The 144,179-nt window shown below is 37.9% G+C and overlaps 5 protein-coding genes across 7 annotated transcripts in view; 3 read left to right on the top strand and 2 right to left on the bottom strand.

The window, feature by feature from the left end:
- lmod1b (leiomodin 1b (smooth muscle)) overlaps positions 1-451 on the top strand; it is a 7,734-nt gene extending 7,283 nt beyond the window's left edge. The window contains exon 3 of the mRNA XM_087801335.1: positions 1-451. This exon is cut by the window's left edge and continues 1,235 nt beyond it. The gene's annotated coding sequence lies outside the window, so the exon portion shown is untranslated.
- A 2,178-nt stretch (positions 452-2,629) lies between these two features.
- Positions 2,630-5,720, top strand: timm17a (translocase of inner mitochondrial membrane 17 homolog A (yeast)). Its single transcript, XM_087800510.1, has 6 exons — positions 2,630-2,682; positions 3,868-3,967; positions 4,168-4,231; positions 4,426-4,554; positions 4,631-4,735; positions 4,970-5,720. The coding sequence occupies exons 1-6, from the start codon at positions 2,657-2,659 to the stop codon at positions 5,038-5,040; spliced, it is 495 nt and encodes a 164-aa protein (XP_087656636.1). The 5' UTR covers positions 2,630-2,656; the 3' UTR covers positions 5,041-5,720.
- A 2,235-nt stretch (positions 5,721-7,955) lies between these two features.
- LOC148070996 (ras-related protein Rap-1A) lies at positions 7,956-25,361 on the top strand. Of its 2 annotated transcripts, none has more exons than XM_087801816.1 (8): positions 7,956-8,082; positions 14,959-15,047; positions 16,058-16,126; positions 16,283-16,339; positions 17,406-17,546; positions 20,739-20,882; positions 21,141-21,274; positions 24,285-25,361. In XM_087801816.1, the coding sequence occupies exons 2-7, from the start codon at positions 14,991-14,993 to the stop codon at positions 21,228-21,230; spliced, it is 558 nt and encodes a 185-aa protein (XP_087657942.1). In that variant the 5' UTR covers positions 7,956-8,082; positions 14,959-14,990; the 3' UTR covers positions 21,231-21,274; positions 24,285-25,361. The 2 variants fall into 2 exon arrangements, with proteins under 2 accessions (XP_087657942.1, XP_087657943.1); XM_087801817.1 differs by lacking the exon at positions 7,956-8,082 and adding an exon at positions 12,342-12,407.
- A 34,519-nt stretch (positions 25,362-59,880) lies between these two features.
- inka2 (inka box actin regulator 2) lies at positions 59,881-74,521 on the bottom strand. The gene is made up of 2 exons (XM_087801548.1): positions 74,284-74,521; positions 59,881-62,715 (listed from the first exon to the last, which is right to left on the bottom strand). The coding sequence occupies exons 1-2, from the start codon at positions 74,353-74,355 to the stop codon at positions 61,546-61,548; spliced, it is 1,242 nt and encodes a 413-aa protein (XP_087657674.1). The 5' UTR covers positions 74,356-74,521; the 3' UTR covers positions 59,881-61,545.
- A 4,194-nt stretch (positions 74,522-78,715) lies between these two features.
- Positions 78,716-143,932, bottom strand: LOC148070994 (A-type voltage-gated potassium channel KCND3-like). Of its 2 annotated transcripts, none has more exons than XM_087801457.1 (7): positions 143,748-143,932; positions 139,745-140,917; positions 95,815-95,983; positions 87,061-87,162; positions 82,397-82,486; positions 80,693-80,934; positions 78,716-80,540 (listed from the first exon to the last, which is right to left on the bottom strand). In XM_087801457.1, the coding sequence occupies exons 2-7, from the start codon at positions 140,845-140,847 to the stop codon at positions 80,333-80,335; spliced, it is 1,914 nt and encodes a 637-aa protein (XP_087657583.1). In that variant the 5' UTR covers positions 140,848-140,917; positions 143,748-143,932; the 3' UTR covers positions 78,716-80,332. The 2 variants fall into 2 exon arrangements, with proteins under 2 accessions (XP_087657583.1, XP_087657584.1); XM_087801458.1 differs by having other exon boundaries at positions 95,821-95,983.
- Between the last annotated feature and the right edge of the window lie 247 nt (positions 143,933-144,179).

Genomic DNA, 144,179 nt, shown 5'->3' with positions numbered 1-144,179 from the left:
ATCAGTCAACTGAGAAGTGTGGCTTTGGGTTCATTTGCAGCCCTCCTAATAGATGTGTCCCTGTTGTAAGTTAGTGTTAAATACACATACTTTTTTTTATTGTAAGAACATTTTTTTATTTTAAAATTCAATATAATTTAAATATCAGACAAGCTTTATGACCAGATGAAAACACTAACAAACCTGTGTCGATGCCAACTCTCACATTTTGGAAATGTTTTTTTTTAGTCTGTCCTGAATGAGGTTCTCAATTTTATGTTGAACTTGTTGAATTTATAGGAAGTTTATTTGTGTGAAGATAACTCATGTCAATGTCAGTGTTCAGGTTTGGCCTTCACGTTTTTTTCACTTCTTCAAATGTGTCCGTCCTCATAACACTTTGGTGGTTCTCACTAAACATGCTGGCAGTTTGGGTAACAAGTCGTGAGCAAAATAAAGAACAGAACTAAAAGTTTATCTTTCTTGACTCTTGGGCTCAGCTTTGCTTATCCACAAAATGCCCAAATTTGGTCATTCCCCAATGACTGCTCGCCCCAAAACCCCATTCCTTTCCTGCGGCTAGCTAGTGGGCTGCTGGCCAGTGGCCTGGCTGTCGGCTTCACAATTCTCCGCAAGTCTCGGAAAGAGTCTTGTTATCGTAGTTTAGGAGGAGTTTGTTATGTTGCTTCAAATAAAACAACAGTTTTAACCAGAAATATATGATAAGTGAAGCTTTACATCACTAGTTTTGCTTGGGTTAAATTTAAAAGCACTAAAAAGGAAATTTTAGAATATTTATTTTATTTATCTATTTTAAAATATAATTATTGTTTTTAGAATATTGTAATTGTTTATAGAATAATTCATTTTGGAATATTGTTCTTGTTCATGTATAATTTCTGAGCTACAAAGAGAATTCTTCCGATTAATAATAAGAATAGTTTTAAGGGATTGGGCACCAGCTGTTCATACATATTTTTTATGATTGGTTATGGTTATGACATTGGTTATGGCATAAATAAACAACATATATTTTGAATCTTTAGGACACATTCCTTGTATTAAAAGTAAAAATGTTTCTCTATAATCTAGTTTTTAAAATATCTATTAAAAAGTCGCTTTAATTTATTTTTTTTAATAAAAAAGCGTTTGAATGTTTTATTTTACCTGTTTTATCTTATTTGTCTTTGGACCATATTAGGGGGGTAGGATATCTGTTTCTTAATTCTCCAATACAATGTATTTTAAAACCTGTTATTAATGCGTCTCTTTTTGATTGAATAATAAAGATCAATAACACTCCATGCCAGCAGGCGGAAATCTCGCAGTCAACATCAATACGCAGACTGCATTTAAGACAAAGAAGAAGAAGTGACGCACGTTCTCCTGTACGTGAGGTTATTGGTTGCGTCAGAGGTAGCGCCGGTGTAGGTACAATTTCGGTCCCCCCTACAATATCGGTCCCCCCACTTCCTACGTGATGACGTCACACGCGTCATATGCGAACGTCTCTTTAAAATATTTTTTATGGGTTAAAATAACGTCAACAGAAGGTTTACATGATACTTTTAACCACACATGAAACATTTATATTGACAAAAAGACGATCTTCACCAACATAATCACTTTCCGTTCTTTCATTTCCTGGTCTGACGACACACGTGACTTTGAGACCAACGGAAGGGTCCGCGCTACATGTGACGAAGCCGCTGATTGGCTGAAGCTGTTTTACTAATAATAACATAATAATACTATAATAATACTATAATAATAAAGCACAACTGTATAATGAAATAAAAATCATTAGAGTTCCGAAATAATTCGCTTTTCAAAAAAATAAAAGTTAGAATATTCCTCTTTCAATAACTTGTCTGTAATTCGGATCATAAACACCTCAGTAATTATTTAGGTTTCGATTTTTTTTAAATCAATTAAATCAATTATTAAATGTATATGTGAATATATATATATATATATATATATATATATATATATATATATATATATTATATTCCAACAGTATTATGAAGAGAACAAATCTCAATAGTGTGAAAATTAGAAAATGTTTTTTTGCCAGTAGTGTTAAAAAAACACGATTTTTTTTTGTAGTGCATACATTATACAAATATGACAATTAAAAAAAATGACTCGTTCAATAAAGTTAGCATATGTACATTTAATAATTGATTTAATTGATTTAAAAAAAAATCGAAACCTAAATAATTACTGAGGTGTTTATGATCCGAACTACAGACAAGTTATTGAAAGAGGAATATTCTAACTTTTCTTTTTTTGAAAAGCGAATTATTTCGGAACTCGAATGATTTTTATTTAATTATACAGTTGTGCTTTATTATTAGTAAAACAGCTTCAGCCAATCAGCGGCTTCGTCACATGTAGCGCGGACCCTTCCGTTGGTCTCAAAGTCACGTGTGTCGTCAGACCAGGAAATGAAAGTACGGAAAGTGATTATGTTGACGAAGATCGTCTTTTTGTCAATATAAATGTTTCATGTGTGGTTAAAAGTATCATGTAAACCTTCTGTTGACGTTATTTTAACCCATAAAAAATATTTTAAAGAGACGTTCGCATATGACGCATGTGACGTCATCACGTAGGAAGTGGGGGGACCGATATTGTAGGGGGGACCGAAATTGTACCTACACCGGGTATCAAAATGGAGGAGTATGCCAGAGAACCATGGTGAGTCAGACAGCCCAAAATGTTAATATAAATTAATAAAGCAGGGAATATTGCACAAGATAACACTTAGGTAATATTAGGGCAAGTAATGTGAGCATGTCATGCACAGGGAGGTCATATTTAGTGTTGTTTAATACCAGCTAGCCTGGAACTAGCTAATGCTACATCACGTTGGTAGTGACCTTGTATCTTTTCTTAAACACGTGGTTTAAATACTAGATCATTATAGCAAACTTATACTTAATTTTGAAGAATATTAACCTAACCGTAACTTGACCCGGGGACACGACACGGACACGTACTATTTAAAACGATCTTCATGGCTTTACCTCTAAATATCATACTAGCATAATGCTAAGCTGATCGTTGCTAGTTTGATGTTTGGTTAGGACGACGAGTCAACAAGCAAAGCGAATAATTCATAGACTCCAAAACCGGTAGATTTTTTGGTAGCATATTTGTGTTTGAAATCGAAATTTAAAAGGCTGAGTGGAGGACATACTAATAACCTTGGCAGATAAGAGAACATCGATGAACACTGATGAATAATATAGTCGTTTCCGGCTTTATGTCGAGGCATTTGCCTTTATTATTGTTCAACAATGTTAAAAAAAATGTGCTGTATGGTCAGTTGTCCTGTTATAAATGAACACTTGTGTAAAATATTTTCTTTACAGCTAGAAAAAACACATTAAACCAGTTTTGTATTGTTGATCTCAACCTTCATTTGTTATAGTCATAGTTTTAAGTGAATGTGTAACATATATTTCTTGTTATTTGCCTGTATCGTGTCAAAATGTTTACCTAGTGAAGTGAAGGTACAAAAGTGCAGTCTGTGGAAGGTCGTGCCTTGATTTGGGGTAGTTTTTATCATCACCCTGTATTCTTGGTTGTCAATGAGATATTTGCTATAATGGGTTTAGTTCTGCCTTTTCCTCCTCTGTATGTTTTCGCTGTGTGCTGAAACCAGATGAACAGCTTCTCTTTATAGATAAGGGAACCTTTGTGTCAGTATACCTCAGAATTCAAAGTTAAAGTTGTAAGTTTTGGGTTTACAATTCTCGATGTTTTTGTACAAAACCATTTTTATTTGGTTATTTATTTTGTCATTGGGAATGACTAATCGAATCTTGACTTAATAATAACTTGTAAGGTGATCAATGAAAACATTGTATAATATTTCAGTCCCTGGAGGATCGTGGACGACTGTGGAGGAGCCTTCACGATGGGAGCCATCGGAGGAGGAATATTTCAGGCAGTCAAAGGCTTCAGAAATGCACCCTCGGTAAGAGCAACAAGCTATGTGCTCGCGAACACGCTGCTGTTGATGTGGTTGTGGGTTTTTTACTCGGAAGGGGAATAAAGATGACTCGGCTCTACAGCTCAAACAAAGGGAATCTAAAGGGAATCTGTTCTGTTGTGTTTAAAATGAGAAGTTTGAGGTTAAGTGTCTGTTTAATTTGAAATTTTTATTTTGATTTACAGGGGATGAGTCACAGAATGAAGGGCAGCCTGACTGCCATTAAGACCAGAGCTCCACCGCTGGGAGGTAATAACAAGTTTATGGATATGACGATGTATGATCAAAAGATTATTTGGTTTAAAATGTTTTCAAGTGACCTACAAATGCACTTAAGAATCTTAACTCGCCTCTCCCCGAGCACATCATTTTAACAAGGAATACACATTTTTATATTGAATTATTACCCAGTATAGTTGTTAACATTACATATTTGATTACAGGCAGCTTTGCCGTGTGGGGAGGCCTCTTCTCCATGATCGACTGTGGTTTGGTGAAAGTGCGAGGGAAGGAAGATCCCTGGAACTCAATAACAAGTGGAGCCATGACTGGAGCCATCCTCGCTGCCAGAAGTGGGTTTAATTCGCATGCGATTTGTTGTGATGTCCTGGAAAAACGGCACTCTTTAAAACAATGTGTTCTCTGTAGACGGTCCTGTGGCCATGTTTGGCTCTGCAGCCATGGGAGGAATTCTTCTGGCCTTAATAGAAGGTGCTGGAATCCTGCTGACTAGATTTGCTTCATTCCCAATCGGTAAGTCACGCTGCAGCAGATAAACCTGTTTAAAAATGTAGTTCCCTGTCATTTTCTACTAATTTGGTTTGGACCATATTTGAAAGAAAACATGCAAGTTTGTGCAAGTAATGATAATGATACTTGTACAAGTACCTCAATTTATGACCTGTGGTTAATATAGTTTAAGGTGAAACCATCTTTTATTAGCATCACTTGTGTGTCATGACTTATTGTATGATTATCTCTCCTCAGAGCAACCATTACCTGAAGAACCCGCCCCCATGCCCACGTCTTCCTTCGGTAACTACAGACAATACCAGTGAGACGCTCCACTGCTTCTCATCCACTGGACTTTCGAAATAAATCTTGTCATTCACAAGAAAGGAAGAAGATGTTTATTGTCCAAATACTGACCAATCACATCTGGACGGACTGTCAGCAAAGGACAAGGACATCTTTATATTTCTATCATTTACACACATGTCACACTCAGCCTCTTCATCTCTGTTCACTTATGTGATGCTGTTGAGGGTGAAGGTCAGTCTCCTGTTAATATTTCTTTGTCAGATGTAGCTAGGCATGAGTTAAGAAGACTGTGAATTACAGAAGAAGACTCGTACAGCAACAGTCAATCAGAAGAGCTACTCCCAACATTATGCTTGTCTTTCTCTTACATCGATCCTCATTTGCCTTAAATGTGTGTGTGAACCTGCTTGGGCTGGCGATGGTTGGCCTTCCTGTTGATAATTCATTCAATGGCAAATGTTTTTCACATAAATCTAGGTTGTTTTAAAGGTTATTTATTTTGTTGGAATGTAAAGAGTGTAACCTAGTGCTGTATTCCATGTGTTGCTAATCCAACAGTGAGATTTTGGGGAAAAAAATGCTTGTTGTGACCAAGAATGGCTTATAGGATACAAGTGGAAGAAACTCAACAGTGTATTTGGATTGATTCTATCAGAGATTGTATTGCAATACAATAAAAACAAGTTGTTAAAAACTGGGTTTGGGAAATCTTCCTCTGTTATCACTTAGTTTGTCAAGCTCATCAAAGAAAGTCAAGCTCTTGCAGAGACAAACATTCACCTAAACTGATCAATGACATTATGACTACTTCATTCTCATTGGATTCCCAGACAATAAGGAAGCTAGATTGCAGATTTTCTACTGTTATATGTTGCATTAGATCCTTCAGGCTTTGCCTCTTCATGTCTCTTTTAATCCATGAAGTGAACTAATGACCTGTTTTTTATTAAAGTTTTGGTGTGATGATGTTTGACATGACTGGCAGGCACTTTTGGAGAAGTAATTACTCTGTTTTAAAACCGTAGATTTGTCAGAGATGCTCACGTTTTCCAAAATTTAATGCATTTGAAAAAACGCTTGATAGTTTTTACTAAATGTATAATTGGAAAGCTTATTAACAGCTCAACATATCATCCACTAGATGGCAGTGTCGGGCAGGACCAGACTTACCGATTACCTTTTATATTATAGGATAAATCAAAAAAGCAACACTTTTATAAGAAATAAGGTTTTATTATTAATATTTTACAAGTTGGATGGTTTGTTATTGTCTTTGTGACTCTACTGTGTTTCATCTTGACCAAACGGACAAATAAATAACAAGTCTTGATTTCTGGGCTTCTGTGACACATGATGATTGAGTGTCACCTTTTCACACTGCACTCCCACCAGGACGTCCTTCTTTGCAGACAAGACATGAAAGCAGAAGATGAAGGATAATTCCACTGCGGCCTGGGTGTTGGCATCGGTCAGAGGAAGCTTCACGGGCTGATTCAACTAAATTGGACATTTCTTGTAACCGCTCTATTTAAATGTAAAAGGAAAAAAACTGCTGACCCATTGGGTTTTTTTTTTCCAAAAATAGGGAAACTTATTTTATTACGGTTACTTGGTCTTTACTTGGTATTTATCACTCTATTTATTTTTAGGGAAAAGTACAAAAGAGCTTAAACTTCCTGTACTTGAAAGAACATATGTTGGCTGCTACACTTTAAAATGCCCTTTCATTTAACTTATATTGATTTGAAAAATGTTTTAATAAAATCTATTTTTAATATCATGCCACACTTGGCCATCAATGCGACCGACAAAGGTCACAAAATAAGTATAAAATCAAGGATTTAAAAATGTTTCCAATAGCTATATAATGATTGTAACTGTACATTGAACTTGTTTAAGATCTTGTTTAAGAAGGAACTTCATTCTCCTCTTTCCTTCCTTTTATTTGATCCTCTTTATGTGTATTCATTTGATAATATACAATATTTCTTTTAGTGGGTTTATATATTTTTTAATTAAATATGTATACAATTAAATATTACATGATTTATTTTAAGGCATAAAAACATTTATTTGCATTTCCTGTATTTATTATAAATTGAATAATATACAGTATATACAATTCTTTTTTTTTTAATAATCTTTATGTACAATGAATTAAAATGGAATTATATACAGTCAAATGAAGACATATGTCCTTTGATTTATTTATTAAAAATGTTCCCATAGTATTTAGTTTTTCTTTTTGCTTGAATGTCTCATATAACAGTCACAATATTAAATATAATATTGCTCACCCCTGGTCTATAATATCAGTCAGGGGATTCTATTTACAAAGGTTGAAATCATATTATAAAACAGAGTATTTAGAAATGCTTCCAATAGCTATACTTTATACTTTTCCGTGTGTTATCTTGATCGTTTTAGTATATATTTTTTATATTTTTTGAAGGGGTTTTTAAATAAAATATTACTTTATTTAAAACTTTACATTCATTGTATGACATAACTACTACTTTCTTTGCATTTGCTGTAATTAATTATAAGGTAAGGTAAGATAAGTAGAACTTTATTAAATTGTTTTTTTTCCAATAGCCACAAAAAATACAGCAATTTTTCATAAAAAATAAATCAAAATAAAATAAGAACAAGAACAAAGAGAAATAAAGAGAAATAACTAAATAAATAAATAAAGTTGTATGAATTGTAAAATATATGAAATATGTTTTTTTCTTCTTCTTCTTTACAATCTTTAAATACAAGCAGTTAAAATGGAATTCCATACAATAAAATTAAGCCTTGAGTTTATTTTAGAATGTAATTTTTTAATTTACTTCAAATATATATTTGACGATTTGCTTGTCCATTCTTTATTTTCATTCTTTCCCGTACAACACAAACTTGCTTCTAATGGTTTATAATGTCAACCAGGGATGGTTCTATCTAGTTCCCAGGTTCATGCCCTTTTAAGAAAAACTAAGAACTAGTGGGCAGTGACGTCAGCGGCAGGGAGGCAGACTGACACTTGCGGAGCGGCGAGAGGCAGCGAGCGACAAACGGTGAGTGCCAACACCAAACTTTACCAGCGCCTTTACACGGTTAAATGTGCCCCCTTTGCGCGCGTGTGTGTGTGTGGTGGGGGGGTCTCGGTGTTTTTCGCCTGCCCGGTGTCGGTGAGTGACCGAACCGAGGCTCGCCGGGAGTCCATTTGTTGCGAAGTAGTGAAGAGAAACCGAGCGAGTGTGACTCCCATTTTAGTCCAGGCCGGGCGGAAGGGCAGGTAGCCAACGACTCCGTTTTACCCGAGCGGATCGATCGATCGCGGTTCAGTGTAAGCGAAACAATTTTACCCGCGAGAACATCTATGGTTGTGTGTTATTGTAAACGTCGTTTACGTGACATCATAGCCGCACTTTATTCATAAAAGGAGGGGAAAAGGAATGTGACGGCTAGCTAGCTAGCTAGTTAGCTAGGTGGCTAACGAAGTGTCGGCGGCCCGGTCGTCGGCAGCTAAAGCTAGCTAGTTAAGCTAACCAGCTTTATAACGGGATTTAGTGAAGTCCCTGGTGCGGATCGACGTTGTTTATAGACGCCCGCGGGGACTACGTGGGCCAAATGGAGGTTATTTCCGCGAGAATGTGTGAAAAAAATGGGGGGCTGAAGCGATGGTAGCTAATGCTGTGATCTGGCATGCGTGTTTGGTGGTCTCGCTGCAGATCGCAGGGACTTAACGTGATCTGAGGTGATAAACATATGTTGCTGCTGCTGGGAAATAAGTGGCTGGATTCCCTCAGTTTCTGCTACCACGGTCAGCATGTTGTTGAGAAGCAGGGCGAGAAAACAGGAAAGGTGTGTACACCGACACACAGCAGGTCAACTCTATTAATAATTAAAGTGTTATTACTGAATTAAAATCCTCCACAAGGGTGATCTACCTTTTCCTCACCACACCCTTTACTCTTGTTTTCTGTCTGCAACTACAATTTGTTTACGTTAAACTAAGTTCTGAGTATAATGTAGTTATTCATTCTAGAAACTGTGAGAATAATAATAAATGAAGTTGAATGTTTAGTCGAAACATTATTTTAAAAAGTGTCAGATTTTTGTTTACTCCATTAGCTGCATGAAGGAAAGATCATCAGAGCTATTATAAAACAACATCCAGTCGACCACACCAATATCAATACCGTTTTGTCTGATCCGATGTAGAAAAAATCGAGAGTCATATTTATTTAAGAAATTATTTAACCAGTGTCATTTGCAGTTATGTAGAGGTGAAAATGGTTTGTGACTTTTGTCATAAAAAGCTTCTTGACATTTGAATTTACGCTTTTTAAATTAAAAACCATATGAATTTTCATATTTTTGCCTAGTTGAAAATACATTGGAGGCCTCCGGGTCACACTTCGGTTCTTGCCTATACCATGCATAAAGTTTCAAGTTGCATGATGGTGCCACCTAGAATTCCCTTTAATGCCTACTGTATGATAGAGCTTTGGGGATTTGAAAATATTTAAAGGCATGTAATATTTCTTTGCTTTCCCTCTGTTATGTAAACTGAGATCCTCTTGATATTTTTTTTAAGAAAAGGAAACCAATGACAAAGAGTCGTCTGGCTGAGTCAACAATATTCCTGGTTTGAGGCTTATTTGGTTCCGCTAACTGCTATTTACTCACCCCCCAAAAAATCAACCCAACTGGAAATAATTTTCTATTTCAATCGGTTCACTAAAATAGACACTGAGTATTGAAATTTGTTTCTCTTGTGGCAACGATTGAAATGCTTGGATGGTAAAGGGTATCTTGCTTTGTGTTTTGGTTCCAACTTTGGGTAGCCATTTGTGATTAAAAACATGATAATGTTCGGATTTTATTGTGGAAAACTAATGAGTGACAATGGCAGTGAACGTCAGATTGATTTGTCACCTCTTAGCAAGTATTATTTTGCAGTGGAAATTATTTATGTGAAAAAAACCGCTTGGAGCGGAAATGATAAAAAAAAAACGATGTCACTTGAGATTTGTACTATGTGTAATGTCATTTAATTTTTGTTAGAATCTTATGAAATTGGTAAAAGATTGCTCAATAATTGGTATTGAAGTTAAATGATTGGTATCACTACCGTTATTTACATCTTAGATTGATACCCAGCCCTACAAAAAAGTAATACAAGTTATAGATGTGTCAGGTACACGATGTTATGATGTCTTGGGGTAGAAATTCCATATAAAGCTTCTTTAGCTCCTGCACATAAACACATGTAGTCATCATAGTCTCAATCAGCCATATTGTTGAAAAGGTTTTTTGTTTATCTTTTAAAAAATACAGCTTGGTTGATTGGTTTGGCCAACCCAGCCAACCATTTAGCAATGGTTAGCTGTTTTTTAAAGGTTATCAAGTCGGGATCTCTCTTCGTTACATGATTTACATTTACGACAGCCTCAACTTTTATTTTCTTTCATCGTCTCATTAGGGCCTCACTGGGACTTTGGGATGTTATTGTTGCCACATAATTGGTCTGTATTTATTAAAAATGACCCAGATTGTTAGTAAGTTTAGAAGCTAATGAGCCCAGGGAATCTCATGAGAAAGTGAGTCCTGTACTACTAGTTACTTCTCAGGACCTTTATGCCCTGGTCATCTGATGACGCACAGGTAGCACTTGCACCCGTGTAGGGCTTGGTATCGAAATTTGGTTCTGAAAGGCTTCCGTAGTACCAAGAATTGAAACCAAGTTTTCATTACCTATGTGTGAACAAAACTTGATAATGTGTGGATTTTTCTGTAGATTTTGTTGAAATTAATCTTATATAATTGGTAGCGAAAAAAAGGATAATTTAGGAACTGGTTTCGAAGTGATGGTATTGGTATCTAACATTATCGAATGAGAGCCACCCACCCTAGACACTACCCTTAACAGGAACAGAGAAAAGCTATTTCAGTTTCTCGCTCCCCTGTTTCCATTCTATCAGCATAATGCCTTTTTTTTTTGCTTTTGGAAGAGGATGTGGTTACAGGCCAAGGCTTGTGACACCATTGCAAACTGAGGATGGTATTTGTCGCTTTGGCATCTTCGTCACCAAACTTTAGTGTTCCAAGTTACAGCTCTTTATGTGACTCATTGGGATTTATAGGTTGTAAATTCAGACGTATCATAGAATCGCACATAAGAATACATGCAGTTTCCCCCCCCTGGTATTTCAGTTAAATTTAAACAAAAATACCTGAGTAATCCTAGCATGACATTGACACACTTGGCAAATTGACAAGAATATCTGCCGCTGTAGATGATGGTGAGAGCTGGATTTTACCATCCCTCCGTTAGATTCTTAGAAGTATTTGAAAAATTCTCATGATGCCTTTGTCATAAAAAATGTTCATCATGTATATAAATTACATATGTATTCGCCACAAGCTGGAATCTGCTTTTTGTTGAATTCACATGTATCACATGGTCATTTACGAACATTCAAAATCTTAATCTCTAGAAATGTAGAGGACAACTGCTGCAACATTTTTATGTTGCTGATCGTAGCACAACTGTTTAGCTTGTAAAATTCCGGCGATCACCACCTCAAATGGAGAGCCATCCATCAGGCTCATGAATGGACCATTGTGTAGAGAATGTATGTCTGCTATCTCACCAGCCACATAGCTGAATTTAAACCTAGATGCAGGTCTGTGAGAACATGATGCATACCACGGATTCGTACACGTTTATAAATGTAGATCTGAATTAAAAAAAGTCGCCACACTGTACTGTTGTTTTTTTTCTTTTCAACGATTTTCTGAAAAGTTTAAAATTCTGTTTTGAGTGTGGTATGAAAAAGGTCTTGTCGCTAAATAAAGTTAAACTTAATAACTTAAGTCTTTAGTTGGCATGCTGCCGTAATAAGCTTTTGCGTTAATCCCAAAAAGTTAGTGGGTTCTCCATTAAACCTGGTGTTAGCGTGTCATGGTTTTGTTTCAGCTTATGAGTAACCGGTAGCTTATCGACACAAAACACATTTGGCCTCGACAGCGACTATCGCAGTGTCTTTTTCCACTCGCAAAACCTCAAGTGTTGTTTTTTCTCAACCACCCTTTGCTCTAAATGTCATCAAGATGAGCAAGAGGATGAGCGGAGCTGCCATCTCACCGCCCAACCAACGGATGTGTGTTGACATCATCCGCCTTGACTGGGGGAGACACGGGGCAGCTGTCAGTCATACCACCCAGCTGAGTCAGTCGCTGTCAGATTAGCTTCACTCGACCAGGAAATGTTTCTGTTGAGCCGCGAGCTTCTCTCTGCAGACCTCTCCAGCCAAAGAGTTGTTTGCACTCTAGTAGTGCTGCCTGGTCCAATTCCCAGCCCTAGATGGACGCATACCTTTGGCTGTAGAGGGTGAGTGATTACGCGATGGCATTGAGGAACATGCTTTCCGCGTCATGTGGCTTTCCCTCGCTCCTTATTTGCTGGTGGTTACTACAAGAGCAAGGCTGTGGTGCGTTTTGTTGTGTTGGGAATGACGCCGTGTAGTTGAGCTCAGTGGAAAACCGGAGAGGTTTCGGATTTAAAAGGGAGATGTCCTTAAATGGCACTGTCAGTGTTTGGATGCGTCTTGAAGCATTCGCTGAATAACTGCGAAAGCTCTGGCGTCATTATTCACTTTGTTAACCATTGATTTATTCATGGTGATCAGTCGTTTTTAACCATTTACAACCGTTTTACTGTCATCTTGGTAGCTTCAATCAAATCCCAAGACTGGCTTCCCTATTCTTATTTTAGACTGTTTATTTAAAAATACTTTCTTGTCATTTTCATCTGAACAGTGAGCTAGAATGACCTATACATTGTCAATCATTTCATTAGCTTCAATACTAGAAAAGGGTTAATGTTAAGAGAATAAGAGTTACAGGTTAGAGTAGTTAGAACTAGAATTTCATTGCATTTCTTTCTGTATAGAAATGGTAACCCTTATGTGCTTTCAAAATCCCCAAATTAAGCAAACAAATATCCACAATTGTGCAACTTTGTTTTAGTTCTATAAATGATTTAATCTCCCTTCAGATATATGTTCAAATAAAATTCCTATGTTGTGTTTACAACACTGGCAATAAAAGTTTCTGTCTCGAAAAAAGCTGAAGTTAAAAAAACATTTTTAACAATCAAAATATTTTGTTAGAAAATGTGGTTGCCCTCTAAAAACATTCTAAAAAAACAGACTTCTGTAAACATGTTGTGCCAAATGTTATTGGTGGAATAACCTTGACGAAGAAACCCTGAGTCAGGATCGTAATCATTTATATTCCGTGAAGGCTTTTTGCAGACTTCACATAAACGCCTCAAAATAAATAATCTTCCCTGATCTGACATCTGAGTACCCTGCTGTATAAGCTGTGAGTGACACTGCACATGCTCTCTACTCTTGAATGTTTATTTGACATAGCGGCAGCGACTGTTGCCGTCTCTACTGCGGTCCTGCTCTTTCTCAGTTTATGCAAACTGCCTGTATGGCCGAAATGAACCGGAGCAGAGGATTAGTGGATCTACTTTCTCCACAGCCTAGGCTTCAAGTCCCACATGGTCACTTCTATCTATTGAAGTTAAAGGTTGTCAAAGCCTTGTTCAACTCCCTAAGTATTTAAAGTAAAGTGCTGTCAAGAGAACCGGCACCAAGAGACCTGCTTTTCCCGCTATAGTCGGTTCGTTTTTGATGGTTTGCATAAAAAAAAGGTTAAGGTTTAAGTAGGTAAAGTTGTTAAAAGCACAGCCTTTAATAGACCTTTAACACTTCATTTTGTGAGCAACTAAAAAACGTGATGAGGTCAGCGTCATGGTCTTTAAACAAAATGAGTTCCTGCAACATAAAGTAACAAAACAACCCGTCGCAGAAAAGCGATTTGGGCTTTGTTGCTCATGCAACTTACCAAACACGCAACCAACCAATCAATCATTTGGTTATAAACACAAGCTGCCATCTGCTGTGATTTATATGTCAAGATATTTAAAATAAATCATGGTAGCATCATATTTACTGACGATACTCTCAAGAGGGACTCAATCACTGGATCCACTGAATTTTGTCTTTTTGCAACATTCCAAGGTGAACATTCCACATGTGCAGTGCAGCTCTGCAGATGTACAAGATGAGATCTTGAGCAGAAGCTGCAGTTGAAGTTTGAGAAATATTTTGATGAGGCAGCAGTTATGTGTGAGCTACACATACTTGTGCAGATCTCAGTGGAGCAGAGCGTCATGAATAAAAAATCCAATCTGCTGCTTGCTTGTTTGCTTACTGTTATTTCTTATTCATTAGATTGAACGTTAAGATGAACGTATTGACCGTCGAAATGTGGCTGTGTGAAGTGAAAGTTTATGATCGAACGGTCGCTCTGTAACCTGACTTGTAATGACCCAGTTGGCTAACCCAGCTGACTTCACGCCACATCGTGTGCCAGCGAGTTCAAGTCTTGGCTCTTGCGAAAGGATATTTCGATGACTTCACAGATTTATTCGTGCTCAAGGGCGCTTTCCCATTTTCTGGTCTCTGTCATGTTATTGAAAACGACACTCAAACATTCGGTTGTTAGTCGCAGAGTTGGGCGTGTGCTGTGCGATTGTGTCATTATTTATTCGGCTAAACTATCTCCCCTTTTGGTCCCCCCTGTACACTAGACTAGGAACCACAGCTGGCTTGTGTTAGAGCCGGGTCAGATACTCTTCACCTCCTCCACCCTGAAGCAGCTCCACTTATGGGTGTTCCCTCCATTGTTGTGCTGCCTCTTGTCCCATAACCTCTAGGAATGACGGGAATCCTTCCTCTCCATAGCGGAAACATTCTCGTGGCTGAAATGTTTTAGTTTTTTTCCATCAACTTGTGACAAAATGAATTAAACTCTGCTGGTTAGCATTGAAACCACTAATATTCTGTCTTCTCATCTGTCCTGTGCAGACTGTTTGGCTGTCTGGTGAAGTGATTCCGCCATGCGTGAATACAAGCTAGTGGTGTTAGGTTCCGGAGGTGTGGGCAAGTCCGCTCTGGTGAGTATTCCCTCCTGACCCCTCATCTATATTACTTCTCGAGTTTGACACTGTGCAGGATGTTAACCCTCCTGGGCCCTGACTTTAAAAAAAAAAAAAATAATTCTGTAAGTTAACCAAATGTAGAGCTGTATTTAATAAAATATGCCTTGATGGCACTTAATGATAATGGGGGGAAAAAGTTGTCTCTAAAATAACACTTTAATTTAAATTGTTTTATTTGACATTCAGAGAATTACTTCCTAGATTTCAAAACCAAGATTTAGAATGTTGTAAAACTATTTCAAAGCTGCAACTTTTCTAGAGCTGCAGCCGTAGATCGTAGATTGTTGTTCGGTGGAATAAAGATAACAATAATGTTGTCTTTTGTATTGCTAGTGATAATAATGGCTAATTTACCAATAATGACAACCTATAATATAGAATATGTCTGAGTTACACCGATTCTTGGAAAACCTCCTAAAGCAGATTTTCACTAATGACAAATTTAAAAAAAGGAAAAACGGTTCTTACAATTCAGTTAATCCATATTCGTCATTTAAATGAAGTCTAAGCTTTCTAGTTATTTCAAGGAGTTAACTTGCTGTTCTTGTACTGTTTTTTTTTTTAACTTGGTTCAACCTTGATACCAATATTGTATCGTTGTAGTGTAACAAATGAAAAGAAACATTTCTTTCATTGTTTTAAGTAAAGCGTCTCTGATGCAGAACAGATGTGAGACCTTGAAAAAGTGTGTTCTTACCCGCCAAAGACATGGAAGACCACAACTGTATACAGAGTTGTGGCCACAGTGCATATTTAAGTTTGACCAGGTGTCTGTGTTGAGCTAATCCCTCGATGACTTGCTGACGTGTTTGAAACATATTATCAGATGATCTGCTCTGCACCCAATGTAAACTCACCCTGAAGCACCTCGGTTGCTTAATGGATTGTCCAAGCTTGATCTTTGGCATGCGGACGTGGCCATTTTTTTAAAAGTATGACAACGTTTCTCTCTTCTTCCCTTACAGACAGTTCAGTTTGTACAAGGAATCTTTGTGGAAAAGTATGACCCAACAATAGAAGACTCGTACAGAAAGGTAATGGTTTCCAAGCAAATTAAGCCCGTTGTTATGAGCTCCTTTTTTCTTTTTCAGCTCCCTCACCCCATCTCTTCATTTTTCTTCCCCCTCAATTTTATCATCATCTTTTCTCTCGACATAATTGTTCACTAAACTGTGCTTTTGTCATTTCAGCAAGTGGAGGTAGACGGGCAACAATGTATGCTTGAAATTCTCGACACAGCCGGCACAGTAAGTGACTACACACAACCTACAAGACATTTGGTTTATGAGACATCAAACGCTTGAAGGAAAAAAAGAAAAAAAAGAGTTGTAATTTACGCACCTGTGCACAGACGGAAACCTGCGTTGTGGCTTTTTCTTCTTGTTCAACCTTTTTTTTTTTTTTTTGCCCGTGGCATTTTTTGCAAATGAGAGATTTGCTGAATAAACATGTTTGCATTTCAATTATTTTTGGCTACACGCACGTCTTTGCTGACTCGGCACGTGTGACTCACGGAGAGTACACATTGATACAAATCTGAAAGGGTATAAATGTGTGAGCAACACTCTTTTTCAAACGCTCATAAAAACTCAACGGCGAGTACAGACTTTGATCTGAGAGCTGTTGTGTAACCGTCCCTCTCTGAGCGCGACTCTATACTGTTGGGCCGACGGTAGCTTGAAGGCCTACCAGCATTAGCCAGGAGCTCAACTGGCGTATTTCCAGGTCCAAGTCTGGTCTTCTATTCCAATGTAGGATGCAACAATCAACCCTAGAGGAACTTGACCCACATTCTACTAAATCAGCCTCAGCAAGTCACAAGATGGGGGAAGATATGTTTGTAGTCTTTGGTAACGCATGATTTATGTGTTGAATTTGGGGTTGAAACGGCTCATTATTATTTACACATAAATAAAACAATCCTCAAATATCTGCCATTTAACGTATTTAAAGCTGAGCCAATATAGCAGGTATTTCGAGCATGACATCACGTTAAATAAATTATGACAATTCAGCTCATTTTGTTTTTATTGAACACAAAGTAGATGTCAGGAATGATTGTTATAGTTTAAAGAAATTATATTGGTTCAAACATTTATCTCATAATATTGAACGTGAATCTGAGTGCTTCACCCAGTTTCTCCACACACTTTGTGCCGGACAATAAGAGCCATGTATAGAACCATATGTCGCTCACATTAAACCAGGTCACATTCTTGTCCTGTCTTATTGAACAAAACAAGGTCTATAAAATGTTTAAATGGCTGCAGGCACGATCTTCATTGCCGATGCTTTTCTTTCCCCCCCGTGTAGGAGCAGTTCACGGCGATGAGGGACTTGTACATGAAGAACGGCCAAGGGTTCGCCCTGGTATACTCCATCACAGCACAGTCCACCTTCAATGACCTGCAGGACCTGAGAGAACAGATTCTACGAGTAAAGGACACAGAGGACGTGAGTTCTGATTTTTAAACAATATATTGTCCTTGTACTCTTGTGTTAGTTCTGTTAATTTATCCCAGAAAAACGGTTTGTTGGAAATGTCAGCAATGTTCTCAGCCGCCCACATGGTTCTGGAACCTGATCGCACAGTTGCCATGGATACCCTCCAACACTTTCTGTTTTTGATGCTGAAGTTATTTGCACATGTGTTCGCACTTTATTCACAATGTATTGTTGTTTAATTATGATGCGTATGTATTCTGGCACGGCCAGGTGTTTTTCATGAGAAGCTCATGTGTTTTGGTGACACAGACATGATGAGGAAGAAGTCTGCATACGACACCTTCAATTTCCCAAAGTGCATTTGAAGTCGGTACGAAAAAGCAGCACATTTCTGTCCCTCCACTTCATTTTTAAGTTCCATCCTTTTTCAAGTGCTATACTTTGAACGCCAGCTGAGTCTGCGTTGCCCTTTTTTGGAGATCTCTGCTTGGAATGAATGTTGCACCTCTCGCTGTCTTTCGCTTTCCAACCCTCCATTAACCAGCTCCTGCTTTCAAATCACTGTTTTAACTTTTTTTTTTTTTATGTTACTTTATCTGTTTCGCTGTCATTCCTCTAAACCCCCCCTCACCAATCCATGTTGGACGATGTGGTCTCGTTGTGGTCTGGCGCCATGTGTGAGGGATTGCACTGTCAAGGATGATGTGCACAGCGTGCCTGGGCTCATCCCAAAAAACTCAAGATTGTGAAGCTGTGGTTGTCAAAGGCTCTGTGGTTTTGGACTACTGCTAGCCACGCGGGGGGGGGTTGGAGATTGAAGATTAGTGATTCTCCTTCATCTTTGATCGAAATGGTGATCATCTCCATCATGTGTTCTTTCAATTTCTCACCGTGACGACCTGAATGTGATGCTACAGTAGCCCCTTCAACCCCTACCTATAAAAACATCTGTTTATCTTGGCTTCACTCAGGAATGCATAACTGAAGGAAATACTTGCCATGTTTTCCCTGGTCATCCAAGAGGATGGGGATATTTGACGTGCAGAAAGCTTTTGAGCCGATGCATGGTGAAAGTGGAGCAGAGACATTCCAGTTGTTTCTGCAGCTGGTTTCACTCTCACTTTTAGCCATGCACAATTGACTACAAAGCTAGCAGAGTGCAGAGACTTGATATCGCCAGGCTCAATTAACAAGCCGTCTAATGACTGCGCCTATAACACAGTGGGAGAAAATTCCATCTGCTTAAAAGAGTCATTAGGGGTGAGGATTTAAGTAAGTGAGCAGTCACTTGTGTATTAAGGCTCACTTCCCTCCACACGCCTTATATAAGAGAAGTCTTGTGGCTTTTTTCCGGGCCATCTCCGTCTCTGCTTGTGAGTATAAGACCGTCCTAATGCGTTGCTTTATGCTCGTGACTCACCCCCTGCTACGTGTCCCCCCCAAAACCTACCCACCAGCATACCATTGTGGGCGGGACAGGACCTGTCCGTAGAATGTAAAGAACTTCTCACAGGCTTCTCTGCTGGTTATGTCTGTTCTTTAGGCAGGATCTTGCATACTGCAGGCACCATCCCCTGCATTTCATCTTCCTCCTGTTACTCTGATTTCTCCTTTCATCACATGCAGGCTGTGGATGAGAGACACGAGTTTCTCTTTCCAACAGTCCTTCGAAGAGTTGCTTGAAAAGATGTTTAGCTTCTTATTCCAAGGCCGCTTGTTTGGATATCAGACGTTAACCTCGAATGGGTTACTGCAAACATCTTCGTTTCCTGTCCTCAGCCGCCCGAGGCTAAATGAAAAATGTGACTCTGGTATATTAATCCCTCACACTTTTCTTTTACTGGGATTACTGAATTAGCCTCTGAGCGGTCCACAAGACGGCACATGTCGAGGTGCTGACTTTAAAAGTAACTGGTTTTTCCTGACTCACATGATGAGACTGGGGGGGTCATTGCTGGGTTTCTTATCCTGCATCAATTGTTTGATGGAGTCCTGGAAGTGTAATTCTATATTTATTATTCTATTATTGGCTTTAACCCCTTTTCTTCTTTCTATGAGAGCTGCAGAGTGAGTCAATATCCTGTCAGCGACCGATATGTTCCGACAGGGTCCTCAAGTTTCTTTCTGTCGTCACAGTCGTTAAAGCCCAAATATGACAATACACACAACTTAATAAAGGAACACACATAGTCCTTCCCTGATGTGTGATTGCACGCAGAGCTGCTCAGTATGGATATGTTTGAAAACACGCAGGAAGGAAGTCGATGTTATCCTGACTGGGCGGGGCAGCCTCCACTTCCTCCAGGATAGCGAGCTCCCTAGATAGCTGGTCAGGAAACAGCCGGCAGGATGAGACGCATCCAGACACCCTGTGACATTCCCCCTCTTACTTACTTTCTTAGAGAAGTTGTTGTATGAAGGAATCGATTGTTTCATAATCCCATTTATTCATTGTACTTTTATTTCAGTTCAATTTCATAGAGTCGATCCAAACCCTTTGTTGGTTCTTCTTCTATATTTATTTTTAACCCCTTTTCTTTGATCATTGGCTGACAAAGTTGGCAGACGACCAGTTTAACATGGCGGAAATAAAATAAATTGTGTTCAATCTTTATTGCTAACTGGTGAATTGCCAAATACTTTTTTTTTTTTATGGATTTTCATTGACTAAAAGGAAACGTTTATTTTCAACAAGCGCTTCTACAAGTTTCTCCTTACTTTAATTCTTGAATTTAAAATGTTACTTTCAAAAGAATTTAACTTGCTTTTTTAACCCCATAATGCAGGGTTTTAAACGGTTCATATCTGCTTGGCTTTAAATGTTTTTGCGACGATGGTTTTCCGCCTTAAAGCGTAATTGAATAGATCTTTGCCGTAATTACCTTTTTATTTTAATTTAAAACGCATTGTCCAGATGAATTGTCGACACTATTGGGTCACAAATATTGAGCTGGTCTGTAGGGGCTTTTAATAAACTCGGCATTTGATTTAAAGACTCCTTGGAGGCCCATAAATCGTCTTCAATCTTTGCATCAAATCCTTGAGTTGGGACTTCATGGCAACTGTGGGAAATTAGAATCTGTTTACTGTCTTAAATGGAAAAAGCAATGGACGCAAACGCATCCCACGATGGCTGAGAATATTCAGTATAAAAATATTTTCCCTCAATGAAATGCTCACTTCTCTACCATTCTCTTGCAGGTGCCGATGATCCTGGTTGGGAACAAGTGTGACTTGGAGGATGAGCGTGTGGTGGGGAAGGAGCAGGGCCAGAACTTGGCCAGACAGTGGAACCACTGTGCCTTTTTAGAGTCGTCTGCTAAGTCAAAGATCAATGTCCTCGATGTGAGTACACGCCTTTAGTAACGGATATCGCTCGTATCGGATTGATAAGATAATGCTTGATTAATATTCAGTCTTGGATCAGTCAATACAGAAAAGTGTTGTAAAGTGTTGGTGTCATAAAAGGAGTGTGTAAGATGACCATGAAAGGTGGACGTCCTCCTTGTTTGATTGACTTACCTTAAGCTTTACAGTTATTTTGTTAGCAAGTGTAACTGTTGACGACAACAAGGTTGATGCCAAGACTTGTGTTTCTCGCAGATCTTCTATGACCTGGTCAGACAGATAAATAGGAAAACGCCAGTGGAAAAGAAGAAGGCGAAAAAGAAATCCAACTGTGTGCTGCTTTAAAGACCCCCCGCCCCCCTCCAGCCCCTGCAGCAGCTCTGAGCCAGGTGTGTGTGTGTGTGTGCCTTTAGTTTCATGTGACACAAGCGCTTCTTTCTGCGATACACTGACCGGCTGTCACGTCAATATTCGTTACGTAATCACTCTGCCTATTGTAGATAACACTTCACAGCCTATTGTCCCATCAGTCAAGCCACACCTCCATAGCTGCCAGGGTAGACTTGTGTCACCCGAGGGTGCAACCGTTGAGGATTTTCATGGTGAAGAGCATTTCCTGAAGCTCATTTGGGGAAATTTATTCAAGTCTGAGTGAAAGAGGGCTCCACCTACAGTCGTAAATCGGTACAACAATTTTTCGTTTTGCCAAATGAATGAATTATTTTTCTCTCACACGTTTTCTATAAATCTGGGAAAATATATTTAGTTTAGTGGAACTTCTTTTTTGATCATGCTGGACAAAACTACTTACAGTCATTTGTTTATTGCAAAACGGAAGTTTAATTTTAATTTTGCTTTTTTATTCTAATACTTTTTGCTATCGTGAATAAGGAAGTGAAAGTGTGATCTTAATCTCGATAAGGTCTCACTTCCACTAACTCCTTTTTTATTCAAATGATTGAGTCAGTTCTTGAATTTCTGTAACATTTGACATACTGTGTGACTTTTCAATTGATATTTTAAATTATAATGAAAGTTTCCATATTTATCTTAAAGTTTTTCACGTCAGGTCGACACATTCAGGAGCAACCGTTGGATTCAATTCTCCCTTATCCCTCCGTTGTATTTTATTTGTATCGAAAAACTTTGTTTTCAAAGGTCATGTTTGAAGTTAAGAGTGGGAAATGGTTTAATCAAATCATCAGAGTGCATTTTATTTTAACAGTCAAATTAATGAAGTTAAGCAAGACTTTTTTATTTAAAAAAAAAAAAGTCAGTTCATAAACGACGGGATAATTATTAAAGCACATGAAGCTTCAGCCAAACGGAAACATTTATTTCTGTGGTCTGATGTTGCGAAAGTTCGTCAAACATAATTTTATGGCTTTGCTATAATAATCTTAACTGTAAAAGTGAATGGTCCCCCGAAATGCATAAAAGGATTTGAAGTCTTTGACAATAAAACACTTTTAAGACTAGAAGTTGTCCTGACAACCTTGTTCCGCCTCGGCATCAGAACAATATGTCTGCCTCCTTCACTTACTTTTCACTCACCGAGCCGGGGACGTGGAACTTTGATATTGCCGATAACACCGGATTACTGCTACAGACGCGACCATTGTGTCGGGCCCTGGCACCGGGGAAGCCGAACCACCCACTGCGGCCCTCGTCTGAATCCATCTGTGTCTGCATGTGAGAGCGGGGGCCCCGGGCGATGTCCGTCCCCTCCAGTTCACACGCCGGCCGGCCCCGTGAACCAGCACTAATTGGATTATGACCCCAGTCTTCCTCTGTGAACAACACATCAGCACCTAGACTATGATTGTGTGGGTCACTGCGACGGCGGAGAGGGAAGGTTAATGGAACACAGGAAGTAGTTTATCGTGGATCACCGTGACCTGGTCGCTCACGTGGGCGTCCGCCTGGATGTAAAATGTCATAATTGCATGAGTGGAGCAATTTTTTTTTTAGATGGACTTCTCTGTTTTATCCTCCAAGTTAGTTTCTGTTGACAGTGTCTGGTTATACAAGTGAAACCATGTGATGGAGGAGACCCGCTTTAGAGCGACCTCAGCCTGAAACGGCAGCTGGTACTCAAGTCATGCTTTCCCAGGCACATCGCCGGGAGCGTTGCAGCAGTCATCAGGCAATTTCACTTGGATTAGTGTGTGAAATGGTTCATGTAGACACAGAAACATCAGAGTAATACGACTCTGGCAAATAGTAGAGAGGAGCAAAATATTTATTTTTGATCATGCCTGGAGAATAATTTCTATAGGAGCGAGAAATGAAGATATAGATTTTTGTCGACTGCCTTGAAATAGTTGAACATCAATCACCATGATGATGTTATGAGTTTATGTATTGAAAGATCAGGAGGTGAATGTTGGCATTGCTGTATGGAAAGTTAAATTTAAGTATCACATCATACATGCAGCAGGCAGGATTATTTTATTAGAACCAGTTTGATACATGCTTAAAAATGTCGGTTTCAGTTTTGATTTAATTGCATATAATTATACTATTTTTAAGTGCAGAAACTTTTAGTTTGACTTTAGTTTTTCTTTTAGTTTGTGCTCGATCATTATTTTAAATTTAAACCAAGGTTGTCATGCCTAATTTTCTTCCACTTCCCATACATGTTTTTCGTGACATTTCAGTTAAGTAAACCTGAAAATATAGAAGAGGTGAAGGAAAACGGTTATTTTTAGAGCAGGCCTCCAGGGTTCTCCCACGCTCCCTGCAGGCTTCTCCATGCCCATGAGCACGAGTTGGTGAGCGAAACCTAAGCAGGTCATATTGCCCATGAGCCACACTTGTTGAATGTGTTATTCAACATTTAAAATTGCAAGTCAAACCATTAGCAGTAAACTTTAAATGGAAGTTAACGTGGCAACAAAACCTTTCGTGGTTCAGACTAAGAGAATGACGAGAGTAAATTTGATTAAAAATGAATGGGTTGTTTGAGGATTTTTAAAAGTAGTTAATGACAAAGATATTTGATCAACAGTATATATGACGTATATAGGTGGATGATGGATGTATATTAAAATATTTGATCAACTGGACTATGATGTGTACATGTTTTTTAATAAGGAGACATATTTAAAATTTGACACTGAGAAGTTACAGATACACAGAAAAACATTAGACATAAACGAAAGAATTCATATCTTAATTTTTATAAAATATTTGAATGGAAACCGCATGGCTTAAACTTAACAGTCGCTTCAATGTATATGTATTTATTTATATGAATAGATTTCGGATCATGGCTAAAGCTGTATCCTGTAGTGCTCCTGAACGACCTGTAGAGGGTGCTGCTTCTCTACATTGAAAAAAAGAATTCAGGGCGTGTGACTTGTGTTTCCTAAACTTAATGCCTGTGTCCTCCTGCAGAAATGCTGTAATGAAGAACTGTTGCCCTGATTGGAACGTGCCAGCATTCCAACAAGCCCCGCCCCCTCCCCTCCATCAGCCATAACCGGTGTGAATCAGCTGACCGAACTGCTCCCATCAACAGACGAGGACGACCGACGAGAGAGTGAGCGAGATTTAAGAGCGAGAAAAGACAGTAAGAGAGAGAGAAGACTCTGGTCTCTCGCCTCCGAGGACCTTCCTTTACGTCTCGGTTTGTGTGACCCCCATCCCCCCTCCCACCACCCTCCTCCCCTCCCCTAGGTGGAACATTCGTGCAACTAATCAAAATAACACAAACTGATAAAAGCCTCAGACGCTGTTTAAAAAAAAAAAGAAAAAAAAAAAGTCCACGAGCCGACTATCTTGCTCCAGAGCCGCCCCCCTTATTCACATTTCTTTTTTATTCTTATTGTTTGACAGTTTAACAAAGAGAGAATAGAACGACATTAGATCTGTTTTTTTCGGTATTTTTCATCTTTTTTCAATGTCGTATTTGAAGACATGGACGTCGACCTCTTTAGTTGTATGATTCTAAATATTCTTCAAACATGAGCATGAAAATAAAGCATCAGTTATTGCGTGTAGATGTTTTCAAGTAAAATCAAGTGGAAAAGTGAGCATTTCTTTTTTATTAGCAATACACCGACACCCACTTCCTCCATGTCTGTGATGATGGAAGGTCTAATCTGTATTTTAATTTCTCTTTGTTCGCCCTGTTGTTCATGGACTTCTCTTCTGCAAATATCTCTCTCTGACGTGACTTAATTTTATACTTGGTCACTGGGATTTCATAGCTCCCATAATATATTCTAATGCCATTTTTTTGCATAATGATGCTTCAGAAAAATGGGTCTTTTATAGAAGAACTATGGGGGAAATAAGGATTGATTTCTATGTCTCTTGAAGCTGAAATATATTATACTAAACCAACTCTAATAATGCTTCTTGTGTTTTTCTGTCAACGATTTTCCAGCATTTACGAATTATTAAAGTACATTTTAGTACATTTTCATTATATTGGTTGATGTATTTTTGTGAATTAAACTTTTATCCAAAGTGCATTTGACTTTCTTATGACATTAAAGGGTTGAAGATTTGATGAAGCCGGGAATTGTTTTTTACCAGATGTTTGAAAGTGTCTCCTCACAGAGAAGCCTCTACTCCACGTCTCTGAAGAATGTCGGCCTTGAAGCCCCCCCAAAAATGTTATATTTAAACCAATATTGCTTTACTCGACACAAACTATCTGTAGAATTTACCTGTTATGGTCTTAAACAAGCTTTTACATATTTTAAATGTTAACATTTTCAAGAGGAATTAATTATGGAAGAAAGTAAAATATGGCGGCAAAGAGTCAACGAATAAGCGTATATTGATTAAACTAGTGCTTACAATCTATATTAATATATGAAATGTACACACACAAACTCATTATTGTGATGTCAATCAACAGTATATACGCAATAAGAAAAAAAATGATGTAAAGGACTTTACGTATCACGTGACCTGTTCAGTACCAATATTGTTATAAAGTTATTTTTGTGTTGAATGTGTTGCATCACTCATTCCAACATCTTAGTTTCCGGTCCTAAAAAAGCAGATACTAATGATCTCCCGGGTGATGTCTTGCTATTTTGGATAAACTTGACCTTTTTCTCATGTTTACAAAGTAAATTGGATTCATGTGACTGCGTTGTCCCTCATGAAAAAGTAATGATACACAATTTTAAGCACGCCAATATATAAATGATTAATCTATTAAAACTGGTTAGTTCTGTTTGCTAAATATATTTTACCCGATATCACGTTTATTTAATGGCATTTCTTTCATTTAACGTTATCTAGGTGACCACAAGGGTGCAGTATAACCGCAGAAGTCGAGTCAGCAACGCTCAAGGGAAGACGAATGACGTCAAACGATGTTATATAAAATGCAGACATTACTCACAGCAGAATTAGTTCTCTGACTTAACAGTGATTTAAATCAGAGACGAGGAGAAATTATCTTCATTCTCATTTTAGGTCTGGGTGACAACTTTTGTGAAGACGACCCTCACTGATATCAATGAAATGGCACACAATACTGCTTCTATGTGCTTCTGGCTTCCTCAAGAAACATCTTAAATGGTGAGAGTTGAACTTAACTACTAACTTTTTAGCTTAAATACAACAAAAAATGTGTAAAAGTCAGCTGAAAATACTCTTTCAATTGAGTCAGACGCCGGTTAAGTGGTCGAGTTTTGGATGCAGTGAATTCTGATTTGTCCAGTCAAGTTAACCAAGCCAGTTAAAATGTAAATAAATTAAAACTTAGGGCAATATTGAATTCGAATTAAGTCTACAAACTGCTCTAAGACCTGACTTTTAATGGGAATGCTAAAGTATGTTTATCATAATTATCTAACCACATACCTATACAATGTTATCTTACTGACTGTATTTCTGATCACTGTTTGTGTAGGAAATTAGTATAAGGAGTACACAAGTCTGTCTCTGGACAACCTAATGCCAGCTGTACACGTGTTTTGTTTGGTCAAAACTGTTCGAAGATGATATTTAACAGTTTACGTAACTGCGAAGAAGACATAACAGCGACCTAACAGCTCAGACAGAAATAGGACATGACGCTAATGAATGTTCTGTACTGCTTTCTCCTTGTACGAGAAAAATGATTCTGACTTTCAACTAAATCTGATCTGTTTCTGAGTAACAGCTCTGAGTGAGTTTCCTAACATGACAAATGAATCATGCCTGTGTCAGAGTGATGACCAGGTTTCTCAACGTTGTAAAAAAAAAGTCACGTTTCCAAAGCTTTTAAAAATGATATTCTTTCATTACTTAACCAGGCATTTTATTATTGTGAGATGAACTCTCATCTGCAAAAACAGAGACGAGCGTCAGGGATTATCTCGGGGAGTAAAGGTATGAAACTGGTGTCATTCTCTCTGGAGCGCTTATACGATTGTTGGGAATCCTCCTGCTGCGTGGAGAATTTGTGCAGCATCATCTAAGCTTCTTACGTCGCGAGCCAAGCGGAGGAGGATGAAGCTACATTTCTCTCGTCAGGAGAGTTCAGCGCTTCTGACTCACTTCATGTTCTTGTTTTCCATCTTATCACCCACACGGCAGCTTTTTTAATCTCCTCCACGGTCGAGCGTAGAAGCTCCCCGGGGGAGGGAATTATTCCCTGCTGTCATCCTCTGGCTTCTCCTTCGGTCTTTAGAGGTCCCTCTGGATGAGTAGGTGGAAGGATGTTCAGGATCCAGGTGGGTTAATGTAATGGTGACAAGAAATGAAAAATGAAAAATCATTGTTTCAAGATGTGAAATGATTAAACCAAACTTTAAAAAAGATGTGTTGAGTTTTAAAGATGGCCGCCACCAACCCCTGGTTACATATTGTTTGGACAAAGACTGCAAAGAGATTTTGGCCCCTTGTGTGATCAAGTTTGACTCCCCTGATCTAGAGTCTCCACTTCTGGTCCTTGGATAAAAACCCGTGAATATTATACACCTGATATAGTAGGGATGTAAGAAAATATCTTTACACTTAAATATTGAAATATTGTTTTTCAAGATACTCTATATTTATTCAACATTACTGTATCAATTTTTCAATGAACAACTCAATTACACTTCTTATAATGTTGAAATCCAATGTTTTGCTATCTAGGATCAGATAATCACTTAGTTTTTTGACAGTTTTTTAAAGGAACATTGAATTAGACCACCCTGGTCTGAATACAACGTTTTTAAGATGACCAAATATAGATTCCTGGAACAATATATTACATTTTGGGTGATGAGCAATGAAAAGAAAAAACAGCTAGTGGGTCAATTAAAGTGTGTTGTTGTTTGTTTTTGTAACAAAACAACGGATGGATAGATGGATATTTTGAAAATGTCTGAAAAAACACTACATGGCTGATCTCTGGTTTTCAAATACACCTGCGCATGAAACACTTACATGAGGTTCATGCCTTTTCATTCCTAAATTATTTTACTACTTAAAAAAACAGTGATCAAGGACATAAATAGTGAATCTATCCTTCTTGTCTCTTATCATTTGTATTTAATTTTTCTACTAAAGTACACTGAACGGCTCAACAGTTGTGTAACAGTTGAAGAAATCGAGTGCAAAGACGATAAGTAATTTACAAAAACATGACACAAGTTGATTTATTTGAACAATTTACTTTATTTCCTTACTTTAATATATACCTTGGAATCCTAATCACTGTCAGCATTAGTTTAATACTGTTTGTTTTTTTCGTGTCAAGGGTTTTCAGTTCCTAGCAAAAAATTTCAAACAACTTGATCCAATGCGATTTCAGAATCCTTCTTTTCCTTTTAAATAACCAATTGACTAGATTTAATCCAGTCTGATAACCAAAATCAAACGAGATTACCTTTGACTAACTAGCCTTGGGATGTTCAGCAACAGCATTTTGTGTTGACTACGCTGCGACAGTTTTCCTGGATTATAATTCTTTAAAAGACGTAAGGTATCGACAGATTCTTGCCAATACTTTGATTTACTGTATATCCTATGATGAGAGCTTTCATCTCATTATATCTAACCCTCAATGTTTCCTCAGTCATGTCGTCCCCTTTTCCCTCTGCACACACACACACACACACACACACACACACACACACACACACACACACACACACACACACACACACACACACACACACACACACACACACACACACACACACACACACACACACACACACACACTCTCTCTGCCGCCAGATCAATTAACAGATTAGTGGTGTGGAATAGACCGGGGCTCGGCCTATCGTCTGCCTCTAATGCACTTTCTGAAGCGGGAGCGAACATGAGCTTCACCGTCACGGGAATATCGACAGTTTGGAGTGCACGTTGACGTTTGCCCTCTGAGGATTCATCATCTTCCATTTCCTGCCTGGAATTTATTTATTCAGGAGGATGAACACTGAGGCTGGATCGAAAGTGTGTCTGCTATCATCGCCCGATGTCCTGCATCATTCACATGTTATAGTATCGTTATCAATGGAGCAAACATTATCACCTTCAGTCTCATCACATATTCTCTTCTGGGTTTTATGGAGTTCAAGGTGTTTTGAAAAAACAAGGTTCACTGGAGTTCACATCCAAATGTTTGCGTTGAATTGTCGTGTCTAAAATACAATGACAAATACAAGTTCAGTCTATATTGTGTCGTGAGGTACGATGATTGAAGAGTATGTTGACAACACAACGGTTTAGACCAGAGAGAAATAATACTGAAAAAATGAGAATGTGTTTTGCTGGTGTAGAAAAGGGTAAATCGTGTTACTAAACTAATATAAATATAATAAATAGTGGTTAAAAAAAAGGACATTTGAATTATTTCAGCCACAGTGCTAACACGATAGCATTACTAGCATTGTCCGAACGCCTCCATGGTTACAAACTCTAGTGTTGATCTGGTCTACTAAGTCTTTCTTTTTTTGCTAAGGGCTTTTAAAAAAAAGATACATTTATTTTTCTTATCCATCATAATTTTTAATTAATTTCATTATGATTGACACATCACTATCCAATCTTCTGGCAGGAATACTCAATTCAATATTTTTTTTAAAAATAAAGTAAGTAAAGTCAAGTAAAGTAAAGCTTATTTGTAAAGCAACTTTCTAGACCAGGGTCACAAAGCGCTTTAATAATCAAAAACAATACACAGTTAAAATACAAGCTTTAAAAGGCCAAGGCAACATAGAGACAAAGGATTTCTAAGGATCGAAGAAATGTGAGTTCTTCTACTAGAGCCGATCAGAATTCTTGCTGCAAAGTTTTGTATTAACTGCAGGCGAGACAGCTCCTTCTTGTTAAGACATGAAAATAAAATGTAACAATAGTCTAAACGAGAAGACACAAACATATGGATAATAAGCCCCAGATCGTGTTGAGACATAATTTTAGAGATTTTTCTCAGTTGAAGGAAACAGTTTCTGGTCAGTTTTTTGCAGTTTTGTACTAGAGACGTGTTTGTCAAATACAACACCCAGGTTTCTCAGGCTCAGTTTGACAGACTGGCATAACTCACCCAAGTTTGCTCTGAAATAATGTACCTTTCAGAGCAAATGCTTTTTATTTTAAGCTTTAGACCTCTCAATTATTTTGTTCCCATCAAGGTGTGAAGGAGGCTATAATATAATAAACATATTTCTAAAATAATCTTGGACCCAACTGTCAGTTATTATTTCATTATTATATTTATTATTACATTTTTCATGATCTATTTAAAAAATAACAATATCACAAAATGATTTTAATAAATAACATTATAACTTTGATCTCTAGTGCGAGTGTGGAATGATACGGTTGTTGTTGTGAGCAGCACTCATGCTCTTCTAGATGCTTGTCGATGGTCCTGATAAAAAAAAAAAAGATGTTAATGCTGCTGAAAATTAAGGACAATTACAAGCGATCCAAAGCTCAACTTCTGATAACAATCATTCCCAGCTGTTTTCAATAAATTTCCCTGGTTCAAGTCAACCTCAGTTCTATTCTGGAGACCTCGCTCTCGCCCCGGCTAGATAGTGGTGACAAGAGAACGCTAGAGGATCGATGGTAATGGGTTTGATACTCTGAGTGGCTCTTCTGGGAGCCTCCTGCCTCAGAACGTGCCTGTTGAGATTATAGATCTAGTAATAATAATAATAAAAAAATGTTATCATCTAATGACTGGGCTATGTTGAAAGGTGATGTCATGGCAACCGTGCCAATTCCAAAGATATGGCTAAATGGTGTTGAACCCAATTCACCCATCGTCCACCACACAGACGTTCATATGGAAAAGACAGATTATTAGTAGGGGTGTTAGTTTATACCATTACGGTGATATATTACAACATTTTTCTTCACAATACTGCATTCATATTATCTGCAGTGTATTGGCTTTTTCTGGTTTCAAACCCCTTTTTTACTATAGTTTTTCGTTTCATATTTTTGTTGTAATTTAAAAATAACATGGAAAATATTCTAGGCGTTCATTTTTTATTGCAAATAAAAGCTAGATGGCAGCAGTCATTACAACATCTTCCACAGCTAAAGGTACATTTAAATCAAGCAAGATCCTGGCGACGACTGAGGATGAGAGGATACAGTCGACTCCAGCAGCTTTTAAAACTGATGTGTGGCCATATTTTGGTTTCAAAACAAATTAAAGTAGTTACGACTTGATCAAGAATCATGTGGTCTGTAAATTCAGCGACACAAGAGTCAAGTACTCAACAATACTACAAATATATCCTTGTACAGTATTGATGTATATCGTATTATGATATTTATTGTATTTCCAAATTCTTGCTAATACACCCCCCTAAGGATTATTGTATAAACGTATGGAGAGAATGGATGAAGGCCAATCCTTCAACATGTTTTAAGTTCAGGTCTTTTGGTAAATAAGATATAAATAGTAACTGACAATGTGATGTCAAGCAGAAGACGGTCCTGATGCCTGAAGACGTCCAACGTTAATAAGTCTCATCCACGTCAACCTCATCAGCCACTTCCCACTTCATCAGCACGTCGATAGCTCATTAGATCAGAACCCTCCTCCTCGCCTTCATCATCTTCAACATCCTTCCTCTCAGTCAGCAGCGCGTCAGTCAACGGCCTCAGACGAATAAATCCGTCTCCACCTCCACATGTGCCCACAAGTGACGCCAGCGTCTCATTAAACAGGTGCTGACCGCTTCACCATCAATCCGGTCCAGGGCCCGCCTCTACTGATCCAACCTTGATCCTGCCTGCTGTGATGGGGGAGCAGTGACCGATTCACCGACGATGAAAGTTCATCTCACGTTTGTTCAGATAGAACATGAGCACGAGGTGAAGATGGACCCTTTTCATGGTAAATAAATATAACTAGCGTAAACGAAAGATTAGAAAATATATGGAATATCCTGAGTTTTATGGTTGTTATTATGTCACTATCTGCCTCATCTTTCTAAAAAAAGAAACCAACACCTAAATCTGATGTTGAAGGCAAGAATCTCAAAACTGTAAAGAAAATACTGGCAACATTTTAATTTGATGAAATATAATGTCATTGTTTTATCACTTTATTAAACAATTCTGGACTAAGAACCACGAACATCTTAGTATCACATAAAGGCGTTTTAAAAAAAATATTTTGTAGGCAAATAAATATTTATTTTATGTATTTGTTGCAATCTTATGCTGTCCTTAACATCAGTTTCATTAAAGTTGTATTTTTTTTCAAACAATCATACACTTAAAGTAATAAAAATTTTTGTTGTATGCAATCGTATAACTTTTTGTTGTACACATATTTTGTTTTGTGTACATTATACTTTTAGAATTTTCAATTTCAATTAAACATTTTAAACAGTATTGAACAAATGTTACACTGAAATCAAACAGTTTTTAGTTGTATTCAAACAATTTTCAACTTGAATCAAGCAATACTCAGCTAATAAAACAAGCTTGAGTTTTAAAAGAAGTGGAGTGAAAAACAGTTATTATTTCTGCCCCTTAAATAAATACTAAAAGTGGAGAAAAAAACAAGGTTTAAAATCAGAATCAGAAATCTTTACTAATTAGGAATTTGTATTATTGTCAATTGTGCAACAGCAAACATCAACCTATAAACATAATACAATAACATTTACAATTACAATGTGTTTATAAAAGAAGACACATTTATATTCAAACAATCATTTTTTGTCTTTTTTTAAGTACAATATAGGACTTAAATCTAGACGTCATTTCACTGTGTGGGCTGCATGAATACTGCTATGTGGCTCTGGCAAAAAAAACATCTAGTATCAGGAAACTGGGTCTTTGTTCAAGTAATTCTTTCACAAACAAAGAACAGCAACACCTACTCTTGGAAGATCGGTGAGATTTAAAAGAATTAAAGCAGATGTCTGCTCAATCCTACGTAGCTGCAGCGATGAGAGGGAGTGAGACTTGTGTTTGAAAATAAGTTGCAGCGTGAGTTGCAATGTGTTTATTGAGTTTAAAAGCAAGTTTGTTTAAGTGAGAAGGCTAGTTGAGAACTGTTTCAAATTTGTTTTACATCGAACTCAAAACCACACCTGAAGAAATATTTGGGTGGAACCATTTAAAAACCACACCAGCTAAAAACAACTGGAAATCACAACTGAGTGAAAATCATTATTAATACAAGTAAATTCTTTCTTCAGTCGTTTACTTTTTTCCTGATTTTTTCTCATTTTAATCTTTTTTTAGTAGATTGGACAACTAATGAATCGTAGTAACAGTAAAAAGGGTTGAGCATGAAATATTAAGTACATCCTCACTTTTTCATCTGACATACCTTCATTTCCCAAAGAGGCAAATTGATGGTTTGCTGAGCATGTTGTTGAAGAACATTGTTTATCTTCTACTGTATGTAGAGCAAGAACTTCAGGTCAATTTGACCAAAGAAGAGACACTTTTATTCAGCACGACTTTGATTAATCAGAAGAGATTCCTGGAGAAAAAAAAAATCTGTTAATAGACCCAATATTAACACGGAACATTTCGAAGACACACGATACGATGACCAAACGAGATAATTGACATTGAACCGTCCCTCATTATCCACCTGACGCCTCACAGCCCCATCAAATTGATTTAACGCCCTCACAAACCAGGGGCTGGGGGGCGTTGGGGGGAGGGTGTTTGTGGGGGGGCTGGTTCTATTACCACACGGCTTCAAGTCATTTAGGCACTGGAGCATTTTCCCCATGGATGGAACCACATTAAGGGCACACGTGGAGCTTTCCTCTAGAGGAGAGAGCCCATCGTAAATCCCCTCATCGTCTGAGTGCGAAGGCCACTTTCAGGCCCGACACCACGGGGGGAATAGGAACAATGGGAAAACAGGATGGGGGGGTTGAAGATGAGGGAATGCAGTTTGGGAGGATGAAACCAGAGCCACGAGAGTCGCTCTCACTCCCATCACACTTCTGCTGACTTGGGGGGTTTGTGGTGGTAATGAATATCTGGTGAAGGTCCCCCCCCCCCGCCTGCTCTGTATTCAGCCGCTGCACCAGGTACACACCACCGTCCTCCCCATTTTTTCCCCTGCATCCCTTGATGAAATTCATTGCTCGGGCGGAAAGTGTTTGGAGTGTTATAATCTCTCCGTGCTCAGAGGTGATAAACCAGCCTCTCGAAAAAGCCGTAATTGCTAACACCTCCAGTCCTCGCCACGGCGGCTCTCTGGGAAATAACAAGCAAACATGACATTTAATTGAAACAAAATGATGGTAGAATGTAGCGCTGGCTTTTTTTTTTTCTTGTACATACAATCATCGATGTAGAGTCTTAAACATGAGTCTGGAGGTCTCAGTCGGTCTCCCAGGAGGAGCGTAATTACTGTATTATTATAAGAGTACCCGTGAGGTTCGAAGCTTCACAGCCAGACGAGCTGCTTATTGGAGCGTGGGGTCTCATTGAAGGACCTGCAGCCAAATATCACTGGAACGAGGAGCCAGTTTCTTCCACTGGGGCGTCTGACACAAGCCAATAATCACTGACACATAAAACTCCAGACTCTTATGTGCACTCGTATCCTTTCCTCTGTCCTTTTGCTTCCACTTGTCCAAAGTTTCTGTCTCTTCATTAAGCAACAAGTGCTGAACGATACAGCGATACTGATGGTGTGGCCCTCAAAGTCAGGGGGGCTCAAAGTCAACTGGGATGGAGACCAGGGCCACAGGCTGGGGGGTCTTTCATCAGTTTTTTCTTTGGTTTATATTTTGTTGTTTAATATTTTTTGGATTTTCTGTTGTTTCACTGTGATTTTTACATTGTTTTATTTTTAAAATACGTTCCATCTTAATTTTGTAATCAAAGATAGATACTTTATTTATCTCCGTAGAGAAATTCAAAAAGTTATATTATTGAAAATATTTGATATGATGATCTGTATTTCTTACCGTATTAAGTCACTGCAAATAAATACTGCACACTTAAAATCCTTTAGTTTTCTCAAAAATCAACAGTGTGTTCAGTGCGCCTTACGTATTGATTCTGTTTTTAGTTAAAGGACAACTAACATGTTGATTTAAGTGTCTTAAATAGATCTTGAACCTCTATTGTTCTCATCAGTATGTGTCTGTTTGTACAAAACTCTCTATTTTAATTTATACAAAATAAATAATGAATTTACATTAATGATTGTGCTGTGATTGTTTAAACATTGATGTTTGTCACGCAGCGTCATGAATTCGACGAATAGTTCGTCTCCACCTCTAAGGGAAATAAGGCGTTTCTGCAGGAGGAGTGAAGTCATTATTACGTCATTATGGGCTACGCTCTTGTAATGCTGTACTGCGATACTTCACGCGGGGAAGAACTTTATAAAGTAATAAGTTCAAAATATTGTCATGATGTGAGTCTTACTGCATCTTGGAGAGGAAGACTCTTGAAACATGTGAGTCAGGAGAGTTGGGCACCAGTTGGATACCTATGCTTTTTTGTTTAGACATCCATCAACCTACCTCAGCAACTGTAGGTGAAGTGTTCAATGACCTCCAATACCCCCCCTTACAAGTGGTGGGTCCATGAGAAAGTGGAACTATAGCTCTCTCTGTGACGGGCCACATGGGTAGAAGTCCACCTAGTAGGCCTTCTTCTATCTTCAACCCAGGCCTGGACCACCATGACCAACTTCAACTGAATCCATGACTTGTCCTTGATTTATGAGGTATATCTGTAAAATCACATGTATGAAATGTATAAAAAGTTACTCAAAAGTCAATAAAATCAATTCAATGTAAAATTATTATTATTATAAACTATTTTAAAATTTTATTTTTTTTATTTTGTTGAATAATCTTTTTTTTAGGTGTAACCTCAACACCCCCCAAATTGTATCCTTAAAATATATAAAAACAGACAGACGTCCTCTAATGACAATAAAGTAAGCCTCCTGATTGGTACAGAGTGGTAGTGGGCGGAGCTTTGACGCAAAAGCAAACAAGAAGGGGAAGATCATGATGATTAGAGCAAGAAGAAGAAGAAGAACAGCAGTGTGTTGGAAGCAAGATTAAGATGAGGGCATGTTTTTATTTTGTTATTTCAATCATTTTTAATAAGTGAGTTCAACATGTGTAGTTTCATAATCAAAGCTGCTCAACTTTGACCTTTATTTTGATTAATATAAAGCTATACAACCAAGTTGTGTATTTTCATTCTGACACTACCTTGATAAAAACATGTAGCTCCGCCCACTTCAAAGTATGTGGTCCATAGATATCAATTCAGCTCAGCACAGCATTTGGAGAGAGCAGAGTATAGTAATAAAATAAAAGCATACAGCTACCTTTCAAAACAAAACATCACTGTGTGATCAAAGTATTCTAGACGAGAAACCCAGTATGTTGTTAGTTGAACGACATCCTTTACGAAGAACACAACAGGAGGATCAGGTGTGAAGTCTCTGACTTCTGGTGCAGAATCCCACATGCAAGTGTTCTCCCTGTGAAAACTAAATCACAGCTAAAAGGTGAAGAGACAGTATTTGAGGCGAGAAAACTAATTATTGTTTAACTGAACCAATCGACGATCGTCTCCTGACTCAGGAAGGGGTTGTTGTGATTAAATCGTGGATCGATAAACCCTCTTGATTAAACTCCAACAAGCAACATCTCGCTTCCCTCTGGACGCCTCCAGAGGCAGCTGCTGTGAGCGCCTCACTTTAACAAGTGCGGCTAAAACAGGTCCCAACAATGAGGCGCAACATTATGACCACCTGGCTGATGGTACTCAGGGAAGTGTTTGTGCTCTTTATACAAGAGTGCTTTCCTTTCTCACTGCATCCGCAGCTCTTTCTTACCTGCACTACTGGCTCACCTACTGTAAATGTTGTGGGTTCAATTCCCACTTGTGTGTTTTCCTCCCACGAAAACACAGAGGTACTAGATTCTGTCTAAATGGTCTGAGGATGATTGGACGTCTGTTGACAGTTTTTAGCTGTAACATGATACATCATGTGACTGCATGAATGAACTGATATAAATTACCAAATAAAAATGATAGAAATGTATATTTTTCTCAATATCACGGTGGTACATTAATTATTGTCGCCTAAACCAATCGTGTTCTTTGTGTATCTGTCTGTCTTTAAACAAAATAAAGCCAAATAAAATAGTCTCATTGAAAATTACTTACTAAAAATGTTTATATTTAAACACAGAACCATTCCAATATTTATTTTCTAAATTGTTTATTTTTAATTGTATTAAATATTAAATTTAAATGCTAACATAAACATAGAATTTAGACATTTATTTCTTTAATAATTGGAATTAGCATAGAATTTTTGTGAGCAAGAGTATGATGCCTAGAAAAAGTCCTACAGATGCAGTATTTGCTTTAAGAATGTTGGTAGAGAAATACAGAGAAGGTCAGAGGGAGATGCATCGTGTCTTCGTAGATCTGTAAAAAAGCCTATGACAGGTATGCAGGGAGTGGAACTATGGTACTGTATGAGGAAGTCTGGAGTGGCAGAGAAGTATGTTGGACTGGTTCAGGACATGTATGTTGGACTGATGCAGGACATGTATATTGGACTGATGCAGGACATGTATGTTGGACTGGTGCAGGACATGTATGTTGGACTGGTGCAGGACATGTATATTGGACTGATGCAGGACATGTATGTTGGACTGGTGCAGGACATGTATGTTGGACTGGTGCAGGACATGTATGTTGGACTGGTGCATGACATGTATGTTGGATTGGTGCAGGACATGTATGTTGGACTGAAGCAGGACATGCATGTTAGACTGGTGCAGGACATGTATGTTGGACTGATGCAGGACATGTATGTTGGACTGGTGCAGGACATGTATGTTGGACTGGTGCAGGACATGTATGTTGGACTGGTGCAGGACATGTATGTTGGACTGATGCAGGACATGTATGTTGGACTGATGCAGGACATGTATGTTGGACTGGTGCAGGACATGTATGTTGGATTGGTGCAGGACATGTAAGTTGGACTGGTGCAGGACATGTATGTTGGACTGATGCAGGACATGTATGATGGACTGGTGCAGGACATGTATGTTGGACTGGTGCAGGACATGTATGTTGGACTGATGCAGGACATGTATGTTGGACTGATGCAGGACATGTATATTGGACTGGTGCAGGACATGTATGTTGGACTGATGCAGGACATGTATGTTGGACTGATGCAGGACATGTATGTTGGACTGGTGCATGACATGTATGTTGGACTGGTGCAGGACATGTATGTTGGACTGGTGCAGGACATGTATGTTGGACTGATGCAGGACATGTATGTTGGACTGATGCAGGACATGTATGTTGGACTGGTGCAGGACATGTATGTTGGATTGGTGCAGGACATGTAAGTTGGACTGGTGCAGGACATGTATGTTGGACTGATGCAGGACATGTATGATGGACTGGTGCAGGACATGTATGTTGGACTGGTGCAGGACATGTATGTTGGACTGATGCAGGACATGTATGTTGGACTGATGCAGGACATGTATATTGGACTGGTGCAGGACATGTATGTTGGACTGATGCAGGACATGTATGTTGGACTGGTGCAGGACATGTATGTTGGACTGGTGCAGGACATGTATGTTGGACTGGTGCAGGACATGTATGTTGGATTGGTGCAGGACATGTACGTTGGACTGATGCAGGACATGTATGTTAAACTGGTGCAGGACATGTATGTTGGACTGATGCAGGACATGTATGTTGGACTGGTGCAGGACATGTATGTTGGACTGATGCAGGACATGTATGTTGGACTGATGCAGGACATGTATGTTGGACTGATGCAGGACATGTATGCCAACTGTGAGACAGCGAATTCATTAAAAGTCACTAGATTATGAAGCTCGAGGTGCTTCTGCTAGGTGGTGATGGACAGAATCTTGAACGGGGTTAGACAGGAATCTCCATGGATGATGATGTTTGCAGATGACATTGTGATCTTTTGTGAGAGCTGAGAGCAGGTGGAGATATGCTATAGAAAGGAGAGGAATGAAGGTCAGTCGCAGCAAGACAGAATATATGTGTGTGAACTGGAGGAACCCAAGTGGAACAATGAGGCTACAGGGAGTGAAGATGAAGTAGGTGGAGGATTTTAAGTATTTAGGGTCAAAAGTCCAGAGCAGTGGAGATTGGTGAAGAAACGGCTTCAAGTTGGGTGGAATGGGTGAATAAAGTGTCAGGGATAATGTGTGATAAAAGAGTATCAGTCAGAATGAAAGGAAAGATATACAAGACAGTGGAGAGAGCAGTGATACTGTATGGTCTACAGACACTGAGGAAAAGGCAGGAAGCAGAGCTGGAGGTAGCAGAGATGGAGATGTTGAGCTTCTCTTTGAAAGTGATGAAGATGGATCAGGAATGAGTCAATGAAAGGAACATGTTAGATGTTTTGGAGATAAGGTCTGAGAGAATGAGATGGTCATGTACAGAGGAGGATAGTGAGTATATTGGTAAAATGATGCTGGGGTTGGAAGGTCTAGAGGAAGACCAAAGAGAAGGTTAATGGATGGAGTGAAAGAGGACATGAAGTTGGTTGGTGTGACGGGAGCAGCCCAAAGCAAAAGAAGAAGAAAGCATTCATTTAAAAAACATTAAAAACATTCAATTTAAACGTTCAAAATTTAAATGATTAAATTCAATTATTGCATAAAACTAAATTCAACCTTTCATTAAGAATGTATTAAAAATAAATAAATTGATTAGAAAAACAAAACATGGAGTCAATAAAAAAAAGGTATATTCAAACATTTTAAACATTGAATTCACCCGTTCAATATTCAGGTGCTACTGATATACTTCCATAAACACGGACACAGCTCTCCACACCACAGAGAGTGACGTATCCTTCAAAAGCTTAATGAATCCAGATGTTTATTTTGTAACAAAAGTTATCTGATCCATATCCAGCCACATCTGCTGAAAAGGTTATTAAAATCCAACGTCTTTAAGCAGCTTTGCTAACAGACAGAAAAACAGAAACATAAGACAAGAACCTGAATAGTTTGTACTTTCTCTCTCACAAATGAGTTCCTGTGCAATAATTCAGAAGTCTTGCTCTGCTCCTCCATACATCAGCGGGAGATACTTCCTCTACAGCTATAATCATATTGTGTCTGACACTCGAGGTGTGTGGTGGGCGTGAGTGAACTCTAATGAGGCTGCAGCCAAAAAAAGAAACGTGTAGGTGTCAGACAAAAGATTTTTAGGTGGGAAAATATGGTGGGAAAAAAAAAGCTGGGCTTGACAGGAATAAAAGCAACTATTTCAGGAGGTAAACCAATTAAATATCTTTCTGTGATAAATCGAGATGGATAAATGTTGATACATGATCAGATTGTAATACATTAATTTGTTTTTCACATATTATGTCTCTTCCTGTTTTATTTTGGTGAGGATTCTCTTTCCTGTTTGTCTGTCTCAATACCCTTCATTGGCAGCACCTGGTTCTGGTCGCTCCTCTATTTAAACTCGACCTCCATCTGCTGCCAATACATCGTTTATTGTCCACTGGTTGTTACTTTTTGTCCAAACCAAGTATTTAATTTTCATCTTTTTTACCTTTATGGAATCTTCCCAACACTGTTTTGTTTGTAAGTAAATTCTTTAGTTTGAATTGTTTTTAATCTGGAACTGCCACTGCCCTTGTTTTATTTAAATGTTAGGACTTCTTGCTTGTTTTTACATTACGTTCAATAGAAAGTATAATTATTGCTTGGAAGCCTCTTTAGAGCTGAATATTACTGTAAAGTACAATGTATATATATATATATATATATATATATACAGGGCCATATTTTGACCACATCATGCTCTTTATGCATGTTGTCTTACTCCAAGTTGTATAGGCTCGAAAGCCTACTCCCAATTACGCATATCAGGTGATGTGCATCTCTGTAATGAGAAGGGGTGTGGTCTAATGACATCAACACCCTATATCAGGTGTGCATAATTATTAGGCAACTTCCTTTCCTTTGGCAAAATGGGTCAGAAGAGGGACTTGACAGGCTCCGAAAAGTCAAAAATAGTGAGATATCTTGCAGAGGGATGCAGCACTCTTAAAATTGCCAAGCTTCGGAAGCGTGATCATCGAACAATCAAGCGTTTCATTCAAAATAGTCAACAGGGTCGCAAAAAGCGTGTGGAAAAACCAAGGCGCAAAATAACTGCCCATGAACTGAGAAAAGTCAAGCATGCAGCTGCCAAGATGCCACTTGCCACCAGTTTTGCCATATTTCAGAGCTGCAACATCACTGGAGTGCCAAAAAGCACAAGGTGTGCAATACTCAGAGACATGGCCAAGGTAAGAAAGGCTGAAAAACGACCACCACTGAACAAAACACACAAGCTGAAACGTCTACTTGTAGACTGGGCCAAGAAATATCTCAAGACTGATTTTTCTAAGGTTTTATGGACTGATGAAATGAGAGTGAGTCTTGATGGGCCAGATGGATGGGCCCGTGGCTGGATCGGTAAAGGGCAGAGAGCTCCAGTCCGACTCAGACGCCAGCAAGGTGGAGGTGGGGTACTGGTATGGGCTGGTATCATCAAAGATGAGCTTGTGGGGCCTTTTCGGGTTGAGGATGGAGTCAAGCTCAACTCCCAGTCCTACTGCCAGTTTCTGGAAGACACCTTCTTCAAGCAGTGGTACAGGAAGAAGTCGGCATCCTTCAAGAAAAACATGATTTTCATGCAGGACAATGCTCCATCATTGCTGGTAAGAAAGGGTCTAAAAGAAGAAAAACTAATGACATGGCCTCCTTGTTCACCTGATCTGAACCCCATAGAGAACCTGTGGTCCCTCATCAAATGTCAGATTTACAAGTAATAAAATAAAATAATAAAATTAATCCTCAAAAATACAACTTGCCTAATATTTCCGCACTGCTGTATATATATATATAGTCAAGACTTTACTCAGGTCTGGTATAGATGATGGTTAAACAACATGGGTGAAGGAGTGTTTAATGGATACCAGTGTCTGGTTACCTGCCGTCAGAATATATTATTTAAGGGGAAATAAAATGAATAATGTTACACTGATCTGTGTTAAAAGAGGCATATTCAGTATAATCATATATTTTTATTTTTCAATTTAGGTAGAAATAAAATAAGTACTTTGCGTTCAAACACAGGCAAAAACAGCAGATCTGTGCCTCCAACACAAACTGTCTGTTGTTGTTCCTATTTAAAAAATGTTGGAAATGAAAGGCTACATTTGGCATTGAATAAGCAACTCAGAATAAACATTGGCATCCACAATGCGAGGAAAATATTTTCAAAAGACCTTATTAATTCAGCGTGTTTCCTTAACCCTTGTGTTGCCAATGTGACCCGGATGCACAAAAACGGTTTATTTGGTATCCCTTGTGGTGTCTCTGGGTCAAGTTGAACGACCCCCACCACTGCATATGTATTTATGGAAGCCAGGGAGGTCGTTCACCTTGACCCAGGGACAACACAAGGCATAGCACAAACACATTTTTATTTGTGCTTACGGACACCTTGTTAAATTATTTTCTAGAGAAGGATGGAAGGCTAGTTAGTCACTTTTCTGTGTTGTAAAACAGGATACAGAATGATTTTAATACGGTTGTTGGTAATGAGATTAGATATGAGTAGATTAATGATGTTTTGTTTGTTGCACTAGAAGTAGAAAACGCTGATGTCACAAACATTTTGTGACTTTTAAAAGTGATGCCAGTGGAGTGAAGTATTGGATTAAATTTGTTTTTATTGGTTCGACCAATAGCCTGGTTTTATATTTTTATTGTGATATTTCTTATTTTATTGGGTAGAGCCTTGAGATCAGTTCTTGTAAAGGTCATAATAAATTAAAAATGTACTATTCTTAAGAACAACTTTTTTTTTTTCTTTGATAGAAACCCTTTATTTAAATGGATTATTATGAAAAAAGTTATTTGTTCTTGTAGGATGAATTTGAAATAACATGCTCTTTTCACTTCTTCCAATCGTAAATCTGACTCTAGAAAAGTCAGTACCTCACCAGTCACGAACCTCGCCATCCGTCCCTGGAGGATGGATGGATGGAATGTGACGGACAGGAAGGGAGAGAAGGAAGTTGTGGATGTATAGAGACACAGATTGGATGGATGGATGCAGAATAGAGGAGAGAAACTCACTAATGAGATCCTGTCATTCACTGTGATCCATACCTGCTGTCAGGTAGAGGCCAGAGGACACACCTGGACTCGCATGCTGGTATTTTGACAGATCTGGATTGTAATGACTTTAACGAAGAATCCAATATTTATCCTGTGCTGGGATTTAACTTTTTACCCCTCATTTGACCTTCAAGCTCTTTTGAGAACACATGGATTCAAACACAATAGGATGGACAATGCGTCGGGGGTTAAGCCCTCGGATACCAACAAGCTTAGATCTGAAGAGTGGCTCAGTGAGAGAGAGAAGCATTAGACGTGTCGACTTAAATCATCATCACAAGAAGAAGGACTTGTCAAAAGTGAAGAGACCTTGACGCCCAGCAGTGTAACTCGTCACAAACATGGACTGAAAACATGAAAGCGTTTTGGAAAGACGACACACAGAAGAGAGGCGTACTTGTCTATTCCCCGAGGCTGCCAGCTTTGAAATCGCTCGGCCTCGTTTGCTGCCTAGTAAATAAGCAAACAGCCACAGACCTCCTTTAATGCAGCAAAGAGAATATTTGTGTGTCTAATGATTTCTCTGTATGCAAGTGACTCAACTGTGTGAATTCTAAATGCAAGATGTTTCACTCGCACCTTTGATGTTGGAATGAACTTCATACTTTATCCATCTCTGCATTTTTGTAGCTTAACTTTGGTCTAAAGTCAAGTTTGACTCTTTGTAAATGTATCTTAGGTCTAAAGTAAAGTTAGTCTTTCTGAAGCTCATCATGGGTCTATGGTAACCTTTGACTTTTTGTCAGCTTATTTTAGGGCTAAGATAAAGTTGGACTTTTGTTTTTATATGTATTTTTAACTGTTTATCGCTAATGATTGTTCAAGTGCTTTGTGACCCTGGTCTAGAAAGGCACTTTACAATTAACTATTACTTATTTACTTTATGTAGCTTATTTTGGGTCGTAGGTTAAGTTGTACTTTTCGTAGCTTATTTGGGGTCTAAAGTGAAGTTTCAGTTTTTGTAGCTTAGCTAGAGTCCAAAGTAAAGTTGTACTTTATGTAGCTGATCTTTCTCAATTTCCCCACTTATCTTATCTTAGACATATGGTAGAAAATTTAAACTCGAATTCGTAGAAATTGTATAAGGTCCCTAACAAGATGTTTGAAATATGCATGGATTTGTGGTATGACATTATCTTGCTTCGTCTTTTTGACTATGAACACTAAATGCATAAAAAGTTGATCAAAATTGACATGCGTGTTGCCCTAATTTTGTAGCGACTTGGACAAGGCTTAAAATCCCTTTCCGGAAGCGATGGTGTTTGTAGCTCCCCCTGGTGTGGGAGAATGTAATTTCAATCTGGTAAGTGGCCATCTTCGGTTTTAAAACTGCCCATTTCAATTGCGGAACTCGACTTTGGATATTTTGTGAATTTCTCTCAGTAAGATAAAATATCTCTGTGTGTACATGTGTTTAAAAAAAAAAGAAAGTGTCAATCACACGAGCATCTCTTTGGGTCATGGTTAATCATTTTTGCTACTTTACTTTGAATCGGGTATTGCTCTTATTGTATGACTAAATTTGTTCAACATAATTTTATAATCATTGTAATTTTTCATCTTTTTTTTTTCCTGAATCTAAATGTTTTTTTTATAATCATTTTTTTGATAATTCCGTAGTTTTTCCATTCATGTTGTGTTAAGTGATTTGTTGTATATAATTTTTGTACATATCAATGTATAGATGTATATTTCGGGGTCTGATGGCGACCAGGATTTTTTTACCTTCTTCAAATGCATCTCATCTTTGAGGAAGAAGAGATGCTCTGTTTAATTCAGACCGCTGGATTGAAGGCAGGTGGGGGGAGGGTAGTGTAGATGTAGGAGCAGCAGCCATGTTTTTTTTAACTCACTGTCACATGTGTTCTCTGCACCTACTGCTATCCTGGACATGAAGGAGCTGCTCACCTTTCTTCAAATTCTAAATAAAAAAATTATAAATGGTAATAAAAAAATATATAATGAGCTAAATTAGCAGGACTGTCAGAATATTACATTTATAATTTATCCAATAATTGCCAGTAAAAGTGTGAACATGGATCCTCTGAGTTGACCTGAGAAGCAGATGGACAAATAATTGAACCCAAGTTAGACCCCTGAGAGGTACAAGTCTGAAATGATGTGACGCTGTATTTGCTAAAAACAGGTTCCCCCTCACTTTCATGGGCCCCAGAGGAGCAGCCAATGCATGAATCAATAGCACGGCCTGTTGAACACAAGCATGGATGGATGGATGGATGGATGGATGGATGGATGGAGGCAGACGTCGTCGTGAACTTTCATGAGAACAAACGGATGCAAGAAAGTGACTCTCAGCAGCGGAGAACCGTCGGGTAACATCATTGTCTCGCGCGACCTTCGCAGGCTAAACATTAGATTTTACATTTTTAAAGGGTGACCATATGTCCTCAAACTTTTTTGGGGGTTTCCAGCCTGTCCTAGGAAGAGTTAAAAACCCCTAAAATTATTTCATTAAAATGACTCATTGACTCTTAAACAACCCAAACAACTCCCATGATGCTTTGCTGCCAATCCAAACAATCGCAACTGGGCTACCTGTTTTTTTTCTTTCTTTTTTTGTTAAGGCATTATTTATATTCTTACATGATTGACACAAGAAGAATGCCTTTTAAAGACTGGGTAACCCATAGTAACAGCCGGTAGAGGGAAGAACACGTATCAAGCAGGACTATTATATTATAGGAGTATTAAATAAGGAGAAAAAAATAAAGTCAATTTTAATACATTAAAGCCATTTTTATATTCAAGAGCAGATTCTGATTCAGAATTATAGCAATCGAAATTGTAAGGATGTAGGAAACTAACTAATTTATTATAGAACGTTAACATCAGGTCAGATGGAAACACGGCAAACATTTGAACCATTGTAGGAACAGCCTGAACTGCATCACTCTCACTTGTTCGTGACTCACGACTGTTCGGTGCATAAATACAAGTGCTCCAGTCACAAGTCCTCCATTTCTACCTGCAGGCTGCTTTTGGCCTTTTTACTTGAGCAGATAAATGAGGACAGCGTCTTTGCTTCTTATTGAGGCTGTGCAAACGACAGTTTTCCTTGGCTGCTCTATCTTTTGTCACATGACTGAGCTGAACTTTGCAAGTTGATTAAATAAATGGTGTTTTTTCATGCTCAAAGCTTGATGTCTCTGGTAATTATTAATGACATCTAAGTTTCCACAGTTCTGTTGTGCTGTTCACAACAAGCACTGTGTGGCTGATTATTGGAGTATTTTTTTATTGACCTGTTTTTTGCTCTGTTTCCCCATCATGCTTTCCTAACAACAACCATACTACCAACTCTACTTCCACTTTCACTGCACTTGGCTGAGGTCCTTCAAAAGCTTAAAACGCAGGGGGACATTTCACACTATATTTAACAAATTGCTATGATAGACACATGTTATCTGGAGGGTTGTCAGTTGTTAGGAAATGTAACCGTGTCACCAGCAATGGACATATCACAGTTTGTGCAAAATAAATAAATACTTCAATCATGCTTTGAACATGTTACCATCTATGGTAGTTTTCTTGGAGGGGGTCGTAAAAGTTGCCTATTGTGTCTCTATGTAATTTGATGGAAAGTGTTTCAGTTGCAATTCATCTCCATATTGGAACTTATTTTTTTTAGTGAGGTTATGAGAGTTTAAAAAGAAAAGTACCCATTCCTTGGGTTAATAGAAACCCAGCTATATAGAGTGGACATCGACCGTCCACCGGTCTTTGGTTCTAGACACTTAAGACATCAGGAGATTCACTTTCAAACCCACTGGGTATGTTTCTGTTAACTTCATGCATCCAACTCTGACACTGAAACTGGAGACCACCTGAGAGGGTGAGGGTCATCACTGATGTTGTGTAGCAGCCAGTCTACATAGAACATAGAATTAACTTTTATTTTTGATAAATTCAAGAATTTTATATCACTTCCTTTCCTTGTCTTGTAAGTGCAACAGAGTCTGATTATAGCAAGAGATATGTTGAGCAGTCTGTTTACTAACATATGCAAAAGTATTTGCAAGTATAGTACTTTTTCGGGGTGGGCGAACCCTTGCTGTTGCTTGTTATAAATGATGCTGCAGCTCCAGATTCTGCTGAGTCATGAGCTGATATGCAGAACAGGGTTAGTTTATGGGTGAAGATGGAGTCAGTAGCTGATACTGATGTGTTTGGTCTTGCAGTTCGGAACGGTCACTGGAACCTCCATCTGTCTTCTGGTCTACACTGGGACAGAAAACGTCTTTACACCCTGTATTTATTAACCTTTACCAATGACGGATCGATGAAGAAGACCCACATGACCTCGGAGGATACAATAAGGGGAGGAGAACCTAATTGGTTCAATTGATCAGAGTGTTCGCAGAGGCATGACGATTCGCACAGTTTTCGCAGAACTCCAATGAAGAGGTGGAGTTAAGTCGAACTGAATTATGATTTGACGATGAAACTGTGGCTGTTAAGTTGAGGCTACTGCGGGTGATGTGAGCTCAACTGTCTCTCAAGTCAACAACGACGCTTTTTAGGCAAACTGATAAGATAAGGTAGAAGAAAATATAAAATAGTTTAGGCTGTTTTTTGTTTTTTTTAACCAGGCTTTAATTATGTTTTCTAATGTTGTAAACATTTTGCTTATAGCTGGATGTACAAGTGACTTACTGTCTCTAAGCAGCCAGCCTCAATGAACTGCATTTTTTTGAAATTCCACTTTGATTTCACTTTTCAAAACCTGATGTTGTCCATCGGCCAAAAAGTTGCTTTTTCCCTTTAATACAATTTAGTTTGTAGATTATTTACAGTGAGGTGAGGGACTATGATGTTTTCTAAACATATAGGGGTTGGTGGTGAGAGAAGGAAGTGTTAAAGTTAAAAGAATGAAAGTGTGTGAACGAGAAGGAGGAAAGTAAAGAAGCACAGATTACACAAGATCCTTTTTTTCGTTGGGAGTGACTAGAGTTCAAAACTGATTCAATAAGAGGGACCGTTCATGTGGACATGTTTGGAGAGGACAGTTGGTTTGGACTTTTGGAGAGACGAGACAATGTTATAACTATAACATCTATAACGTGTCAGTGTCTCGAGGTTGTTTTCTATTTCTTAAGAATAATTTCCAATCTTTCAATAACATCTTAATGTGTTTTACAGCTTAATACTTGCATTAAACTTCCTTAATTGCTTCTTGAAAAATTGTCATAGCTATGAGTTGGATTTTTATAGCTTTATCCAATTAATTAAGAACAAGAATAGCGTCTTGTCGGTCGATCACTTTAATAAGCCCACCATGTTTTTATCACCAGTTTTTTACTGCTCTGACAAGTATATTTTTTGGCAACTTCTTGTGAGAGCTGGATCTAAAAAGTCAACCAGGTCACCGGAGCTACATTTTTAAAGACATTTTTATCCTCTTGAACCCTCCCTGAACTTCAATGCATGAGTCCAAGTGCATGGTTTCCTTGTTTGGGAATTTCTCTGTGGAATCCAGCTGTGATGACACAGAAAAAAAAGGATGCTAACATAAAGGGTTAGTGTTCCACGACCGTCTTTCTGCCCCAGTTAGAGACCACTGCGACTTACAGCCAAATTGTGTCCTGGGCTGCTCTTCCTTCCACGGTTTCATTCCATATGCATGTGCTGAGGGGCGCAAAGATTTTGTGGCTCAGAGAATCTTGTAAAAAGTCAGTCGTTTAAAGTTTAATGGCCGCTGTGCCGAACCATCAAGTGATGAGACGAAGGCAGAGGAGATGGTAAAAGCTCCGGAGGAGACATGATGAAAGTCTTTGCGGCAGATGAAATTCTTTGTCAAGTCTCTGGCACTTAAATACCAGGATGGTTTGATCTGTACATGCTCTTTACTAGCGGCTGTTGAGTATTTTATGTTGACTAATATGGAGGAATATTTATGAACATGGTTTGTTCGAATTATAAACTTTAAGAAATATGTATAGACAAATCTACTCAGAACGAGGGCTGGTCACATGATTTTATGTATGCATGCACCAGTTCTTTCCCACCACGCCGGGTCTTGTTTTGGCCCAAATGTTTCTCCAGCCCTCAACAGCTGCACGGTGCTCTGTGTCGTGCCGAGGCCGCGCCGTGGGGGTGAAAGTTGAAACCCACATGTTTAATTTGGGATATATCCGTGTGACTTAATAACGGAGCCTGGAAAAGTCTCGGTTAAGCCCTGGGCCATTTGTAACCCTGCTCGTACTCACGCACACTGTCCTAAACATCTCATCAGTGTCGCTCCTCAGGCGAACCTCTTATCTCTTTTAATCATCATCTTCTTCGTCATTTCAAGCTTCCGACTTACATTTAAGAAGTCTATGATGCTTCTTTCTTTCCTAAAGTGTCCTGAGAAAGGGCACTCAAGACTTGAAGAGAAATTAATTTTGAGTTTACATACTTATTAAAGTGATAGTTCACCCCAAATCAAAGTTCACTTATTTTCTACTCACTCTCATGTCGACTCAGTGTCTGTTCTTTTTTAAGTGGTAGGAAAAGATTTATACCGATTTTAATGTACTTTAAGCTCATTTGTCTTCATCCAAAAAGACACACTTTGAAACATCCAAATAACTATTCTTCCGAAATAAATTAATCAAGTCTATATTTTAACATTTTATTTCTGTCCATATACTGTAACCTGATTTATTTTTTTATTATGATTTTTTTTTTTTCAGAGGTTTTTTTTTCCCCATATGATTTTTCTCAAACATTGACAAGAATTGTTAAATAAAAAAGAGTCATCCAAATTAAGTTTTTTTTAAAGAATAATCTGATCCTGTACACATTTTGTGACAAGGAAATTATTTAATTTTTTTGCATGATTTTGGCTGAAAATGGTTGAAAATAAATCCACTTTCTCATAATAGACATATTTTAGTTGACACATCTTTCATTTGCAAGTAAATTGCACAATTGACATACAGCAGTAGGCTGGTCATGCTGGTTCTGGTCGAGGTTTCTGCCACTAAACCTCATTTTGTGATAATTCAAATCACTTTTATTTAAGGTGTGAAATAAGGAAAGACATTGAAACTTGATTTACCACCAACTAAACGTCTATGTGGAGAAGTTCAGGGGTCCAATGAAAAAACAGTGTTGCAACAAGAATGTTGAAGGTCAGGAAAAGATGATCCAGAGAAGTTAAGGTGCAGGGTTTGATGTTGAATTGAAAAGGCAAAATCTAACATTTTAACATGATTCTGAAGTCTGCCTGCAGCTTGGTCCAGATTCATCTCTGCAGAAGACATAATTGGACTGTGTCGGTTTGGAAAGTGGGACAGTTGTGTGTCCTCAGTCGACTGCACAGTGACATTCTGGCTGTAAGCAAGTCTGTCAACAAAAATCACAGCAACATTAAACATGATGCAACACGAACAAGGATTCATTAGTAATGATGGAAGAGACAAAACATTTTTTGGAAGATCGGACTCGTGCATGGACTACAGCTAAGAAATGGAGCTAAATTTTCCCGTTCAATGCCAAGACGTATTGTTCCGCACTGCTCGTCGCTCCTCTGCGAAGACTCAGCGGTGTGGAAAGAATTTTCCCCGGCAAGGGTTTGCGGGGCCACACATCCTGAGGAAGAGGAAGCAGTTGTTACACCACACTGGCTCTGAGCAGGGATTTGGGATTTCTTCCCTTGAGGGTTGAGAGGAGGCGGAGTTTCCAAGAGCGCAGCAGCGTGAAGTCAATGTATTGGAATAAAATGTCAAACCTGTATGATTTACACCCGAGGCGAACTCAAAAAGGTTGCATGGTATTCAGTTTGCAGCCACTTATTTATGAACTAAAGAGTCAAAATACAATTCAAAAGTGTTGAAAAACCCATGTAGGTGAAGATGAAATGACAAGGGTTTTAAGTCTGTCATTATCACCATATTTGAAATGAAAGATTTAATAGTAAAAAGAGATTTAGTTGAAATTGAATGCGCCGATTCAAATGCTGTTTCCATTGCATGCTCCGTTAGCACGCTAACACCTGTCTTGGCTAATATTGCCCTTTATACAACAGCTAGCTCATCTTACCTCGCCATTACTGTTCCTGAAGGTCATCACTCAGTGTGTGAACACAAGATGAAGACCGTTTCCTCAAGAGTTTAAACACTCTCCAACACTCTTTCTGTAGATGCTCTTTTTTTTGTGCGTTACTCCGTACTTAAATATATAGTAGCACATCACAGTGAGAAACCACAAAATTAGCCTTTTTCACTTTGTTATAATCTGGTGATTTATTTGAACATCAGATACAAATCCATACAACCACAGAATTTAGTGGAACACTTACCGAACGCCACCTTACTTATGGTGTCAACCAAACTATTGCTAATTAGATTGAGATTATGACATTTTTTTTACAAACTACTCTTAAGTGTAATTGGTTGGCTGGGCGGCAAAGCATTATGGGAGCTGTTTAGATCATTGTTACATGTTACTTACAAGGCCTATTTGAATAATGAAAAATGTAACAGTCACTGCTTGGTTATCGCTGGAGGTTTTCAGTACGTGGTTTCCTGGATTAATGAGGGACTACTTTGTTTTTTAAGGTGATATCGATTAAACGTTTTTTACAAAATAGACAAATAAGCTAACGTTCAGTCACTCTACCACTGAATAACAGTGGCTTAAACAGCAGAATGTTTTAAATAGTTGGTTTATTCAGTGAATAAATGTACTGTGATTGCTTGTGTTGCGATGTAGCCTCGGTGGATGTTGGAAGATAATCTGGATTAATCATGGTGGGCTGCTATTTATGCCCGTATGGAAATCTGTTTTAGGATACGAGTGCTGGAATGGCAGAAATGGAGAAGAGAACAGGGGATTAATTAGACGAGAGAGGAGGAGGGACGTGTGACTGTAGGTTTATCAGTGTTTTCAAAAGTAAATTTCAGTGCGAGTGGCCCCCTGCCGAGATAAGTCTTAAGTACATGGTTTAATTATCCGCCGTTGGTGGGGTTTATGCGAGCGGTCTGCAAATGGAGAAGCGTCATGGAAGTAGATGTTCGTTTTGGAGGGTGGGGAAGTTTTAACAGCGGGTCACACACTCATCTTCATCGCGTCGGCTAATATCCTCCCAGTTTGGCCTGACTCCAGGTTCATGGAAACCACCGTCTCCTGCTGACTCTCTTGTAGATCTGGTGAGAATCCTGCAAATAAGACGGACAAATGGAAACGTCATGTTGTGATGTTGGCATTGAGGGAGCTTCATGCTGCTCATGTGTACAGAGACGACTGAAATGGACATGGAGGATGACAGAAAATGGCAAACTTAAAGTGAATGCATCTAGAAGTCGTATGTGCTAGAGACGGGGAGAATTTAATCAAAAAATGTATTCAAACGCGTACAAAAACACTAAATAATCATAAGGAGATATGGCTTTACAAAACAAGGAGAATACACACAAACGAAGAACTGAAACGGAAACTTGAAATCAGACACAAGGTTACAAAACTCCCTGTACACTACTGAATAAAGACAATTAAATGAAAAGAAAAATATTATAGAATCATATTGTGATTAACACACAGTCAAGCATAACTGAAAACACACTCACAGATGAATCTAGAGAAGCTCAATGCAACTTTTGGAGAAAATTGGAGAAAACTGCAAGTTAACTTTACCATACCACATATGGGATGAAATGACACCACGGACTGGAACTAGGAAGTATCGGCTGCAGAAGTGGTTATTACGGTTTGGCCACGTGCAAGAGGGTAGGGAAGATGTGACAAGGTTTAAGTACATACGAACATGGATGACAATGTTATCACTGGAACTTAGCAAAATCTAAATGGCACTGAAAATACATTTGAAAATCTCTCAGACAATCCTAGAAGGGTGTATTGGTGGTCATGACAATGTATTTCCAGATATTTCGTTTTTTTTATATATATAAATATTTGTTTAAGTGCAATTGAAACAAGTGTTATGAGGTGCCTGCATAAAAAAAACTATTTAACAATATGAAACATTTTGACAATCATTTTCAAATGTTCTCTTATTTAACTTGAAACAGTCATGACTCAAGTAGAAGAACTCTCTAGATATTGTTTAATGAATTCTCCTTACTATGTAGCTTTGTCTGTAAATCAGTTGGGTGGTCAAATTACACACAGACTCTAAACGCCCAGACAATGTTTTCATAAGAAATACCAAAATACTTTTTTTAGGCTTATAAGGATATTAAAACCAGCGACCAACGTTTCATAAAATAAAAGTAAAAGCACATAATAGGCAGAACAGATCATTTGTGACATGGCACCCTCTTTATTCCCACACTAGATGGATCAAAAAACAATATTTAAAATTCCAAAGTTAGTTGAAATATCGCTCATATTTTGTGAAAAGGTGCGAGGTACTCTTTAGTGTAAGAGATTAGGCGTAGAGTCTGATTTGCATTTGTGGATTGACGTAAAATAACCCACAGGCTGTTGGTATATGACGGCTGAGAGAAAATAAAAATAGTCTTCCTTAGTCGAGTTTTGGCTAATTTACTACTTCAGATACAGAGAATGAAACCTTGATTTACATCCTAACCCCCCAAGAGGATGACAAGTGCCAAACACAGCTGCACCCGCTGAAGTCCCTGAAACAACATCCCTAAGAAGAACTCTATTTCTGCTGTCAACCTGGAGCTACACAAGACCGTTTTTTTACAAATGCATGTAAAATTCCTGGGATTCACCTCAGACTGGCAGGCAGGAAGCAGATCAAACATTCCGCTGCATTAGCTTCAGCTGTCAGAGCAGCTAAAGACATCAATCATGGCCTCTGAGGAGGTGGAGGGTGGTCTTCAAGGGGCTTCAGGAAGAAATGGGACGAATGTTTCTATGTGAAGCAGAAAATCCGTCTTGTCAGGAATACTTAACACGGCAAGTGTCTTAAAAGGAAAACATGGAAATCTAAAGTTTCTCATGTAAAGGACTTGTGTGGAGTTTGTCAGAAGTCTGCTTTAAAACCACTGTGTATTTTTGAAGCCTTATAGCAGGTGAGCCAAACTCGATCACGCAAGAATTTCTCAATGGAAGTCAAGGGCCAAAAAAGATGTTTATTAAAGTGAAAGTTCACCCAAAATTATATTTCAATTTTCTTTTCACTTTTCAATTTTCTACTCACCCTCATGTTGACTAAAGGTTGGGATTATTTTCAAAGTAATTTGTCTTTTTAAACTTTTCTTAGTCCAACAAAAAACCTACAAATACCTCCTATACTGCTTGTCAGTATGGCCCTTTAGTAAGAACAACTCAACAAAATAAATTGTTCGTAAAAATGTTGAAGTCTATATTTTAAGCCAGAAGCTATAAGGCACAGCGGAACAGAATAATGGAAATGAAACTGGTAAATCTGGTGCAAGCTCCCAGTGTCTACTGTTTAGCTTTTGTACAAAGAAGCTTGAATTAGAATTATTTAATATTTTCTGGAACAATTCTTCTCGCCAAGGCTTCAATACAAGACAGATATTAACTGATCTTTTCTTTCCCTTCAACATCAGTTTTACTGTTAGTGCAAGTATTTATATAATTGATGACATCAGTAATTTTTCACAGCTCACAAAATTAACTTGACTAATTAACACTGATCAACTTGATTTTGAGCCAACCATCTGGTGAACCACTTATTAGGGCAACTAATCTAAACACTTTCCTGACTTACTCGGTTTCAAATATTAAAGTCTTCCTCTCCAAGATGCAGAAAGTCCCTAATCATGACCATGTTTTGAAGTTAATACTTTATAAAGTTCTTTCCAGTCTGAAATCTTGGCGAACGAGAGGTTACGAGAGCGGAGCCCATTATGAAGTAATAGTGGCTTCACTCCTCCTCAAGCTAGATGTTGACGCCGAGCTTTGTTTATACAACGATTCCATTGGGGGTGGAGACTTTGTGCTGTGATTGATTACATGCCGTGACAAACTTTGAAGCTTGACCAGTCAAAGAGTGGTTATGGTAAACAAGATTTCATCTCCAGAAAAAAAAAGTTCAGTGATTGGGGCTTAAGCACATTTTGTAATGTAATGTAAATATTTAAATGAAAAGCGAGTATTGTACGAACAGACACATACTGATGATACAATAAAGGTCCACTATTTAAGAGACACTTACGAAGCATTCAAAAAGGTTTAACAGAAAAACGATACCTGCACAGATCATTGGGAGCTGGACCACCTCATTGAAGGACTAATGTCCACCCTTTTCACAACATGTCCCCCATATACAGTCTCACAAAGTCCTCTTTACATGCATTAGCATGTGAGATAAGCGTTGTACTCCAAAGCTGCCAGATGTTTAATCCCAAATAATTTGCCCTAGTTCTAACACCCGTCAAATCTGCTTCTAAAGACGTGGGTCCAGAAGTGGGGGTGTTTTATTAGTAGTTCATGTGCTACCACGAATGACCCGGAGCTTCTGCGGGCTTCCAGAATGCGAAGTGGTCTCATGTTTCCGGTGAGAACCACCTCGCCAAAAGCCGCACTGAGCGATGATTCTGGCTCTGGGATGCTGACAATTGTAGAAAGTGAAACTTGAGCACATTCCTAAGGGTCAGTGAGTGCGGCGGCTACACAGCTGAAGGCTTACGGAGAGACCAGTGTGTCGGAGGAAATTAGACGGCGGGAGAAACCGGAGCGGTCAATGCACGATCAGAAGTGCAGGCTCAACAGTTTTTTGTCTGGAAACATGCATTTATGTGGCTGGATAATCTGATCGCTATGCATGTGTGCAGGGGATGTATCAACAAGACCTTCCTTTGTGTTTATCTGCAAACACTGCAGTCTTTTGAAGAGTAAACTGTTGCAAGTTGTTGTATTCGGTTTCAACTGGGTTGACCTCATGAAACACAAGAACAGTCTCAGCAATTGTCTCACTATCAGAAGTCATCCCTAGTAAATTACATTTCAATGATGTTGGGATGTTTAAAATCTAGATAAAAACTGAATGACAATTGAAAACACAACAATGACAATACATTTATTCATTTTTCTCTTTTGGATTTCAGTTCTTTGAGCAAAACCTTTCACAATCCTAAGTATCAAATATGAACATTATGGAACATAAACAGGCTTTTAATGAACCGATTTTGCACTTACATGTTAATGTGTGGTTGTTCTATGTGTCAATAAAATAGTTTGTTGCGGTGTGTGTTGTTCCCGGCATGCGGTATAAAGAAAAACTTCGGAAGAGAGATTCTCTTATGCCGGTCAGATTGACCTACTGTGCTGGATACTTGCAAATGCGCCTGGAATTTTTTCCTTTCCGATCAATGCAAGGACGCCTTTGGGATGCTTTTTTCCAGAGTGACAAAGGTTATAGTGAGGATGGATATTAAGTAGCGTGTAGTTATAAACGCCATTTAGTGTAGCTTCTATGCAATTGCTATCAACGTAATGGTAAATTTATAATCGATATACTTGCACAAGATAAAGCAGCAATATGTAAGATTTATAGATTACTACATTTTCCATATCTTCTGCAATAATTATGAACAGTCTTGTGTGTACATTTATATATTTTTACAATACGACTTGCCCGTCGACTCAAGTCCACGTGACCACAAAATATTTTACAGCAGTCGGTCAGAGACTGTTTTTTCATATGAGGAACTGAGACTTTTAAAACTAGATACCGACACAAAAATGATCTTTTGTTTCTTATCTTCTTTAGTAAACAAATGTACATACTGTACGTGTCAAAAAGGCATGCGATTTTACAGCATTGCAGTTAGACCTTCCTGACAACAGGGGGTGCTAGACATAATCTTTTTAAATGTACAAATTGTGGCTTTATGCAACTGTAATTAAATTAGATAGAATATGAATTTTCCTGTTAATGTCTTTAAGTTAACAGCTGGAAATATATTATACACACATTATAAACGAAGTGCATTGCAGTGCTTTATTCATTGATGAGCGTTATTAAAAAGGAAATAATGGTCAAAGTAAATTGCTAAAGCTTTGGGCATTTTTTTTGTCTTTATATAGTCATTTCCATTCCTCACTGTCTTATAACCCAAAACGGACCATTTTCTCGATTTCATGGAGTTTTTCATCAGTTTTTGGTGCTGAATTTAAAATCTGAGCCAAACCCCTGTAGTATGCTTGTGAATATATGGTTGTTCTTTCGTGACCTGTTCAAGGTGTCCCCCGCCTCTTGCCCTTAGTAGCTGGGAATAGGCTACAGCCCCCCTGAAACAAAATAGAAATTGAATAAATAAAAGAAGCTTTCAACACACCAGACCTCTGAGATCAACAGTAACACATGTATTCATTGGGCCTGTGTTGTGATGTTACAAATATATCTCTATACTAAAGTACTGTGTGCGACAGTGTAGTGTGTGTGTGTGTGTACATTTGTGTAAAGGGGAGAAGGCAACAGCTGCAACTCTCCTGCTGTCTCCTCTGGCTCAGTTTCCCCCGGGATCCCGACAGTGGACGCTGACTGTCTGGTCCCCCCCCCAGCCTGATCCCCCTGTTCGTCCAACTCGTCAGCTGTCGCTCTCTCGTGCACACAAACTTGGACCTACATGCACACCCGGAGCATCTTATTGGAGTCGCTGCTGATCCTCAATGCTCACTGACCTGTGCTGCTGTCCAGTGATACATAAAGTTTTCCCTACAAGATTATTGAGCTTCATTTATTCCACACATTTAGAAAAACTCCTTTAGATTCGAAAGCCTGATTTTTAATAGCTGCACTACTTTCATCAGCAAGTCATATTTTTTTTTCTTATTCAACACAATAGAGAAATTGTGCGTTTTTATTTAAATTGCCTATTTGATGTGCAGCGATGAAAAAGACTTCCAGGCGTCACCCCTGATGAACCTGTTAGTGCGAGAGCGTATCCCTCGAGAGGTTCAGCTGAAGACGGATGAGTTTGAGTGATGTGTTTTTGTGCATTGTGTTGTTCCTCAAAGAAGGCTCAAAATGTGACGCAAACAACAAATCAGAGGCTTGATAACGAAAGGCTTGGAGGACATGTTTTATTGGTGTTGTTTTCTGTCGAAGTAGGATATGCATCCGAGTTTCATCCGTTGTCTTTGAGATGTGTGTGTTGTGCAGTAGCTAGTGAGAATGTTAAGAAGGGGTGTCATGATTTTATTGAGTCCATTGTGTGTTTTTGTACAGACATGTGAAATGATCTCCTTGGTGTGCTGTCTCAGTGTCTTTCCAGTTTCAACTGAATACTGTAATCACTCCCGATATGGAAAATTGTTCTTTAATCAAGGGTTTTAACAGAGTATATTGTTCCTGACCTACTGTGGTCCACATATTTATTAAGTTGACCCCCGGTAGAGTAACCTTGTGGCTGATTGGCTCAATGAATCATCATCAATGAACTACTCTCTGCTGGTTTTTATTTCATAAATGGAAGGACTAATGTTGATCGTGCTGGAGCACTGAGGCAGACTAAGATGCTAACTATCTTACCAAAAAGTGGAAAATGGAGCTGATGCTTATCTCTTAGAGCTGACCTTGGCAAAGTTGATTTGATTGCCTTTGATTGTATTTATTCGAGGTCAAAGTATGATCATGTAGAAATGGCAATCAATTTTACGTAGTTTGTTTATTTCATAACAATGTAACAACGACATAACATGTTTTTTTGTTTTGAGTGTTGATTTTCTTTTGAAAAGTAAAATGAATAAATCTTTTGAAAAAGTATCCCGTGTATTATATTTTATTTTAAATAAAAAATTCTTTAACTTACTTTGCTTTCTTAGCTTTTGACATCCTTTATTTTCCTCGCTCACTCTTTTTCAAGGTAATTTTTGTTCTCTGTTAGCTTGATGGTCCCTTACAACAGTATAATGTGGCCCCTAAGGTAATTGTATTGTCCACCACTGTCTTAGAGGATTTACTCAAGGATTTACAATTTTTTTCACATCATGTTGTATTAGTTTCACTGGTTTTGATAGGATCAATCAGGAAGGGAAGTTATTAAAGTAAAGTCTACCTGACCATTGTGCAAAACAAAATGCTATATTAGAAATAATTACATAACAACACAATCCTCCGTTAGGTAGAATAGTTTTGGGCAACTGCTAAAAAACAAAATGATCTTTACAGTTTAAGAGATGTTATTGATATCTTTTAATAATGTTTAAAATGATTTGTCATTTTAGAAAATGAATTGAAAATAATTAACAATCTGGATCAATATCAAGAATAAAAATAGGAATTGCTGAAAACTAAAACAAACAAGCATTTTGATATTATGTTTTCTACCTTGGCTGATGAAACAATATGATATATTGATCTTTACCTTCCCTAAAGATGAACCAAACTATATCCGAGTGTTGATGGAGAATTATTGTCAAACAGAGTGAAGTTTCTTGCAAACACTTTTATTTCAACATTTCATTGACAGAAAGTCAAGACACATGACACAGAATCACTAGCGAGGGTTCACAGAACCCTTAATGGAAATACCGAGAACAGTGCTAGAAACACTTACAACTGTAAATAGGAATACATGTGACATTTACAAACCAGCTCTGTAAAAGTAGAAGTCAGTAGAGTTTTGGACCTTTTAGTTTGTACATGAGACGTGTGGGTGGATTGGTCGAGACAACCTGAGAAGTGTTGAGGTCTGATCCCTGCTGACCAAGTTGATACGTGTTCTCAATGGTGAGTGTGTTGGATTGTACTTGCATAACAGTGGAGAGGGCAGTGTCGTCTTAAATCCTGAGGGAAGTCGTAGGGAACGGTTTCAACAAATCTTCAGTTTTTTGCCGTGTGTGTGTGCTGGGTAAGAATCATGCAACTGGATCTAACGACAAGCGATGCCGATGCCGCTCGAGGACGTATGTACACTTCTCTGTACATTTTCATTCCCGACACCAATCCTAACATAACGTTGGTACCAGATGGCAGCGCCATCTTTAGCTCCTCCTCTCCGAGCAACAGCCCAAGAGACTGGCGGTCGACGCAACATGACATGTTTACACAGCAGTCCAAAGTGATATTCAGAGTGACAGCGAGCACAAAATTGCTCAGTAAACAGGACATCGAAATGTAGCGCATGGATTCATCATGCACTTTGTTGCTCTGGTGTCCTACATGAGGCTTATGGAAACCAATTGTGTTTTAATAAATTAACATTGAGCTTGCATATCGACTGAAGGTTGTTTCTTATCAACTGGTGTAGACTTTGCTGAATCTAGGAACGCTGGTGTAAAAAAGACGTATACAAAATGGAAACTGACAAGGCATTCTGTTTAAACTTGAATGTAAGTTTCATAATACAAATGGTTGAATATAACATTTAAAATGTTGAATTATTTTAAATTGAAATGGCATTCGTTTTTTTGTAATAGTTTATATTAAATACATAGTTTCCTATTATAACTCCAATTATTTAAATTATTATTTTTCTAAATTCAATATTTCTGTATAATTCGTAACCTATTAAATAAATAAATGTTGTTATAAAAATGATACAAGAGAATCTAGCTACATTAATGTAACTTTCAGCCAATCATCGTGTTAAATGTATAAATTGTTGAATTTAATTGTATAAAAGAAGAAGAACTGGACATGCCCTCAGTGTCATGTTCTGAAAACGGCTTTTCAAGATATCATTTAAATCTCTTTTCGGTTTTTATTGGCTACAAATCAAAGCTTGTAATGAAATATTGGCAAAAATGCAGAGATGAAAAATGTCATTTCCCTGTAGCGTTTACGATAAGGTAAACGAGTAACGAGTCTCATAGGTCAATGTCATTTAAGGAACCTTCTGAAGAGTTCCATGTGACTGTGACACAAAGTACCATTCCGGAGAAACCGTTCTCTCGTTCTTTTTTTACAAAGTAGTACAAAACTCACGGCATGAAAAAAGACTCATTCACAAACAAACAATCTCTGGCCTGCAGCCAAGTGGAAATCGTCAGTCGGATCTTTCTGACAAAGCGATGCCCTGAAACTCTGCCAGTCCTGCAGTTCATTTTTGGACGGGGCTTTATTGTCCCAACACTGGGCCTTGACTCAGTGGCTGTCAGACCCACACAGCTGTGTTGTAGTCAAACAAAGGTTGCCTCTTTTCCAAACTGGTTTCCGGCTGCCTCCTGTCTAGATAAATACCTTTGAATGGCTGTTGGTGGTAATGGTGAAAAGGTTGCTGGTGCTTCTCTGCCTCGGTGTTCGGACACTGCCTTGCCTTGTTCTGCTGCCCGTTTGCCCAAAAAGGCAGGTAGAAGCTACCCTTTGAACCTTTCTGAACTAGTTTCTTTGGCCTTTTGAAGAGGTCATTCTCAGTCTGCTCGGGTGCCATCCAGCCAGGGCGCTCCTTGAGCAACTTGTCCCGATCGGGGCGAACGCTGCGTAGGAACTTCTTAAATATGTTTGTTGTGAGTGAGAACTTCCTGCAAATCTCTTGCGAGCGGCTCAGTCGGAGTGGGTGAGCCGGACTGTCGTGTCCGTCCAGCATAGTCCTCTCATCTTTCCCCTCCCTCTTTTTCTCCTCTTCTATCTCCTCCCGTTCCACCTCAGGAAGGTCCAGCCAGTTGCCCACCAGATCGGCGAAGATGTTGTCCCCCAAAACCAGGGGTTGCCGGTTCCGACTTTGGCTCATAAGTGAAGAAGTCCAGTCGCTACCGTCATCTGCACTGTCCTGTGAGTAGTCGCTGTCCAACGAAGGGCCCTCTTTAGAGAGGCTGTACAGAATCCCCGGTAGGTCCATGACCTGTGCGTTCTGCTGAGGCTGAGGATGGGGCTCTGGTTGAGGGACTCCTACCACAGGTCCGTAAAAGTCAACCTGTGGGGCCAAGTATCCCGACCATCTCTTTGGAATCTCCTCCAGGTTACTCTCACTTCTGGCACTTCTTTCCAGTCCTACAAGGCTGGATGTTGAGGAGGAAGATGTTCCCAGGCTGCTTCTGCTCTGCGACCCATCGATCCCGCTGGTGGTCACTCTGCTCGCCATTGATCCTCTTGAGCTCGGCCTGGATTCTGCTGGCATGGCTGGATGTGAGCGAGAAATCTGCGCCGGTGCTGCTGACTCGCTGAGGCAAGCCTCTGACTTAGGAAGTCCGCGGTTGATCGGTCGACCTGAGATGTCGAGGTTATCGACGGCTGTCTGGACCTGAAGGAGTTTGAGTTCCTGCAGCGCTCCCATCATGGAGTTCATCTGAGCGTGGAGGCCATCACCGACTTCTTTCATCGACACCTGCGATGATGAGACGAAAGAGAGGAGGAGCAAGATTAAAGTATGCTTTGGATAAGTAAGTAAAGGTTATAAGGAGGCTTTGGGCTACAAAACCTGAAGTCAAATTAAGTTATTAAAAGTATTTGTATTAACCGGTTTGAGACTCGTAACACTGTATACAATAGTAAGTTAAACTTATAAGTAAATGATGGACAGCTTTGCCGCTTTTGTTTTTTTTTTAAAGCTCAGCACTTTTTTTAAACTGTGGTTCTAGTGACCTAGTTATGTCTGACAGTTTGTCGTCCCATATGGCATCCATCCACGAGATGATCCCCTCCCTGGCGGGTGCAAAACCAGACTCTCTCGCCCAACAATCATAGCCCTTCCTTCTTCGGTCTCTAGATCTTGACTCCGCCCTGCTCGCCCGCCTGTGTCACCTGACCTGGATGACGCGCCTCAGGTTCAAACTTTTGAATTTGAATCATCACAAGTGTCTCATATCTTCCGTTGAAACCAGTTAATCTTCTCTCTAGATTCATACTCTAGTCCTAATATCCCTGGGACGGTAATTAAAAAAATAATAAACCAACAAATAAACAGCTCTAACAACTTATCCCTGACAGCCAAATACAACAACATGAGGAACTCTAAAACAGACCTGACGGCAGAAATGAAACCCCAAAAACTCACCGTCTAGAAACACACAAGCAGAGACGTCCCTGTCTTTGTTATTGTCCTCACCTCTGTCAGCCCGTCACAGCTTCTCACCTTTCAAACTCGATCCGTCTCACTGCCTCTATATGTATCTCTCTCTCCAATGGGGGGGTAAGAACCCACCGCGCTCAACAACCAATCATAGGCCCAGTCTAGACTATAATCCCCACCGAATGGGTAGAGAGTGGGTTTTGGGGTCACCCAGGCGGAAGCTGAGTGACAATGAGACGAGCACAAGGGGGCGAGACGGAGAGGGGTGAGAGTCAGTTGGACGAGTGGGAAGGAAAAGGTGTGTGTCCGTGTAAGAAGGACACGGGGAGGAGGCGACCATATGTTCAGATGTCCAAGGGAAAACTGTCCATGACTTCAATTATGGATGACACTATGGGGGGGTCAATGTTTGTAACAACACCAGACTGTGATACTTGATCTTGGGGGAGCAGTGATTGTGTGTTGACCCCTGGGGTGGGAAAAAAAAGCTACGACACACAACTGACAGAAGTCAAGCTTAAAGAACAAAAGAGGGAGAAGAATTCACTAATAACTTCTGGGGGAAAAAAGCAAATGTGTATTTAAAGACTCTCGTGTACCTTCTGCTAATTGAACTAGTATGATAATATAATCAAAGATACTTTGTGGGTCTGGTCCCTTTTAAGATTTTGTCTTCTTCGATTTTAATCATTTTTCCAAAAGCCTTATTCATGGTTCAAGCTTGCCTATTAAAGTTGAATTTTGAGTTGTTTATTTAGTATTTATTTATTAGTTATTATATTAGTATATTAAAATTAAAACTTATGTTACATCCACTCTATTGATTAATTAAAAACGGCTTTAAAATCCTATTACTTTTTTTTATTAAAAAAACATAAATTGCCTAAATAAAAAACATTTGCTTTTTACATTTTTTAAAATAAATTCGACATTAGTTTTTGGGCTTTAAAACATTTGAATTCTGACATGACTTTATTGAAACACTATTAATTATTTCTCTCGAGGAATACCAGCAAATTTAAGTTATTAAACTTCTCACATTGACTTCACACAAAAAAGCAGAATAAATTATTTTTTTCATATATTTCAATTGACTCAAGACATAAATCAATTAAAATGCCGCCTTACGACTAACATTTCTAATTAAATATTTGTTTTTACTCTCTGTATCCTGAGTCTCTGAATGAAAAAAACACTATATTTCTCGTTTGCTTAAGTGTTTTTTATTTGTTTTTGTTTTTTTATCAGCAGACTTAAATAATCGTCAATATTACTAAGCTATCCTAGACAATGCCAACACTTTTACAGTATTAATAACATTAAATTATTTTTAATACTTTTCCAGTTCATCTTACATTTGCTACACGTATTAAATGAAAGGGAAAACATGCATCTGAACTTGTTACCGACCTGTAGTTGGAGCACTTAACCAGTCCCTGACATATGGCTGAATGAGTGCACAGGGCCGTGACTATTCCCTGAGATCACATAAAATGCACATCAACGCACATGCGAGGGAACAAAAGCCCGAGAGCTTCCTAAATGTGCGCTATAATTAGCTTAATGATGTTTTCTCTTGCCACACATATGGTGGTCTCCGTTTGAGGGGATTATCTCTCCACGTTTACAGATAATCACGGTTTTGGGTGCAATCACGTTCACATTAACTGAAATCCAGGACAAACATTTTTTTCTCGGAGACGACTTTATATCTGAACCCGTGGAATCCAAACCGCCTTTAGATTTTTAAAGAACCACACAAGCTTCAGAAACGGGCTGCACCTGTTTACACCAGCCGAGCCCAACCGCTAATTCAGACTGGCGTGCAAATATTTCTTTCATAATGTGCCAAACACAAGCGCTCCCCGCGGGTATTTAAAACACACAGTTGTTTACCAGAAAGTCTATTCTGGGGCAACATTAATAATTCATCTCACTAGCTGAGGAACAAACGTAACTCCATTATTCCACCTTAACTATGCCTACTAACCCTGGGCGGCTGACGTGTTTGGCTTCGTGGCCTGAATATGTCTTTAACCTTTACGGACCAAGACTTTTTTTTTTTAATGAACGACCCGGAGCACTGAGTTGTTGGGGGACAAGCCAAGGACTAATGCAAGCTCCATAGCTGGAGAAATCAACAGTGTTGAGTTACAGCTCATATTCCTTTTAAGTTAATAAACCGTGATGAGATCAACCCTGTTCTGATGAATCTTCTCACTGAGACGTTCTTTATGCGGTGGAAAACTGGGTCGTGTTCCTTGATTGATGAGGGAATCGGTCCGAGAATTTACGCTCTGAAGAAAGAGCAAGACCACTTGATCTAATTGGAAATGGGGTAGAAGAGTTTTTGACATTTCCAATAATCTACCGTAGCTACAAAATGGGCTGAATGTCCTGGAACTGTTTAGTGCAACAGCATAAAAGTTTTTACAATTGCTTTGGTTCAGAGCGAAGATTAACCTTCATCTATAAAGGTCCACTTGTCTACTAGAAGACTGAGTTCCAGGTTTACTTTTAACACCCTTAAAATGTTTCTACAGGAAAGACTGACATTGACTTTGACAAGTGTTTCTTCATGGCTTCATTCTAATTTCACTCATTTTCTCACTCACCCTCATGTTGATTTAGGATTGGGATTATTTCCAGAGTAATCTGTTTCTTTTTAGAATTATAGACAAAAATGTATGTTCATTATAATTTAGTGACTGGAGTTCAGTTGTCTTCATCTTCATATTGGTCCAAAAAATACACTTGAAACAACCAAATACCTCCATGCGGTTTGACCGTAACATCCATCTTGTATTGAAGGTGGCATTAGTAACTGTTCTGATACAAAAACTTAAATCTGTATTTATATTTCCAGCATGTTTATAGTGGAAGTTCCGAGTCCCTCAGCTCCTGCTTCAAGGTGATTCAGAATAATTCCTATTGTACAGGATTCAATACAAGAGGGATGTTAAAAAAAAAGTTATTTGGATGTTTTTAAGTCTTTTTTTTGGATGAAGATGAAGACAACTGAGCTTCTTTTTAAATTAAAACGAACAGACATTTTTGTCTATAACTCTAAATTGGAACTTCATACTCGACATGAGGGTGAGTAGAAACATTTTGGGTGAAGTTTGAGGTTATTGGTAAACATGCGCTCCTTCATTCATGCAACTATTGCTGACACTGACGTGGATTCTTAGTTCCGCAAATCCTTCAATAATTACTTTAAATGGTTTTAAACTAATGAATATTCCTTGTGATGTGCACAGAGATCGATGAGTATACATTTTGTTTGCTGTGCAGATCTAAATCTTAAGTGCGGCTTTTAGCTTCAGTGAAATCATTCAATATATGCCAGTGAATCAAAGTCCTGCGAGTATAAATAAATGAAAGCCACTCCTTGGCTGAGAAGTGTGTGGGACCAGCCCAGATTGGGGAGAGGAAAAAAAAAATTCCCTCTGCAAACACACTTGTCCAAACATGCCACGCATGAGTGAGCCACTCTCCCTCCACTACAAGTATGTGTTTGTAAACTTTAATTATTTGGTGATACGTGCACAGTAAACAGCTCTTTTTGAGTGAAAGTAAACTCTGTTTGTTTGTTACTGGATGCAGGGGGGAGGGGCTTATGAGGCCAAGGTCATTTCACCCAAAAAGGGGCTTCCTGTTCTGAAGACACTGTGCCCCGGGGTGCCTCACCCGCCCTCCTCCACCAATTAAAAATGAATGGTGGGCTGTGTGGGTCAAGGACAGAAGTCGGGCTCTGTCCGGGGGACACAGAGGGGATCTCTGTGTCTTCGCCGCTGGACTTCTGTTTACAACCCAGAGGTCAGCGTCAACAGGCCAATAAACCCTGGCGTCGTTCAGGGAGGGAAATAAATTGGTTTGGCAGTAACTGTGTCTCTGACGTGTCGCCTTGAATAGTGACTTGTTTTCTTTCGTCAGCTGAAGATAAACGTGTATTTTAGACTGAAATAGAAACCACCGTTTAATTCAGGCTCCTCTGACCCAGGGACTTTAAATCTTTACTAACGTCACAGGCGTACAGCATGGTTGGAATAGAAACACACTTTTTTTTTGTATTTAATGCCCCGAAAAAAACGTTTTGCTAAGCTATGGCAATATATCAGTGACATCATATTGAATGGTGAAAGTTAATTCAAATAAATTCAATAATTTAAAATGTTGCAACTTTGATTGTTTTTTAAGCATTAAATTATCCCCATTTTTTTAATAATTAAATTCCCTAATTTCTATATAAAAAGGTTTACATTGTTTTTATTAAATAATGTAATTCAAGAATTTGTCTTTTAAAATGTTGAATTTGTTTTCGTTTTTTAATAAAATAAAATACACATTTTTTTTGCACTTAGATTTTGATATTGTAAATTCCAATAATTCAAAAATAAAATGTATAAATTTAGTATTTTTTTTAAATTTTTACCCTTTTAAATTCAATATAAAAATCTTGGTAAAATAGATGGTGCCAACACCACTGAGCTTTTGTCTCTGGTGGCCTAGTGGTTGAGAGGTTTTACTCTTTATCAGGCTACTTATTATTATTATTTTTGCAATAAGCTGTTTGGCAAACATACGTCTTTGCTGTTTACAATTATTTCAGCAAATATTTCAACTTTTTTACTAACATATTATTTGATTAATGCTAATATCTAAATAAGCGTCAACAGTTAATCTAATACTCGTGTGAAACTATATCAATATTTTCATTAATTTATTTTATTCATTACTTTAAGTAAACTTTGCTAATTCAAGTCTCGTGAAGGATCGAGTGTTAGGGGATGCAACAAGTTTCACTAGTTTTTTCTTTTTTCTTTCTGCATTTCCTTTCAAAGGCCTGCCCCGACACGTCCTCTAGGTTAAGTCAGGGGTCTCCAAACCGGTCCTCAAAGGAGCATGTACAGTTTAACCAATGAGGTTTCAGCTTAAACAAGCAACACCAGACTGAAAATCAACTGAATGCACTTTGAAACTCCTACTTGGGTTAAAGGGGGTGCTCTTGATTGGTTGGAACAAAAACCTGCACCACCCTGGCCCTTTGAGGACCGGTTTGGAGACCCCTGCTTTAAGTCCTCTTCATGTCCTCGCTGACATCATCCATGAAGTTCATTGGTCGTCTCGTCTCGGCTTACCTTGTCCAACATGTCCATGTGTCTGACCCATCTGTCCTCCCTAACTTCTCCACATGAGCGGTCATGGACACACTTGTTGTCGTCACAACTGTAACACACCATCAAAGCAACACTTTCTGCTCTAGAAAAAAACGTCATCTGCCGTCATATTGTTACGCCGGATTGTGAAAGCTGCGGTAAGCCTCTATTAAATTGCCTTTTAAATTCATTCCCTCAGCGTGATTGAGTTTTTTTTTCTTTGTTCGCACAACATGATTGCTCGAGCAAATTAGTTCGTGTCGAGCAAATCCATCAATTTAAGACTGAATCCATCACCGTCTCTGTGACCCGCTGACCAGCATCCCCCCCCCAACGACCTTCTCAAAGACGTGCCCGGGTTAAACATCTTGTCTCCTGCTCGACCTCATTCACACCGACGGAGGATGATTATCATCTTTGGCTGATGACATTTGGAGCCGGTCTAAGACCCAATCTGTCCCCCCGCCCCCCTCAAACACTATCATGACTGGCTCAGCAGTTAATGTGTGTGTGGGCGGTGAAAGTGCACGCTCTGAGACGTGCGCAAGAATGACGTGGATTCCGCATCAAATCAATGGCAAGTGTGAACAGAAGTATTTAATTGACCTAATTTGCTTTGTGTGTTTGACTAACAAGCTTGTGTGTTTTCCTCAAGTGAATAAAGTCAGCTGTAGTTTGGTTAGTCAAAGTAATATTTTGATCGTCTGTTTGAGTAGACTTGCCCTAGTTTCGTTAAAAACGGCGCGTGCAAAAGTTAAACATAAAAATAAGTGATGTTGACTTCTTACAAAGTTTTACCTTACCTTACCTTACTTATGAAGTATTTTTTAAATTAATGTGTCTATTTTCCTTTTTTTTTAAAAAAGTTTATTTAATTCATTATTATTCATTTTAAACTTAATATCTTTTACAGTAGTTTTTTTTCGCATTGTTTTTATTATTTTAAACGCCTGTGATGTTTGTCTTACTATAATGTATATGTAGTATGTATGTTGTTTTTTTTGTAAACGGCTGTGACAAGTTAAATTTCCCAAAAATGGGAAGAATGAAGGTATAATAAATCACATCATAATTTCATGATTTAGAGTATTGTTTGGAACTAAACAGATGCTTAATTCAATAAGCAATGGTTATGTTTGTTGCTTTTTGGTTTTATAAAATAAATTGCAGACAAAAATCCTTTAACGTTTGTTAAATACGATGGACTCTTAGCCAATGAAATAATATATAAATATATAATTGGTAGTTGAATTAAATCATCAAAATTCACTATAACCAGATTAAAATATAGGCAAATCCTGAGGGTTGAACAAAATAACAAGAATAAAAAATGGTATAGCTACTAAGTCGAGCTAGCGGTTTGCTAACCATAGCACCTTCAGGAAGAAATACAAAACTTGTTTTTCCTCTGAATAAACATCATTTAACTGCCAATCCTTGAAACGATCTTAAGGGATAGAACGTCCAGCTAGCATAATAATCCTTAATTTTAGTTTGTATTTAAGATCATGGTAAAAAACACTGCCTTGTTGTATTAGCCTTTGCTAGCTACAACTATCTTAAACTGACTTTGATCCTCTGTGAACAATAAATAAGATTGAAATAGTCAAAAAAAGGATTTCTCTATTCAAACAATGAGTCTGAAATGTAATCACAATGTTTACAGACTGAAACCTCTCAGCTGCTATCGCAGACAAAATACAGTAGCCATGTGAGCTGCGGAACGCACACTTCAACTCAAACCTTTTGAGTTGTGTACAGTTTCTTAACCGCCGCGAGAGAACAAAGAAACGACAGACGGTTCATTGTTTGCCTCTCGTGTTCGCCTCGCTCACGTTTCACTGGATCACCTGCAGGGTGTCGGATGGCAAGGCAAACAGTCGTGTTTGATATGTGCCTTGGGCGTCTTCGTGATGAATGTGAGTGATTCATGTGAAACCACCTTCGCTTGAAGTTCGTGCGCGAGTGACGGCACTCTTGCAGGTGTGAGCCCACTTTGTGATGAGTCAAGGCTTTTGAATCTTCGGGTTTTGAGTGAGCAAAAGAAGAGGGCTTAGGTCTGTCTGTCCGTCCGAGTGAGTCAGTTTCGTGGCTGTGTCTGGAGGAGTCTTGTGAGGGGAAGAACTTCACAGAAAACCGGACTGCTTTCTTCCCAACGTGGAAAAAAATCTGTGAGGCTCTAGTGTCACTTCAGTTTGCTCAGCAGTTAGATCGACCCCCAGGGTCACAGTGGAACATTTGACCTTTGAACCGGCATGTTCTGACACTATACCCCACACAGGCAACCAGGGTACAAACCACCTCTGACACCAAAACCTGACACGGTCTGATTTTTTTTCCTGTATATTAGAGAAAAAACCTGTTTTTGTTTTTTTTGTACCATTGCCACAAGGTATTTACCAAGTTTTCAAGGAATGCAACAACGGACTTTTCAGAGTTAACGCTCCAATACTTTAGTCCTTGACCTAGTTCTTCAGAACACAATAAAAATATTTCTTTAAAACTATATTATAATACAAATTTATGGATAAAGTTATAATTTGTGAATGGTGTATTTTTTTCCAAAGGGTGTAAATTGAAAACATTAATACAATTTTTTTCTAATGTCTGACAAAGAAAGACGTTGGTGCTAATAATTATTAACAGATTGAGATTATTGAATTAAACTAACAATGATAGGTTAGTGCACATGGTGTCTATTTGAGTGTAAAGCTAGATGTTCAGGGTTTTTTTTTAAACTTTTTTAACTTTTTGTTTGGGTTTTATTTTTATTTTATTTTTTTCGTCGATTTGGAAAACCAGTTTTTTATTACTGTCACAAGGTAATCACTGGGTTCGGTGATTTTGTGTGGGGAAGAAGTTCATGGCAATAAAACGTTTTTAAAAACAACAACTTGACTGTTCATTTTCAGAGTCAACACCCCAACACTCCTTAATCTAGTTCTTACTTTACTGCACAGTTTTCAACTTCATCAGATGAAAATGGGAATATCTTGTGAAAAGGGTCTAAATCTACAAGGGAGGTTTCTCGCTTTTGGGTTTGCTTCACAAAGAATACTCACAAACGTTGATATTGGCATTAATTGCATTTGTTTTGAGATTTTGAAGTAGCAATGCTAGTTTAGCAATTTGGTTCATGTTTTTAAAATAGATTGTTTTTTCAATTTTTATTCATACATTTTCATGGTCTGACGGTGTTGTCTGTTTTTTAGTAGGACATCGTCAATTAAGTTCACTTCTACTATTTTGTTTGGCCTCAAAGTAACTGAAAACCAATTGAAACCTCACTTGTGATAATAAGAGATTATCTTTATGTTATTTTTTGTTGGTTGTTTCTCAGTTGATTCCTGGGTGTAGGGTTCAAAACGTTGCTCAAAATAAACTTGAAAAGATACTATGTCCAGCTTGTGTTACCAAACATGTTAGCAACATTTGTCAACACCTTTTTTTTCAACACTATCAATTTTTACCTTTTGTTGCACTTTCTGCAGTAGGTATGACTCACAGTTTTTCATGAAATAAATCTAAAATTTAAATACTGGTGAACTTTAAAACCAGGAATATCTGAAACAACATTGAAATAGTTAGCATCCAGTTACCATTGTAGCTAACGCTTCACTGTATATGGTGAAGCGGCATGTTGGATAAAACAACAATGAATGTACAGAAGAGTAGATCTCTATGAAAATATATCAGTTCCATCAGAATATTGAAAGGTTAAATATATAAAACATTTGTTTTTAAAAAAAAAAAAGCAATTAAATTCTTAAATGGCAACAACAAAGTTGGGAATGTTGAAAATGTTAAAAGATGAATAGAAGGCACTGATAACCCTCCATAGATCCTGCATTTGGCCACAGTCAGACAGAGACCACACTGGCAAAAGGTGACTTGTGTCCTGGACGACAGATTGCGTCCCAACTGTCCCGCAGACCCGGCGTCTGCCTCTCCTTCATGAAAAGCATCTGCTCCCTCGTCTTCTGCTTGATTCTCCGACATATTTTCTATTATGTCTCTCATCACAGCGTGTCCTTTTGGCGTCCACTCTCTTCATCTCAAGTGCCAACTCACAAGAAGCTACTTCAACAACGATCGTCTTCGCATAACCACGATTTCATGTGCGGCCAAATCTTTGTAGTGCGAGCCTCTTTGAGACGAAGGTGAAGAAAAGAATGCACGTCGATTTGGGCCATTATAATGTGAATAAATCATCTCAGCAAATATCTTTTAATAACCCATTTTAAAAACTACTTTGTTAATTGTTGTTGTTGCAGGAAACCCCTTAATCCGTTTAAATATAATATAATGATGCTAAACATCATCAAGTTGAAACTGGTACAGTAGTGTTCTCCATCTGAAACCTTCTGATGGATGAAACGGGTATTATGTGTGTCTTTTGAAGCCTCCTGCCTGCCTGGGATTCATTTTTGTACGACTAAAAGGCTGGGATGAGGTTCTTTAAGTTAACTTTCAAATAGCTTTAGATGGGAGCTAATGAGACATTGAAGCCCAGTGAGTTGTGTTGGGTTTTGATGAAAAAAAGGAAACTGACCAGAAAACGTTCCTTCTACATGATCATGTGCTTATGTTCGACCAATCAAACGTATTGATAGACACCCTTGGTTTATACAGTTGTCTAGTTATTCTGCAAATCAACACCAGAAATGGATCGTGTTGTGTCTCGAGTGTAAAAAATAGAAACCGAAACGTTGTGTAACATTGAGAACTTAAAGGCTAAAACCCGCCTTTAAATAGCATTGTTGTGCTCATGGCTATGTTCAAGAAACTGTATTATTTAGTATGATTGTTGTAAAATTGTACAGTGAAAATTTTTGTCTTCCTCTTCTTGTCTTGGAACAAGACAACTTTTGGGTCATGAGACAGACTGGCGTCCTGTCCAGGGTGTCCCCTGCCTCTCGCCCTATGATACTGGGATAGGCTCCAGTCTCCCCGCGACCCTGACCCCGGGGATAAAGCGGTAGACGATGAATGAATGAATGAATGAATGAATGAATGAATGAACTTTTGGGTCATGTGACTCTTGATTCTTGTGTAGATTTTTAGGTATTTACTTTTCTTATCCCCCCCCCCCCCTAATGGTCTTGCATTGGCTGAAGTCTGTCCCAGCTACTTGGGGCAGCATGAGCAGGCAGGTGACATATAGCTGACATATATATATATATATATACACACACACTGATTCCTACGACTATTTAGCGCCATTTAATCTCTGAATGTGTTTGGATTGTGGGAGGAAATCTGAGTGAAGCAAAACCCATGCAAGAGCCAGTAAGATTTCATTTCATTCATTCATTTTATGAATCCTGTTTGTAAATAAAATATCAATTTGGAGAGCAAATAAAAATTTGATAGACCTTGAATGTTGTTTAAATTACAATGGAGTTAACAATATCTCCATGTTCAGTTTTAAGAAATACATTAAAGAGATACACGTGAGTAAATCGGTCTATAAATAAGGCGCTATAAGGAGTGAAACATCTGTCCCAGATGTGACCCGGGTTGCGTGCACGACTCCAGGTCTGATCCGACTCTGCCTTATACGACACATGGATCACACATGGATCTTTAAATGAAAACCGAGCCTTCGTTTGGAATATTGAAGGTGAGGATACGCAAAAAGTATCGCAAAAAAAAACAAAACACACAGACATGCACGCGCATGTATAACAATTCAAATTGATTTAAGAATAAAATAACTACATACCAGCTCCTGTTTGAGTCGTCTCAGGCATGAGTCCATGTTTCTGTTGTCGTGTTTACGAAGCTGGTGACTCATTTTTGAATCTTCAAGTCTGTTGTTTTGTGATCAAGAATACTTTCAGATGAAGCTCCAGTCGATCATGACTGTGAGTCTGAGTGAAGTGAGGGAATCCTGCCCAGAAGTCCGAGCGAACTCAGCACAAATAATTCCGGAGACAGAAATGAAGCTGCATTGGATCGGATGGTAATGTGGTCTGTTCTGCTGCTGCTGGAGGTGCGAGTGGATCTTCTCTCCCTCTCTCTCTCTCTCTTTCTCTCTCATTCTCTCTCTTTCTCTCGCTCTCTCTCTCTCCCTCCGAGTCTCTCCCTCTCTCCTCATATTCACGTTTTTTTATTTCTATGAGTGTCTCTGTGATGCATCGATGAGGTAATGTCTAGAATCTCCCAATACACATGACATTTTTATGAATCCAGTTTTTTTTCTCGACTGGAATAAAACTGCAGATAGTACAGTTGTATTTTTAAAAATCATTTTTACAAATTGTAATAATGTCCAACGACGTATCAACATGATTTGACAAAACTATTTATATTATATTATAATTTATGTTTAATTTATTATTCTTATTATATAAACTTATTTTGACTATTGTCTCATATGAAATTAACTTTTTTTTAAATGTTATTGACAAAACTAAACTTTCTGTTTTTTTTTTCTCTTCTTAAAAACCTTAATTTAAAAAAAATGTGTCCCTTACATATTACAATTAAATATACCGATATCCTATATATTGAAGTCGATAATATCACTGGATTATATGTTTAAATTGATACAATACATACAAATACAAACTCTCCGAAACTCATATTATAGTTTTAAGAGGCTGAGGTAATAGTAGAAGTCGTAGTAGAGGAATAATACATTATCAGCAGTTTGCAATTGAACTGAACTTCTAATCCTTCAGGCTGGATCAACCAGGTCCCCTTTATTTTTTCAAATCCCCACGATTACAGATTTCCTCTTTCCCTAAATATTGACGAATTTTTTTTTTTTTCAAACCATTCAGTAAATCTTCCTCCAGTGGCTTGATGGACATCAGTCACAGTCTCAGCTGGCATCAGTTTCTAGCAGTGGGGGGATGTTGGAGTAGGATGTGTGTCAGAAAAAGAAAGCCGACTATGTGATGCAATGGCTTCTATAGAAACACTTCCTGCGGTCTACAGGAAACACCTGAGCTTTTGTTTTGTGACCCAGATATAACGCATCATCAGTGTGGCCAGAAGTGTTCCGTGTCAAAGTTCAGACGTCCGTCTCTTCTCGTAGTTGACCTCAGTTTAAGTATTCTTCTCGTCCTAGATCATGTTTGAAGTCAAAAGATATCAAGACGACGTTGAATATAAAAGTGAGTGATAAATGCTGACTTTTGCACGAGACAAACACCGACACGACAAACACTGCAAGAGTTTGTTTGGAAGCATTAAATCAATAAGCCTTCAGGACAAACTTATTTTTTAAATATCTGGGTCATTTTAACCACAAGTTCTTGCTAAACAAGAGTTCAAGTTGGTTGCTCAATACTTTATTTTTCCATGATGTTAAATCTTGTGTCATCTCAGCGTTATGGCGACCCCAAAAACAAATGTAGTTGTTTTACCCCTTGTGTTGCTGTTGGGTCAAGGAGAACGACCCCCCTGGCTTCCAGGAATACACATACAACGGTTCAAAAAAGCTTCCAGTCTCTTCGGAAAAAAGTTGCATGTTGTGGTGATCAAGAACTCTGATTTGGGCCATCAGCAATTCGGTAATATTTGATTTAAAAAAAAACTATTTTAACAATAGAATATAGAATAGAATTGAAATTCATCCTTAGAGTTCCTGCTCCTAAGACAACCATGGTTTTCAACAATGAAAGCTTTAATAATTAATGAGTAATTCATCTAATGCTAATGCTAATGCCTTGAGAAATACTGGACCATTTTGTGGTTTTTAACCCGTTTGCATGAATGTTTCCAGTAACTACTACACTTCACGGTTACTGGTGGCCAAATCATCCTATTGACAAATTGATCGATGACCTCAAACTGTTTGACACTTAAGTTGATGAACAGCTTCTCCTTTTCTCCGATCAAACCTGATTTTCTGAGACTCCTGTGTTTGTTTGGTGGTGTCTTGAGCTTTTAAGTATATATTTTATTGAGTATTGTTTTGATTGTTTAACCGCTTTGTGACCCTGGTCTAGAAAAGCGCTCTGGAAATATAAATTACTTACTTATGTGTATGTCATTAGTAGGCCACTCTGTTGGGAACACATCTAAAGCTACTGTGAATAAAAACAATTACGATTGAAAAACTTTTCCAATGATTTGCTTGTAATCACTGGACAAGCTTTTATCTCAAAGTAAATATTTTAATAGGATATTTAAAGCTAACAATACCTTTATTTGAACTACTTCCCTCTACAGTTTCTGCACTTGAACCTGCGTCTAGATATTTTAGATTCCACTTCTGTGCCGCGTTTCTGTCTTGACATCAATATCATCTGGAAGGTTGAATGTCAAGGTTCATTTCTTTGATTTATAGCACATGGATGAACTAAATATACAGAGCAGGAAAAAGACCGAGCCTGGATTATGGTTGTTCGTGGTAACTTCAGAAGAATCTGGACTATGTTAACCAGCAACTAGAAATAAATATTAGTCAAGATAAATGGCAACATGCTCTATAGAAATGTGTAAATATATATTTTAAATCATTTTTTAATCTTCTGTGATGAGACAAAATGTTGGACCAACACAAATGTGAACGTGACTATGACTGCAGCTGCTTTTGTGTGTGTGTGTGTGTGGGGGTGTGTGTGTGTGTGTGTGTGTGTGTGAGTGTGTGTGTGTGTGTGTGTGTGTGTGGGGGGTGGGGGGGGGGGGGGGGGTGTGTGTGTGTGTGTGTGTGTGTGTGTGTGTGTGTGTGTGTGTCAGTTGCAGCCTCACACAGGATGAGCAACTGTCTCACAATCAGACAGAAGCTGTTATTATCTTCTTCTGTGACTCACTGTTGCTGTTTTGATCACAGAGAAAACCAACCAACGCACCTCAGATTACTCTCGATTAATCCGCACGATTCATGACATCATGTTCAGTGACGGAATTGACGACGTTACATTTGCACTGTCAGTGTGTTGCGTGTAAACAGAAACAGTCTCATCTTACAGAAACATAAAAAACAAACACAACTATGTGGTTAAAGTTTTGCCCTATGGTAATAAAACTAATTAAGCCATCATGTGTTTATGTGGTATATCTTTATACATTTAAATAAACGTTTAAATAACACCAAAGAGTACAAATAATGAATTAATTAATAATTAAAATCGTATATTTTATATGACTAGAATTACGTTTGTAAACAACTACAATTATTTTGTATTTATAGTTCAAGTTTGTAAAACAGTTATAAAATGTTCCTTATCATGAATGAATGACAAAATAATAAAAGGAAAAGATTTGGAAAACAACACAAGAATAAACATAAACAAATTCTTTTTTTTTAAAGGTAAAATTATACATTTTACTTAATTATTTTTTAAATGAAAGCGCTATCAAAATTAAAGTTCAAATATGCAATACTATGAAGCGACCTTTTGAATATATTTATGTATGCTGCCCTGAGGATGTCAGGTTAAAAAAGGTTAGTATATTCGTGTAGAAGCTGTGTGTCAGCTTACAAGCCATTTAAGTTTGCATTTATTTGTAAAATATTTTCAAACCTCTTTATTTTTTTCGTCTATTTGCATTTACTTCTTGCAAACATATTTGGAATAAAACGGTATGGCTTTGATTTTATTTTTTCTTAAAAAGCAAAAGGCGTTTAAAATATTCGGGGGAAAAAAACAAACTTTTTTTTGCGACTCGTTTTTGCATTTATATTTATGATGGCATTATAAATATTACGAAACGTGATTTCTTGTATATTTTCTCGATCAAATGTAGGCTTGGTTTCTTTTGACGTCACGGCCCCTCACAACAGTATGAAACGTGGCCCCTAAGGAAATAAATGTCCCACCCTGAGCTTGTCTATTGGTCAATTATAGTTGATGCAATACTGCTATCTAGTGGTAATTAAACGTCACTGCAGGCTAGTGAAGACTTCTACTGTACACGAAAGTAAATATCTTCTGTTCGAAACGGGTTCTCATGTTTTAAAGATGATTTTTCCTTTTCTGAAAAAGGACCCTGTGTTTTTAATCCTGCGTTTGATAAGAAACAGATATGCATCAGCCAGCCTTAACATTATGACCACATGTCTTAGGGCCCTTTTCTCATCGCTATTATAACACTTTGTTCGTCATTATGTAAATACTGCCACCTGGTGACAAAAAAACCGCGCAATCACTACCTGACAGTGAGGGGGCGCTATTGAGTAAATCAGCTCTCAAGTTGCACACAAGTTGTTAGGTTTTATTTTTTTACTGCTCTCCAGTTTTGTAACAAATTCAACAGAAACATATTTTCAAAACACTTTGACAACACAATGGACACAAAAGTTGCCAAAGCGTTGTCGGGATGATCTTCATTCACAAACAGTGAAATGAAATAAACAACACAACTACATATATGGGTTTTTATTTAGCAGCATGTGTAGTAACACAATTTGGCACAAACACTTTCACCTCTGGTAAAAATGCACAAAGACACTGATACACATTTCATAAATGGCAGTTTCATCATAAAAACGACAACAGAAAGCTCCAGTAAGTCGCTGTTATGGAGATTTTTCAAAAAATGAGTTTGGTTTCATGAATAGAAAGATGTTAGTTACTCTTATGTATTGTGTTCTTTGTAATGTAGCCAAACTGAATGCAAGTTGTAGGACACAAAATAAACTTTTTTAAAAGCATTTTCTCTTTCAGGCTTTTGAAACATTTTGACTCTTTTTACCACCCAACCCCCTGTAATGTCAGCTCTCTTTAAGTCACACCATGATGCTGGAGACACCATGGACTTTTTTGCCTCATTTTTTAAATCACATTTGAATCATTATCTCCATGCCAAATGAGAATAAAACTGTCCTGAATAAAGACAACAATTACCTCCCCCAAGGAGCATGTGGGATTATATTACTTCATCTGTTTGTGAAATAACTACAAAAATATCTAAACATAAATACAGAATACTACAATTTTCAGGAAATATTAATAATGGGACAAGGGGTGGAGTTTTTGTCAAGTTTTTATCCACTTGTATGGCTGCTAACTGCTGCTGCTCACCATCAGTATTCTGTAAGAATGAGGGAAAAATAGTAACATACTGTAACAACTTGTTTTGTTAACAATTTGTAAGGGCTGCTTAACTAGAGTTGTAACAAGAATACTGATATAATGACTCAATTGTTGTATCAAGAAAGCTGTTTTTCCTCTTCTTAATTCATTTGAGTGAATTGATGTCCTTGGCAGAGGTATCCCCTTTCTCAGTGCTTTTGTTTGTCAATGCTATACATATTTATTTAAACTATATAATTAATTATTTCTTCGTGGAGAAACTGGATTTATATTGTCTTAAGTTTATGGATTCAGTTTTGCTTCAGATTGCTCCGAAGAAATCCGTGTCATATATGGGTCAAAGTTCAATTTATAGATCAGGGGTAATATTGGTTTCACAGCAACTGATGAGTCGATATTCATGTGTTAAAATAAGTCATCCATACACTTACTTTTGGCAAAATAAATGGAAATAAAATGAATAAAACGTTTGAGTTTTTTTGGCGACAAAAGAGTACAAGAACTTTTTTTTATCCCAGTTTCATGAACATTTGAACACTAAAAAAACGAAACAACCCAAAGTTGATATCTTTTCCGCCTCAAAAGCAACGTTTCAAATGCTGCTGTGGAGAAAAGAAAGCTGCTATTTTGTTGTTAAAAGCTTCCAACAAAGAACACTTAACACAAACAGGACCAAACAAATTCAAGTAAACACATTAATCACTGTTTTTTTTTCTCTCTTTTGTTATAAACACAGTTTCTAAACGACACTCCCGGAGTCCCTCGTGTCTTCATCTTGAATCACAGAGCTGAAACTTTGACGACGTTGATTCCGGTGGTCGTGGTGGGAATGCCGGGGCGCGGGGGGGCCCTGCGGTGCGGGGGCCCGTGGTGGCCGTCGGGCATCAGAGCCGGGGGCGTCGGCAGGCTGATGATGGCCGTGGTGATCTGACCGCCTTTGCAGTTGATCCTGCAGCCGTCTTCTAATTTGAGGTTGAGATTGGAGCGACTGTAGAGGCAGACAACACGTTTTTCAAGTCAACATTTTGCTCCTGGACAACTTCTGACAATATCCCTTAATGTCTCAGACAAAAATGTAAACTTTTATTTAAGATTCAAAACTCCATAATCTCCCATAAACCCTGACGACTTGCGTGTTACCTGCTGCTGTGCGGCTGCATGTGGACGGTGCTGAGCTCCTGCAGGGGCCCGTGATAGCTGGAGATTGGGATCACGGGGCCCAAACTGGCGTTGGGAAGATGGGAGTTCCTCCGTTTGGCCCGCCGGCCGCAGCAGGTCCCCGGCGGGCTCTCGTTGCTGGAGACGGAGGCCGAACGAAAACTCTGCAGAGCCGCTTCCAGACAGTTCCGGTCGTACATCTGCTCGTCCACAAACTGATGAGCCTGCAGAGAAACGTGAAGAAGAAATGTGAGCACGAGAGAGAGATGATGTTGGCAGAGAAGTCACCAGGAATGAAACATAGATCGCAGAGTCAATCCTGTGATGTGCAGATGAACTTCCTGCCTGAATGATTCAAGTAACACAATCGATTCAACATTAATATCAACAGAAATACAAAGTAATGTTTGCATACAAAGAAAAGTGTATCCAAATGAATGAAGACAAAATGCACTGTCCACACACACACACACAGATATGCGTGCACACACACCCACACAGTGGGACACAAAATATACACAAACTGAGACACACAGAAAAAAACACCAGCAGACACACAAACACATAAACTGCCATGCACAAACACTGAGACATGCATAGAAAACACATGCACATTAACAGTACAAATAGAACACATATAGGCACACACATACACACCCATACTGGGACGCACACAGACACAAACATAAAGACACACAGGGACTCATACATATAGACACACAAGCACACACCTACACTGTAAGAGACAAAACATACAAAGTGAGACATACAGAGACACACACACACATGTATGCACACACACACACACACACACACACACACAAACACACGCACACACATACAGTCACACACGTACACACACATAGACACACACATATACTCACACACGCACACACACATAGTCACACACATATAGTCACACACACACACGCACACACACACATAGTCACACACATATAGTCACACACACACACATAGTCGCACAAATATAGTCATACACACATGCACACACATATAGTCACACACACACACACGCACACACACACAGTCACACAAAGACACACACACACATATAGTCACACAAGCACACACACATAGACACACACATATAGTCACACACACACACGCACACACACATATAGTCATACACACACACGCACACACACACACATAGTCACACACATATAGTCACACACACACGCACACACACACACACATAGACACACATATAGTCACACACGCACACACACACGAACACACACACACACGCACACACACACATAGACACACACATATAGTCACACACACACATAGACAACCATGCATATGCACACCCACGTACAGAACACAGCTACACAAACATGAACACCTACACTTTGACACACACAGAGACACCACACATGCATGCAATGTACACTGAGATGCACGTGCACAAAAGCACCTACAAGCTTAGAGACAACACACACACACACACACACACACACACACACACACACACACACACACACACACACACACACACACACACACACACACACACACACACACACACACACACACACACACACACACACACACACACACACACACACACACACACACACACACACACACACACACACACACACACACACACACACACAACCACACAGACACACACAGTGAGGTTTACATGTTTGGACTCACAGTAGTTTTCTCCAGACAGTACAGCAGGTGGTGATGTTGGCTCTCCAGCAGAGAAGAGGTTTTCGGACGCTTCGTCTCGTCCTCTGCGCCCTGAACACACAAAGAAGGCTTAATACAAATCTGTCACAGTTTATCTTCTCTTGAACACATTATAGGATCTTCAGGTTTCTATTTAGAGGCCATTTAGTATGTTAGAGCGGATACAAGGCAATAAAGTAGTTAACAGTCGCTTGTTGTCAAGCGAAACAGCTGTGACAGCAGTGGGGGTTAGAGGCCATACAGGTCAATAAAATAATCAATAATCCATCATTTCAATAAAGATGTTCAACAAAAAAAAGTAAAAAATAATAATTTATAACAACATAACCCCCTTGGCAGGGGTAATATAGATCTTAAAATATAATTTATTATGATTATCTTAATTGTATTATTGGTACAAAACACTTTAAAGTTGCCTCTTAGTTCCTGAGGTTGATTTATCCTCACACTATTACTACTGTGTCGTCTGGATTTATCTCTCATGTCCAGCAAGGACAGAATTAAGTGAATTTCTCTGATCCGTGTTCCAATATTGACCAGGCAACAGCATCACACTCTGCTGAGTTATTGATATTCCCATTTTCTGCAGGATGATGAGAGCAGATCTGAAATGGTTCACACCAAGTCTGGTGAAAGAGAAATAGAAATGCTAATATTGAGCGGTAAATATTTTCAAGGATCTTCAAAACAGAGTCTTAAATAAAGCTGAAAAATTGTTTAAAAAAGAAATTGATTCTCACGGCGAAAACACTCAAAAGATGGAGCCCAAGGTCTCTTATTCACATTCACAACACAGACAACACAGCAATAGATGGCCAGCGGGAAACAGCAGCTCCCTGATGTTCCGAGTATTTCTCCGTCCAATCTTTGAAGAGATAAAGATATTTATCCGCCTTCCAAGTTCAAGAGCTTTTAAGAAAGGTGTTGATATACGTTTCGCTTTGTCTGTCAGGAATGTAGGTTAGAACAGATCACAAAACAAGTAAGAATCATTTTTTCCCTTTTTTTTTGTTATTTTAATGGTGTGACAACAGTTTTATCCAGATACAAAAAAGAAGCCAGAGATGCATCATGCATGTTCTTTAAAAGCTTCATCTTGGATTGTGTTTTTCCTTTTTATTTTAACAATGACAAAAATGATTTGCCTTCTCTAACCCACGCAGCAAGTGAGATCAGATCCAGCTTTCAGACAAAAGCCAAATATTGTGAATAATAAAAATACCAGAATGTTAATAAGATAATTTGACATATTCATTTTTTAAATTTGATTTTCTATGTTCTATTTGAATATATTCTTTTCGGTGCTAGAACACAGGCCTGATACATATTCTCAAGTAACGTCTAGTATTAATGCTTTTTTTTTTTTTAAAGTACATTACTATTAATTTACAGTGACGATACTTTGTTGTCATATTCTACAACAGTGATCGATTTCGAAAAAGTTTAGCCGAAGGGTTTGATTAAAAGCATCTTAGATGGAAAGGTCCTCAGTCTAAATCTTACGCAGTGAAGAGAGAGCTGAGCCAAAAGGCAAAGCCCTTCATCTACCAGTTGATCTAGTTTCCTATATTCACAAGCTGTATTGACCAAAAGAACAAGATCTTGGATATACACTGCTGAAATGACATTCGATTGAAGGGTGGCAGGACTTCCTTAGAACGAGGGTACGGAACTTGATCATATGGTTGAGATTAAAAGTTAAATTGGTGCTTTTTCCATGTGTTTGTGTCTTCTTGTCTGGACTATTGCAACAGTTCGTTTTCATGTCTTACCAAGAAGGAGCTGTCTCGCCTGCAGTTGATTCAGAACTCTGCAGCGAGAATCCTGATCTGCTCTAGTAGAATAACTTACATTTCTCCGATCTTTAAAACTCTTCACTGGCTGCCTTTTCTTTCAGTACAACTTTAAAATTCTGGTTCTTACTCTCAGAACTATTCATGGTCAGACTCCTCCTTACATCAGTGATCTGATCCAGCCTTACACCCCAGCTCGGGCTCTGAGGTCTGTGAATCAGAATCTACTGATGGTTCCTCGCAAGAAAAACCATTTAATGTGGCTAAGGTGTCCCAGATACTTTCCTTGTTGAGGTACTTTGAGCATGTTCAATTGGGAAGCTGGACCATGATTGACCATGGAGAGCCAACAAGAAAAGGCATAACTCAAAGTAAAACTGTTTTTAAACCCTTTCTAATCGAGGGACATTTCAGGTGTCTTTTTAGGTTGTCCTGGATACTTCAGCTTGAAGTACTTTAAACATGTTTGACTGGGAGGAGCCCCTATATACAAAGTATTTTTTTGGTTATTTTCCAAAATACAAAGTCTGAGAAAACCAGATACTGTTTCTTCGGCATATTTTCTTCTAGTATGCCTCCCTTGTGACTACTACTGGAGCTAATCAGAGAAACTAAAATAGAATAACAAAAACCTCTAAAAGGATGAAGCGTAAAAAGAAGAAACAAGTGAAATAAAATCCCGCTATTTAATCCCAATCCAGCATTTAAGAAAGCCGGTCATTTAATCTGGCGTCTCCCGCCCCGGCCTGTCTGCGCTCAGTGACTGGCAGCCGTGACACCGCTGTAATTCGATGCACCAGGACTCATCACAGACACGGCAGGCGTGATACCGGTCTGGGTCCTCGTGCAGATGGCATTTATATGATAATGCTGACCACTTCTACAACCCTGTGGGCTTTTACTGGGGACTCGACGAGATCCAAATGGATTTTAGTTACCACCTGCAGGGATCACTGGGAGCAGGAGGGATGGACTGAATAAGAAGGATATAGGCAATTTGCTTGTGCATTTCACAAACATCTTTTTTCCATTCAGATGAAAGAAATGGATAAAAAAGGCTGGAAAACCATCAAAAGTAGGGGTTGAGGCAGAGACAATGTCAAGTGTTCTTTAAAGAGGAACTTTGCTTGGGCAATGAACTTAAGATAAATGGATGAAACAAAGTAAGTTTCAGTATTTTATTTGTATTTTGTGTTTTAAATTGATTAAATATAAGGAGCAGCTGTTGTAATTCTAAAGCCTGACTCAAAAGTTAAATAAATAATTTGTATTGTCAACAGGTATCACTAGATAATCCCTTTTATCTTGAAGCTTCGATCAATCCCACTAATACTTGAGCTAATACAAACATAGAGTTACAGTAAATTCAATTTAGATTTTCATGTTAATTATTTTCTTTAGCAGGTGGAGCGAAAAACAGAGTCCTGCCTTGTAGTGATGTCGATTTTTAGTAACACTATAAATAATGAAGGAGTCAACATTTGAAATATAATTAACGTAAATTCAGCAAAAACAAAGTTAATGCAAACCTTTAGATTAGATTAGATATACTGTATGTACGCAGATGACTGTATGTGGCTCGCAGCCAGCAGTTCCCCTTTTTGTACTAGATGTTCAAGAATTTGAGAATCTATTTTCCTTCGTCAAAGTCTCACTCGACTAGGTTTTACACAAGATAGAACTGCCACCCAAAGTAAACCCATTAAAACGACACACAAAACGGACTGTTCATGGCACTGGTTTGGTGACAGCGTGTTTGCATTCATTTCCATAATAGCAAAAAAGCACTAAAATATATAAATATATATATATATATATATATATATATATATATATATATATATATATATATATATATATATATATATTAAGTTAAAAGTCAATTGAACCTGGAATCTTTTTCAACAAGTCTTTTTATTAAAAAAAAAAATGTTTGTATTTCTAGGACATTGCAAATACACTATTACAACACTAGGGGTCCCAGGCACAAATATCTTCACTCTTACCTAGTGGTGCTTTAATAAACACATTCTTATTTTCTATATATTGCTTTTTCTGCTGAAAATCATGCAGCATATGCTGAGTTGATAACAGAAAATTGAAGTGATAACTTTTAGCCTTTTAATATTAATGCTAACTAAGCCATATTTTGTGAACTTATCCTTTTTGCTATTGCAAGCTATTCCAGGATAATACATAACTTAAAACATGTAATTGTGGATGATAAAAGACATTATATTTAAATAATACTTTCTTCAAAACATTACATTTTATTAGTGGTAATTAAGTACTTTTTATCCAAATCATTCACATATGTGCATTGATCTTCACGCAGGTCAAAACAATGAAAATCAAGATTTAAATCAGGTTAATTTGTGTATAAAATGTGATATTTTTAGGCTTTTTTATTGTTATCTGGGTGCTGTTTTAGTGGTCCAATATTTTCTGTTTTCTGCCCACATGTACAAAACTACTTATAGAAGCAACATAATGTCAATAATTATATTGTTTTATTTTTCATTCACAAGCAAACTCAGTTTATGCGGAGTTTTTGTTTGTGATTCCACCTTCCCGCCCAGTTATCACACTTAAAACCTGAGGATTGTTTCTCTGACATCATTAACCCATTTCATTTGTTCCGTTGCATCACGCGGCTCTTTAATTACCACCTCCAGCAACACAACAAGTGTTGTCTGATGTGTAGTCCATCGGAAAAGTCCATCACTGTGCAACGACCCGGATGACTTCAAACACCGGGAGACATTTTCTGCTTGATTAAAGAACTAATCATCGCGTCGAGGAGGCGGCAGAAGGCGACTCTCGCGGTCTTACCGTCAGTTCCTGCAGTTCGTTGAGGAGTCCGTTGTGTTTGCTCAGGAGGAAGTCGTTGGCACTGCCGGTCTTGGCTATTCTTATCCGGGCCAGTCTCGCTTTCTAGATGAGGGAAGATGAAGAAAGGGTTACAACTTAGTCGGGCGGAATTCTGCCAGCAGTGAATTTTTTTATTTGCATCCTCTGATGATAAAAAAGCGGCTCTTTCATGAAGCTTGATTGGCAGTTACCACTGAAGAGAGGCTTATTCACAGGAGGAAAGAGTCACATCCGAGCAAAAAATGATCTTTTAAATTTGATCCAAAAGACTAAAGAATGTTGACAACAGGGAGTGAAAAACAAATCATCTATATTTCCTGACTAACAGACTGTCGGCAAGTTCTGTCGTTATAATGGCATTTTCTTAAAACTGATTCATAAAAAGTTGACTGTCTGTCCCTCTTCTCTCCCTGTCTCTCCTCCCCCTCTCCTTATCTCTCCATCCCCAATCTCTTCTTTCTTCTCAAGTGGTTCAAAGCAGTTGGACGTTCTCGCAGAGTCTGTTTATGTTGAGGATTCTAATGATTCACAGCAACTTTTTTTTCTTTTCTCTTCTAAGTGTTAAACTGTAAACGGTCTTGAAATAATTATCTCCTGATTTAACACTTAATTAAATTAAGCTGAAATAGAGAAAAGTCTGTATAGTTGTAACAAATAATTAAAGTAAAAAATGGCAGATCTGAATCTCATTTTGAAGACAACGGAACCAATTAGTCATGATTGGATTATGAGGCCTCATGAAAACACTGATGCTGTATCATGATACACTTTGAAAGGCCACTAGATGGCACCCTCTGTAAGAATAAATGCCAGATTTCATTGAATTAGAAGATCAGACCTACATTTTTATAAAGCAGAGAGTGACATCTAGTGGCCTTTCAAAATGAAGAGACTGTTTCACGAAGCTTCATAAACCCATCTCTAACAATAAGTAAATCGAATGAGGTAATACTTCTAGTAAATATATCGACTGATCAACTTGAAGATGATGGAATTCATGATCCGTTATAGGTCTGTAACATGGTTTGATAGATTGTTCTTGGTTGTGTTCTGTATTTGATCTAATTTTCTGCCCGTTATAAATTTTATGTAAACAAAAAAAGGAAAATTCAACCACAAAAATGCAAGAAAAATAAGGTTTCAAATAAAAACATCAAAAAGTAAAGCCTTGTAAAGTAAACTTGTGAAAAAAGACCTGCTTTATATTCTGAATAAGACCATTCTTGGTATGTCACTGTAGAGGAAAGGCCGCTGCTCGTTTTCACTTCATATAAGGTGTTCCTTTTTGAAGAGCTCGTTCGTTTTAAAAGTATCATTATGCATGTTAAAGTATTATTATGCATTTCTTTGGCTAAATTGCCAAATTGATTAATACTTGATAATAAAATTTAAATCTTTCACATGACATCATCAGCATACGTAGTAGCTTTGTAGCTGTAAGGCTGGCGACTCCTTACCTAAACCTATGTACCTTTTGGTGACATATCAAGCAACCACAACATTATGTCTAAATGTATTTAGTTTGCTCAAACAACCACAGATTGAAAGCTGATTATTATTTTCACTGTTGCTGTCTGGCTGTAGAAAAAAAAAAAAACTTAGACGCAGACATGAATCAAACGCTAACGGCTCTTTACTGTGTAAACTGAAGAGTAAATTGGGTCTGCATGATGTTTTTTAGCAGCTGTGGTGTTTCTGCAAAACAACCAGGAGGATATATCCACTCTTCATCTGTTGCTCTGCTGGACATAACTACATTTAAGGAGCAGTCGATGAAGCCAACAACAGCGTTTAGAATTCTGCGCCAGGCTGCAAATGGGGAAGGATGGTTGAGATAACATTTCTGCGTCTCTGTGTTTGTACAAATGAGTGTCTTGTGCAGGCGTCTGTAGATGTGTGGTTTGAGTCGAGGAGCGCGAGACGCAGAATAATAAGTCTGGGGGGTTGTTAGATTAAGAGGTCTGAAAGTGTTTTTTCGGGCGCCTTATTTTCTCTGAAGGTCCTTCGATCGCTAACATGAGTTGAATTACGATGTTTGAAATATGTCTGTGGTAGTCCCTTTGACAGGTCTCGGTTCTAAATGACATAAATCACAACAGGGTTTGTTATATCACACACATCGTCTCAACCAATACTGTATGACTCGCTTTCTAGAGTTCATTCCCGCTCCGTCTTTGACAGGGCTCTTTGAAGGGAACTTTTTTTTAGAGATAAATCACGTATCGGTTATGATGAGCTGCTCTAACGGGCCTTAGTGCTGTCCAGAGCTCGCTGATGATAGATCCTCATGGGAATCCCTCAGTTTTTCACTCTTGGTCGACCAAGCCGATCAAGTTTTCATTCGGCTCAGACGGATCGCTGCGGGAAGACACAACGTTCTCCTCCAAGACGAGCGAGCGTTAAAAGTTCGGCACATTCGAACTACTACTTCCTCACCCTTCTTTCCCCCTCTGGCCTTTTATAAAGAACATTTCCACTTTTCATTCTCTGATTTTCTTTCAAAAGAATCTGAAGTTCCCTTTCCATTTCTTGACATGCCACCTATTACCTGTGTGACCTCAGCCCATTTCCTACTTTGACACTGGAGGGCTAAAGTGGTAGAATTGTGCAGGAAATAGCACTGGACTATGGGGGTAATCATCATTTATGTGATGGCGAACATAAAGGAACAACTCTACTGAAGACTGGATACCGAGGTTCGGATGAAAAGACTACCATCAAGTTCACATCCACTACCTTTAGATTTAACGACTAAGTGCAAAAACCTTATGTCAAATTAAATCCAACAGATGACTTTAAGATTGCAGCGCTCTATTCTGCTGAAGCTGTAGAGATGGGAGGAGAGGAAAAAAGGCCTCGAGAAACGAATGAACCCACTTTGGACATCTTGGCAATCTACTGTTTTTAATGGGGCCTTAATGAGGCTCAGACTATATATTATACGTTGACTTGGATGATAAAAATTGTATTAATTCGAAGACTAAAAGTCATTAATCACACCTCTTTAAAAACAGCTGCTCCGTAAGATGTAATTGAGCAAGCATAATGACACTGAGAGGGTGAGACCTTCAATAAACCAAACAGTATATTTGAGCTTCATTTTAAACGTTAATGAAAAAGAACATTAATCAAGAATATAGAATAAAGAGTAAGGTGTTGAAGATAAAGGATTTAGTGTGAATAAATATTGCACAGGGAGGGACCACGGATTGTAGCTGTAACACTAAGAGTTGTGTTTCACAAAGTGACACAAACACACAAGGCCGACATAAAGCAGCAACATATAAGTATATTATTTTTTTTTCTGCACTGGTTTAGGTTTTGAACATTCATGACTGAATGTAGTAGGACTGTCCAGCTGTTAAACAATACTTTTTACGAGGTAACGTGTTCTTGAAGACCAGTCCGAAGAGTCTGTCATGTGACCACCAAGCTGCTTTAGAAAAGTTCATATTAGGCACTTGAGTGACTTTTTGAAGTTACTTGGAAGATAAAACCTGAAACTGAAAAGAAGAGCTTTTAACTCGTTTTGTTACGTTAGCATACAGAAAATGAGTTCCAGTTTCGATCACTACAGCCATGTTTGCACAATTACACATTCAGCTACTACAGCTTCTTGATCTGTTTAGGTTAATATTATATTAGAAAAAAACATGATACACCTTATTAAGATTTTTTTATTGTGATGGTTCAATTAAAAAAAAAAGTGTTAAAGTGTCTCCGATGTTGCTACAAGTTCAATTTATTTAATATTCTGGAACTCTTGCCAGAACAAACTGACTCACCGCTTCCCTTACTCAAAGCTCATTTCACTTCCTGCACACATATACCAGCTCCAGTGATCCAACCGTCTTATTTGCTAGAACGCCCTTCACAGTTGTCTTACCCATGCCCTGTAGTTAATCTTTCACACCAGCGCTAAACGATGCACTATCCTCCAGCAGAGTGACATTTTCACTGTTTACTCCAGGATGTTTTGTGTGGTGTCGATGTTTATTGTCACAAAATCCTCAGTGATTGACATCCAAATGGTGCTAATGACAGTTTCTCAGGTTCCATGAAAGGCTTTCAAGGTTTGCTTTCCCGGGATGAGGATTTGTTTTTGACACATTCGTATTCTGTTTTTCAATAGATGTTAGATTGCTCTGTTAGTCAGATACTGTGCTGAGAAACTAATGAATATTGTTTATCGCTAGCTGTAAGTCCTTGAAATAAACTTTTTTTAATTATAGATTTCGCTCTTTAGAAAACTCTCTCCACACATTTAGAAACTTTTCCCATACCTTTTTCTCATTTTTCATTTAGGGAATTTATAGTATCTCTGTAGTCGAACCCTTTACAGACACAGAACATCTACTTTTCGTCATAGGGTGGAAACAGATTCACAATTTTACACAAATAAAACACCACATCAAAATGTGCAGCAATAACACATAGATGAGACGTTCTATTTCACGGGCCAATCAGCACCCAGATACTGGACAGTTTGCTGTGATCGTCCATCCATCCTCCAATGGTGTGGCAGTAATGCAATCATCTGGCCAGTCTTACTTAAAGCAGCAATTTGTGCGAAAAAAAGTGATTTTGACCATTTTAATTGAAATAAATCACTCATTCGTTTCCCAGTTTTATCACAAACAGTGTGCGCTTGTGGTCAACAAGACCAAGTTATGTAATGATAAATAATAATGTAATGATGAAATAATAGATGAAGATACAAATGTGTTTGTTTATTTTAGTATTATGGCTATAGCTTAATTTTACTGTTCCCTTCCCAATGTTTCCAATTGGTTCTCTATTGTTGTGTAGCTTTTGTTTCAAGGCTTAAATTGTTTGTTTTCCTGTGAAAAAGTCCAGACTATATTTTATGGGATGTGTTTTCCCTTCGTACCATTTGCCAAAACGATTGACATTTAGCAAACTCAATCTAGAAATCTCACTCAAAGAATTTTACAAAAGGCAGTCCCACATTTATTTCGCAGTGTCAATGATAATTATAATCCATTTTAGTTGAAAACCCCTTTCTTGACACTCAATGCATATCACTTTTGAAACGGCAAGCACAACAAAAGACAATAACTAATTAAACACACATTAAAAAGCTTGTTTATTAAACATAAAATTAATCATTAACCATTTGCCCTGATCATAAAACACGCAAACTGCTTCGATCTTCAGATTCCAAAGAATACGATTGTACCTCACCACACCACCACATTCTGTGCCTTTTACAAAGTAGCTTGTTAGCTAGCTAGTAAACTCAAAAGGACAGTTTTCTGATAGGAAAGAGAAAAACAGCCTTGCTGTAGAACATTCTGCTGTTAAAAAGATCTAAAAAATATATAAAAAAATATATTTAAAAAATATGAGGCAGCAAACATCAAGTACGGCTTCACAGTCATGCTGTGAATAAAAACCTATTGAATAGTGAATAATGGTAGGGTAATGCACTGTTTGTTTATATATATTTTTAATTGACTGTGTTTTGCAAAGGGGGTCCCCCCAGCCATAGGCTGATGGTGTTTGGCATGGTGAAGTTTAGGAACCCCAGGTATATGCAGCAGAATTTATCGGTGATTACATCTGGCAAAACAATTATTTCTGAGTTAGACTCCAGGAGCTTTCCTCGGAGATAGTGATGTCAGGGATAGGGTAAGAAGACCTGAGGACATGAAGAGGGAAGTTCCTCCTAGGTGGGAGTTGACTGGAGGCACGAAGAGAACTTTCCAACATCTTCTTTTCGCTCCCGTTGTGGGACTCATTTGCAATTTTCTTTTACCGAAATGTCATACCCAGCAGATGGAAGAAAAATGATAAAAGAAGAGACAATTTCTCTCTGGCACTTGAGGGTGTGGAGCTCTGGAGGGGAGTCGATGGTTGAGGCTGGTAGAAGTTAAAAGAAATGTGAAAATAATCTATTGTCCGTGTTTTCTTTTTCTTTTCCATCAAAAGTGATGAGTTTCGCTCCCTTTTCCTTGGGCAAACGTCTTGAAGAAAACAAGTAGAATGGATGGATCGATAACATGATTAGACAGATGGAATGCTGGGTAGAATGCTAAATGTAGCTCGACCCACAGTTAGCAGCTGCAGCAAACCAAACAGGTTTGAAAAAAAAAATGTTTTTGCTATATTTTGTTGAAGAAGAGGTTCAGGTAAGGATGCCAAGCTGTTTATAAGAAAACCATCTCAAGGACGCGGCTCTGAAATCAGCCTTTTGATAAGACACAGCTGCTCTTCCACCTGAGCCCCACAATACATTTACACTGACCTTACCTTGTTGCCTTGAACCTTCATCTGTTTCTAAATTAGCTAATGTCAAACTTATAAAAGCACCTTTTGAATTAAACCGTCTCCAAATTTGACGTTAAATGCCCAAAGTTATCATCAATATAATCTCTTAGTTTGGTTTGCTTTTTGGGGAGAAACTAACATGAATCAATCACAGACTACTCAAGTGAGTGGATGAATCACACGAAGCTCAATATTTTCTCCCTGTGTGTGTGTATGTGTGTGTGTGTGTGTGTGCTGCTTCCTGTATCTTACTTTGATATTAAATGGGGTGACGGAGGTTGACGGCCGGTGGATCTCTGTCTAGACGTTCTTATCCTAATTGGGGTCAAACCTCTCCAGCAGCGTTCGTTCAGAGCTTCGAACTGCGGTGTGAAGACTTCGCCAGCAAAGTAAGTTATCTGCCATCAACTCCTTCTAGCCTTCATTTTAATGATCTGGTTAAACAAAAAAGAGTCTTCATCAAGTCAGAAGGAAGTGAAACCACAGGCCCTTATACGGTCCAGAGGTCTTCTTAATAATTCAGTCGGTCTGCCGACAGGTTTTTACATTTACTGAAAGTCTGTTTTTTTTAATTATTTTTCCGGTTGCAATTATCAGGATTTTATGAATAGTTGCCAGAAAGCGACTTCTATCAAGGTTGGATTTTAGTCAGCCTTTCATTTTACATTTATTTCGGTGAATATAAAAACACCACTTCAACCCAAGTTCATGCATTGAAATGTTGAAGGTTTTTTTCTGGCTAGTTTCTCACCAATTAAATATTAGATTCTTCGCTTCTTTTTAAAAAAATAATAATTCAGACTGTAAATATTTTATCTTTGATTTTGGTACATGGCCCATCATTGGCTGATGTATAAACATAGCTCTTCAGTATTACGCTTACAAACATTGGTGAGCTACCTGTCTTAGCATTTAGCTGTCTTGTTCTGTTTGCTTCAACATTTTATCGCTGCACAGCCTTGCTCTAAAATTAGAGATTCTCATAGTGGTCAATAACAAAGGATTTGCATCAAGTTAAGGTGGAAAAAAACATCAAAAAAGACCAAGAAGACAAATATAATTTCTACATCATAATCATAGGAAGCCAAACATGTCCTCATAAACTCTATCACAGTGAATTAAATATGATAATTGATAAACCAAATGATCCCACTTCGGCTACTTAGAACATAGAACAGTTGTCAAACATTGTTAGCTATTAAAACCAAAAATGTTTTCTGAAAATGAATAGTATTTCTGCTGGAAATACATGTTTTTGACTGGGGAGCCCACCCTTTTTTATAGGGGAAAAATAGTTTGTGTTCATGTGCAAAAAAACAAAAAACGATCTTTGCGAGGGAAGATGTGTAACTATAGTAAATATATCGCAAAAATAGAGAGAGCAACAGAAATATTTTTTCATTTATTTTTGTCAATATAATGTTATTGCTCATATAAAAATGTATATGTTCTAAATAGAGGTCTATCATATGTATTTTCTAGGAAAAACAAAACAAGTGGTAGGGATTTATAACAGAGAGGGGAGAGTTTTTGAAGGCTAAGATTATGGAAAATAATAATAATAATAATATCATATAATTAAAAAAGTATATTACATGTACCTTACCAAGAGAACGTCTTCCCTAATTGGTGGGTTCATAGTAAACCTGTATTCATAAATCTTTGAGCTTCATGTATACATTCGTCACAGCATGTGTTCAAAATACCTTATCACCTAGTTCAAGAATAAAGTTCAAATTGAGGGACGTTTTCCAGATTCCTGCCACTTGAAAAGTCTAGCAGAATAATAATATTTAAAATCAATTAGCAAGTAAAAAAAAAGGTTGTGCAGAATATTAATTAAACTACTCTTTTTTTTGTGTATGTTTGGCCCTGTAAGTAAAAGCTTGTCACAGTTAATAATGGAAACATCCTTGAATTTGTTGAATTCGTTGAAGAATTCCGTGTAATTAATATGTAATACAGAGGTTTCACTTTTTTTTTCCTTCCAAATGCTTTCAACGATCACATGCTGATGTTGAAGGCATCGCAAATGAGTTAGATAACAGAAACACACACTTTGATCAGCTCTTTTAATGTGACAGATTTGGGCTTTGAAAGGAGTGCGATTGTGGTGTGAGGTGTGTAATAGGAATTTGTCGAGCGCATGAAAGTGAAAGGAAAACTTTTATGAAACGTTTTTTTTATGAAACTTTTATTCTCTCTCCTTTTGTTACACCATGAATACACTATAGAAATTAGGGTTGGTGTAAAAAGACTTCACAGAAAGTAGCTGTTCAGTAAACGGTGAGAGGGATATTTTAGGATGAAAATGGTTGACATTCTTAAACATATGAATCATCGTTACACATTTAGTATTGCCATATTAGCATGCAAAGACAGAAACATGACCACATGCTTGTTAGAATATGAAAAGACACTGACCCTTACCTTCTGAGCCCTTCGCTTGTCCGCCCTCTGGTTTTGGTGGTAGATGCGGCTGAAGTTGGAGACGATGACAGGGACCGGTAGAGCGATCACTAGAACGCCGCTCAGCGAGCAGATGGAGCCGAAGATCTTTCCAGCAATCGTCTTTGGTACCATGTCTCCGTATCTGAGGATGAGATGAGTCTGATGTAGACATTTATGAACTTTATCCAGTCCCCTAAAACTATCTTAAAACATTAAATCATACACTTGTAAAACTTGAAAAAAATTCAGATAAGGACATTGCAGTTTTATCTATTAACAGTTGTTTAGCTACTGGTGGCCGAAAACAAACGTATTTGTGGTATCCCTTGGGTTGTGTCCAAGTCAAGGTGAACCACCTCGTTGGCTGCCAGAAATAGATATTCGGGCCGCTCATGTACTCGTGCGTGGTCTGTTTCGAACCAATGAAAAAAATCCTTGTGGAAAATGGGCAGCAAAGAAGCCTAAACTTCTTCCGATTGCTCCCTCAGATTTTCTGAGTCGACACTGAAGTGTTGTTAACTGACACGCACTCCCTACAACAACCCTAAGTCATGGGTCTGTCCTTGGTCCTCCTAGTTTAGCATGTCTGGAACACCTTATTAGGTGGTGCCCAGTAAGCTTTAAGACAACATGTCCAAGCCACCTCAGCTCAGTGGTTCTTATTTGAACCTCTACAAGATGTCTGAGCTTTTCAACGTCTTCATCCCTGTGTTTCATCAAAAGTTATCGTATTTTTTTTCAAGTCAAGTTTATGTTTTTCCCCCCTGGTTCAATTGCTCCCACCAAGGTAAGTGTGTTTTTAAGCGACCATATGCAATGCAAAAATCCTCAAAAATAAGCGATGCTTCTATTTTGGACCTTGACAGACTAGACCAGCCATTTTATTAGGCACACATGTCCAACTGCTCGAGTCTACAATTGGCACAGGCTCACAGAAATTGGACAATAGAAGATTAGAAAAACGTTGCCTGGTCTAATAAATCTCGATTTCTGCTGCAACATTTGGATGGTAGGGTCAGAATTTGGCGTCAACAACATGAAAGCATGGATCCATCCTGCCTTGGATCAACCGTTCAGGCTGGTGGTGGTGGTGTAATGGTGTGGGGGATATTTTCTTGGCACTCTTTGGGCATGACAGTGATTTCGCTAGACTCAAATGGTCCCCAGAGTCACCAGATCTCAATCCAATAGAGCACCTTTGGGATGTGGTGGGACGGTTCTGCCGACAAATCTTAAGCAACTGTGAGATGCTTTCATGTCAATATGGACCAAACTCTCTGAGGAATGTTTCCAGTACCTTGTTGAATCTATGCAACAAAGGATTAGGGCAGTTACAATCCAGTACTAGCAAGGCGTACCTAATAAAGTGAAAGTAAAACTTTTCCAGAAGTATAAACAGTTAACCCGACCACACAATGAACTCCACTTTTAATACAGTGTACATGCTGGAAGCCCAAGACCAGAATCAACCTGAAATGAAGTGTACCTGCATGAAAACCACTATAATAAACTCCACTTCATCAAACCAAAGGAATCACGAAAAAAAAACAACTTTGTACAAATCTGAGGTCTAAATACAATAAATAATATCAAAATTATAGACATTCGATCCTGCCAGGCAATCTATTTACAAAAAAAGTGTCTAAATTACTCAAAATGCTGCCACACAGGAGAATCTCATTCTTGCTGGCTCTGTGAGTACAAAAGGTCGGTCGCTAAGACACAAAAATCTGCAGAGTGCAAAAGATGTGAGGGGACATTCATTTCATTTCGATGGCACCTATATTTCCAATTTCGCGAGAAGCCGCAGGCAAATTCCTGAACTGGTCACGTTGTAGGCTGGTTCCTGAGACCTTTAACATCAGCTTTACAAAAACCATCAAGGATCACGCGCACACGTGTCGAAGCCAGAGTCTCTGTAAAACCATCATCAAGAGTGACCGGGAAATCAGAAACTTTTGACCTTTTTCTTTAATACTTTAATACATTTATGGGTGCTGTAGTGTTTCTATTGGACAAATAACCACTCACTCATAAGGACAATTTAGGGTCATCTATGTTTTTAACTGGGGAAGGAAACCAAAGTCAACCTTCAGATACCTGTGCAAGACCAAGGGGGAAGACAGAATATGTTATATAAGGAAGATATAAGATCTTTTTTTTCCCGCCACCCACTGAGCGTTAACTTAAATAAGCAGTGATATAACTTTTCCATTCAATGCATCTTGGGTTTCTAATCTTTGACTCACCAAAAAAAAAAAAACAGCAAGAAAAATCAAATAGTTGATGAAGTGCAATTATCATTGTAAACAGTGGCGATCAGACCTGTCATCTCTTCTCTTGTGTGCATCTGTAATTCTCTGCTCCCATGTGCTCCATAATAGTTTAATTACACAGGTAAATGGCAGCCGTGCGACTGGTCCCAGGCCAAGAGCGAGACCCGTTCTGCTATCTGCGTGACTCAGACTGTCGACAACAAAGCGCTGCCAGCCGCGTCCAGTGCCAGTAACGGGCAGCGTCTGACTTGTTGGCAGGAGCTCGTCTGCCATGACGGCGTGTAGTGGAACAAATTGATTTGAAAAGAGACTTCTGGGAGAAGCTTGAATCCGGTCCAGAAACAATCGTCTCCCACCGCTAACTTCATCTTCGATTGATGATGCCGAACAATAGTTGCCGGGGGAACAATTGGGTAGAGAAGAATTAAGAAACAACAGGCATTGAATGCTTCATAAATGACATTTTTGAGGTTGAAAAAATACTTTTTAAAAAAAGATTTTGTCCATTTTCAGAAATTATCCTTAATTTGATTTATTAAAGACATATAATTGGTGTTTTCTGACAATAATAAAAAAAAAAGATGTCTGTTTATGATATATTCTAGGAGAATTTCAATTCAAGTTAGTAAAGAAGAAATATACAATAATTCTAAATTTATGGAGAAAGCACAAAAACATTTTAAACAATGTTAATTTTTGTGACTTGATGGGCTTCATTAAGAGGTGTCTTAATTTATAGAGTTGGTTATGCCCTAATTTTAATCTGTTCAAAGCAATAGATTTTAAGATGTATTGTTATATTTATAAAAATGACTATTTAAAAAAACTTCTTCCATCCATTAGTACCTGCCTGATGCTTTTTTAAAATTCTTATACTTTTAAATTTCTTCTGAAATTCAGGAGAGTTGATATAAAAGTGCTCGACTGCTAATCTTTATAAATAAGTCTCCAATTCTTCTCTTCAGAAATGTCATAATTGCCGATCTCCTGCCAACACACGCCAGCCTGAATAGCTGAGGGATTGAGGCGAAATCAAGCGTCTGCTCAGCATGGAAGGAACTCAGTTTGGAGGAAGATAGAAGATCGTTCTTAAGTGATCAAAGCAGCTTGACGTGGAGATGAAAGACAACATATCAAGATTACTTTTAAGATGCTACCCTGGTGACGATCAATGTTTGTGTTTGTGTATTATGACTTTTTTCCAATTTACATGAGCAACCTTTTATGTGGAATTAATGTTTTGTGATTTATTCGGCATGTTCAGCTACAAACTTGCGTTACCATGTGCGAGCGAGGTGTGTGAGTTGCAGTGTGTGCACAGTTGTGAGTGTGAGCGCTGGATATGAAAACTTGTATGTTCATTATTTCTTTTCATATGTATCCTACCTGCATATAGCAACTCTTAAGGACACGTGTGTGTCAGTTAGAAGGAAGCAAAGCAAGTGTTGGAGTCAAAACAATAAGGTTATTTTATTTGTTGATTTAAATTAGTTTTGCTTTTTTCGATGCAGTCCGACCGAGCAGGTTTTTGAAGCGTGGCGATGCAAGGTATTTTCTGATCAGGGACAATGTTGGTTATATTCTTTTTATTATTGGAACTGCTTGGATTTTGAGAACAATTAGAAAAATAACTCGTTGCTCTTGAAGCAAAGGTATTGGACCTTGAATTTTTGCACAGAAAATTCCTCTGAAAGAAGTTGTTCACACATAGTAGCACCACTGTAGTTTCTTAACAAAGGTTGTTGTTGTTGTTTGAGATGTATTGTAAAGGAGTTTTAACCAATCCCTTTAAAGAGTTGACTTGATGTTAGCATGACGCTGCATTGGAGGCGCCATCAGTGACTCCTGCTCTCTCGATGGCAACTATTTTTACTGATCGTTTGTTTCTCTGAACCATCTTTTGGATGTTTTATTAAACTCTTTATTCACTGTCGTCTGTTTTACATAAATATAATTATACTGAATTGAGCTAGACAGGGCAAACCTCGAGCAAGGGACTTATTTATATTGTTAAATTTCCATAAAATAATATTGATAGCAGTGAGGTCACTGGCAGTACTATTCCAAAACTCACTTGCACAACACACACTGAGAAGAAAATGTTGCTGCTGCGTTTGCTCAACAGAAAGTGATTAATACTTTGAAGAATTCCAGGATCCAGATGGTAATTTGGGACAACACTTACATCAATGATAATAAAACAAAAACCTTTACCTTAATAATGTTATTAAAATTGTTTTTTGTTACTTTGCCTACAAATGGGCGAACAGTTCAGCACCTAGTGATAAATAACAATATATTAAAAAATGATAAATAACCCCAGGTCCTACTTTTGGAAAGTAATGTTCAGAGAACAATGAAAAATAAGTTTCTCATTTAGGACACTTTCCAGGTGAACTGTTTTTGAAAGGTTTTAGTCAGTTAAAGATTGACTGAAAAACTACTAGATTGTGAAATACAAAGTTTTTAAAAGAAGACAGATTTATGAGAAGGTTTGATGAAGCACGGTGAGAGCCAGAGCTCACTGAGGTCATGTCCAAAGGAAAACTCATTTCCTACCGTCTTTTTCTCACTATGTTTGAAAAGTGGACCGTAAGTAATGACCAGGTAGGGCTTTAGGTTGCATTTAAATGGTTTTATTGCTGACCTGCTTTCAGTGACTGAAAACGCAGCAGGACTTTTGTAAATATGATAGTTACCGTCTTTGTTTTAATGGACGCTTGCTAGTCAAGACTAGTTTGTGACTTTTCTACTTTCTGAATCCAACAAAGTCCTCCAACACTTCAGTAATTTCAGTTCATCTTGATGATGAATTAATTCTGTCTTCTGACAGCAAAATCACTTCTTAAACCACACCTCCCTCCTTCTTAACACTTCTGTTTCTCAGAAACAGATTGTCGACAGGTCTAGAAACACGAAGGATTGATGAGGTTTTGACCACAGGTCTGATTTTTGTCACAGGCTCACAATCAGCCGAATCATTTCACACTTTATTCCTCTCGTCGTCCTTCTGCTGATAACGGCCGACACAATCCTGGCCTCGTCTCTTTGCCGCATCCTTGAGTTTGACATTCATGTGATGTCTTTATTAGAGCGCTGAAATATTTAAACTGTTGCTCTTTCCTGTGTGTCGGCCGCAGCCCCGTCTGTAGGAGATCGTTGAGGCAACAGAAAGGTACGACCTCTGCAACACACTCGCTTTGGCAAGAGCAATCAAAAGCAATCATCTCATGATTTAATCTCTAAATAAATCTTGATGATGATGGAATGTATGCAACTTTAAATACTAAATACAAGGAATGCCCAAATATTTCCGATGTTTATGAAAGATCGTAGCATATGAAAGATCCGGCCCAACTAGACTCATTAAAACATTCAAATAAGTGCTTTAGATCTTCTCAGCTATGAACGACTGATTTGTTTACCTGGAACTCCTCAGGCTTCTATGTACAATAACTGTAAAACAATTTTAAAAAAGAGACTTAAACCTGACAATATATGATATGATCTGCTCTGTACTTCTTCAGTTTATCCACTTGATGGTATCATTTGAACGACTCACTACTACATTTTGTTTAAGTTAAAATAACAATGATTTGTTTCAAGCCCATCTTAAACCCTTGCTCACCAGGCTAGATAAGTACGGTGGAAAGACACTGCCATCCTGGCTCAACAGCTTAAAAATACTATATGTTTTATTTAAGTATATACAAATATGTGTCTTTTTTCTTTCAGTAAGTAAGTAAGTAATTGTTATTTCTAAAGCGCCTTTCAAGACCACGGTCACAAAGCGCTTTAACAAAAAAAATCAATATACAGCTAAAATATATACTTTAAAAGGCCAAGACACATAAGAAAAACACAGGAGTCCCAGAAAATCAGGGAAAAGCCTGCACAAATAAAAATGACTTTAAGATGTTTCTTGAAGGAGTCAGTAGATCCATCAAACACAGAGAGAGAGGACGATAGTTCCAAAGCTTAGGAGCAACAGCCTGGAAGGATTTCTCTCCTCTGGTCCTGAACCGTGTGCAAGGAACCATCAGTAGATTCTGATCCACAGACCTCAGAGCCGGAGCTGGAGTGTAAGGCTGGATCAGATCACTGATGGAAGGTCTGACCATGAATAGTTCTGAAAGTAAGAACCAGAATTTTAAAGTTGATCCTGAAAGAAACTGGCAGCCAGGGAAGAGTTTTAAGGATCAGAGAAATGTGAGTTCTTCTTCTAGAGCGTGTCAGACTTCTCACTGCAGAGTTTTGTATTAACTGCAGGTGAGACAGATCTTTCTTGTTAAGACATAAAAATAAACTATTACAGTAGTCTAAACGAGAAGACAAAAACCCATGGATTACAAGCTCCAGCTCGTGTTGTGACATCATTTTACTAAGTTTCGTTTTAGTTTTTTAATCTTTAGAATTTCCTTGCAAACTTCCAAAGAGATTTGACAGACCTTAGATCCAAAGTAAATACCAAGAACAACATATGATGGAAGGATTTTAGTTATTATCTGCTTTTATTTTCCACTATAAAGAAAGAAGGTCCATGTTTGTGATGTGAAGATATAAAAATCGAGGGTAGAAGAAGATTTGAGTGTGTCAGCTTAACAACATGCTCCATCTCAACCACTGACGGGAATGAAGCAAAAATAAAATTGGATTTAAGAGGAGAACCTCACAGAAAAGGCACTAAAGTAATGAATCTGGTGCTTTTAGGGAGAAAATTGAAAGTAGCAGGGTTTTAGAAGTCACACACCTTGTTTTATTGTGATGAGGAATATTTTCAAAGTGACCAGCTAAAGGTTAACGAGAATAAACTTGTTTTTGGATGACATTTAACTTCACAAATGTTTATTGTTCAATGACAACCAACTAAGGCAATATAAGTAAATTAAAACAACAAATGATTTATTATTATTTCAGTCTTTTGGCACAAATCGTAAAAAACTAAAGTAAAACTTCACAAACCATGTATAGGACATTTCTGTTAGATTCATATTAAAATAAAATCCCTTTTCACTTCATTAGATAAATCCTTTTGCCATCATTACAATTCAGTTTGACTCAACAAAAGTGGCTGAATTTAAGCATTCAAGCAGCATCAGTGTTGAACAAAGCAAGGGGAGATAAAGAGCAGTTAGGAGAATGTCACTCCTCTCCGTCTGACACTCAAACATCCAAACAGGGAGTAGCAAAGGCCTGCACCGAATCACATTAACCTTTAAAACCCATCTGTTTTCTCTCTGCTCTCTCCTCATTCTTTGTGTTTATATAAGAAAATAACAGATTAAGTTCCAGAAATAACCTTTTACAATTGAGCTCATTACACGTTCAGTTGTATTAGTCTTTCAATTATGCATTAACTGAAATAGTAAAATGATCATTAAATTCTGATGAATCCTAATGTTTAACACAAAAATATTTTTTTGGATAAAGATTCAAAACAAAATAAGATAAGTGAATATGATCTTTTTTTCATCCAAACATGGTGCTTGTCTGTATTGAAGCCTCAACAAATTAAAACATCTAAAAAAGGCTATATTTCAAGATTGTTTTAGTGGATGTTGCTAGGCTAGCCACTAGGCCGGCTTCATCTTTCTCCAAAAAGACACTTAAAAACATCCATATACCTTGTGGTCGGCAGCGTCCACTTGTATTTAAGTCTCAACATAAGGGTTTTTTCAAATAAGTTGTTTGTAGCAGATGCTGCTAGGCTACAATGCTATTTTTTTAGACATCACAATTGGATGTATTTAATTTAATAGGGTCTTCTGCCCCCAAAATCTCTCCCACTTAGTCATACATATGGTTGAAGATTATTTATATAAAAAGTATACAATTGTCAGAGCTTTAATACCCTCTGACTTCTTCTGGATAGTGACATTATTATCCGCCGTTCTGGTTTGAATGTAAAGTGAGATCCTCTGAGAGCAGACGGCTCACAGATCCAACCTTCCTCGGAGCTTGTTTGTGTCTTTTGCCAGGGCCAAACGAAATGACTCTCTTTTCACCTCATCAGCGCCGTGCAACGCTGAAACCAATCTGGTCAACTAAAAGCTCCAGAAAAGCAAACATGAGTAATAGCCCAGCCATCAAGAGGGAGCGCAGGGTTTACAACCTGCTGATCGATCTCCGAACACAATCTCTGTTTCACTGAGGGAACGCAGAAGGATAAATAAGAAGAGTTACTGGTGGAAAAATGAGAGGCGAGGGATTAAACAAGTAAAGTTGTTATTACTTGAGCACAACTATAAGAGATGAAGGATATTAGTTGGAGTGACCTCCTGCCACCATGTAGGAAAGTGTCATCCATCACCATTTGGCCGAACAGCTTTTTATATTAGAACCTGGTTCTTCATGAAGGGGGTCAACAGCGGGGGAGGTGGGCGAGACCCCAATAGTGAGTGAATTAGGATTGTTATTTCAGTTTTTTTTACCTGCTGGTCTTAGAAGATGGACGTTCTGTGATGTTAATTAGATGGAAATTACCGTTGTTAAAGGGATAATGGCAATCGGTGCTCACTTGTCTCTGTATCAAAAAAAAAGACCCACTTAAAAACATCCAAATACCTCCATACGGCTGTAATGTCCATCTTGCATTGAAGTCCTGACATGAGAAATTGTTTAGAAAAATTAAATGACTATTTAAAGCTTAAGCTTGTTTTTAATGGCAGCTCCCAGTCACCTCGCTCCAGCTTCAAGTGAATCCTGATTTAAACACATACACTATAAGACAGGGGTCGGCAATTCAAATTCTTCAAGGGCCACATTAAATTCTGTGAATGTTGTTAGGGGTCGTCGAGCAAAAAGAAAGACGAGAAAATCCCTAAAAAGAAACATTCGTTAATAGGCCGTGACATTTATTAAGCTAAATAAGCTGCAATTTTATTCTTGTATATATGAGGGTTTTTTTCAAAACATTTCTTCAAATAACTTAAAAAATATATTTTGAGGGATTAATATATACTCAAAAAATTACACACAAAAAGGAGGAATAAAGTAAATAAGTGTTATGTGAAAATGTAAATGAATAATAAATACAAAATACACTTTTTAAATGCATTAGAACCATTAATAAATGATCATACTTTGACATTATGAGGGCCTCATGAATACAGTCAAAGGGCCGCACTTTGCCCAGGTCTGCTATAAGATGTTTCACTAACAAGTGTTAGTTGCCGGGGAGCTTCCACTTAAAACACACACCTAAAATATAGACTTATCAATGTTTTTTCGCAAAAAATTGTTGTTAAGTTAAAGATTAAGACAATTAATCGCCGTGCTACAATAAAATGAACGTACATTTTTCCTGTAACTCCATAAAGGAACGGATTACTCTGAAAATAATCCCAGCTCTTAGTCGACTTTAGGGTGAAAATAAGTGAATTGTGGATGAACTATCTATGTGCAAAAGTAACCATATTCTTCGGACTATAGGTGCACTTAAAATCCTTAATATTTTTCTCAAAAATTGACAGTGTGCTTTTTAATTCGATTCACTTTATTGATTTATTCTGGTTTTACTATCTGATATTCAACCAATTTTATGTGTCAAAATGTTTTAGAATGACTTTGGCAAGCTACAGAACTGCACTGCGAGTCTTTGTAGTATCACTCTGTGAGAATCCGTTATATAACTCTGGGAGGCTCTGGCACACTGTGAGGCTTTGTTTTAATACTCCGGGGGGTAAGAAGCTGTACCTCCAGGGTCCGTAGTATTGATTGACTTATGTAACAGGAAGTGTACTTCAACATAATATCATCGTGACTTCAAAATGTTTTTTATCCGACAGCAAATACCATCCTTAATACCACTATTAGCACAACATTATACAGTGGGATAGCTGGCAATACAATGACAGAATAAATGGTGATGTGTGTGTTTTACTTTGATACAGGGATTTGTGAAGACATTATTTATTAGTGCTTTAGTTATATTTATTAGTGTCACTTGTTTATCGTTGTACTGTACAATATTACAATCAACGATTTTTTGATGCACTAACTGTTTGACAATCTTCTATTGTACATGTTGCAATAACAATAAAATGACTACTACAACTTAGGGTGTGTGTATAAGGACTTCAACTGGCACCTGTTGAGAGAAAATTAGACGGTAGCGGGTTAGCATTTCAGTTGGCCAGGGGGGGACGGAGTTCCAGAAGGTGGGGGTGTCAATGGTGCGATGATGGGGGTGAGGTATTTGTCTCTGTAGAGCGTGTTTGGTGGCGGTGAGTGGGGCGCAGGAGGAGATCGGTGAGGTAGGAAGGGGCAAGCTTGTTTAGGGCTTTGTTATGTGTTGAGGAGGATCGTGAAGTTTATTCACTGTTTTACAGGAAGCCAGTGAAGTTGAAGTAGGATGGGCGTGATGTGTGTACTCTGGAGGGGTGTATGGGTGAGCAGTCGGGCGGCGGAGCTTTGGACATATTGCAATTTTTTTGTGGAGCAGTGAAGTCTAGTCGTGTGAAATCATGAATTTGTTTTTCAGTGGCCAAAAAAAAGAGAGATTTGGTGGAAGGTGTGCTATGTTCCGAAAGTGAAAGAAGGATATTATAGTGACGTGGTTTACACAGACCAAACTGTTTCAGGGGCCTTCTGTCATGTCTACACGCTGACCGATTCAAGTAACAACAACAGTGGTTAAGTTTGGTACGCCTAGTAGAAACACACACATGACAACAAGTGGCGTGTCAATCACAACCAATCATTGCGTTGATATTGATATATTTCAGGTTTCTTATGTGGGAATATTTCCAGTGCATTTTTCCAATTCCAAGACAATCTTAGTGTGCCGACGTTGTTCAATCCACTACACTGTTGGCAACTGGTCTGTGGGGAATATTGAGTAGTTTATAGGGTTCTCTTCTGCCCTTTGAAATTCAGAACTGCCTTGTGTTTGACGTTTAAATGAAGCATGAGTTAATGAAGTGTTAGATGATTTATTCCCTATTTCTAACGTGTCCTTGAACGCAGCTTGGTTGTTAATGTCGACACACAACTTCTCTACGTGTGAAACTACTCCCAGTCAGCTCGTATAAACAAAAGGTTTCCAGACGTATTATTTGTTACCTGCTTGTCCTTTTTTTGGTTATAGGTCAAGTTTTTACTATAATGAAGCCCCATGTGGAGACTGCTACTACTTTTGTGTGCTTGTGCAACTTGGATGGCAATTGTAATGAAGAAATTCATCTTTGTTGAAATGCAACAATATAATTCTTAATAATAATAATGTGTGTGTGTGTGTGTGTGTGTGTGTGTGTGTGTGTGTGTGTGTGTGTGTGTGTGTGTGTGTGTGTGTGTGTGTGTGTGTGTGTCCATGACACAGTCTAGAGAGAAACAAAATGATGTTTCTCCAGAGTAACTCTAAACACATGGACAGTCCATTAGCAGCTTGTTAAATAGACAGTAATGAATTTTTCTTCAATGCTAATAGGATTTCATAGACTCCTTTCTTTACCCGTTTCAGCTTGAGCTTGAATACCTGAAGCTTTTCCCAGGTGTTTTGTTTTCAACATCAGTAGCACTAGAGTGGGCGCCCGGAGAGCTGGGCAGAGTTCGTGCAGGGTTCAGAGATCTTAGCGATATCATGGAGTGATTTATGATCCAACAGCTCTGATTTGAGGTCGATCCAGTTAGAAAACGCCATCTGAGAATTGACTGAGAAGATTCTGTCCTGGTTTCAACCCTGCAGCAGAATTCAGGTCTCAAGCTGTCGGATTTCCTCTCAGAGAGAAAGCTTGTCTGAAACAAACACTTGCTTCTGTTGTTTTTTTTTTTGGATCGACATCACTCCTTCTCTCATCACATCGTCGTAGAATCTGGAGGATTGGTATCGCTTAAAGATGGCAGATCGCCGCGTCTGAGGCAGCTTTGATATAAATCAACTTTCGCTTTTGTATTAACAAGTGATGATAAGTCTCATCAGTTCTTTTGCAGTTTCATAGTTTCGCACATTGATAACTAGCATCAAGCTACATACACAAGTTGTGTAAGAAGTGGTTTCCTGTTGATTGTACTAAAAATAACAAACAAACAATAGTTTGAAGAGTCACTCGGATATATAAATGATTGACTAAATTAGTTCAACCAAATTACCCTCATTTTTTACTCACCTTCATGTTGGTAAGGGTTGGGATTTTTTTCAGAGCAAACTGATTTTTTGTTTTGTTAGGTTTTAGTTCTTTTATAGAGAATGTAGCAGCTATTGCTCACTATTCCACTAAGTTCCTGTCTGTGTACCATGTAAGCCTTTAAGTTTATGCTACAAACAAACTTGAAATAAAGACTTGTTTAATTTATTCAGGATCAATTCCTCTTGTCAAGTCTTCAGTACAAACAGGAAGAGGATGATCGAGCCCTAGTCGCTACGTTAAAATGGTCATACATTTTTGTCTATAACTCCAAAAATAAACTGATTACTCCCAACCCCTGGTCAGCATGATGGTGTTTAGAAAATGAGTGAATTCTGGCTGAACTATCACTTTAAATACCGTCTTAGCAAGTCTCTGATGGGTAACTTCACGAACAGGTGACATATAAATGTTTAAAATAATTATATTTATGAAAGAGCCTCTAAAGGTTTTCCAAGGTATTCTGGTGTTAAGGCACATTGATCATGTTCAATTCCTTTTTTAATGTGATAAACCTGCATGAGTGAGAGTAAAACTAAACAGGGGTTGGATCTGTGTAGAAATACTGCATATATTCATTTATTTTCCATGCCGCTTATAACCTTATGGCAGTGTTGCGGGGGGGGGCTGGAGCCTATTACAGATGGCGGACACCCTGGACAGGACGCAGGGTGCGGGTCGCAGGGCACAAAAAGACAGACAACCATTCATACACAGATTAATTCCTACGGAAAATCCAAATCAACCACTGTATGATTTTGGACAGTGGGAGGAAACCGGAGTGGCCAGAGTAAACCCACCCAACTGAGTTGACAGATCAAATTCATATATATTTTTATTTTCCAAACTACCGTAGCCACTAGCTCTATGATGCTGTATTAGAAATTATGCAGTGGTAAAAACAAAAAAACAAACCTAGAAGCTTGACTCAAACCTCCCACCACGCTGCCCGGAATAATTAAAGCCAATTATCCTCTGTAAGATTGGCAGACGCACTTTTCAGTCATGCACAGTGAAAACACAAACCTGTTTGGGATTCAAAAGCGAACCCCCCCAATCATGGTCTGCTGTGGCTCCGCACTCTTATCTCGTCCGGGAAAATAGTTTTCAACTCAAGCTCTTAGCGGCGATAGACGAGAGCGGGCGGGATTATTTGAAGTTTGGATGGGCCACGTTCCAGGGACGTATTGGCAGGAGTGGCTTGAAAAAGAACAAAAATGATGCTACTTATGTTGGAGGGAGTCATTATTCTCTGCAGATGGTGAAGCAGAAGCAGCGGAGCATTAGCGAGTGAAAGTGTGATGAGTGGCTGACTGGATTATGGTTTCCTTCTGGACAGCGGCATCATAACAGATGCCTGAGTTTGTTTCACCTTCTTGAAGATGTGATTCCGCTCACGATGAGGACGTGAAAAACAGAAGGAGGACGTCATTCGTCATCTTTCTTTCCCGCCTGTCAGTGAAGGACTTGCAAGCATGATTCATTAGCCACAAGCTAAAGTAGTTCATCTCTTATGCTGACTCACACAAACAAGATTGTTGACACTCACTTAAGAACAAAATCCAATCAAGTTACCCCACAATTTCATAGCCATGTAACGAGGGTTATAGCTGGAGCCAAGATTTACCCAAAAACTCTGGAATTCCAGACAGTTAAACATGTCTGGAATTATCTCAACATGGATGCTGGCCTCCCTCACTAAGGAGGAGTCAAGTTCAAGTACCTCCCAGATGACCTAGCTCAACAGCTTATCACTAAGCAAAGACCATTCTATAGATTGAACAGTATCCTGTTCATGACCATAGTTGACAATGGAAACGCGAATCGTTTTATGAATAAAGATTGTAGCTTTTAAACTTTTCTCCACCTGTAACCATCCAGAAAAGCCTAAAGGAAAAGCTCAAAGCGGAGGAAACTAAAAACAATTTATGTGCAACAATATTTCACATTAAATTTCAATGAATTACAATTATTCCAATTTTATAAAACAGACAATATTTTATCATTCATATGTACATAAACAACAATTAATTATACTTATTCATGGCATGATAATTATGATATTATATCATAACTCGGTCAGTTTTAGAATCAGAAACTTTTATCGCCAGTGTAATAAACACAACATAGGAATTTCCTCTGTATGATCGATAATCTAAATGGTTATGAATTCATGACTGTTTTCAATCTGTATGGGGTTTGTTGCGAACCCATGACATGTTTTAGCCAATCACGTTTGCGATGTTGATGTGCTAAAACAAAGAGTTTAAAGATCAATTGTTCCATGTGAGACAATTGGTACTTTTGCAACGTTTTAATTAATTTAATTTAATAACATTACATTATTATTCAAGTTATTAAAGAAACATCGTTACCTTAAGAAACTACAGTTAAGGTCGGATAACCAAATTTAAGTATAAAGTATTCAGAAAGACTTCTTCCTGCTTTCTGTTCAAAATAATCATCTACAATCACACTGTTTCAAATTTGTAGTATTCAGTCAACTTTTAAAAGCAGGAAGAAAATACACATTAGCTCATGATACTGTTCTGTCTCCTTCCAGCTGTCAGGATTCCCAGTAGAGATCGTTCTGTTTGCTTTCCTAATGTAAAACCCCCTCACTTTTAATCTTTCATTTCCCTTCCAATCAGCTGTCTCTCCATCTGGCTTCATTAGACAATGTGAGAGCAGGAATTTAAAAAAAAGAAAAGAAAAAGCTTTCTTTGGGATCCTTTTAAAAAGCCCTCTAAGTAGGTTACAGGAGAAAGTAGGCTAGCGGAGACTCAGGAGAGCCGAGGAGCTACTGTTTTACCGCGCGAGTGGAGAGGCTTCTGAGATGGAGTCATGTGTTGTCAGTGATGAGGCAGGTGGAGTCTAATTGGACTCTAATGGACTCCTCTTGTAGTTGGAGTCAGCGACAGGCACAAAAAATCAAAACTAAAAGGTGTTTTCAGGATATTTCTGTGGTTCTTTAAAGATGAGCGGCTGATATTGTCATGAACTTATGTTACATGTTATAAATACAATCGATTCACGAAATGGTATCTTTTTTCGGTACTTGATCGCATCATTGTGAATCCTGTGCATCTTCAAACCTGACTCTTCTAATTATACTTCTTGTCATTTTACTTCTTATCAAGCTTCCCTTTTCACGCTTATGGCTATTCTTCTTTCACGGATCACCCCTAACATTCATGTCCACCTGTTCCACCCTGTCTGCACTCTCCTCTTCACTTCACGATCTCCTTCCTGAACTTTCTTTCATTCGTTTCTTCGTTCTAATATAATAATATATAGTATGATATAATATAGTTTACAACAACAGGCGTAGCTTTCATATTCTTTGCACGGCATACACTTTTCAACACCACACATTTATCCTCCTGACCTGTTGTTGCCTCTTTATCACGCCGTTCTTTGAAGACAATGAAAGCTTGAAACTAATTAAAATGGCCCCGCTTTGTCACAGCCAAGTTACTGCGGAATACAAACAAGCAGAAGCAAAATGTTTGTCATTCAGAGAAAGATCTACAAGTAAACAGTGCAAGGGAGAATACAGAATGACTTTTCTCGCCGCAAATGAAATAAGAGTATTGCTGCTAATTGCATCATCACCCTTTTTTCAAGGCAGTCCAAAAAAAAAGAAGAGTATTTCTACTTCTGTTGATTACAAACTTCACAGAGAATACGGATCCAATAATTCCTAATGAAGATGAGAGGTTTGAGCGAGGAAGTGTGTAATTAGCTGGAATATATACACGAGTTTATCACAGAGCTGCTCGTCACCTGCAGGCACAAACAAACAAGCATCAGCGAAACACGCTATCTTCTCATGTTCCTTATTAAGGACAGTGAGCTGGAGGCCGTTGGTTTCCATGTGTGGGTTCAGTAAACTCTAACCTGGAGGATGATTGCAGCCCGCTCTCACCTCGGGTCCGCCCCGGGGCCTCCTCCTAGTCATGCTTGGATAACCTCACCAGGGAGATGCAAGCCATGTTTGCCAACATTCGCATGATATTCAAGCCCGGCGCGTGACTTGGAATGCGTTACTGCATGTTCTCAATCTTAAAACGTCTACTCGTTGCCGCTCTCTCGTCATTACCGAGCGTCTCAACAACTCCTCCAGAGAGAGCGCGAGGTTGTCACGCTGTCAGACGTACATATGAGGTAATTCCAGCTCTATTAGCATCCGTCTGCGCTCGCCTTGCTCCCCCCTTAAACAAACAACAATTACTCCCGTGGTTTCCCTGAGCAAACATCTGCTCAGCCATGATAGCTTTTAAACACGAGGCAGCAAAGCCTCAACCGTAGAATAAATTAAATTTGACATTTTCAGGAATATCTGTTGACTCGTGATGTTAATGTACGCCGTTTGCGCTGGAGAGGGAACAGTAAGTTTCAGGGGTGTGTTCTTTGACTCGACTCATCCTTAACGTTTCCACCATCACGATGATGATGACGTGAATCACAGCTCAAACCTGAAGGTACCATCTGCTCGTGTCGTATCGTCGAAGAGCCGCAGGATTGTTCATGTTGGAGCTGATGAGTACTCTGGAGGGTTCAGATCACATTGATTGAAAATATCCAGAATATTAAAATATTCTAAATGTTGCATAGACTTTGTGTTCACAAAAAAAGAGATCCGGCCATTGAGTCAGAAAGCGAAAAGACAATTAGACATTTACTTTGTCTCCCTGCTCACCCTGATCATAGACTTTTCTCACCTACTCTGAGGCAACAACAGTTTGTTCCCTTTTGCAATTAGGTTCACAAACACAAACTTGTTATCGTCCACTCCTTTTTTAATGGTAATCTGCTCTATGTAAATAGGTAAAATGTACTTTATATTTATGTTTACCAAGTTATTTTCTCATTTCACGTCTGCAAATCGTCTGTTTTATTTAGTAAATTAAAAACCTACTTTATTTATTCTACTCATTTCCTGCCTGAATCACCCCATCAACATTGGCGCTGTGTTTGAAATGGTAATCAGTACAATTTTAGGGGAAAACGGGGCGCCAACTTTTGGTGAGAGACATTTGTGGATTTGCAGTAATTCTACTTTCCAATAACCTTGGATTTTCCCACTTTGATTTTGATATTCAAACCTTGGGTTCTAGAAAAAGATGTAGGGTTAAAGTAATTAGTTCAGCCTTACTCACAAATACAGGTCTTTAAAAACACTCACAAACTCTGCAAGTTTTTGGATGAGACGATATTTTAAATTTAATTCTGATGTCTTCGAACAGCCGTTGTGCTTTTCACACCTGAGACCCCGGAGTGTTAATAAAGAGACCGTTTGAGTCAAGTCAGCACCTTCATTTGTAAAAAGCTGTTAATTGGACAGATGGAAGAGGACGTTTGAAACACTTAAATATAGATTTATTACTCTAACAGTTATGCAGACTTCATGTTATTGCTGTTATCAATGAACTAATGTATTATTGCAAATGTATCATATATTTGATACGTAAATACAAAGATCAAATAAATGCAACACTTTTTGTTGAGCCTTTATTCCACACAAAACAAAGAAGTATGTTGTGTGGTGTTGAATAGCTCAAATAACGGCTATCAGAGCAGCACAATATTGGATGTTTTGTTGATTCCTTTAAAGCTCGGGCATCTATTCTGTCCTCTCTGCTTTCATCTCTGGGGTTAGTGGGGGAGATCAGAACATATTTATGCTCTTCGGATCTGCTCACCCACTGCGGCCCCCAGCGTGAGAGTCTGTTGTCCCACTCAGCCACTTACGCTTTCAACCGTCAACCACTGTGACCCTTTTTCTAACTTTATGAGTTGAATTAAAAAGCTTCAGAACACCACTCTGCTGCTCTGCCTCTATAGTTTTGAAAGCTCCGATCATATTTGGGTTTATAGAGCTCATTGAATGGACTGGGCCCACTCGGACGTGCCATTCAGGTTGGACAAATCTAAGAGCTTAAAGATGAATCAGTCTGCACTCCTGTGCCGCCACACAATCATGTTGACCCTGTGTCTTTTTAGGCTGTAACACAAATATGGTTTCGATTGAAGTGTGTGTCCATCTGCTCCTCTTTTCAATCTCAAAGCCTCTCATCTGCTGACCTTTACGGGGGAGAGGCAGGTAGGAGGACATGTGACATTTCAAGTTTCTGTCTATGACAATATTGTTAACCACGTCTGAACTGATACATGGGTTCCCATTTTGGGTTTGTCCAGGACATGCTTGCCATTTATCTACCACCCTCTGCAAAAGCAGCGTTGTGACAAAAGAGGGAATTTAAGTAAGTAAGTAAGTAAGTAATTTGTATTTGTATACCGCTTTTCCAGACCAGGGTCACAAAGCGCTTAAACAATCAAAACAATATTCAATAAAGTATATACTTTAAAGGTCAAGATAACACTGGAACATAGGAGTTCCAGAAAATCAAGGAAAACCCTGCACAAATAAAATAAAAAATACAAAATTTAAGGTACCACCATTGTACTATGCACAACAAGATGTTTTGGAATCCACTGATGACTTTACATTAAAGATTCTGCTATCGATGAGTAAGTAGATGTGTCTTAGAAATGTGATACAACATGGCGCTTGCAAACCCAGAACATACTGGGTGGATAATGACTTACTTGACCACTTTTACACAGCGACAAACCCATTTAAAAAGACTGAACTCCGAGAAAATTCACAACTGATGTTCAACTACTGATGGACACTATGCCATTTCGTCAAACAATGAATGATAAAGACAAGTTTCTACACACCAAATGGAACTACACCACAAGACAAGCTATTGCATTAGCATTAGCTCCAGGGCTTTGTGCCAATATGGCCTATATCAATCAAAGAAACAGTGCAAACTACATGTCTAAACTTAGCGCCCCAAAATCATAAGAATCATAATGCTAGCATATGAAGTCGGCGCTAATTGGATCCATCAAAAAATTGTTTTTAACAGGGAGATACATACAATATATTTTAATATATTCAAGGATTCGTTTTCTTGCACTTTAAAAACCTTGTCACTTGGAAATAAAGCTACATTCCGGGAACAAGCTCATAATTCAGACACCGACAAAGTTTCCCCGTCTGATGGCACCTCAGGTGTCCGGCTGCTCCAAACACAATTGTTGTTTACGGCGATCCAACCGTGAGCTGAAACACAAAGTCCCCAAATCACACCCAGTCATTTTGCTGCAAGCCCTTTTTTCTGTTAATGAATAAACACAGCACACGGAGATCAAGGCTTTTCTACAGACTGAGGAAAAATGTCTAAAAAAACATCAATCAAAACAAAATACTTTCAACCTTCGTCTTTGTGCTCGAGATGTTCCTTTTCCTTGTTTGAATGTATTCATTTCTCCACAAGTGGAAAGTATAGGTATTTAGTTATGCTTTTAAAAGGATCTCCTAGCCAACTCTTTTCAGCATCACCGTCAAGGGCTTGTGTGGGAAGTGCATCTAGTAAGATCACTCGAACAAAGAACAAACAACTGTAGTTTATTTTACCATCAACATCTAAACACTTGAACAGTAACAGCGAGGTGTATTTATTTGAAAAGTCAATGACAAACACTCTCAAGTGAGCCAATGTTGAGGTCACATGCTTTTGAGTGGTGGATTGAAAAACAGATGAATCAGGAAAGACTGCTTTGTGTTTGGATTATTTTACTTATGTATTCATTTAGTTTAATGGATGTAGGAATAAATAAAATAAGATATTTTAAAAAGTAATACTAAATTAAAGGCGAAATGGCAAGAACTAGTGATGGGATGATGAGGCTCTCAGGCATAATTTTGACTTATAGTGCCATCTAGTGGTATTTCCAACTGCATCATGATACAGCATCAGTTGCATCATGAGCCCCCATCAACCCATCACTAGAAAGAAGTTGAAAATCTTAGATTATAAATTAAAACCTTGCATTATATTACAAAGGTAAGAGCAAAGTGTCCCTCCTTTGTCAGCCAATTTACAAGTCCAGGTGTTTTCATATGGTTTGGCAGGACTTGAAACAGATTCCAGACTAAAAGTAGAATTGATTTATGCATGGTTTAGATTGAGACTCCAACTAGCCATCTAGTTCCATACAGGTTCGGGTTCCTGCACATATTTTTGAACTTCAGACTATGTCTGTCGGAAAAACTAAAAGTTTGATTATCGATGCGTCATTAAATATTCATTCCATTGTAATACAATTTTAGCCTACATTTAGTTTTTCAATCTAGCATGCAGCTTCTCTGATACAAACATCAATAGGTTCCAGATTTTAAGTGTTTAAAGTATGTGCTTAATAAACATAAAGACAATTATTTTTGGTAGTTAATTCAACTTTTAATGATATTAAAATTAAACAGTTTTTGATATAATCTGAATATGAAAACAAAGTAGAAAACAGTCACTAGATTTCACTCACTGGTCTGATAATATTTTATCGACACAAGCCCAACTGATTATTCACCGCGATTCTAATCTACTGAAGACCCTTAATTCATTTTAATGCAAAAGTGAAAAATCTTTCCCTGGAATAAAAAAACTGTATGGTTCCGCATCTTAAGTCCTGCTGACACAAAGTTAGGTATATTCCTTTGACTCAAATGTTGAAATGGTGAAATATTATAATCAATTATGAAGTAAATCTCAGTGTCATGGGCATTTACAGTTTTAGGGAGAAGCGTCCATTGAAACATTAAATCAATGTTTTAATTGAAATGTTCAACAAAATAATGCTTTCAGTTCAGGTGAACTTTAATAAAGGGATCGTTCACCTTATCTTTGGCATTTTTTTCAGAGGAATCAATGTCTTTTTGGAGTTGCATGCAGGAATCTATGTTCATATGACAGTTGCGAATGGGGCCCACTTTTCGTCGTCATTTTCTTCCAAAATGCTCTTGTAATGAAGCCTTGACAAGAAATTGTTTGGAAAAAAAATTCAACAAATATTTCCGGACAAGTCATTGACTGAATTCAAAATAGCTCAATGTTTCTGTTGATATCATGATCTAAAATTAAGTAGTTTAAGTTTAATATACAATAAGGAACATATATTGGGTGTCATGAGTCTCAACAATTATATAGAGAATTTCAATAACAGTAAAACTGATGTTGAATTAAATTAATTTTCTTGGTAAGGGTTGGTTTCGAGGAGGACACACACAGATAATAAAAATAAATTGAGCCCCCAGGAATAAAGAATAACATCAGACTATCAGATTTAAATTTCCTTCTACAGACCGCTGTGTAAATCTACATTTTTCTCGGCCCCTGACTTCAACTGCTTAAAGGTTTTTGTCCCTTATGGCATGATGCCCTGATCTAGATATGATAAAGCTTGTGGAGTTACGATAGTTTTCAGTGTGAAAGTTTTAAACAACAAAAAAAGGTGTTGTTCTTCGTTCAAGTAGTTCCATTCCGGGAAAGGTGAAGGACACCCTGGTGTGGTTGCCATCATTGACTTGCAAATACTGTGTAGACAACTATTCACTTGCACTCACCAATTACCCGATTATGTTAAGTTAAAATTGATTTAATATCTGCAAATATAGTCGTTTTATTTTGTAAATCCACTGGAAACACTTTCCTTTTTAATGCTGATCTCCTGTCTAACAACATAAAGCAAGCCTCTCTTGGAGAAGGTTCTACGAGGTTGTGGTAGAGAGTGTTCTGTCGTACTGCATTTCAACCCTGACAGAAGAAAGTTAGACAAGCTCAGCTCAGAGTTTTCTATCCTTCTGTCCAAGAACTCTCGGCGAGCCATCGCAGGATGAATCTAAATCCTCAGCATTAAATGATCAACAGCTTCATCCCACAAGCTGTCCTGAATGTCCAATTGATGACCTGGAAATGCAACACGTTAATCTTTATCTGTATGTATTATTTCAAAACTTAAATGTTTGTTTTGCATTGTGCAGTTGTGCGTTATTATTAGTAAAACAGCTTCAGCCAATCAGCGGCTTCGTCACATGTAGCGCGGACACTTCCGTTGGTGTCAAAGTCACATGTATCGTCAGACCAGGAAATGAAAGAACGGAAAGTGATTATGTTGACGAAGATCGTCTTTTTGTTAATATAAATGTTTTATGTTTGGTTAAAAGTATCATGTTAACCTTCTGTTGACGTTTCTTTAACCCATAACAAATATTTTAAAGAGATGTTCGCCTATGCAGCGTGTGACGTCATCACGTAGGAACTGGGGGGACTGAAATTGTAGGGGGGACCGAAATTGTACCTACACCATTAAAATGGTATTTATCAATTTCCATTATACACACAGTGAATCAATAAAACAGTCGTCCCTTGTATACTGTGTGGAGTTTCGTTCTAAAAAGCCCTGCATTAAACAAACTTTGCGAAATAGTAACCGTTTAATTTTTTAACATTCAAATACATGTTGAGGTCTCGTCATCCTACCTCCTTGCACTCTTTATAACCAAACTGTCATTCACATTACCCACATACTCACACAGTTGAAAACCAACATTATTTAAACAAATTGAAATGATAAATAATTGCGAAAAATTTGTTGAGCTTGCAAATCAATGAAGTGTCAACCCACTGAACAGCACCAGTAATGCTTTGCCGCCCAGCCAACCAATCACTATGTCAATCACTTTTAATATAGACATCAAATTTAAATACAGTATTGGGGTAACCAATCAGCCATCACTAATTAGAGCAGTGTGTAGAAATGCATCATTGGAGTTCAGTTTGGTTGGCACCATAAGGTAGGTGGGAGCGGTTAAAAAGTTCTGTACTTTATACACAGCCTTATTATTGCGGGAGGACATTTCCTTTCTCGCAAAAATGCAGTGTAAAAGTATTAAGTCAGAGGAAACTAAAACGCTTGAGTCCTCTACCTAATTAAATAGGCTTGATCCAGATGTGAATGTCTTCAAAGAAAGTGTGATTGTGAGAATAAAAACTGGATAGTTGCTGAACTCGATCAGCATTAAAAGCTACACCTTAACGTGCCACATTATATAAAACAAAACCAGCCGATACTGTGTACTTGTTAGCATCAAGGGTCTGATGTTATGAGCATTTCTAGCTCTTGCCAGAAGCTGAGTGGACCAAAAAAAAACACACTAACTAGAAACTCTACTTTTGCTCTGAACATAAAAAAGAAAGAGTTGATAGATGGGTCAGAACGTCTTTCTCCCCCGAAACAAACTGGTATAGTAATTACTGCAGAGAAACAGAAATATGACGTCTCTCAGATCCGTTTAGCCCTGGGAGGTTTATTTACCAGCACTTCATATGAATCACCTGTGGTCAAAGTGATTAGACGGAAATTAGTTTTGCACATACCGGTAACTGCCCGCCAGACTTTCCCCAGAGAAGATAATTAAGGTATAAACATTTTAGGCAGAATATTTTTAGCATTTATTATTCTTTAGATGAATTGAGATAAAGGTTGTTTATATCATAACAGTGGTAATTTTTAATTTATTTATATATATACTGCTCTGTGGTAGTCGGTCGGAAATGGCGATTGCATTCATTGTTTACCAAAGCTCATGTGCAGAGAAGACTAAAACTCCCATGAGAGCAAAACCCGCCCATAAGAACCTTTCACCTTTTTCGTAGAGTAAGAATGAAAAAGCACAAAGAGTATGACACAAAAGTTTACGATGCATCTACACTTTTCTAACAGGAGGGGGAGCCAGACGAAATATTTTCAATCTTCAACTTTAGTGTTGTTAAATTCAAGTATCTGTGGGTCTACATTTCATATTTAGCCCAAATATATATTGATTGAAATTAAGTACAGGAAGTAATTTAAAGTGTAAACAAAATGCAACTTCAGTGTACATTCAAACTATTCTATTCATTCATATTCATCACAGTCTAAGTTAGGATTTTTGGAAGTTTCCAGTTAATTGTTGACAAATAGTCTCTGCAATCTACAAATCAGCATGGTTATTATTTTCCCCTTAACCATATAATCTTTGTTCGTAACAATTGTCAAACTAAGTAATTCATTTTTTATCAAAATTGTAAAATATATCTGTGTGTTCACATCTTCTTGTGATTGAGTTGTTGGGATGAAAACTATAGTCAGTCACACCCTGAGGTGGATATTTATTGGTCTGGTGAATCGTATAATCGTATAGTAATTGTTTTTTCATGTTGATGAACACTTTATATAGACCTGATGTTTGATGTTTTATTTGCATAATGTTTGTTTAAAACAATATGTTACTTTATGAAGAACCTTTTTTTCTATTAAATCAATCTTTTCATCTGCCAAAAATAATAATATAAATAAAAATACAAATGTTTTTTCCTTCTCAGCTATTTTTAAGTGACATTAAAAAATTAGATGAATTACATCGATTTATAACAGATGATAATTGGCTAATTTCTCATTTTTCTAATACTATCATCAAAATTTTAAATCAATATTTCTAAAAATTGAACCCATATTATAAGCTTTTTGTTAAAAAATGTGGATGTATAATGCTACTTATCTAACAAGTGTCTTTCAAAGTTTCCTCCCATCTATTTCATCGGCAATATTGTAGTCTAGTCGATTTTATGAGGCTTCAGGGGCCACATTAAAAAACTTGGTGATCCAGATTTGGCCTCACATTTGACAAGTTTCTTAGTGTGTTTTTTGACTCCAGGCGAACATTCTTACTTGCTATCAGTGTAAACAAATAGTTCCTCTGCCCTCTTTCTGTTTTGATGGTAAAAAAAATGGACAATAATTCTGAAGGTTCTCATTCGAGAGTTCATTTCTCAACACAGCGAAGATCGTAAACCACCAAGTTTGAGTCTTACCTCGGAGCAGCTGCCAGGTAAGTGCTTCATTTAATTGCATCACAACGACTGCAGATGTGAAGCGGTCGTCCTTGAGGTTTAAACAAAGTGATGCGGAAGAGGAAGCATTTTGACAGACGCACGGATTAGACCGGCGGTGTTTTCTCCCTCTGAACATCAGTTATTCTTTATTAATACAGCTTTAATCTCCTGATGTGGCTGCGGAGTGGATCTAAATGTCACCTCTGATGTCTTTACCGTTAGAACTCTCCTGCTGCAGGACTGAACCATTAGCATCGGAGGGACTCGATGACAGCGGTGGCGAAAAAACAAATGACAGCCTCACGCACCACGAAGTGGTCGACAGACAGCCATTGTTATGACAGCATTTAGCATGTAGCATTCATTTGTTCTGCAAAAAAAAATAGACATGGAACTGGGAAGACCAAACATCTGTGATGTATATACTTTTCTATCAAAAGAGTCCTGCAGTAGATTATCGACAATCAATCCTCTTTTTGTTTGTTCAAACTTCCATCCCCCTCTGAGTGGTGCAAGATCTGCCAAAGGCTGAAGATAAAATTGTATTAGCCTTCAGTGGTTGCAGCAGATTTTCCAAATAAAATAAGGAAATTGCTTTCAATTGATTTACCCTTTCAACATGGGCCTCCAGAAGATGGGCCAGTAATCACTTTGTTAAGATGAAGGTAATATAATATTGACAAGGCTAATACATAAGTGCTTTTTCTTTCAAAAGAATATTTGTCATTCAGTTGAAAAGAACGCTGCCCAGTTCTACTTCGATACTTAAAATATATAATAAAATATCATGTTTTTCTTTGCTATGACACAACACAAGGGATACCACAAACGCATTTGTTTTTAAGGCCACCGGGTCACTTTGACCCTGAGACAACACAAGGGTTAAGCAGTGATTTAAAAGCATAATTGAAAAAACTAAAATCATTATTATTTTTGACATTTCTTTTAACTAAACTGAGACATTTTTTGTGTAACAGAAAGTTCATTGACATATTGAATAATCAAATTTAAAATCAGAATCAGAATTCTTGTTGAACTCAACAGCACATTCTAAATCAAAAAACCTTTCTTTCAAATATGTATTCTTCTTTTTTGTCGATCAAGTCCCATTCATCTGTTAAAGTTAGAAAGAATGCAAATAATGAAACAAAATAACTTTATTTAATTTCATTTTTTTATCGGCTGTTAATAAAAACGAAGAATTACAACTTTAAAAGCTTGATGAATTGTTTATGAAAAAACGTTTTTTTCCAATCTTGTAATTTCATTTTACCCACTTTTTATCTAAACATACAGCTTAATGATCTCTTGGTCCCACTTGGGTCGTACCAAAAATATTTACAAATTCCCCCCAAAAATGGGTTGATGGGGCCTCATGATGCATCTGATGCTGCCACTAGATGGCAGTCTCGGTTTAAGTTGTACTAGTTTTCGTTTCTCGATCTGAGCCCACTTTTACGGAGCAGAGAGTGACATCTAGTGGCCTAATAGAATAAAAACACTGTGTCATGATACAACCGATGCTGTTTCATGAAGCCTCATGATATTAAATAGATGGGAGGAAACATTTAAAGACACTTGTTAGATAAGTATCATGATTCATCCACATTATTAACTAATACCGTCCATCCTTCTACCCGTGTTGCTATAAACAAGTCAGAGCTTTCAACAGGCAGAGGCGGAGACGCTGAGGGGAGCGAAGCGTTGTGTGGCGATTTCACCCGAACAATGGCAGGAGAGAAAAGGATCAACAAGACTATTTAGATGCATGGTCTCCATGGTGACTCATAAGCTCCATAAATAGATGTTTCTCTCTTTTTTGACCCAATGTTGAGAGCCGGACAAGGAGCCAGTGGGGGGGGGGGGGGATTTAAGAGCTGTCTATCACCTCTGGATATGATATATATGAAATCTTAAATAATCTTTTTTTTTTTTAAAGCGCAATTTGAGTGACCAAAAACTCAAAGCTGGTCATGCCTTCAGGATTTCCGACAAGTACTTCTGACGATGTTTACCAGCAGCAGGTGAAATCATCGCAGAGATTAAGAGCTGTACAAGGAGCTTTTTGTCGCTTCTCTTTTTAATTATGAAACACCTGAGCCGAGTGGATCTTCACCTCGCGAGCCAGAATGTCAAGGAGCCGACGGTGTGAGGAAGTAATGGCTGTAAAGAGGAAGAAGAAGCGATGAAAGGGAAATAGATAATGAATACTACGGGATGACAGAAGTGTATTTAAAACTTGTTTTCTCAATAGTATTTACAGAAGAATGAGTTTCCTGATAGCATTGATGACTACCATCAATATAACCTGTGGCTAGAATAGTCCTTTTGACACTATAATTGGTAGCTTTCAATGAAAAGACTTAAGTTACACTCGCAACATTTAGCTAATGGATAGATTAAAATGACAACTTAATCATTTACAAACGTGATCAAGAAATAGGTAGTCGATCGTTTCATGCTGTTTTGGTTGAGCTTTCTTTTTTAACTCAGAATTAATTTGACCGCTTTTTCACTGAAAGATGGAAAAATCAAGTTCGAAGAAATGCATAAAAACTAGTACCCAGCGTTGAAATTGGACATGTTTGAATTTGTAGGGGTGTTTGTGCCTCCCTTTGCGCGGCCTTAGAATTAACAATAGACTCGTAAAATGTATTATTAAATATATTTGCTTTAAACTTAAAAAGAACTGCAATGTCATGACAGAATTTTTTGCCCCCCTTGTACTCCCCCAGAATTAATCAAATGAGCAGAAATTCTGGAAATATTACTACATTAAAATATTTATTAAAAAAAGAAAATTAAATATATATTTCTATTCCCTGAAATTTGACTATTATGATCATTTTTCAAGGGGTTCTTCTACCCCTCTTAAGCGCCTACTTTTTATTGACCTGATCGAGCTTTGGGAGGTCATTAGAATAATTTATACAAACCTGTAAATAAAAAATGATTTCTTATAATAAGTGAAAAATTCCAGACCATTAAGAAATCCAAGACAAAGAGAGAAATTTGAACTATTTTAATTTATTTTAACAGGCTTCAAAAACTTAAAGATGTAAAAAAAAAGAAATCTCAAAATCTGAATAATCGCCACTCACCCTAATCATTACATCCCTAAATTCTGTTTGATCTGCTGCCATGTTTCTTCAGGAGAAAGAATCAGGGCGGCATGTGTCGCGAATGAACTGGGAGGAAGCCATGGGGCGGACCCTGGAAACACTGAGCCTCTTTATTATATCTGTTTCAAACATTTCTGAAAAAGAGACAAAATAAGTAACAAAAATAGCAACTACAGATGCAGTATTAGATACATTTCCACAAATAAATAAAGAGATGATGTTTATAAGTTGATCTTGGTCAAGATGTTGTAGATTGTCCTGGACATGCACTGCAAAGGTTTAACAGAAAGAAAAACAGCCATATAAAAGTGAATCTAATGTCATTGTTCCATCTTTGTAAATCCATTTTATCATCTAAGACCCAGAAACATTTCCACCAATATTCATACTTAAAAAGCAGAAACACAAAGAGCATTAGCGGAAGACGGATCGACGATTTCTGGAAGCCTGAAGCAACGAGACGGCACACACTGCAATTTACTCTTTGCCAGGAAACATCTTATTTAATTATGGTGAAAATTGCAAATGACATTCATGCCTCATTACAGGCCACTTAGAAAGTTTAGGGAAGCGAAGTGGTGTCTAAACAAGCAAATGAACACGACAATGAGACCAATATTGTGTTTAGTAGTCCCGGGTGTAGCGGGGCGGGCCTACTTTTATTAACATGCTCTGGTATGAAAAATAAAATCATTATTGAAAGCAGAAACCAGCTATTAAGAGACTAGAATCTGATCCAGGACCAGCTGAACAGTTAATTTAATTTTGTTATCTTTCTTCAGTTTTGTAAAACAATTCCATTTTTTTTTTTTATGATTAACACATTCTTTTTTACTTTTAATCTTATATTCTAAAAAATGACATACATATTTATATATTGCTCAATAATATGAAATACACTCTTGACATTTTTCTTATTTTTACTTCACGTTGTCAGCCCTTTACAAACATCAGCCTTTTTCCGGTTAAAATGAAATCATCTTTCATGAAACAGGTCTTTATTACACTCTATTTAGGACCAGCTTCACTGACTCGTCTCGATCACTGTGATAGCAATTTAAAAAACAACAGTTCTCGACGGACATTTCATCAGATTAAAGCTGTTTTCCAAGTCCAATAAAGACGCCGGGCTAATGTTCGGGGACGGTATATAAAAAATGAAAGTTGAGAAGCGAACGAGCCGAAACAGAAAATTGTCTCCCACTGATCTAATAACAGAGATGGTGATGATCTTTAACTGTTCGATTTGAATGAATCGACACGGACGCAAATCACATTCAACTGTCAGAGTTTATGTAGAGCCGGATTAATATGAATCGTTGGATGAAGACGGGAGAGTTATGAGATTTATTACCCGAGAATATCAAGCAGACTCTGTCAGCCGTCGTATAGAGACAGAATGGATTTTGTCCCAGAGTTTCTTCACGAAAAAGAAATGCTGACATGTATTCTAGTATATATTCTCACTATGGTCAGGATTTGAAAAAGCAATCACCCTTTTACAGTGTGTTCTGATGGTGAAACTAGTGTATAAGATTCAACTTGTTTGCTAATGCGGTCTTTAAAAATATCTGAATGATGTAAAAGTCTGTTGACTTACTGTATGCATGTGATTCCTGGTCTTTCTGCAGCCAGCCTCAAGTGGACACTCATTGAACTGCAGCTTTTTTTGGTTTTTTAATTTTAAACAGGTGTTGGCACTTGATTCCCACACACACTTATACCATAACCCTGAGAAAAATACAAATGCGAAAAATGTGAAGAATCAGATTTGTACAAGTGCTACACTCCTTTTTTCCAAAGAAAACAGGAAGCACAACTTTTTGAAATCATGTCCCTGAGTTGATAGACTTTATAAAGGAGGCCCTAAACCATTTTTAAACGATGATGTTACGGTCCTGTATATTAAGTATAATGTATACTATAGTTTAGTATATTGAAATTAAATATAGTATATGGGTTAATACAGCATCAAGCAGCTGATGCTAAACAGTCATCATTTTATTTTTTAAATATATCAACCAATCACTATTGTATAGTATAATGTAATGTCGTATAGTTTAGTATATTATACTGTTGTGTAGTAAAGTATAGTATAGTACAGTAATGTGTTGTACACTACAGTTTATTACAGCACAGTAAAGTATAATAAAGCATAGCATAGCATAGAATAGAATAGTGTTGTACACCACAGAATTGTACAGTATAGTATAGTATAGTATAGTATAGTATAGTATAGCATAGTGCAGTGCAGCATAGCATAGCATATTATAGCACATATCAAATCATAGAACAGCACTGCTGTACACTGCAGTATAGTATGGTGCAATATATTATAGTATAGTATATTCTAATATAGTATAGTACAATATAGTATCGTACAGTAAAGGTACAGTACAGTATAGTATAGTATAGTATAGTATAGTATAGTATAGTATAGTATAGTATAGTACAACATAGTATAGTAGAGTAAAGTACAGTACAGTATACTATAGTACAATATAGTATAGTACAGTAAGGTACAGTATAGTATAGTATAGTACATTATAGTATAGTACAGTATAGTTCATTAAGGTACAGCTCTTCTCTTCCAAACTCATCTTTAATACCAGTCCCTTCAAAGTTTCCTGGGTCTGCCATATGGTCACTTCCCAGTTGAAAAAGCCTAGACCAGCTCCAGAGGGATGTGACCAGCAGGAATCCTAAAATAAATCCCTAAGCCACCTCAACTGGCTTTTCTGGAGTATAGTATAGTATAGAAAGAGTTCATAAAGGAGGTCCAGGCTCTTGTTAAACTAGGATTCATTTTTTAAGTATAAATACTGTATAAACAAAAAACTCGATTCACATTGTCCCTGGTCACTTTCTAATGTCTAATAACTCAAGCTAGTCTCCCGTCCACTTCAACACGTACAGCTATTACATACGCGATAGAAATATAGAAAAATGTATTGAATAAATGCCCTCACGGAGATGATCAAACACTTGACTATCATTACTCCATGATGGATGGTCTTCAAGTCTTTTGTCAGCTTGACAAGAAGAATTGGACAATTATGCTTTCTTATCAAGCTGAGAAAACTACCTCCAAGTACGTTTAGAGACATGAAGGTGACACTCAAGCGCAAATTGACATACAAAACCATGGTTGCCATGGAAACTGGTGGAGGACTAAAATCTCAATAAAGCCATTTATTAGTAAACAAGAAAATAAAGGAGAGAAAAAGAGCATAAAATTAATAGTTTGCTATTTTGTTTGTATGATGGAGACGGGCTGTGGTTGAGAGGAATATTTATCCGTCGACACAATAGGTTTGTGTGTGAGTTTGTGTGCGTGCAGCCTTGAAACCTAGACATAATTGGCACATTGTTGATATACTTTGAAGACAGATATATTAGATTGGACGGTTGTTTTGTTGTTTTGCTGTTGATAAAAGAAAAACCACTGGATGAGGCTCGTAATAAAAGCTCTTCAGCCGCTGTATTTTTTCCTCCGCATCATGCGAATTAAATCATCTTGCATTTAAACAAACTTCTCACTGACTTCTGCTGGTGAACTACATCATATGACTTCTTCTGCTTTCTACACACTGTATTATTTCTTAGAAAAAATGTTCCCCTCAGATTCTGGAATAATTATTATAAAGTTTAAATAACTGATTGAAAATAGTATCTCAGGGTTTCTTTGTGCTTTCCATTCAGCTGTGTGTCTGCATATAAATTGATATTTGAGGAGAAAAGAACGGAGAGTGTGGAGTGGCTGTAGAGAGAGGGATGGAAACATAAATAAACATGCTAATGTTATTCATAATGTGGGAGAGCCACATTTTTGTTCAACTTTCACATGCTGCTGAGATAAGCGAACAGCATAAAACTGTTAACACTAAGACAAAGTATAAGATAAAACTGTAAAGTACATGATAAACAATCTTTGTAATAGTAGAATAAAGAAAAACTAAATGGTTTTGGCCCAAAGGGGAAATATATTATGGTAAAATGAAGCATATCAAAGTATAATCAAGTTTGGAAAAAAGCAAAGTTTCAGTTTAGTTTATTATAATGTACTATAGCATATCATAGAATAGATAGTATTTTATAATATTACATTGCAATGTTTGTAATGTAGTGTTGTATAGTTTATTGTAGTATAATTGTGTATGGTATATTATATTTTTGTGTAGTTTGTATAGTATATTATAGTAAAGAAGAATGTTGTAGAGTATAGTGTAATGGTAAAGTGTATAGTACAGTGTTGTAATATAGTATAGTATAGTATAGTATAGTATGGTATGGTATGGTATGGTATGGTATGGTATGGTATGGTATGGTATGGTATGGTATGGTATGGTAGGGTATGGTAGGGTATGGTATGGTATGGTATGGTGTAGTATGGTATAGCATAGCATAGCATTGCATAGCGCAGCATAGCCCAGCATATCAAAGCATAGAACAGCATAGCACAGCATAGCATAGTGCTGTACACTACAGTACAGTACAATACAGGATAGCATAGTACAGGAGTGTATCGTACAGTATAGTAAGAAGAATGTTTAGTAAAGTATAGAGGTCATTATCCAGTTGGAAATACCTGGAAAACCTTCTAAGGGAAGCGTCTAGGACGAACCCTAAAAAAAAGTTTAAAAAGAGTATAGTATAGTATAGTATACTATAGTATATTATAGAAATATACTTAAGTATTATAATGTTAAGAGAAAGTAGGCAGTATAGTTTTGTAGTTTTAAATAAAACAATATTGTATATAATATACAGTATAGTATGTTTTACTTTTTCATACAATTATGTTATATTCAAGTTATTATTATTAAGATGTTGTGGGAGTAAAATACATAAATCTACGCGTGGGTCTGTTCTAGAAAGACAGTTTAGCTTTATTAGCATCTTTGAATACATCATGGGTAAAAGGAAAAATCTCCATTAACAGATTTTTGTTTTTCTCTTGAAGAATAATATCATCATAATAAAAAACTTGGACGCGAAGAAGCTCCTGGTGTTAATGAATACATCATTATTCCTTCCTACTTCACACCTGTAGCTGTTAATGTAGAAGACAAATATCTGGAATGAATAGGAAACGGAGAAGAGACAAATGAGACAAGGCGAGAAAAGGAGGTCGCAGTGAGATGAATCTCATTTTAATAAAAGAAGAGCTGCTGTTATCTGACTCCGTTTTCCACTTTCTTTCAAGAGGTGTTTGCGGAGGGACACAGTGGGGAGTGTTGAGTGACACGACACGCTCTCTACCTGCCTTATTTTTAGACGCTCGGCCCTTATCTCAGCGCACAGATGTTGACTGGAGTCGGTGAAAGTGTAGGAATGACCTTCTGTGTGCTGTGAAGGATGTTACCTGACGCTCGACACGTATCGTCAGTCTTACAATTTTGTGTCAAATCATGATCCTTATACTAAAGATCGCCTCCTACAAGTTGTTTTTTTCGTTTGTACGTTCAACTCAATTCGTGTTGTAGACTATTTTTTTTTTTTACGGTCACAATTCAAACATATTAATTTGCACCATTGAAATACACAACACATTACGTTGTGTTTACATGGTTAATTAATGGAAATGGAAATAAAATGTATTTAAATTAAGTCTTCAAAAATGATCTTCAATTTAATCAGGAAACGAAAGAAAACATGTACAAATCTGAACACATGTCAGTTAGCTTTACGTTAGCTTAGCATATTAAGCCATATTTATTGGCTTAATAAATAGGCCTCTCTTTGAAGTATGTATAACTTATTTAAACATGAGATGCTTATAATTATTATTATTATTATTTTTTCTTAGTATTTGGTTTCAAAATATAAATCCTCCTTCACAGCCATCGCACAACTGTGAATGAACACATTTACTGACTCATCCAGAACTATCACTCATATCTACACTGTGGGTAACATGTCGGTACCTTGCAGTAGTTTCACATTTTTTCACTTTTTATTAATTTATTTTCTTTAACTCTCCAACTATTCACTCGCACGTATTCTTTCTTTGCTTATTGTATGAAGTAAAAGAATAACGAAGAATTCACAAAGACTGAAATGGAAGGTGAAAATCCAACAACCCCTTAGATATTCAAATGGCTTGAAAAAAAACAAAAAACGGCTGAAAATAAGCGATTTGACAACACTGTCTCAATCAATGTATTACTTTGAACCTTTTTGGATACAGTTTGTTTTTTAATGAACTCTGACTTTCAAAACTGCTCTCTGGTGGAATGAGGCTTTCATTACATGTCAATAGTTAAATGAAACTTTCGGTATGTATAAAATTAGTACAGAATTTTATTTAAGGCGTTTTTCATTACCACATAGAACTATATGGTGGAACGTTGGCTTTGAGTCTGACACATGTACTTAATAATCAGGTTTTCCTGATGTCATCGAGGGTTTGTACTACACTATACACAATAGGAAACCATAGTAGGTAAACAATAATTTCTCTTTTTTTAAGAAAACTACATTTTAAAGATCTTTTTTTTGCCATAATTTGAAGATGCATTTTTCCTCATCAGCTGAAAAGCTGTCAGTACAGTAGATGTTTGTAGTTCACTGTTGTGGTTGTGTAAGGTTCTATTTCCTTTCACTGTCTACTAGGGTCATTTTTGCCTCTAGCGTACCGTTTATTCTTCATGAGTGACAACATCTGCAATTTCAATAACGCCTTTTCTTACTGCTATCATCTCGCATTTTGTTTTCCTTTATCTTCTTTATGGCAGACTCATTGCAGAAAATGCGTATAATTGCCTTCTACAAATCTCAAATGAATGTTTGGATCATCAATCTTCTTTTCATTATTATGCAAACAGTTTTTTTTTCACTTTGTCACATCTTATTTATCAACCTCCTCTGTGCATAGTTGTTGCTGTAATCATGTGTTACTTTAATTATTCAGCTTTTGAGTTTGAAAGTGCAATAAAAAGCATGAGCAACAAAATAGAAATAGAATTTTTGATCAAAGAAATGCAGGTGAAAACCCCTGTTTGAAGGGATAGATCACGCAAAATTTGAGTTAGAGGCAGAAATGTATGTTAATATGAAGTTTGCGGCCGGTGCTCACTTATCTTTGTCTAAAAAGACAAACTTAAAAATATCCAAATACTTCCGTAGTGCTCATATGGAATGTCCATCTTCTATTGACGTGTCGACTCTTTTGGTTTCCCATACAACAGTGTTGATGATTTTGTTCCACCTTTCCTGGAGCTTAATGCTGCTCTTCTGCCAGTGAGGTGTGAGAGTTTGTCGATGCTGAACCATCCTGCCAATGCTAACTATTAGAGCATCTGAAAAACTGCCAGATCTGACTTAGAGCAAGACAACAGTTCATCTTGTTAGTCAAACAATTTCCTGCAGGAGTAGTTTTCAATATGTACCATCGAGGACTGTTACATATTTCATTACTGTTTACTCTCAAAGGGCACTGTTAACAAAATTAACAAACTCTTCATATAGCCGGAAGAAAACAAACATTATTGATCAATAACAAATTACACTATCGGTCGGTTTATAATTCGGCTTTGGGTTTTCCGGGATAGAAGACTTGTTTATTTACCTGCAGACGACAGTGAGGAATAAGAAGGCGCCGATTAAGTGTTCCAGACACCACAATCCTTCGCGAGTAGAAATCTTTCTAAATGAGTTTAGGTGTCAAATGAACCGGAGTTAAATCTGTATTACACTCGTCATAATTAGATTTTACTCAAGAGCTCTGAAATGAGTTCTAAGAAGAAGGATGGAATCATTTTAATTTACTATAAGCTGGCATCGTGTTGACAGCAGTAATACAGGAGGATCCATGAGTAAAGAATCTTGTGATGATGCATTAATCACACAGAGGGTTATTCATTAATCATTAGGAGGCTAATGAACCAGTAAACATTGAAGAACTAACAAGGTATCAACAATTTAAGGAAAGAGATTTCAAATCATCTATAATATATATGTTTTTTAGACTTAATTTGTACTGAAAAGTACAAGAAAATACTTGTTTTTAAAGAAAAATGTTTTTACTAAGAATACCCTGTATCATAGACATGCATCAAATTCTTAAACCTGGGTCATTCTATTGTTTTTGCAGGACAGGAAGACCTAGGGGAGCCTCTGAGTCTAGTCTGAAAGGATTACAAGGTCATTTGTTAAAAAACTTGGTGATTGACAAGTGGCATTAAAATTGAGAAACTAAATACGAAAGCACTTGGAGACGAAGGATGTCTGGTTTCAGCTGTTGTCTCTGGCAACTGTAGTGATTCATTCTTTCTGTGGAAATGACATCTTCAGATAAAGGATCTATTTCAGAGAACCTTGCACAAACCCAAGGCCATCTGCAATATCATTTTAACCACTGGGTCCTTCACCTGTGACCACCAAATCTGCGGCCTGAGCAGTCGTATAAAATTGGCTCGGAAGGTCAGAATTCGTGCGCCTCGGAGTCAGAAGTCTGTGAGATGTCTCATCTACCTTGAGAAGAATAAACAGATGGACTGAACTATGTGCCGTGCTTCAAGAATTTGTTGATCTTTTTGAATAAAGACCGTATGTACCTTATGTATGAACATGTGTAGATGTGTATGTGGATGGATCTAGGTAATACAAAGTGTTTGATTTGAAAGAAAGAAATGAAAAGAATAAGATCAAGTCGTATAAACCTGCAATAAAACGTCAATTGATATGATTACCAACTACCTATATGTGTTTATAGTAATCATATAATTTATGTGTTTTGGTTTATTTTAATGTCCTCGGTTTCTTGGGAAAGAATCAAGACAGAACCAATAAATTGAATGATCCCAGAATAATTTGGGTTTGAAAAAACTGGAATGGAGTGATGGAGGAAGGAGAAAGACAGACAGTTCAGAAGGCCCCCAAATAAGGAACTCAGCAGGGAACTTAAATAGCAGCCAATCAACTGTGAACTATCCTTTGGTGACCATTGAGTTTGTGGATAAATACTCAGTGTTAACCACTGTAATGTGGTGTGCTTGTGTCAACGTCAAGATTCACCCACCCGTGGACGGTCCACGGGTGAGCTTCAAGCCATCTGAAGCTTCGAACTACGTGCTTTAAGGCCGCACTTCAACTCCTGGAAGATCCACCTGCAAGCCGTACTTCCCTTCCAAGAAAAGCAAGTGTCTGTTCGAGTTCCACATCCTGTTCCGGTCTTGCCTTACAACTTTGAGTTAGGCCCGTCTTCCCTGCCTCACGCCCTCTCAAGACGCAGAGAAGATCCATGCATCAGAGACTTGTGATCCCATGAACCGAGTAACGATACGTTTAATGGTCGGTGACACCAACTCGGTCAAGGAAGAGCCCGGCTGCAACGGAGAACCAGGCCCGGACCCGATGTCAGCACTTCACTGTGGTCCCTGGTCAAAAGACCTTCTCCCCCTGTTCTCTGTCTGGCCCCCTTGTCGAAAGACTCCTTTCATCACCATCACCATCATCGTCACTTCCATACTGCTGCTGCTGCTCACTTACTTTTGTCATTCATCATTACAGATTTCTATTTTAAACAAATCTATGCAACTTTATGTCGTTGTACATGTACATGTACATGTGTGTAACTGTCAAGTTAAGAGCCTCTTACTCAGTAAAGAACAACTACTCACGACAAACAAGTAGTGAATTCAGTAAATGAAAACGAGTGTTTCATAGTTAGTTAATAAGGCCAATAATTGTCCTTTTAAATAAACTGAAACTGAAATTAAATAGTTTCTTTTGTACTATTAATCAAAGGTGGTGCTCCAACTTCAGTTATTCTTTCCTAGAGGAAATTTTAAAGTAAATTCGAACAGTGATTTATGAGCTGATAAAGACATGGTTGATCGTTTTTGCCTGATATTGATTGGTTCAGTTTCAGCACCAGTGGACAGCTCCTATTAAGAGCTTTTTTAGTCGATGTTAAGGTTCTCCTAAGAAAGCAGTTAAAATGGCGTCTGAAAAAACCCAGTAGCTTAGCACTTCTTCTTAGCCGAACCCTTCTTAAGAGCCTTCTTACACCCTTAAGAACAATGGAATCAGGGAAACACTACCAATACGAGTTAAAATGATGCTTTTTCTCCTCAAAATCTCTGTCCAGTTGCCTTGCTTTAGAAACTTTTTAGGATTATTAAATATGATAAACTCTCAACTTTCCTCAAGCATTATGTTTTGTTCACGTAACATATTGTACTTATTATGGATTTTAGACTATCAAAACATTAACCCATGCTGCCACAAGAAAACTTTTTTTTGGGGGGGGGGGACATTTTTAATTAGTACCTAAATTTGATTTAAATATTATGAGCAATAGTTAAAATATTTTGAAAAGAAAGAAGTGTTTTTGCTATAAAAAGGTTGAGCATTGTATTAGGGATTTAAAAAACTAAGTATATGAAACGAAGGCAACAAAGGTAGGAAACATATTTTAAGAACATTAAAAACATTTTTTTCCACACACATTTTTAAACTAATAATTATTAAATTAAATTTGGAAAGTTATGGATATACAGTATATATATCTTGTTTTATTATCACATTGTTTCTGTTTAAAAAAGTCACTCAGTGGCGGTCGAATTGTCCTTGTGTGGCCCCAGAGCCATTCTTCCCGAGGGCCACCCTGTCACAAAGTCATCAGAAGTTATTCATTCATTTCAAATTCCTCCTCTTCTCTTTGACTTCTGATCGCGATCCCGCTCATTTGACCTCTCTCTTCCGTCGATGGCCCCCGGGCCGGTCCACTTAATAGAGACGTAGAGCCAAAAAACAGAGGGGTGGGGGCGCTGGTCTCTCTGAAGAAGGAGTATATATAGCTTCTGATTAAGGCACAGATGGGAACATGACCTACATGCATAACAGTGTTTCTCTGGGTTTCTGCTGGAGAACAAGCCTCCGTCCAGGACCAGGACTCTACAACTGGGAGACTCACTCTAATTATAACGGCAGTGATTTCTATGCACACCTCATTACTGTCTTCTCTCTCCTGGGTTGATAAAGGGAATCTTTGTTGGGCCAATGCACCGCCGGTTTGTCTATCAGTCGGCAACAATGACAGCTGCTTGTGTTTGGATTGTGCTTAAAAAAAAACAACTTTTGAATGATCTCCCCCCCCCGAGGAGAGTCATAGTGGCTGAGAAGACACAGAAGGACAGTTGGAGAAAATGCCCTCAGAATAAGAAAGGATTTTTTTTAATATTTTAAATTTAATTTTCTTATTAAAATATTTTTATTGATGAATATTTTCTAAGCATTACTTTTATAATTTTTTATATGATTTAAATTAAAATTAGGATTCGTTTTATTTTTTTTGGTTTTGTTTTAATCATTTATTTGAAGATAATTTTCAAAACAAAAGCTTTTGTTTATAATTCCAATAATAAAAAATAAAAAATTCTAAAATTTAAATGTTATATTATAAAAGGTGGCACTATTATACCAACATTTTTAAATTAAAGGCTACAAATAGAAAAAAAGAAAATTTGTTTTAGAATTATTACATTAGATTAGATTGACTTTATGAATCCCTCTGGAGATCTCTTTTGGGTAATTAGTTAACAATACTGGAATAATTATATTAAACTATAGGTGTACAAATACCCTTTGTTTAATTTAAAAGGCTATAAATTCAAAAATATTGAATTTGAAAAATGTATTTTGAAATTGGAAAATCTTTTTTTTAATTTTCTTGTAATGCCAATAATTAAACAATTCAATTACTAAATTATTATTATTATTTTTTTAAATTCATTTGTAACCTTTTAAATTGAATATAAAAAGATGTCAACTATGATATCAAGTGTGAATAAAAGGAATACTGAATTTTGAAAATGTACTTTTGAATTATTGAAATAAGAATATCAATAAAGAAAATGTTTGAGCGCTTTTAATTCTATAGCAAATTATTAAGTATACCAACATTTTAAATGTAATTGAATTAAAATATAACATTTAGAAAATCTATCTTTCAGTTATTGTAATAAGTATACCAAACTCTATGTATATCAAAATATTTGCACAAGTATACCAACATTTTTAAATTTAATTTAAATAAAATATAAAATTTAGATATCTATCTTTCAGTTATTGTAATAAGTATACCAAACTCTATGTATATAAAAATATATGCACAAGTATACCAACATTTTTTATTGTCTACAAATTAAAAAATATTGAATTAAAAAAAATGTGCTAATTGATTTAAACAAACAAAATTAATTCAACCATAATTAAGATTATTGTATTCAATTACAAAAACAGTAAATGCTTAAAAATGGCAACAACATTTCAATAACAAAAGTTTCCACATTTAAAATGTTACATTTCCAACACTCAATATTCTGATGGCTCTGATCTACCAAGAGTTACTTCCTCACGCCTCATTAATCTCAAAGATACTATCCCAGCGATGCCAGCGAGTGTGTTCCTCGGCCAGATCTGTCAGTGGCAGAGCCAGCAGCAGGGAGCGGACCTCGCTGAGATTGAATTCCGATCCTTTTATCAGCCACCTGAGGTTGATTTAACGCCCCTGTTCCTGCACGCGAGGGGCGCATGAAGCCGCCCAGATCTTTGCCCAGAAGTGAGTTGCTGTGTGAACCCACTGACAGAAAGGATCACAGGTTATCAGTAAGGAAGCACCTGGGTGAATAAGTATACAAACGTTCAGTCTAGGATCTTAAAACTCATGTTTCTTTAATGCATATGTGAGTGGATAACAATCGATGTACACTTGTGGCTTCCAAATTCCATATTCTGAGCTATACTCAGATTTAAGACTTTAAAAACATCCAAGATCATCCTTTTTTTTCCATGTTATTATACTTGTTGTTTAACAAGATTGTATCATGAATATTTTAGAGGAATTAAAAACAAGTCTAAAAAGACATTTAGTTGTAAGCAAATGTGATGGAGGCAACAGAGGATGGGCTGATATGTCAAGTGATTTTCCTCTTAAGTCTGATTGTCGGTCGTCGGGTGGATCCACGATGAGTCGAGGGTATTGTCGGGTGGACATAATGATGCCACACTCCATCGCATTGTTCAGTGTTTGCATAATACCTTGGCAACCCCGGGTCTTTCTATCTTGTTTTGTCTGTGTACAAAAGACCTATGATGATGCTCACCACACACACAAGGACCCACACCACAGACCAGGTGAGGTCGCACAGACTCACAAAGACTCAAACAGTCGAGAGTGAAAGTGAACTGATAAGATTTAATGAAATACTATTTGTCGCACACAAGGAATCACACTTTTAACCTCCTTTTCCAACCATTTAAATATGATAACAAAACGAGAAAAACACTTGGAAAGGACATACCTCTGCCAAGGAGCTCTTTTATAGTTGTACCAATACAATCCATGTAGGGTGTTTAAAAGATACGCAAGAGTTAACCTGAATAGTGGGACATTCAAGCTTTTCTGTGTGCGTTGACTGGAAGTTAAATTAAATTATCATTTTATTTCACTGACAAAAAAAAGGTCCACGTCCATGTGTATTACTAGACAACAAGTTAGCAATGATAATGCAAAAATGCAAAAATAAAATCTAAATGCAACAAGGATGGTATTAATGCCAGCAAACACCACAGAAAATAATTCACACAATATTTACAAAACATTGATTTTAAAATCCAGGTGCTGGTTACACAACTCCGCAGTTTATTCTCTTTGTGTTTTCAAAATGTTTGTATTTTTCAAAATGTTTTTTTTCATTCTTTTTTGTAATGGTTTCATTTTCATGTTATGTTTCGGTGTTAATGCTCCTGTCATGTGACCACTTCACTTTTTTACATCAGTGGGTCAGCTATAGTGTTTTTGCATGAAGTACTGAGACACTTTTTAAAGTAACCCTGAAGATAAAACAAGAACTGAAAGTACAAGATAATTTATTTCGTTTGGTAAACAAATGTATAATGTAGCAACGGCGCAACAGAGAAGCCCTCTGAAACTGCAGGGAAACTTGAACTAAAGATTTAAAGACAGTGTGTTCAACCCCAGAGTCTTTAATTCTCTACCAGGTTCATTATGTTGGATGAACCGTTGTCAGATGAACAATTTCAACACATTTTGTCTCAACAGCTTCGTGAAAAATTGCTTATTTAAGTGAATCAATGTTGTATCTAAGAAAGTTTCCCTGCTCTTTGCCACTTCTGAGTCGTGTGAGAAGTCACACAAATGAATGGAAAAGCCTTCAAATACATAAAAAACGTTTTTTTTCTGTACTGTTTTATTGTCCCCTTACTTTTTATTTAATCACTTATTTGTTTTTAAAGTCAAAGCACAACAACGCTCTGAGGAGTTGTGAAATGAACTGGCCACGAGTGTTTGTGCAGGTAAACAAATGCTGCAGTGGCGGTCATTACTCACCCTGACATCAGCAGAGAAACTCCTAAACCCTGGAGCTCAGGAAGGCGTGCAATTTAATGCTGATTTTAAATAAGTGTATGTTACGTGCAGTTAATAAAAAAAAGGTAGGAAGTTATTACATTTATAAAAACTTAGTCAAATAACATCCCCTAAAGGAAAAGAAAAGTTTTTCACGGCACGTGACTGTTTTACTTTTGCTGTTGAAGGATTTAGTCAGAAAGTAAAGTTGCTTTTACACAGATGGAGACAGAACACAAAGGTTACAGTTAATAAACCATTTTCATGAACAACTTCCATGAACCTTGATGTTTTTTTTCCTTCTTCTATTATTACCAAGCCTCTCAAATCGGCAACATTTTCCTTTCAAAAATGTCTTTTTTTCCACGTTTCTGAACCACCTTATCCTCCTAATGTCGTCATTTCTTTCCACAGTAGCTCTCAACATGGTGTAGTCGTCTCTGACCTGGTCCAACATCAGAAATAAAGTCCAACAATAATTTTGTCCTCACGTCCTCGCATCAACTTCTGGAATATATTCTTTATTTTAATAACAATAAATAATTAATAAATAAGAGCGCATGGTGGCGCAGTGGTTAGCGCAGTCGCCTCACAGGAAGAAGGTTGCTGGTTTGCTTCCAGGCCAAGCCAACTTGTGACCTTTGTGTGTGGAGTTTGTATGTTCTCCTTGTGTTGCATGGGTTTACTCCGGGAACTCCAGTTTCCTCCCACAGTCCAAAAACAAACAGAGGTTGATTGAGAACTTTGGGGAAAATTGTATATAGGTATGAGAGTGTGTGTGAATCATTGTCTGTTTTTGTGTGCTCTGTGACAGACTGGCGTCCTGTCCAGGGTGTCCCCTGCCTCTCGCCCAATGAAACTGGGATAGGCTCCAGTCTCCCCGCGACCCCGGTAAGGGATAAAGCGGTAGAAGATGAATGAATGAATGAATGAATAAATAAGCAAACATTGTCCAAAAATCAATTCATGTACTTGTGTCAACAGAAGAAAGTTTTTCTCAGTGGAATGAAAACACCCATGTTGTTGTGGTGTTGTGTGTAATGTGTAAATTACTCTTATTTACTGATTCCATCAACCTTATTGGTTGCCTCATCCCTTCCACGTGTCCAAACTATCGTACCTCACTATCATAGATACTTGGTATTACCATTCTTAAATGCAAGAGTACTGATTAACCAGTACGGCCATGAAAAAAAAGTCAACAGTCTTTACTCACCCCAAGGTCGTCATGGTGACAATAGTGTACCAGAAGGATGCCGGGATGCTGGTGAACTTGCTGGAGCTGGAGCCCTTCTCTGCGTAGAACATGACGGTGGCAAAGATGATGATAGCCATGGTAAGAGAGAAGAGAAGGAATCCCAACTCTGACGCGCAGCTTTTCAGAGTGTAGCCCAAAATACGGAGACCCTGCGAGTGCCGGGAGAACTTGAAGATGCGGAACACCCGGAAAACCCGCAGGGTGACGAAGGCACCGCTCACGTCCTCGTTGTTGGTCATCACTAGTCCGATGTAGTAGGGAAGGATCGCCACCACGTCGATGATGCTCATGACGGAGCGCATGAATTTGTATCGGCTCGGTGCTGCGAAGAGGCGCAGGAGGTACTCCACCGTAAAAATCATCACGCAAGCCGTGTCCATGCAGAAGAAGGCCACCGTGTAGCGCTCCCCACATGGCAGATCTTTCTGGTTGGCAGAGGAACCACACGGCACAGTCTCAATCACATTGGTAATAACTGAAATGGCAATAAAGAAACCTGTGACGTAGTAGAACACCAGCGCCATGGTGGAGGTATGGGGGTTCTCAAAGGCCCTCCACATGGTTTCCCTAAAGTTCATATTTGGCAGCTTCAAATCTTTGTTTTCCTCTTGGTCATCCTGCAGCCTCTCCACGTTTTCTCTCTTTCTGTCCTTGTACTCTTCGTAGCAGCAATCCCCAATGATCTCTGGGATGATCCCAAAGAACGTCAGCTCCTCGTCATAGGCCGAGATGCACTCGTGGCGCGGGTAGTGAAGCTTGCCAGTTCTGTAGAAGTTCAAGATGCTTCTGAAAGCATCAGGATCTCTGTCAAAGAAATACTCCTTTGTTTCCTCGTTGTAGAAAAAGTCCTTCTCAGAACTGCCCAGAAGAGTGTCCGGGAATCTGTCCAGGGTGGTTCTCCAGGTCTGAAAGCGACGCCCGCTAACATTAAGGACAATCAGCTCGTCCTGCCTCTTGCTGTTGTCTGTCGGTGCGACAGGCATCGGGCAGCTGGCGACAGGCATCCAACCGATCGCTGCTGCCCGGGCGAAAGGGAGCCATGCTGCCACTCCTGCCGCCATTGTTGATCAAAGTCCAGAAGGAAAGTCCTCCTCACCTTTAGACTTGTCTTCTCATAGAATCGCCAGACATCTGTAGGACATGAGGAGGGTGTTGGCGTTAGAAAGCTAAAGAAGACTTAGGAATATCACAATGTTAAAAAAACAACCCTGATTACTTTCCTGGTGAACAAGGGGAAGGGAAGCTTTACTGCTGAGAGAGGGAGGATTATTATCTTAAGGCGTCCTAAAACCAGGTTGGGTTGGTTTGTGGTGGGAGGGAGGCTTGCCTTTTTTCTGCCTCTGTCAATAACATTTTGTGTTTGAAGATTACAAAGGAGGGCAACTAATGTGTTGATTTAAGTTCTCTCTAAAATAGATATTGTATCATCAGTATGTTGTACAAAACTCTGTTTTCATTGAAATATTTAAATTAGAAAATGCGCCTAAGCCCCGATTAAATCTTGTTTACAATATCCCCACTCTCGTATCCCCTCGTTTGCTGAGATTTCAGACAGGGGGAATTTTTTTAATTAATAAGTTCAAATCATGGTCATGATGAGTGACTTACTGCATCTTGGAGAGGAAGACTTCAACATTTGAAACATGTGAGTGAGTCAGGAGAGTTGGGTTTTTCACATTATTTGCTCTTTAACATATTTCAATTTTTTCTTGGACATGACCTTGGAGGTTTTCTTTAGTCACATTAGAATCCAGGAAGTGTTTTGAAAACAACATAGAATCAATTTACTGAAATAAATAATGTTTCAAAGGAATATGGTGACAAATGTGTTTCAGAAACAATCACTGAAAAATCAGGAAAGCTACACAGCTACTGTATTTTTACATGTTAGATGACCTCCTTGGCAGGGATATAGGCTCCCAGCGCTTTGACAAAATCATTCGGCCCTTTTATAATTACTATTGGGATACATTAAATCTACAGGTCAGGGTTTAACACACCTGTTTAAAGAGTACATTAGTTAATTCAGATGAAGTGGTGCATAACTGACAATCTGGATTGACTTGTTTTAACTGGCACACAAGATTCCCCTCCTCTCTGCAACATGATTTTCCCCATTAACCTTTTGTTTATTGTTGTTATTATATCGGACAGGCCGTCCATGACCTCATAAAAGATATGGACAAATGTCTATGTGTATGTGAATGAAAGAAATCAAGAAGTGAAAGTGTTTTCAATTGATTTCTTCTTCCATCAAAGTTTGTTTTTCTTACTAAATCTAACCTCGCCTCCCAAAACTGGACGAGTGTTATTAAAGTGAAAGACATGATTTGGTTTCGATCTTGCACATGACAGGCTTCAGGAGAGAAGCACTCTCAACACTGTTGTTTGAAAGGCTGAGAGCAGAAAACATAATTACATTGAGAGCAAAACGTTCATTTGAAAGATTGCTATGGAAGTGTGCCACAAACCAAACCTGTACTGTAAGCAGAACCATCTTGGCACATACACTTGCATAAATACGACCATGCCAGCTAAACATGACTGATCTCCACCGTGAAACCTAAGATGTGACGAGTTTTCCAGAAGTGGTGATCATTCATTCAATCCCAACGAAGACAGATGGAAAATATTGCTAACTTTTTTTTTTTTTTACCTTTTTAGAAGCAAAATGTAACTTAATTTGCTCACTTTCTTGCTTTTTATTTCACCTCAATATTTGGTTTTCTGCTGCACTGTGGTCGGTATCATTATTCGTATTGGACCGAATAATTAAACTAAAATTATTTAATTAATTAAAAATTGTGAAAAAGAAAGAAAAGAATGCTACACCAGATAATGGTTAGAGCTCCATGAAAGCATCATTAACAACAATATATATATATATATATTACCACCCTTTTTGATGCAGGGTTGATGTATATATATATATATATATATATATATATATATATATATATATATATATATATATATTTATTTTACTCTTATTGGGCTCTTTGGAACTTGCCATGGAATCATCTATTACCAACGCCCCTCAATCATTGTCTGGTCCTTTTATGTTTAATATATGAGAAGTTACAATCGTTGAAGATGAGACTAAATACATATTTTTAAGAGATAAAGAGGGTTTTTGTTGATGAGAGGTTCTTTTAATTGTTGTTTGAAGCAGTATTTATTATTCATGAAGAGTCCACTAGATGGCACTTTCTTATCTTTAATAGGGCACTGTATCACAAAGCTTCATCATCATCACCACTTTAGTTTTTCATGTTCCCAATGCGTCTATGGACAGCTCTGGGATCTGAGTTTTCCTTCCAAAACATATACAATTTTGATGACCATTGATCATTTCAACTTAATATATATTGTATATTTGTCAGAATTAAATACGACGGTCCTGCCTTTTGCCAACACATATAAACTGTGCGATCATTTTACGATTGAATTCTTTAATTGAGAATTACAATTAAAATGTGTGTTGGAATCATGTGAGTCGTTGTCTGTCTTTATGTTGTCTGTCCAGGGTGTCCCTCGTCTTGCCCTCCATTAGACGTTTGTGGACTTTTAAACATTCATTTATGAGTAATTTTCATTATAATTTCGAAAGTAGTTAATAATAGTTTAACGTATTTGAGAATCTGAAAGTGTTTTTTCCTAAAAATGGGAATGAAAAAGCGTGGAGCTTCATCACTGGCGACCACAAAGGAGACCTGTTGAGCGTGAACATTTCAGTCTCTCAAAAGCCCCTTTTTGAAGTGTTAAAATAAAAAACACGTTTTCCGATTGTTTTTTCTTTGTTATAAACGCAGCCATATCAATTAAGAGTTTATTTTTTTATTATTTAGTTTTTCAATTCAGTTTTTATCGAATGGTAGCGAGGTTTTAAAAACCTTAATAGCAGTGATTTTCTAGGATTTCTCGTGAAAGCAAGGTAAAAAAAAAAGTAAGAGAAACTTACTGTAAAACTGCGTGATAAAAACCGAATTGTTCTTCTGGTCTGTCCAACATCGAGTGGCAGCGACGACGCAAAAGCCTCACACTTGTGTTGAGAAAACCCCTAAAAAAAAGATTGAATCTTGGTCACGGATCCTCCTCGAATCCTACATCCTGGCTCCCGTTTTTTCAAAGTGTGCTGTCAGAAGGAAAAGCTGCGCGCTTCCGTCCTGGATTGGGTCCTCGAGTGTGTGACTCTCATCAGCAGCATCATCCCTCCTTCTCTCTTCCTCCATCCTTCTCTCGTCCTCCCTCTCTCTTCCTCCCGTCATGTTCGACGCGGATGACTTGAACTGCTCCGCGTTTTTCTGCTGATGATTCTCCTCTCAAGTCAAACACAAACTCGTAGGTTGGTGAATGGATTTCAAACAGTTGTCTTCCAACACATTTGATGGCA

The sequence above is a fragment of the Callionymus lyra genome, chromosome 10, assembly GCF_982586985.1.
Source record: "Callionymus lyra chromosome 10, fCalLyr1.hap1.1, whole genome shotgun sequence".
Lineage (NCBI taxonomy): Eukaryota > Metazoa > Chordata > Actinopteri > Syngnathiformes > Callionymidae > Callionymus > Callionymus lyra.
Note: the sequence above shows the minus strand (reverse complement) of the source record. Positions and strands in the feature narration are given on the sequence as shown.

Bases quoted from the DNA above. Each gene is read 5' to 3' on its own strand.
- timm17a (XM_087800510.1), top strand. From the start codon at position 2,657: ATGGAGGAGTATGCCAGAGAACCATG. The intron at 3,968-4,167 runs GTAAGAGCAACA...TTTGATTTACAG, and splicing joins GCTTCAGAAATGCACCCTCG to GGGATGAGTCACAGAATGAA. The intron at 4,555-4,630 runs GTGGGTTTAATT...TGTTCTCTGTAG, and splicing joins AGCCATCCTCGCTGCCAGAA to ACGGTCCTGTGGCCATGTTT.
- LOC148070996 (XM_087801816.1), top strand. From the start codon at position 14,991: ATGCGTGAATACAAGCTAGTGGTGTTAGGTTCCGGAGGTGTGGGCAAG. The intron at 15,048-16,057 runs GTGAGTATTCCC...CTTCCCTTACAG, and splicing joins GTGTGGGCAAGTCCGCTCTG to ACAGTTCAGTTTGTACAAGG. The intron at 17,547-20,738 runs GTGAGTTCTGAT...ATTCTCTTGCAG, and splicing joins GAGTAAAGGACACAGAGGAC to GTGCCGATGATCCTGGTTGG.
- inka2 (XM_087801548.1), bottom strand. From the start codon at position 74,355: ATGAGTCACCAGCTTCGTAAACACGACAACAGAAACATGGACTCATGC. The intron at 62,716-74,283 runs GTATGTAGTTAT...TCATCATCGCAG, and splicing joins GACGACTCAAACAGGAGCTG to GTGTCGATGAAAGAAGTCGG.
- LOC148070994 (XM_087801457.1), bottom strand. From the start codon at position 140,847: ATGGCGGCAGGAGTGGCAGCATGGCTCCCTTTCGCCCGGGCAGCAGCG. The intron at 80,935-82,396 runs GTGAGTCCAAAC...GTTTCTCTGCAG, and splicing joins ACTGTCTGGAGAAAACTACT to GCTCATCAGTTTGTGGACGA. The intron at 80,541-80,692 runs GTAACACGCAAG...CTGCCTCTACAG, and splicing joins ATGCAGCCGCACAGCAGCAG to TCGCTCCAATCTCAACCTCA.